The 144,179-nt window shown below is 44.2% G+C and overlaps 1 protein-coding gene and 2 pseudogenes across 2 annotated transcripts in view; all 3 read right to left on the reverse strand.

Moving 5' to 3' along the window:
- Positions 1-16,147: 16,147 nt before the first annotated feature.
- On the reverse strand, positions 16,148-90,582 carry LOC113626009 (transmembrane 9 superfamily member 1-like; annotated as a pseudogene).
- Positions 90,583-92,160: 1,578 nt separating this feature from the next.
- Positions 92,161-92,470, reverse strand: LOC113626127 (uncharacterized protein C8orf59 homolog; annotated as a pseudogene).
- Positions 92,471-123,785: 31,315 nt separating this feature from the next.
- The window catches only part of MAML3 (mastermind like transcriptional coactivator 3), a 429,208-nt gene continuing 408,814 nt past the window's right edge, over positions 123,786-144,179 (reverse strand). Inside the window, exons 3-5 of one of the 2 annotated variants that reach the window (XM_027117034.1) lie at positions 136,033-136,272; positions 131,715-131,796; positions 123,786-127,273 (exon numbers count right to left, since the gene is read on the reverse strand). In XM_027117034.1, the coding sequence (XP_026972835.1) occupies positions 126,279-127,273; positions 131,715-131,796; positions 136,033-136,272 (1,317 nt within the window). In that variant the 3' untranslated portion in view covers positions 123,786-126,278. Of the gene's footprint in view, positions 127,274-131,714; positions 131,800-136,032; positions 136,273-144,179 lie in introns of both variants that reach the window. The other variant, XM_027117033.1, reaches the window with a different exon arrangement.

Below are 144,179 nucleotides of genomic sequence, written 5' to 3' on the forward strand. Positions count from 1 at the left end.
CCTCCCCCCCCTGTACGTGTGATGTCCCCAGCCGTCTCCCTGTTTCTCCAAGTGCCAACCTTCCACAGATTCGGGCTCTTTAAGCGGAGAACATCACGGGGCACCCGCTTCGCAGCCCCGCCACTTAGCGTCATTATGGCGTTGCCTCTTACAGGTGGCGGCAAAGGGCGGCTGTAAATAGCTGGTTAAATGGATGCAAATGTACACAATGTGCCGTGGAATTACCGGGTGCCGCTTTGGGTGTCTGCCAAGAACAGCTACTGCACGGAGGGGGCGGGGGGAGGATAGGAGAGAGCCGAGAAAGTTGTTCCATTTTGTTTTCCGAACCACGAATGAGACTTTGTGGATTTCAAAGTACTTCCAGTACCCGGGAGACCACGCCTTGCTTTTGACTTTGTGCTTAAATGCCAGGTATTTTTATCGAGTATTGTGAGTTTCTTATTAAATTCAGTTTTTCCTCTGCGAAAAAAGAGAACAATGCTAGGGACATTTGTCCCATACACTGCCAGAAATTTCAACCCCTTCTGACTGTTTCAGAAAGAGAGGGAAGGGCCCTGGACCAGGCGTTAGGAAACTTGGGTCCTCGTGCTGCTCACCTGCCTAAGGGCCCTGGGAAGACACACCTCCCAGCCTGAATTCCTCCCCTAGGAGATCCCAGGCTTCGGCTACACTGGTGTCAGGCCCTCCAGCTTAGACTAGAGGCTCTGAGTTCCCCCCAGCTTAGGCTAAGTTGATGAGAGGTCCTTCCGGCTTAGTCGATACCTTTCTGAAGTCTTCTGGCTTAAATTGAACCTCCTTAAAGTCCTCCAGAGCAGATACCTGGGCTCCAAAGCTGCAAAGAGAAGAGGTTCTTGCAGTGGAAGATGAAAGCCCCACTTTGGATTACATCATTTTCAAACATGACCCACAGAAACAGGATTTTATTTCTGATTAAAAAGAAAAACAAACAAAAACCAGCCATCATGTACTGAGCTTGGTCACTCACTGGTTTTGAGTTATATGATATTTTTTGTCATTTTCCCCTTTTAAACATATCATCTCCTCTCTTACATGTTACACTGATGCACAAAAACCTGCCAGATAATCATCTTCTCCAGTTTCCAGGGCAAAAAAAAAATGCCAAGGGACTTCCCTGGTGACGCAGTGGTTAAGAGTCTGCCTGCCAATGCAGGGGACACAGGTTCGAGCCCTGGTCCGGGAAGTTCCCACATGCCGCAGAGCAACTGAGCCCGTGCATCACATCTGTGCTCTAGAGCCTGTGAACCACAACTACTGAACCCACATGCCACAACTACTGAAGCCCCCGCGCCTGGAGCCCGTTCTCCGCAACAGAGAAGCCACCGCAATGAGAAGCCCGCGCACCACAACAAAGAGTAGCTCCCGCTCGCCGCAACTAGAGAAAGCCCGCGCGCAGTAACGAAGACCCAACGCAGCCAAAAATAAATAAATAAAATAAAATAAAAAAAAAAAAGGTTTGCTCATGAGGCAGGCAACACCTGGGACACAGTCCCAGCCCCCTCCCCCCACCACTCGTGCCTGCTGGCTCCGGGCCCAAAGTTTAGGCAAAATGTTTTGATGACTCCCTTAAGAGCCATTTGCATTTTTACACATCATTTTGTGTGTTTTCAATCCCCTTCTCTAGACTGACTGACTGATTCTTCTTTATAGCCCCAGAACCCAGCACAGTGCCTGGTACAGAAGGAAGGTGAAGCTTTGTCAGTGATGATTGTGCAGAGAGGAATATTCTGTTTTATATAAACAGTGCTGAGTCTTTCTCACACACTGCATCCTCTTCCTGTGTTTGGCAAAATGCTTTGTTTCAGTTCGAGTCTGAAGAGCGTTTTTGAGTTCTATTTTCCCACATCTACTGGCCCCAAATCTGCTTCCATTGCATTCTTTCCCACAGTTTTCTTCATTGAGAGCTCATTTCATAAACCCTCTTTCCACTTGGCTTCCCGCCAGTCTCCTCTGTCATACTCTGTCCCCACCAGTGTGGTCATGGGCTAGAAAATCAATCATTGAGCTCTTAATCACAGTGTGGGGCGGCGGCAGCAGAGCTCAGCTCCTAACTCAGCAGATCCCGATGCACCAGAACAAGCCCTACCAGGGACGAAAGGGGTGGCTCAGGACACCCCACAGCCAGGCTCTGGGGTGGGACTGGCTTCCACGCTCACGCCAAGGAGTGGCTCTTCTGAGCTGCCCTGCCTTTCTTCCTCTGCATCCAAGGATAAATCCTTTTCTTCCCACTCAGCTTGGGCAACAGAAGTCCCTCTTCCACTGCAGGAAGCAGTCAAAATACTGAGTTATTTTATTCATTTTACCACCCATGTCTTTCCACAGAGAAGGCTGGTGCTTACTTACAGGACTGATATAACTTTTGCAATAAATATCTTTTCATAGGCATCATGTATTTTATGCGTCTTTTTACACTGAGGGGGAAAAATTCTGTCAATTCACCACTATGTGTGCTGGCAAATAGCGAAAAGCCTAGTGGATGTGGGACTTGTGTGGAACTCATTAGTCTGGCTGTCACTGAGCCCTCATCCTGTCCTGCTGGTAGGGGCTGGAGGGGCCCAGGAGGTCTTCAGGGTCTTCATGCTCCTACGAGGCAGAGCCTCGTCAGGTGTCCTGGTGGATCTATGACTGGCGTGCCCGCTCTGCTTTGATCTTTTGCTTACACTAATGGCAGGGAGATGAGGGCAGAATGAGTGAAGGAACTCTTAAATAATCATCAATACTCTTATCGGCACTGCTCATCCCTTAACAAGACTTTTTCCCACCACATCTGCCAATGTGATTGAGTTTTCACCCTGTTTCTTTTGGTTCCTCCAAGGGCTAGCCATGCAACTGGTCAATTAAGCCCTCTGGACCTTAGTTTTCCCATCTGTAAATGAGGAGGTTGGGCTACCAAAATGCTAAGCTCAAACCTTCTCTGTCCACCTTTCCTGGGGAAAAGCTAAATAGAGCATGAAGAGCTCCGGGGACATGCACAGAAAAAGAAAGGGGAAGAAGCAGGGGCAACCCTGGCAAATGGAATATTCAAGCCCCCGTGTCATCTCAGCGTAAGGGCACTGAGATCTGGGGGTGAGGGAGGAACTTTATCTTGCTCTGGGAAGAGAAACATGGGCCTTTCAGAAGAACCAAGGTTCTTGGCTTCTGAATCACTGAGTTACTAATCAAGTGGCTAACTGTGTTAGTGACAACTGCAGAAGCTGGAGGGAGGGGCGGGGAGAGCAGCGCTGAGAAGAAGGGTGTGGGGGAAGAGATGTGGATGAAAGGGAAGCATTTACAGCATGTGGAGCAAAGAGCAACTGGTAACATCAAGGGCACCAAATAAAGGTCTGGGAGCAAAGGAGGAGATGGAGAAAATTCATTCTGCTGGAAATAGACACGACTGCGGTCATGAAGAGGACTCACAAATTCAGGGTGACCTGATTTGATTACAGCAACAGGAAGTGCAGGGGAGAGAGGGCAGGATGACCTGACCTGAGGAAGTGAATTAAATAAGAGAGAAGACATCACAGTTGCCATGGCATTTAAATATCTTGCACCACATTAAGCTTATTTTTCTCTCTTTGGCTTGATTCTTGTTCTTGCAACATGTTAATGTCATCACAGTATATCCTGTAAACTAAATTTAGCCCTTTGGGGGCATGGAGGAAAGGAAGACACAGCCCAGGTCTCCCTATTTGGGTCCACTCTGGACAAATATTCTTCCTCCGCAGTGTGCCTGCTTCTTTTGGTCTTCCATTATGGGATATGAAAACCCTTGTCAGGCTTGGGTCTGGTGAAGCTGCTGAATGACATGATTCGAAAAAAAAAAAAGAAGAAGAAAGAAAAATTGGAAACGATTTCAAAGAGGTGATTGCTTTAGAAAGTACTTCAGAAAAATCAATAGGATGCAGGAATTTGAAAACTACAATGACCATCAAAGCCAAATGTGTTTTCTTAAGTATCAGTTTATTTTATTGCTTTTAAAAAAAATTATTTTACTGGGCTATAATTAAAGTTATTGGGTCCTGTAATCAGTCGTATGCAAATGCTAACTTTGCAGGGGTGGGTACATTGTGTATCTTTTAACATTACTGTCCACAGAGTGAATGGAAGGGCATTTCCAGCTGTCTTATTTATCACAAATGTCACAACATTCATCACGGCCGAGATCCTGACCTTCCTCAAATAAACTCGCATTAACCAGACCCCAGAGACTGTTGGACATACCCAAATTATGAGCAGCAGACCAGAATACTCACGTTGCCATGCAAGATCAGTCTCTAAAGATAAATGTACTTGAGAAGACAAGTTCCATCCGGATGTTTGCTTAGCCTGGAGTTAGAATAAATGAAATTTGTTGTATGGTCCACAGAGAAATGCCCCTGACACAATGCCCTGAAAGAATGAGGCACCCACCCCACCCCCATCCATCCTTGCTTAGATGGCCCTGCCACCTTCTGAGAGTTTGGGCTTCCTTTCCGTATGCACTAGTCTCTTCAAACCAGTTTCTCCACACAGCATCCTATACACCTAACTAGGCAGACTTACACTTTTAAAGTCATAATCACATTCCATATCTACCTTCCTGATATTGCAGTCAAGTCACTTTGATGGGAATTTGGGGTATTTCCAAATTCTTCGGTCACAAATTCTGTCACTGTCTTGGTCTACTCCCGCTGAATTCTAGTCCAATCCATCATACGTGCAGATTTTAGTCTAACTTTCTGAGGGTGACCTGGTTTCCAGATTCTTGGAGAAGCAGCTCATTTTGCTTCATGGGCTACCAACAGTGACCTAACCTTCCTTTGGCCACCATGCACTTTGAATAAAGAGATCAGGCTTATTAAGGTCCATAGGTCCTGTGATGTGATAGAGTTGTCCACCTTTTCCTGGGCACCCAACTCAAAGATATCTTTCCTCTTCTCTGCGTGAGAAGAGAGGCTGGCCTTTTGCTATGATGACTTAAGTTGTGAAATTTCACCTTGAGGATGCAGGTACTATCTACTCCAACATAGATGGAGAGCAAACAGGACTCTGATTTTGAACTCAATCCAGAAATGAAAATATTCACATGGCCTTGTTAACTCAAGTTACCAACAAGGACAGATTGACAGAGTGTTTCTGGAACCCCTGACATTGAAATGACATCCTTGACACATAGGTAGCCCCCACCCAGAGGGGCTTGTTGCTAAGCCACCCCTTCCCCAGATGGACTTTGTTGGGGACCTGCAGCCTTTTTAAATGTAGAGTGTCCTTTCAGGTCATTTAAAGTCCTATCGATCCTCCTTGCTGAGTCCATAGATCAGTTCCCAGGAAAAAGTGCTGTGGCCAACTTTGGAATATCTTTCAGCCCAATTTAAAGAACCCAGCTCAGATGCTCCTGTGCTCAAGACAGAGGAACACAAAGAAGAAGCCCCGTGGCAGGACAGTGCAGGGCCTTGGAGAACAATGCTAGTTGAGCAGCCGTGTTATGCGGGCAGGTCTTCTACAAGCCCTGAGCATCCTTTCCCAACCTGGCATCTGGGCAGTTCTTCAAGCATGGGATGAGCATGGGTTTTCTATGGGTGTGGGCAGCCTAGTTATTGCTCAGCTGGGAAGACAGGGCACGTTCTCCATGCTGACTATGCTCCCCCTCTCTGGACTGGCCTCCCCTGGGATTCCCTGCCCATTCAGGTGTGACAAAAGATTGTGATTTGAAGCAGGCTAGGTTCATTCTAAGTTGTGTATAAGAAAGAGGGGCAAGTCAATTTTCTCTTACCTCCCACCAATCCTGTATAAGATTTGGGTATTTTGCAATTAACTTTCCTATTTCAAAATGCTTACTGAAAAATTTGGGGTTATGCAGTGGATGTATCTCATTTATAGATTCATTTTTTTCCAAGGGCCTATTTCTCTTGTTACCGTACTCTTCTAGTATCTCAAAGTAATCCTCAAGACCATGATGATTTAAAGACTTGCCCAGGATCCCACATCAAAAACATGGCTGAATGGAGCTCAAATCAAGGCCCATTGGGCCTTCACATACCACACGTCTCATGCAGAGTGATGAGATCCTTTAGATGGTGGGCAGAGGAGGGCAGGAGACAAGTGAGAAGAAAATGGTGCTCAGAGACAGTCTACTGTATCCCAGGACTTTGATCCATGTGATTTCATTTAATCCTGAAAATGACCTTATAGAGTATTATCTCCACTTACAGATGAGGAAACCTGAGACTATAAATTTAAATAACTCATCTGCAGTCGTATCAGGAGTGGTATTGGGATTGGAGCCATAGCTGTCCAGACCATGAAAAGCCACATACAGAGGAAAGGGGAATGACAGGACAGTGGTGGAGAAACAAGTCTAGAAGCTGGCTGGGTAAAGGAAAAGTACTTGAGGAAGCCCTACATCAATTTGCATGGTGTCAGGCAAAATGGAATTATGGGGAATGAAACCACAAGAGCATATATATACATGGCTGGCCTCAGACTGCAGAGGAAACTTCGACTTTATCTCTGAAGGTATGCTCACCCCCTCCCCCTCCCAGTTTTATTGAGATATAATTGACATACATCACTCTATAAGTTTAAGGTGTACAGGATGGTGGTTTGACTTAGATATACTGTGAAATGATCACCACAATATGGTTAGTTGGCATCCGTCATCTCATATAGATACAATAAAAAGAAAAAGCAAAAACAGTTTTTTGTTCTTGTGATGAAAACCCTCAGGATTTACTCTCTTAACTATATTCCTATAGATCATACAGCAGTGTTAACTGTAGTCACCATGGTGTACATGACATCCTTAGTACTTATTTACATGGTAACTGGAAGTTTGTACCTTTTTTTTTTGGTGGTACGTGGGCCTCTCACTGTTGTGTCCTCTCCCGTTGCGGAGCACAGGCTCCAGACGCGCAGCCTCAGCGGCCATGGCTCACGGGCCCAGCCGCTCCACGGCATGTGGGATCCTCCCGGACCGGGGCACAAACCCGTGTCCCCTACATCGGCAGGCGGACCCTCAATCACTGCACCACCAGGGAAGCCCAGAAGTTTGTACCTTTTGACCACCTTTGAAGGTATGCTTTTATGGGGGCGTCCCGGGTGACCTTCTCGTGTTTGAGATGACATACTACTTGGTGCACGTTGTTTGGTTTGTTTTTCTGGTGATGGTGGCTGAGGTAGAGGGCAGAAGTTACGTTTGCTGCTGCACTAGGCACTCGGGGTGCCTAGTACAGTCTGGACACGTAGGTGTCTAGGAGATGTGTGGGAGCTTGTTGCCAGGAGGTGTTCTCTGCCATTGAAGGACCAATCCAAACAAGCCCATCAGGAACAGGTTGCTGAGAATAGCCATCTTGGGAGCAATTTATGTCTGACAGATGATTTTTGAGCTATGGACATGGAATAGGACAGAAAAATGTTTTTTGAAGAACTTCATTAAATTAAAAACAATCCAGTCTTTTTTTTGGGGGGCGGGTAGAGGGCAGTGCCGCATGGCTTGCGGGATCTTAATTCCCTGACCAGGGATGGAACCTGGGGCCCTGGAAGTGAAAGCACCGAGTCCTAACCACTGGACTGCCAGGGAATGCCCCAAAACAATCCAGTCATTTTTAAAAAATTTATTTTAATTTATTTATTTTTGGCTGCATTGGGTCTTCGTTGCTGTGTGCAGGCTTTCTCTAGTTATGGCAAGCGGAGGTTGCTCAGCAGTTGTGGCTCACGGGCTCTAGAGCACAGGCTCAGTAGTTGTGGCACATGGGCTTAGTTGCTCGGTGGCATGTGGGATCTTCCCAGACCAGGGCTCGAACCCGCGTCCCCTGCATTGGCAGGCAGATTCTTAACCACTGCACCACCAGGGAAGTCCCAACAATCCACTTTTTTTTTTTTTTTTAATTAATTTATTTATTTATTTATGGCTGTGTTGGGTCTTCGTTTCTGTGTAAGGGCTTTCTCTAGTTGTGGCAAGAGGGGGCCACTCTTCATTGCATGCGCAGGCTCAGTAATTGTGGCTCACGGGCCCAGTTGCTCCACGGCATGTGGGATCTTCCCAGACCAGGGCTCGAACCCTTGTCCCCTGCATTGGCAGGCAGATTCTCAACCACTGCGCCACCAGGGAAGCCCCCCAACAATCCACTCTTAATCTATAATTTTAAATCACCATTTACTTTATTACTTTTAGAAGAAAAACACTACTTGTAGAGATATTAGAAAAGTAGAATATCGAAAAGAAGAACGTAAAACTCGAAATCCTAGCAACCGATAGTAACCTCTATCAACAATGTGGTATGGGGCTTCCCTCATAGCTGGGTTTTGATGTTAGTGTGGAAGTCCCTCCTCAGGGAGGCCTTCCTGGCCACCCAGTCAAAAGGAGCTACCTGGGCACACCTCTCCGGTTTAATTCTTCCTCTGTTTCATTTTCATCATAGCATTTGTGACATGTTGTTGTTTATTTGTATTATTCTGTTACCTAGTGTCAGTCACCCCACAGACCTTGTTTGTTCAGTCAGAATTTCCGCTGGAATACCTAGAACAGTGACCAGCTGGTTGTAACACTCAGTATATAGTTGCTGGATGATTTAATTAATTAAGTAAATTATCTTTGTCAAGTGAATGAACAGTTCAATCACTTCCCACCACCTTCTCCTCCGAGGGCTGGTGTTTTCCTAAAGAGGAAGAAGGAGTCCTATCACTTTATTTCTAACCCTCTCTGCCAGTTAGAAAACGGATGATACAAACATCAAAACCGTTTATCTCTTAGGATCTCCCACATGTGGCCAGACTCATAGCTTTCCAACCCAGATTGAGACATTAAAAAAAAAAAAAGGGCTGACTAGGTTTCAAAAGAGAACCCTTGGAGGCTTTCACTCAGATACATGAGGCTGGACAGGCAGTCCCCACTCTACAAAGAGGTGGTGTTCACCACGTTTCTCTGTGTATGTTGTTTGTTTCCAACACAGAATGCATTTTTTTACTGGAAACAATGTTCCCAGACTAGCCCACAAAAGCCTATTTAACCTACCATGCTCAGTAGGAAAAAAAAAAAAACACAAACCTTGGAAATCTAGGAAACAAAACTGGGAAAATGAATAAGAAATACAATTGAAATGTATGCTTGAGGAAAAGCAGCTCCCAACAAAGGAGGATGGGGCAGTAGGGTGAAGGGTGTGGACGATTCAGAGGGATGCCCAGCTGTCATGGCCATGCCTCACTCCTGCATCTGATGGACCGAGGCCGTTGACAAAAGCCACATCTCCTAGGCGCGGGCATGTCTGAGCCTGTCTGAGGGAGCAGATCTGTGTGCCAACAGAGGGCAGGCAGGGCTGACACCAACTCTTCACACACTTAATTCTAGAGGCTAGAATCAACATGTGAGAATTCTTCCATAAGGTCAAGCTCCAAGTATGTCATACTGGTGACCCATGAGCTTTCTCAGGAAATTTCTGCTTGAGTTACCTACGTATAAACATGACAACACAGCTTAAAAAAGAATAGGTTCCGTTTTGGTTTCATCATTGAAAATCATCATTTCATCATTGAAAATACCACAAGGTAATTTCAGTCATGTTTTCCCTGTATCTGATCTTTGTGCTGCCACTTTGAGGTCAAAGCTTTTATTGCTTAAAAGTTAAGCTTCAGAAAGCAGGGGAGCTCCTTTGATGGGAGCTTCTAAAATTTCTTGTATTATATTGCATAAGAAAGTGTTCCGTTTGGGAAAGACCCATTATCCTGAAACAACTCCAATCAACCCTAATTCTGGAAGTTTGTACAGAGCATCTCTAAGATAAAAACTTCACTCTCTGAAGTGGCTCAGTTTCGTCAACTGTAAAATAAAAACAGTCATACTTCTTATATCACTGTTTTTGTCACCTCTGTTATAAATACGTAGACTCAATCATTGATTAGCTTATATTAATAGAAGCAGGGTCTTATCCCCGCTTATTTGATTTAAATCTCAGATGACTTAACTTAAAACCATTTTACATTTTACTTAATGTGCTTTGGTATTTACCTAATCATAGGTATCTGGCCTGCAATTTTAAACAAAATAATGACACTAGGCCATAAATATTGGCATCAGTAGTTGAGGAATTGCTTAGGTTTACTTTTCTAGGTTTAGTTCTTCCACGGAGGCTACTCTAGGGTCAGCAGCAGTAAGGCTTTGGGGTCAGATAGCCCGAGATCAAGTTCACATCCCATTCCTTTTTAGAGCTGTCTAATCTTCAGCAAATTTCTTAATCTTACTTGGTCACACCCGCCTTTTTTAAAAAAATGGAGAGGACAATAAAATAAAAGTAGGGATGATAAATAAACCCATTTCATGGTTATCGAGAGGATTAAATGAGACCATACATGTAAAACCAAGCAATAGATGGTGGCCATTATTGTTGTTGTTATTATTATTATTATTTTAAAGTCTAGGTTGGTAATTGTATTCGTTTCCTAGGGTTTCTGTAACAAAGTACCATAAACTGAGTGGCTTAAAACGATAGAAATGTATTGTCTCACAATTCTAGAGGCTAAGTCCAAAATCAGGGTGTCAGCAGGGCCCACGCTCCCTCCTCCACACTCCCTACTGAAACCAGTAGGGGAATCCTTTGTCTTCCCAGCTTCTCATGTTTGCCAGCAATCCTTGGCTTACAGGTGTATCACTCCAGGCACATGGCATTTTCTCCATGTGTGTCTTTACATGGTCTTCCCGGAGTGCATGTCTATCTCTGTGTATTATTTTCCTCCTTTTATAAGGACCCAGCCACACTGGATTACGACCCACACTCATGACCTCATTTTAACTTGACTTCTGCAAAGATCCTGTTTCCAAATGATGTCACATTCTAAGGTCCCGGAATTCAGACTCCAGCATATCTTTTTTTTTTTTTTTTTTGTGGGGCGGTGGTTGGAGACACAATTCAACTCATAACAGTAATAGAAGTTTTTTAAAAAAGCCTCCAGGGACTTCCGTGGTGGCCCAGCGGTTAAGACTCCGCGCTCCCAATGCAGGGGGCCTGGGTTTGATTCCTGGTCAGGGAACTGGATCCCGCATGCCACAAATAAGACTCTGTGCAGCCAGATATATTAAAAAAAAAAAAATTCTCTAAAGTAAGAACTAGCATCTCACGTTTTGCTGTCTAAAATCTCTTCCCCACCAGATGTTATTATCACTGAAATTTTGCTCATCAAGGATATTTAGATACAAAACATAAACTCTTAAGTTGGCTGTGTTTGTCAATAAACTTGAAAGCAAGGAATTTGCCTTGTTTAAAGGAGTCACCCTTTCCAGCAGGATTCTGTCAAGTACATGTTACCAGTGCCCTATCCACTCCCTTTCATCCAGACAGATAAGAGCCAAACCCCATTCTCTTCTGGGTGGCAGCCAAGCCCCTCCCTGGGTCTTGATTTCAAATGGTCATTCAAATCCATCCTCATGGTCTCTGTTCTGCAACAGAAACCAGTGTCCCTGCTTTCTGTGACATTTGGGATGTACTTGGCAATACCAGCTATGTGGTGATGCTATCAAGTTGCCCTTAGTGGGGTAAGGGAAACTATCATAAGTCCTTAGAGTTGGAAGGTATCTTAGATATCATCTCATTCAGTGGTTCCCAAATCTGGCCGTGGGTAGGGATCACTCAGGGAAATTTTAAAATATAGCAATTCCTAGGCTTCATCTGAGAGATATTCACTCAGAGTGGCAGGGGAGAGCTGGACCTTAAAAACGCTCTCCAGAAAAACAAAAACAAACAAACAAACAGCTCTCCAGATGAGGCCCAGAGAGGCTGACTGACGCTGCATGCTTGCTCAGTATTTAGTAGTTGACTGACTCCTAGTTAAGGGCTGGCTCCATGCTCCAACTTTCTTCTCCGATGGTGCCAGGGCTTTAACCCTGGTGAGGTTTGCAAGGTAAGCACGAAGACTCTCACTGATGCTTGTTCCAGAGAGCCTTTCCAGGGCACAGCAGGTGTCGGAGGCGTTTGTGATTTATTCGTCGTGTAGCTTTGCAGTGGGCTGTGCAGGTTGATACGTCTCCTTCTAAGGGTTCTGTCTTTTATGTTCTTTGTTCTGACATAATTTTTTATATCACTGAGCCATGCTTCCACATTTTAAAATATGAATGTAGTTCTTTTTTTTTTAAAGGAGAACTAAAAGGATAGTTATAAAGAGCTGTCAACACCTTTCCATCAGAAACCACCCATGAGAGGTAGAGAGGTCGAAGAGAGCGGGGGCAGTGCAGAAAGAAAAAACGGCAGGAAATCAGGTTCCCACAGAGGTGAGAGTTTGAGATATAGAAGAGGAGGGAGGGGAGTATGATGCAGCTGCACATGTTAGGACACTGTCTGGCTCTCGGTGCCGCTTGGAATGAGTCAGCCGTCTCAGTTAAGCTGAATGTAGAGGAAAGTTAGGAACACAGGTGTTGGAGTCAAGCAGACCTGGCTTCACATTCAAGCTCTGTCACCAATTAGCCACATACTAATGTCTCTGAGCCTCAGTTTTCTCATCTGTAACATGGGGGTAGTAGCACCTCATAGGATGGGGGTGAGACTTGGGGTGTCTGATACCTGGTAGACAGTATATGAATGGCGGTGCTATGATCATGGAAGAGTTATGTTTGGGGGACTTGTGGGGACATTTTTCTGTCTTGCTTGAGGCCTTCTGCGTATATCCTTCCAAGAGAGAGCATACCACTTTAGCAAACCATGTGGTATGAATTGAACATGGCCCGACTTTGTTATCAGAGGGAGGAGGCCCTGTCTCTGGCCATCTGTTCCCCTTTCTGGTCTCTTGTTGCTGTATCTGAACTAGCAACCTTTTACTTTGCAAAAATGTGTCAATGCAGGAGAAGCAAGTTATGTTGGGAGGGGAGATCGAGGGGGAGGCCTCGAGTAGAAAAGTGTAGCTGGCTTTGGAGAGGACCTGAGGTGAGGCCAGAGAGGGTAAGCCCCAGACACTAGGGTGTTGGGCAGACATGAGGTTGAGGACACAACATCTACAAAGAAAGTAAGACAAAATGTAGGAGCAGAGAAAGCGGGGCCGACAAAGACAGGACAGGCTTCTGAACCTTAGAACTCCACCTAGGCCTACCTTGCTGGGTGAACTTCATTTTTTTTTTTTTTTTTTTTTTAGCGGTACGCGGGCCTCTCACTGTTGTGGCCTCTCCCGTTGCGGAGCACAGGCTCCGGATGCGCAGGCTCAGCGGCCATGGCTCACGGGCCCAGCCGCTCAGCGACATGTGGGATCTTCCCGGACCAGGACACGAACCTGCGTCCCCTGCAGCGGCAGGCGGACTCTCAACCACTGCGCCACCAGGGAAGCCCTGGACTTCATTTTAAGCTTTGAATTCCTTTCTGGATGATGACTCGTCCACCTGAGCACTTCTCCCCAAGTCCCAAGTTTTTCATCTCTAAGATGGACAAAACCCAAGGCCTCCCTCATACATTGATTAGAACACGTGAGGCGAGATCAGAACAGCTATCAAATTCTTGATTGTATTCCTTGAGGGATACATTAAGAGACCCTCCTACACTGTTGGTGGAAATGTAAATTGGTGCAGCCACTATGGAAAACAGTGTGGAGGTTCCTTAGAAAACTAAAAATAGGGCTTCCCTGGTGTCACAGTGGTTCAGAATCCACCTGCCAATGCAGAGGACACGGGTTCGATCCCTGGTCCGGGAAGATCCCACATGTCGCGGAGCAGCTAAGCCCATGTGCCACAACTACTGAGCCTGTATTCTAGAGCCCGCGAGCCACAGCTGCTGAAGCCCATGTGTCACAACGACTGAAGCCCGCGCACCTAGAGCCCATGCTCCGCAGCAAGGGAAACTACTGCAATGAGAAGCCCGCGCACTGCAATGAAGAGTAGCCCCCCGCTTGCTGCAGAGAAAACCTGCACACAGCAATGAAGACCCAACATAGCCAAAAATAAATAAAATAAACAAATTTATTTTAAAAAAACAACTAAAAATAGAATTGCCATATGATCCAGCAATCCCACTCTTGGGTATATATCCAGAGAAAACTCTAATGTGAAAAGAAACATGCACCCCAATGTTCATAGCAGTACTATGTACAATAGCCAAGACACAGAAGCAACCTAAGTGTCCATCGACAGATGAATGGATAAAGAAGATATGGTGTATATATAATGGAATACTACTCAGCCATAAAAAAGAAGGAAAAATGCCATTCGCAGCAACATGGATGGACCTAGAGATTATCATACTAAGTGAAGTTAAGTCGGACAGAGACAAACACCGTATCATATCACTTATATGTGGAATCTAAAATATGACACAGATTAATTTATTTATAAAACAGAAACAGATTCAGAGACATAGAGAACAAACTTATGGTTACCAAAGGGGAAAGGGGGTGGAGGAAGGATACATTAGGAGTTTGGGGTTAGCAGATACAAACTACTATATATAAAATAGATAAACAACAAGGACCTACTGTATAGCACAGGGAATTATATTCAGTATCTTATAATAAACCATAATGGAAAAGAATATGAAAAAGAATATATATATATAATATATCTGAATCACTTTGCTGTACCTCCAAAATTAACACAACACTGTACATCAACTACACTTCAATTTTAAAAAAAGAGATCCTTGAGGGATCCAAAGCCCTCTCCCCTAGGGCTTTGGAAGGGGCAGTCTCTAGCCCTTGAAAGGACTCAGGCAGGTCTGTGGGAGCCAAAATGCATCAACCCTATTTCTAAACTTTCACGCTCTTTGACTGTGGCTGAATTGGTTGGGTTGTATTAACACAGGGGTAAATGCTGAATTCTGCGTGAGTCCGCTCTTCATGCCTCAAAGACAATGCCCAGATGTTATTTTTATCCCAGATCTATTCTTGGCTTCTGAAGGTTTCTAAGCCCTTTGATATAGTGATTATCACTCAATCACTTAATACCTTAACAACAAAGTTTCTAGACAAAACAGCTATCCAGGTCATATCTTCTCTCTGAGCCTCAGTTTAATACGTAAAAGAAGGTCGTCTGAACAACAACTAAGGCTCCTTATTGTGATAAAGTCCTACATCTCGAGAAGCAATGGCCCCAGGCAGTCCTCGGTGGGGATAATGCAGGGCACGTGGCTGACTGTACCAAGCAGGCGAAAGTAGGATAAAATGTGTGTCGAGCGTTCTCTCAAAGGGGAAGAATTAAGCCATTCACTCTTCTTTTACCTTTCGTTTAATAAACATGTGTTGAGCAGTCAGAATGCATAAAGGGGGACTTCCCTGGTGGTGCAGTGGTTAAGAATCCGCCTGCCAATGCAGGGGACATGGGTTCAAGCCCTGGTCCAGGAAAATCCCACATGCCGCGGAGCAACTAACCCCAGGCGCCACAACTACTGAGCCTGCGCTCTAGAGCCCGTGAGCCAGAACTACTGAAGCCTGTGCACCGCAACAAGAGAAGCCACCGCAATGAGAAGCCCGCATACCGCAACGAAGAGTAGCCCCTGCTCGCTGCAACTAGAGGACGTCCGCGCGCAGCAACGAAGACCCAACACAGACAACAATAAATAAATAAATATTTATTTATTTTTTAAAAAAAGAATGCATAAAGAAAGAGTACAGAAAAGACAGGTTCTGAGGAAGCTCCCGATGGAAGGAGGTGGGGCGGAGCACAGACCTCTTAGAAGGGCTTGTGCTGGGGGAGAGATTGTCCAGGCGGTGACGTGGGATGTAATCTTTACCCTCTGATTTAGAAAAACCCACCTAGTTTCTCTATAGGTACCTTTCATTTGTGAGGCAGTTAACCCTATTTTGGGCTCTAAACATTTGATCAGGGTGGCCATGGGATAAGAGAGAATCATGAAAATCACCCTCCACAAACATCATCTGATATCACTTATATGTGGAATCTAAAATAATGATACAGATGAACTTACAAAACAGAAATAGACTCACAGACATAGAAAACAAACTTATGGTTACCAAAGGGGAAGGGTGGGGAGGGATAAATTAGGAGTTTGGTATTAGCAGATACAAACTACTATACGCATAAAATCGATAAACAACAAGGACCTACAGTATAGCACAGTGAACTATATTGAATATCTTGTAGTGGAAAAGAATCTGAAAAAGAATATATATATAAATTATAAATATATATATTATAAAAATATTATAAAGAATATTATATATATATATATATATCTGAATCCCTTTGCTGTACACCTGAAACTAACACAACATTGTAAATCAACTATACTTCAATTAAGAAAAGGCACCTTCGCAACCGGTGCTCAGTCGTCTGCGGGTCAGCACAGCCTCGAACTGGCAGATCCAGGATGAGGAAGCAGGTTCCATGATGTGTTCTAAGTTCCTAAATTGGCCCACCAGGGAAAGGGCTGTCCTCACCGAAGAAGAGACTGGTGGTGAGAATGATGTTCCACACCCAACACTGGCCTCTGATCTGCCAGTAGAAGTGGCTGGACATGTAGCTAGAGATGCAGCAAGTCAGGGCATACAAGATGGCTGCTGAGTTAATGGCCCCAGGATGGTGCACACTGAACATGCCCAGCAGTGCCATGACAATAATGCCTGCAGGGTGGTAGTGGAAAGCCTGTGTCAGGTTTCACCCAACCCTCTTCTGGCAATTTCAGAGGAATCAGCTAGCCCGCTTTCTCCCAGACCCAGGGCTTCCATCCAAACAATATCCTCCAGTTCTGTTGTCTAGAAAACCCACAATAGAATATACACATCCTTGCTAGAGCCATCCACCCCTTAGGTCTGCCCCTCACCTTGGACAGAAGAGAAGATCTGCAGATCTTTTTCTGAACAAACCACCTACTTAGTTCTACCCCTTGAGAGAAATCCCTGATTAATTTTTTATCACCTCACCAGTGCCAAGGGCCAGGAACTGGGCACCCACACCAAGCACAGCACAGAGCAGACCACGATATGGAGGGAAGTGGAAGACATCTGTATAGATCATTTCCTAGCCATTGTCACCTTGGTCAAAGTCATCACCAGAACCTCCAGAGGTTGGCTTTTCATCCAAGTTGTACCGAGCCAGGTCCTTTCAAAGCACACGCATGAGAATGACAGCCACAAAACCCACCAGTAAAAGCACAAGCACCATGGGATTGATGATGGACTACCATCGGATTTCCAGTGTTTGGGGAAAGAAACCGCCATCGTCGCCACGCACCTGTCACTCCAATGCTCACCTGACGTCTCAGACCAGCGCACGCTGTAGGTGTGGGTGAGGCCTAGGAACTTCTGAGGTCGTAACCCATCTAAACTGGGGGGCTTGACGTCCCGCACTGAGACTCTGGCACATATAATCCAGTCTCTGTGGAATTCTAGGTGGAAGTCTAAATGGGTCCAGAGTCCTGCCTTGTGGCTGTGAGGCAGGAAGCCACTCTCCTCCACGTAGCCCACAAAGCCACAGCTTGGCAAGTTGTCCACCACAAATTCAAAATAGTATAGTTCCTTTATGGCCTGGCGCAGCCGTTCCACCTACAGAGAGCAAGCCAGGGGTCAGACAAGGCTTCCCCAGGCATTGGATTAGAGCAGGGTTTCACCCTCAGCACTAATGAAATTTTGGGCTGGATAATTCCTTGTTGTGAGGCTGTCCTATGCCCTGTACGATGCGCCATCCCTGGCTTCTTACTAGATGTCAGTAGCGTCCCCCAGTGGTGACAATCAAAAATATCTCCAGACATATCTCCAAATGTCTCTGAGAGACAAAAGCCCCTGTTGAGGGACTGTCCCGGTGATCCAGTGGCTAAGACCCCTTGCTCCCAATGCACGGGGCCCACGTTCGATCCCTGGTCAGGGAACTAGATCCTGCATGCCACAATTTAAGATACTGCGAGCCGCAACTAAGACCCGGTGCAGCCAAATAAATAAATAAATATTAAAAAAAAAGAAAAAGCCCCCTGTTGAGAACCACTGGTTAGAGCCTAGTATGTTGAGATTCTCCGAAATGAGCAAGTATGACTTGACAGGATGAAGGCCTAGAAAAAGAGGGAAAAGGTGTAGGAAGGTCTGGAGTAGACTAAGGAAAAGTGCCCTAAGATAGAAATTGCTGAAGAAAAAAGCATGACAGGGAAAATTAGGTAGAGTGTACAGGAGCCAGTTAAAAAAGCCGAGAGGTAGGAATGGAAGAAAATGACTACGTAGGAGTGATAGTTGGGACCTTATTACCGACAGAGAAGCTTCGAGTCAGGAGCCCTGGGTTCTGATATCAACTCTGCAATCCACTATCCATGTAATCTTGAAGTTACTTCTGAGCAAGTGTGTTTCTTCATCAACCAAATGCAAATACTAGTACCTGCTCTGCCTGCCACATGAGGCTGTAGTTAGAATCAAATCAGATCATTTCCCATAAAGGTGTTTTGAAAACCAAAAAAAAAAAAAGACACCCTACACCTCTCCCCACCCTCCCAATCAGAGACAAGCCAAGGGCTGGAGTGGCCCCGTCTTCCTTCTTGTGGGTGTCAGTGCTGGGTTAGAAGCTCAGGTTATTCATGTGCATGAGCTAGGGAGTCTTTAAAATCCTAGCTCTTCCCCAGTTTCTCCCTGAGTTTGGGAGGACGTGGGTGAGACTGGCCTGAGGTACCTTAGGGCCATCTCTGCCTGTGGCTCTTTTCTCTTAAAAACTTCTTTTCTGGAGGTTGAAATGAATCTCCCCATCAATCTGTGATGGGGGGAGGAGGGATTATTATCGCTCATATTTCACAGACAGGAATAGTAAAGAATTAAAAGCTTAAGTAATGTTCCCAAGGTCAGGTGGTGAATTAGTAACCGAGACAGGGAAAGGATTCAGGTTTCTGGTCCTTTCAGTTTTGTTGCCTCAGCATTAGATCTTGCTGTCTCTTTAAATCTCACATGTAGTTAGGAGTAGGGTCTGTAGCTGTGTATTAGTTCCATCTTAACTTTGCTCATTAAAAAAAAAAAAGTGGGGCAACCCTTCCTTTCCTAAACTTCTACTGCAAATCTGCTTTGTGACTTTATTGGGCAAGACCTAAAAGATGGTCGTATTTTCCCCCAGCACAGCTGAATATCCTTGTTCTTTTGGCTATTGGTATTCTGCAGCAGCTGTCTGACGGAGATGGAGAGCTCCGACAAGGATGGGCCGGAACTCCAGCTGCTGGTAAGCAAGTGTTCACTATTTATAGCGAGAGGGGGGCTGCAAAAGAGTGGAATTTTTTCCTTCTGAGTCGTTTTGATGCAACCAACAGGAAGTGGGCTCTGATAGATGCTAAATTTGATGACTTGAATGAGGTCTATTACAGCACTTCTCAAACTTGTCTGTGCATCAGAATCACCCAGAGGGGAGGGGCTTGTTGAAACACAGACTCCTGGGTACCACCCCCAGAGTTTGTGAATCAGTAGATCTGGGATGGGGCTTGAGAAAGTGCATTTCTAACAAGTTTTTGGGTAATGCTGATGCTGCGGGTTGGAGAACCACTGCTTTATTGTAGTGAGTGGAGTGTCCGGGCAAGGGCCATCGTACATGGTAGCAGATTGAACCCAAGAAAGGCACTGACATGCACCCAAAGACTCTTTCTGGTGATCTTACTGTCCTTGTCCAATCAAAATCAGTCACTTCTGAGCCGGCATTTCCAGGGCAAAGGTATTATTTTATAAATAAAGAAAATGGCATAAGATTTAAAGGATAGGGTTCATAAGAAATATGTGTGTATATTATTTAATAAAAATTATTCCCTCCCCCCCCCACCCCTTTCTCCAGTGAAAAAAGTGTTACTTGTTAGGTCATTTTATCACATCGTAATGTTTGGAGTCAAGACTGGCAGATTTCACCTCCACTTTCAACTCCAGCCAGAGACACACACCGGCCTTGCCGGCTGAGGTATCCACCTTTGATCGATGGCCAGGAAAAAGCAAGCAGACAAGTCCTGGGAGAACATGGCTGATCTGCTAAGTAGACCAAGACTTTGGCTTTGGCTTCTCAATTTCTGGTATGAGATGGGCCTGTTTTAAGTTTCCTGCTTCTTTTTGAATGAATTTTGATATTTTATATTTTCCTCAAAAACGATCCATTTCACTCAGACTTTGAAAATAGGAATACATATTTGTACAAATGATTCTTTTACAAGAATTTTAATTTCTTACATACAAATATCAAGTCATTATCATTATTTTACACCTGAAACTAATATGATGTTATATGTCAAATACATCTCAATAAATAAAGTTAAAAAAAAAGAGAATTATAGTTTCCTATATGTGTGTGTTAATCCAGTTTCTAATTCCTAACTTTATTTGTATTTTTCCCCTTTTTCCTTGATTAGACTAACTTAGTGGATTATTTATTATTGTAGCTGTTTTCTCCTTTCTGTGATGAACCAGCTCTGGATTTCTTTATCGATATGAAGACCTGCAAAGGGTCTGAGATTTTATCCTACTTGCAAGCTAACAGGTTAGTTAGTCTGTTGGTAGAGCATGCAAGCCTCCCAGGTCCAAGACAGCTAGAGTATCAGCATTTTTGCCACTTCCCACAGGTCCTTGCCATGGAGGCCGCGTGATGCTTTCTCACGTAGTAGGTTGGAGGAGAGGAATCCGAATCCTAAGCTTAGCAAACTCAACTCTTTCATAAGGAAAGTAAGAATGCCTGCCCTTGGCTCCAGGTAGGGGTACTCTCTCTAGCTTCCCAAGCTGTTTGCTACACAAACCTCCTTGAAAAGATAAGTCTAGGACAAAAGTAGTCAGTGTGTCTGCTCCTGAGATGTGCAGAAATGCAAGCCACCCATGGGAGCACTGTCTCCCAACAATCAATTCCACTGACTTTGTTTTCAACATCATCATATTCTGCTTTCATTTTAAATTCTATTTTCCTTAGATTTTAAAAGTTATTCTTTTTTTAGTCTTCTTGAATAGTCGCTTCCTTCATATTCATTCTTAAGCTAAAAAGGTTTTAAGATTATGACTTTTCCTCTGAATAAATCTTTGACTACATCTCATAGATGTTAATAAGTAGTGTTCTCTTGATCATTATTTGCTAAATTATCTAGCTTTCCTTTCTTATTTAGGAGGTTCCAAGGGTTTGAACAAAATGAATCAATCATCTTTGGCTCTGCTACTCTCTCAGTTTACTCTGGAAGCTGTTGTCTTTTCCTCAAACTTTGTACATTAAAGCCACAAAGCCCTTTTTAATAGGATCTATGTGACTTGTGTGCTAAACAAGTTTACATTGCACTTTATTGCAGTTTAGGAGGAAATGGGATTTGGAAGATGAAGGTTCAAGCCTGACTCTGCCACTTCATACTGGTAACCTAATAAATGCCCATTTTGAGTCTCACTTTTGTCTGCAAATGTCGGATTGAATTATATTATCTCTCATGTCCTTTTCAATTTATGACTCTAAGAGATTTGGAATTAGTTTCAATTGCACTCTGAATGATTTCTAGGCTGACTTGTTAGTGGAAGCAATACGGCGAAGTGGAAAGCTCTCTGGCCTTAGAAACTGGAAAAGCTGAGTTCAACCCTTGCCATGGGCAGCAAATGCTTGATTCCTCACATGTTTTCTTGTGTGATGCTTTCAGAGGAAAGAAAATCACATGGCCGTGGCAGCTCATTTCCTCCCCTTTTTGTAGCAAGAAGCCAGCTCAGTTGGTCAGAGTTAACTAAGGAAGAAAGAGCCTGGGACTTCCCTGGTGGCACGGTGGTTAACAATCTGCCTGCCAATGCAGGGGATGTGGGTTCGAGCCCTGGTCCGGGAAGATCCCACATGCCGTGGAGCAACTAAGCCTGTGAGCCACAACTACTGAGCCTGCGCTCTAGAGCCCGCGAGCTGCAACTACTGAGCCCGCGTGCCACAACTACTGAAGCCTGCATGCCTAGAGCCCGTGCTCCATAACAAGAGAAGCCACCACAGTGAGAAGCCCGCACACTGCCAGGAAGAGTAGCCCCTGCTCACTGGAACTAGAGAAAGCCCGCGTGCAGCAGCGAAGACCAAACACAGACAAAAATAAATAAATAAAATAAATAAATTTTTTTTAAAAAGGGAGGAAGAGCCTGATGCTGGAGGCGGAGCCTGGGAGCTTCCCCATTCTAACATGGCTGTCTGTTTCATGGCTCAGGAAGCTCCATTACTACAGAATTACCTAGATGTTCCCGTGCTTCTTTCTCTAAATGTGTGTAGAGCACTAAAGGCATGGAACACCTCTCCTGGGATCTTTCCATGATGTGTCTGCCTCGTATGCTGAGTCCCACACACCTCTCTGGGGCACGATGGGACCTCAGAGACCCACCAACACTCGTTACTTCTATGCTTTTAAGTTTCCCCCTGATATCCTATTTTTAATTAACACCATGTGTGCTGTTAATATGTGTGTTCCTGTCCTTTTTGTACAACCCATACTGTTTTGTTATTTTTAAAATAAGTTTATTTATTTATTTTTGGCTGCGTTGGGTCTTTGCTGCTGTGTGGGCTTTCTCTAGTTGCGGTGAGCGAGGGTTACTCTTCCTTGCGGCGTGCGGGCTTCTCATTGCGGTGGCTTTTCTTGTTGCGGAGCACGGGCTCTAGGCGCGCGGGCTCAGTGGTTGTGGCTCACGGGCTCTAGAGCTCAGGCTCAGTAGTTATGGCGCCCGGGGTTAGTTGCTCCGTGGCATGTGGGATCTTCCCGGACCAGGGCCCGAACCCGTGTCCCCTGCACTGGCAGGCGGATTCTTAACCACTGCACCACCAGGGAAGTACCCAACCCATACTGTTTGGTGAGCATCATACTAAGTGCTTTATACACAGCATTTCATTTAATCCCCATAACGAGCTTGACTGTCAGGTATATTATCCCCATTTTACAAACAGGAGAAACCTAGTGCTCAGAAAAGTTCAGCAATATGCTGGAAGAGGCAGAGCTAGAGTTTGAATCAAATTGTTTGGTTTTCAGGCCTGTGGTTTTAACTCTAAAAGGGCTCCATTCACATCCTAGACATCACAGATAATTTTCCTGCAGCTGGCGCAAAAGGGTCTTATTTTTTAAAAAAATCAGTATGTTAAGACAACTTTTTTAATAGATGAAGATAAAGTGTAAGGGATGCCTTTTCCAATGTGTCTGCAAGCACCGTGTGGATAAGCAGTAGCTCTGATGTAACATGACTATGTCGTGAGAGGCAATTCATACATGGTGATGAAAATGTTTTTAGGGTTTTTTTTTTTTTAAGGAAAGGTTCAACTCAAGACGCATTCAGCACTCTTGAGAATGCAAAGCCCAGTCTCAGAGGGAGGAGGGAAGGAAGGGCAGGGCTGGCGGTGGTGTTTCAGGAAGCCCAATACCTTGACCTCTGAGGTCCTGAGTCCAGAACATTCAAGGTAACCGCAGCTTCTCATTCTTTCCCTGCTGCTCTGTTGACACGATTTCCCAGATCTCACAGGAAAATTATTGGGAGCTCTAGTGTCTGTGAGAGTTCCACAGCACCGCTGCTTAAAGAAAATAATTTGTTGTCCTACTGGTGACATGGTAGACTGTGACTAAGAACACCCGTATAACAAAGGCAGGTGGGGGAAATCTTCATTTTTAGGAAATTAACTTTATTATGTTTCATGAGCTAAAAATGACCCTTTGGATCCATAGTGCTACAGACCCACATGGGTCTGTAGAGATTCCCTACCTTCCTAACAGCATTTTGCTACAAAATACTCTTTAATTCTTTTCCATAAGGCTCAAATGTCCTACTTTGACATGCTATTTTCAGTTTTTGTGAGCAAAATACTCTTCTGAGACTTGCCAGCACTCACATTAACTCATTCCTTTCTTTTCTCCTGGCTCAGCAAATAACAGATTCTCCGGGGTCCGAGCAGGGCCTAGTCTTCTAGATTCCCCCTTGACTCCCCTGTCATCTGGTTTAAGCAGATTCTCACTTCAGGGGAGCCAGCAGTCCTCCAAGTGTCCCCGGAGGACTTGTGATAGCAAATATGTGTATATACTCTCAACACCCAGCTATGTATAAGGATGCATCCTCGCTGGGCGATGTGCTAAAACAGTGAGGTGAATGGCCTCACTGGGCTTGTGAAGTAAAGCACAAGACTTTGCTGGTGTACCTAAACGCGGATGCACGGAGAGCCACACAGAAACACATGCACGTCCATACAGAAATAGATACATTACCCAGAGACAGCAGATGGAGGCTCGGAGGACTTCCTATAAGAGGTATATGTCAGGGAGGAAGAAATATTCCTCTACGCTTCTAGGTTCCTTTGGCTGGTCTAAGAATTAATTTGACACGAGGTGGATGAACAGGAGAAAATCAAACAAAAGTTTAATAACATGCATACAAGGGAGAGACCCAGAAGTGAGTAACTCGCCAAAACGACCGAAACCCTCACCTTAAAGACCATCCTCAGTTAAAGACAAAAGAGGATGTTGGCAGTGGTGGTTTGGGATCTCAAAGGGGGAGGAAGGAAATTGACATGGAGATGGAAAAGCAAATGTTTGGTGAACAAATGTTTGCTGGGCCATGCAGAGATAACAAGACATGGAGAGGAATTTTAACAAACAGACCTTGCCAGGTTCCTCCCTGTCTGCACACCTAGTTCATACAATATTTACCTATGGTGAAGGCTCCCTTCCAGGAACTGGTCCTCTATCTCCATCCTTTAGGCAGTTAGGGGGAAGATCAAAGGTTCTTCCTGAGTCTTTTGGGCCTTGATTGTGTTCAGCTCAAAATAATGCCAAAGAGAAATTTTTGGGGTGGTGAATTTTGCTCCCCTACACCAACAAATACCTTCAATAGACTTTTTTTTTTTTTTTTTTTTTGCTGTATGCGGGCCTCTCACTGCTGTGGCCTCTCCCGTTGTGGAGCACAGGCTCCGGTCGCGCAGGCTCAGCGGCCATGGCTCACGGGCCCAGCCGCTCCGCGGCATGTGGGATCTTCCCGGACCGGGGCACAAACCCGTGTCCCCTGCATCGGCAGGCGAACTCTCAACCACTGCACCACCAGGGAAGCCCCTTCAATAGACTTTTGATTTCAAAGGATGCCAGGAACTAGGAGGCAGGTAAAATTGGCACAAACTCAAGAAGACAGCTGCCTTGATGAGAATAGGTTCACAGACAGCTCAAAGCAAAAAAATAGGGCCCTGGCCTTTCATGTAGGTCTAGTTCCTAGCTTGGAATCTAGGAAAAGGAATAATTCTAACAATGTGACTTGCTGTGTTCTTCAGCACCACCAAGAGAGGGGAGAATTTGATCCACACAGGGGTGTGCCTAGTAGGAAAGTGGTTTTATGTAAGTTGTATGGGTGACTTGTGTGAATGTCCTTTAAACCTATGTAGTTTCCTTTTTACTGATCCCAGGTTCTTCTATATTAGCCTTCTGATAATTACTTTGGCTCCCCGAGAGGTCTCTAACTACTGCTCAACTCAGCAGAATTGTAGTAATACCAAAGATAGTTTCCCTTGGAGTTTTTTTGGGTGCTTCCTAGAGAAATACTAAATCAGGTATGTCTCCCACTACAAAAATAAAAAGTATATCCTGGTGCATAAATTAGTCTCTTGAGAGTTGGGGTAATACAAATTCATTCACTAGAATTTGAGCTAAGAAAGTGGAGTTGATCTTTAACATCAGCCAATATAGCACTTCCTGAAAGAATTTACACTAACCCTTCAAGAAGCAACCTCATAGCTTTCATTCATCCATTCATTCATGCACTCACTCATTTGACAAATATTTATGCAACGCTTTATATACGCCAGGCCACCTTCTAGGCGGTAGGGATACATCAGAGAACAAAATACTCAAAACTCTCGTGGAGCTTATATTCTGGTGGAGTTAGCGCCTTGGGCTGTCCTCTCACGGAGCTTCACACAGCGTGTCGTTACTCATTTGTGTGATCATTTGACTCGTTTCTTTCCTCTTCTGTAAGGTCCACGAGGACTGGGTCAATTTTGCTGAGCATTGACCATCTAGCACGCACACAGTGCCAACTCATAAAAGACACTCAATAAATATTTGTTGAATGAGTAAATTAGTAAATTCTCAGAGTTTCACAGCTGGACTCTGGGCCTCAAGCAACCGTTCCTAAACCCTTAGCACTTTAAGGAGTATGCATGCTTGGTAATGGCTAATGGGCATTGCTCTCTTGGCAGGAAGTGACAGAGCCAGGATTCAAATCCGGTCTTTCTGACTCAAAAGCCGATGTTTTTATTCACGGTACCAGTGGTCTCAAACTGAGAAACCTATCCCGAAGGTATTCAGAGACATATCAAAGGGAATGTAGGTGCAGGAGCTCTTAAGGGTATGGTTGATTTTATTTTCCAAAAATGGCTTAAACAGTATTTCCATCCACATCCTTTTCTGGAAACTTGCCACACCCCCATCAGAAGGAGGAGTCTGTGTATCTTCCCCTTGAACCTGGGTGGGTCTTTATGAACATCTCAACTAATAGAATGGGCAGAAGTGATGCCACGTGACTTCTGAGGTGAGGTCCACCTGGACCCTTCTCTCGGGATACTTGTTTTTGGAACCCAGCCACCGTGCTATGAGGAGGTCCAGACCTCATGGAGGGGCCCACACGAAGAGGAACTGTGTCGGGGGTCCCAAGGCCGCCCCCGGGTTTGATGATTCACTATGAGGTCTCACAGAACTCAGCATATGGTTGTGCTCGCGACTAAGGTTTATTATATGAGCGGATACAGTGCCAAATAAGCGAAGGGAAAAGGTGTGCGAGGCAAAGTCAGGAGAAACAGGTACAAGTCTCTGGTGTCCTCTCCCTGTGGAGTCACACAGGGCGCGCTGAATTCCTCCAGCAACGAGCTGTGACCACGTGTGTGAAATGGCATCTACACAGGAGGGCTAAGAGACAAAGTGCCCGAGGTTTTTATGGTGGGCTGGTCATGTAGGCACCCTCTGCCTAGCATGTCCCAAGATTCTAGACCCCCAGAAGGAGGCTGGTATTTAGCATAAACCACATTGTTTGTATAAACAATTTAAGCACAGAGAGCCACTCTTATCAGTTAGGGAGGTGAGCACCCTCCCCAAATCCAAATTCCCAAATACTAGTCAAGGACCAGCCTTGCCAGTAGGCCTTTCTAAGGAGAGCAGTCAGGCCCGCTGCACAGGATATGAAGCCTGCAGCCTCAGCCCCGCCTGAGCTCCCAGCTGACAGCCATGGACAACTTGACATCCATGTGTTGTCTTGGAAACCCATCCCCCAGCCCTTAGCTAAGTCACGTGGAGCAGAGGCGAGCTTTCCCCTGTCAGCCCTACCCAAGTTACAGATCTGTGAGCAAAGTAAATGACTGTTCTTGGTTTAAGCTACCAAGTTTTGGGTAGTTTGTTATGCAGCAATAGATAGGGAATCATTTGCAGATTCGAATGCACCATTTGTCCTCTTCTAAAATTGATCATCTTAAGAATCCAGCATCACAGTAGATCCTTTCACAAAGGCCAGTCTGCACTGTACAATTAAGGTGTGTAGTTACCCTCCTGACCCTTACCAGGCTGCTTTGTCCTAGATTTGCCTGTAAAGGGTCGTATAGCAGATATTTCATGATCTGTGGGCCACACACTGTCTCTTTGAATGTTCGTCTCTGTGTGTGTGTGTGTGTGTGTGTGTGTGTGTGTGTGTGTTACAATCCTTTAAAAATGTAAAAACCATTCTTAGCTTGAGGGCTATACAGAAACAAGATGGGCAGAATTTGGTCAGCACCAGATGACCTTAGTTTGTCAACCCCTGTCCTAGATAATTAAAAAAGCAAAACATCACAAACAAATAAAACAAAACCTCCAGTGCAGCAAAGAAAGGGACAATTTGAAATAATGGTGTCAATACTGAAAAAGAGAATGGCTCAAATATTTGGTAACAAACACTTTTGCAAGCCAGGTGGTTTCTAATTTTTTGCTTTCAACTGTATTGAAGGAGACCTAATCACATTTTTAGCTGGTAGGTCATAAAAAATAATTCTAGATGTTAGATCACTATGAGATTGTTGGTCTATAACTTGGAAGGCATTCAGAGAATTAAGTAAAATTGCAGTTACATAATTCATTCCATTTTCATGTCAACAATATTCTTTGGTGCTGTGTCTATAAAAAATAAAAATTGGAATAGAATTCATATAGAAGCCTGTGTCATTCTAGCAATAAGTAATGTTAATTAAAAAAAAAGAACTAGTTTTGAAAAGTCCCATCTTATTAAGAGCTACATTTCCAATAAAATTTCACTTTTCACCTTTAATAAATATATATATGTTGTTTTGTTCAATTGTATATTACTAATAATTGTAATACTAACTTAATCCAAAATAAAAATTTTAAAAACTCAGAGCCTAGTAGTTACAGGAAATTTAAATAAATTTCAATTTCAACTTCTGTGCATACGTTTATGACAGATATGCAAAAGAGTGATCAATAGAATACTTTTAAGAATAAAATATATTACATTAGCATAAAATTCAATGGAGGAAATAGGATGGAAATAAAAGCTCAAGGAGAAAAAGGAGCAACATGAAATTTCCAATTGTCAAGAAGAGCTTATTCTTGTATTTTTAAAAATTGGATGATGTTGGCTCTCAAATTGCTGCCACTTTTAGATTCCACTGGATGTATTTAAAGGAGTGATATGACGGTTTTATTTTAAGATGTCAATATTTACAACACAGCAGAACAGTAGTTCTCAAAGTGTGGTTCCTGAGCCTTAGCACTGGGATCACCTGGTAACTTTACAGAAATGCAAATTCCCAAGCCCCACCTGAAACTTATTGAATCAGAAACTCTGAGGACGGGCCCCAGCAATCTGTGTTTTCACCTGCCCTCCAGGTGATTCTGATGCCTACACAAGTGTGAGGACCACTGTGCCATCAGTTGCTGCCTTTGCAGTTACTTAAACTTGTAATAGAAAAATTTTAATGTCAATTTAAAATGTGTGAGGTACTTCCCTGGTGGTCCAGTGAGTAAGACTCCACACTCCCAATGCAGGGGCCCGGGTTCGATCCCTGGTCGGGGAACTAGATCCCGCATTCATGCTGCAACTAAGAGTTCACATGCTGCAACTAAGAAGTCAGTGTGCCACAACTAAGAATCATGCCGCAACTAATGCACTGTGGTATCCTAAATGGGAGAGAAATCCAAAAGGGAGGGGATATATGTATATGTATGGTTGATTCACTTTGCTGTGTAGTAGAAGCTAACACAACATTGTACTCCAATAAAAAATTAATTAAAAAAAAAAAGAAGTCTGCATGCCACAACTAAGAGCCCGCATGCTGCAACTAAAAGATCCTGTGTGCCACAAATATAATCCATGAGCAGCCTAAATAAATAAATAAATATTTTTAAAAATTAAAAAAAAAATCTGTGAGGGAACACACCGACTTATAAAAAATTATTTGACGCATACACAAGCAAAAATGTTTGAGGACTACTACACCAGACCCTGAACCTCTTATATCTTTCAGCTAAAGAAAGTTTTCTCCTGAAGAGGAATTAGTGGCTTGGACAAGTACTGAGGATGGTTTTGCATAGAAACTGGATAGGATTTGGACAGGCACAAGAGAGGACAGCATGGCAGGCAGAGGTATGGAAAAGGCTCAGAGGTGGTCGAGCACAGGCGTGGATGAGGGAAGAGTTGGGCTAGGCTGGAGCATGGGGTGTGGGGAGAGAGCAGTTGGAAATAAACCTGGAAAGACAAGATTGCAGTGATGCCAGGACTTTATTTTGAGCAGGAGAAAGATATGGTCAGAGATGTGCTTTTATGGAATGAGTCTTGCATAGATCAGGTGGGAGAGACTGGAGGCAGTGAGATCAGATGCTAGGGCGCCACCTTGGAGCCCGTCCGCACCCCAGGAGGGTCACTACCCTCTCTTAGCTGGAACGGTCCTTGTCTGCCATCACTGAAAATTGCAGATGGTGCCCACTGGGGTATAATAAGTATATCTGGACTTTCTCCCTGGTTCCTGGCACAGAACTCCTCAAACCCTTGGAATTTCCTGAGTGACAGGAGTGTCTTTTGTTCTTCATAAGGAGCCCCCTTTTGAGCACATCTGAGTTTACGTTAATGAGGTGACTTAAGGTGGGACCCCTAGATCCCCTCAGATGGGGCTGGTCACCAGAAAGACCAAGTGATTAGAAGGTTGGAACTTTCAGCCCCACTCACAGGCTGGGAAGGGGACGGGGTGACGCCACAGATAAGCCCTATTAAAACTCTCAAACAATGAAATTTGATGAGTTTCTGGATTGGTGAATGCATCCATGTGCCAGGAAGGTGGTGCACCCTGGTCCCCAGGGACAGAAGTTTCTGTATTCAGAACCCTTCTGGACCTCACCCTATGTACCTCTTCATGTGGCTGTTCATCTGTATCCTTTATAAATATCCACTACAGTAAACTGACAAATGTAAGTTAATGTTTTCTGAGTTCTGTGAGCAGCACTAGCAAATGACTCGAACCTGAGGAGGGAGTCGTGGGAACTTCCTGTTTACAGCGAGTTGGTCAGAAGCACAGGTGACAACCTGGACTTGTGACTGGTGTCTGAAGTGGGGACTGTGGGACTTCAGCCCTGAGCCCCGTGGGATATGAGGCCACCTCCAGGTAAAGAGTGCAGCACTGAGTTAAATTTGTAGGACAGTCAATTCGTGTCCACTGAGAACTGGAGAGTGGCTGGGTGGTGCTGGAAAACAGTCCAGGACAATGTTCACCCGACCCAGCGAGACTAGCAAACCCTAGGGACAGAGAGAGTCATGTTGTTCTGAGGCAGCTATGTCCATCTGTTGCTTTGGGCTCATTTGAAATCTTGGCGGTTCCCTAAGTCGGGAGCCCACCTCCTGAGATCAGTGAGATGTGTACAGAATGCCAGGAGTTGTTCAGGCAGAAGGAATTTACAAACCCCTGGAGTACATTATTGTTATCTTTGTTTCCATTTAACCAAGGACTCACCAGGGAGAAAAGATATTACATCATCAAAGCACTCTCTCATTGGCTGCCCATTCCCCAAGGGGCAGGTTCTCTTTCCAGTTGCTTAGTTCTCCTAAGTATTATATGCAGCACAGAGGCAGGTCCTGTCACTTCAGTTTCCAGATTCAATGCCTCTGATGTCATTAGGTTATGGCAAGAGAGTGAGATAACACAATGATGGTAAATTTTAGTTGACAGTGTGATGCACCTTAGAGTAAGCTGCTCTGAGCCTCATGTTTTCCCCTTTAAGGTTGCTTTCAACTTTGCATCGCTACATTAATTCATAATGCAATATGCATGAGGGATGGGGATAATGAAATTGTGACACTAGCTCTTCTACTCAGTGTCTTACAAAATGGGATGTAAATGAATTGGATCTGTCGGTGCATTTTATCACAAAGCTTTGATCTACAGTTCCTACAAGGATTGCTGTCCATGTGCTGATGAGTTTCAGGTGCCATCTCAGTTTTCATTATCTGTCTCATTTTTTGCAGATTAATAATTGAACCGATTTTTTTAAAAGTCATATATAATTATGTTGAAGAAAAGGAGGAAATTGTCACAATTTCTTTTATCCAGACCTGAATTTGATGTTCCTTTTGGATGAGAAGAGTTAAAACGAATACCTCATTTTGGGGGGGGCAGTTAAAAAGCAACATAATTCTAAAGTGAAATTTCACTTAATCTACCACACAGTCCTAATCAGTTGAGGAAAAAAAAATGTCAAGAATAAAATTTCAAAGGGATTCTATTTAAAAATAGCCACTGGACATGTACTGTAATAAAACTTTTAATGGCCATTTTATTTTTCATTTCTGTGCTCATCTTTAGTGAAATTGATTGGTGGTGAATAGAACCAGAGTGATGGCCTGGGAGACAAAACTCCTTGGTTTCTGAAATAATAACAAGTAGCATCCTCTGGTGACTTAAGACTCTTTCTCAGGAACTTACAGCTCCCTCGAAACAGGCTTGCCCCATCCCAGGCACATTCATTCCCTCTGGGCTAGAGGGGCTGGAGGGGCTGGAGGGGCTGGAGGTGGAGAATAGTAATACACCAGCCACATTTCTCCTGGCCTTCCAGACGTGGCGGTGAGGAAACCCTGGGGGGTGCCATAACTTTTCTGAGGATCCACAGTCCCTGATCAAGTGAAACTGAGGCCTGGGGACTCCTGGGAAGAGCCTGCCCATATACGTATAGCTCTTCCAGTGTTACACACCCAGCAACTTCATGGTTCCACAGTTAGGGAGGCTGCAGGGGAGCCAGATCTCCCGAAGCCTCTCAGCATCACACAACTCAGGAGGATCTGACCCAGGATGTGCTTTTTTTGTTGTTTTTTTTTTCCCCCTTTCTCACAGTAGTCTTTCTGGAACACAAATCAAATTCACTGTAATGATGTCCAAAGGAAACCGTCAATAAAATTGTGTTTTGTGAAGGGCTTTTCTGATTTCAGAGGGTGTTTGGGGTGATTTTTTACATCTGAATGTTAAGAATCAATAGAGTATTGTGTTCAAAGCTCAGGCTTTGGAGTTATACTGGGTTGGGCTCCTGGATTCTGTGGCCTTGTTAATGGAAACGTTTTGAGCCTCAATTTACTTCTCTGTAAAATGGGGATACAAAATCTACATCAGAAACTTGGGGTATGGATTAAATAAGATTATATGTGTGTGCATACATATAAATAATATTTTATAGTACAAATATATAATGCTTAGCACAATGCCTAGCACATAGTAAACACTCAAAGTAATTCGATTTCTTCCTGTTACCACTACTATTATAAATCTGATCCTTTGTTCACAAGTTCCAGATGCTGAATCCTTTTCGCTAAGCAAGATAAACCAACAAACTCTGAGCGAACTGGGGTAGAGAAAGAAGTACTTTTTTTTCTTTTCTTTTTTCAATACATTTATTTATTTTTATTATATATTTTTGGCTGTGTTGGGTCTCCATTGCTGCGCTGCGGGCTTTCTCTAGTTTCTGCGAGCAGGGGCTACTCTTCGTTGCTGTGCGTGGGTTTCTTGTTGCGGTTGCGGAGCACGGGCTCTAGGTGTGCAGGCTTCAGTAGTTGCAGCACACGGGCTCAGTAGTTGTAGCGCATGGACTTAGTTGCTCCGCGGCACGTGGGATCTTCCCAGACCAGAGCTCAAACCCCTGTCCCCTGCATTGGCAGGCTGATTCTTAACCACTGCACCACCAGGGTAGTCCGAAAGAAGTACTTCTGATCTCCTCTTAAGGAGTCCCTCTCTTTCCTTGGTTCTGGGAGACTGGGTCCAGGCTGGGACAATTCCGTGGTGTCCCCAGCCCCACCCTGAGCAAACTGAGGATTTTCTGTCAGGTACAAGGGTACGTGGGTCTGCAGAGTAGCCATGGGATAGATCTCTCTTCCAAAGGGCTCTAACTGTTCCTATTTCCCCAACAATTTCTGTCTTTTGCTGGAATTGGAAACAGTCTACCAGGCTAATCATTTGAGAGGACAGAACATTTCCAATCCTTAAAAAAAATCTTTCTAAAGAAGTGTCTCGGCTGGGGACAGAGTGGAGACTCAGATGGTCCTGGTGAGGACGGTGAGGCAATAGCCTTTTCTCCCATCAGGCTGTTCACAATCTCTGACTCCCCAAGGGCTGAGGAGCCTTCTGGGGAACACACGTCCTTACTGACCTTGAGGACCACTCACTGTAAAGGGCTGAACTGCCTTTCCAGAACTGCTTCCCACCCAGGCAGCACGACTTCATCCCCTGGGGGAGAAAAGGGCTTTGTGCCTGAATTGAAAGGGCTTGTGACTAAGGCTTATGACATTCTGAGGCTCAAGGACCCTTGTGTTGTCAACCCCGTAATTGAATGTAACCAGGGAATGTTCTGACTTCACCAGCGAGAGGAGCTAGTCTTCTGCTCGGAGTTTCAGAGCTGTTCCAGCCCCAGGGACGCCCAGTGGGGCAGTGGCTCTGCGCAGCCACTAGCATGGAGGGGCTCTTCTGGGGTCAGGGCTGAGATCCCCTCTCAGAGAAGCTTACAACTTTAGGGACACTATAAATACACACCCTGGGGATTTCCTAATACACTCAAGGGAGGGGAATTTGGATGTCAAGCTGGTGGAGGCTGTGGGTCATGGAGATTTGGATATTAATATTGATGAAATCCCATTTGCGGTCACAGACCAGTGAAGCCTGAGATATTCCGGCTACAGGGACACAGAAACAATTTCACAAGATGTATTTTTCAGGATTTAGCACTCGATTCTCTAATTAAACCATTTATTATCATTCACAAAAAAGCCAAAAACTGCTTAAGGTTTTAAGCTGCGTCTTTGGGATGACCACTTGGTGGAAAATCTAACCCATCACTTCATGGTACTTCTCCCCTTTCCACCCCCATGAATGACAAACAACTTGCTTAACTCCATTGATTGATTTGACCAGATGTTTGCCATCGTGTAACAGAATTCAGTCAAAATGATGGCATTTTTTCACTTGCCTAATTGCTGTCTTGGTTCCCGGTGACTACACTATTCTCTAGCAGTAGTTTAGAACCTTTTAAAACAGTTTCTCTGACTGATTTCCCTCGCAGTCCTATGAAGGATATAATAAGGCCTTCACCTCAGGAGCTTCAAATGAGAAGAATGCTGTGATTCCAGGCAGCGATAGCTCTTGACAGTTTCTCCTACCTTGTGTGGGGTTGAGACAGATGCCTTTCTTTCCCTTCTGGGTCAAATGCAGTAAACACTGACCTGGTGAGAAGGCTTTGCTGATCAAATTAATAACGCCAACGCTTTGAAAACATACTTCATTATGAGGAACTTCAGGGTAACTGTTATGATTTCAGTCAGATGCCACTGGCTTTCCCACATCATAAAACAGAAGTTACATGAAAATTGCACAATTTTGTTATAGGAAACTACAGAGGAAATTTCACCTTTCACCTGAAGCCCTAGGTCTGAGAATTTGCAACTATGATGCCATGGTCAGAATATGGAGTTGATCACTCCTTCCTCCTTCCAGCAATTTCTCCACCCAGCTTCTAGAACCTTACACATTTCTGTTTCTCCTCAACCTGCCCGACTTCCCTTCTCAGATCTTAGCTGCAACCTCCGAACACTGGCATGGCTTCTCTCGTTTTTCTTTCTTTTTTCTTTGACCATGCTATGCAGCATGCAGAATCTTAGTTCCCCATCCCCAGCCAGGGATTGAACCCACACACCCTGCCTTGGAAGGGCAGAGTCTTAACCACTGGGCCACCAGGGAAGTCCCATGGCTTCCCTCTTCTGTCTTCATCCCTCCCGGGGTTACATCACAGGCCCCATGGCTTGCCATGCTGCCGCATCCTGGTACCTCCGTACTTATGGCTCAAGTCCTTCACTGCCCTCAGTTCCAGGTTTGCTCATCCAGCTGCCCGCCCAACATCTCCACTAATATCAAGTAAGCCTCTCAGACCTGACGTGTCCAACACTGAGGTCCTAGACTCCTCTCCCAACTCTGTTCAACCCATATCTTCACCATCTCACTTAATGGTGATTACATCCTCATGGTTGCTCAGGTTAAAAGCATGGTCATTGCAGTGAATTCAATGGTGTCTCCCCAAAAGATACAGCCACGTTCTTACTCCCAGTACCTGTGAATGTGACCTTATCTGGGGGAAAGGTCTTGGCAGAGGTAGTTAAGGATCTTGAGATGAGATCATGCTGAATTATCTGGGTGGGTCCTAAATTCAATGACAAGTGTTCTTATGAGAGACAAAAGAGATGACATAGACAGAGGAGAAGGCCATGTGAGGGTGGAAGCAGAGACTGGAGTCCTGCAGCCTCCACCTAGGGAATGCCTGGATCCCCAGAAACTGGGAGAGGCAAGGAGCAGAATAGCCCCAGAGCTTCTGGACTCAGGGCAGCCCTGGCAACTCCTTTGTTTCAGCCTTCTGGCCTTTAGAATTGTGACAGAATAAACGTGTGTCGTTTTAAGCTGCCAGGTTTGTGGTGTTGTGTTCCAGCAGGCACAGGAACTAGTAGGATGTTCTTTAACCTTTCACTTCCTTCTTCCTCTTGAGCCAGCCTCCCAGAAAATCCTGTCGGCCCTTTCCCCAAAATACACCCAGAATCTGACCACTTCTTACCACACTACTGTCTTACCACCCTTGCTGTCTACCTGGTTTGAGCTCTTAAAATCTCTTACCTGGAATATGGCAATCCTACTAGTCTCCCTGGTTCTGCCCTTGACCTCCCCCACCCCAACCGAGATCCTTTTAACACAGAAGTCAGATCATGTCATTCCTCTAGCTGCCATCTCAGAGTAAGAGCCAAAGTCTTACTAACAGTGGGCTACCATGGCCTTCGTGATCTGGGATGACCTCTTTGATGTCTCTAACCTCATCTTAGACTACTTCCCCCTTCCTTACTCTGCTTTAGCCATTATGACCCCTTTGCTCTTCCCTGTATGTACCAGTCATGCATCTGCCTCAGGGCCTTTGCACTGACTTTTCCTTTTGTTTGGAACATTCTTCCCCCAGATACTTCCATGGATAACTTCCTTAATTCAAGTCTTACTCATATATTTCCTCAGTGAAGTCTCCTCTGACAATTCTATTTAAAATAATACCCCTTATACGTGTTTTATCCACCCTCTCCATACTCATATTGCCATCTAAATATTGTATATCTTTTTTCTTTTATTTAGTTTTTTCTTTGTTTTTTTCTTTTTTTAAATTGAATGAAAGATTCTTTAAATTCTATAGTGTTTTACAATTTTCAAAACTTTCGCACACGATTTCATATAATCCCATAATGACCATTCCCCCCACCCCTAAGTTGCCCCGCCCCTTCCCTCTCCCCACTGATAATCACGTTTGTTCTCTATATCTGTGAGTCTGCTTCTTTTTGGTTTTATTCACTAGTTTGTTGTTAAATACTATGTATCTTACTTGTTTATTTTATTTATGGTTTTTCTCCACCTGCTGGAAGGTAAGATCCCTATGGATAGGAAATTTAGAGGACCTTTTTTGTTTGCTGTCAGCCTCTAGAACAAGGCCTAGTACATAGTAAATGGTCAGTAGATATTTGTTTAATGAATAATTGAAAATCAGACCACCTCGATGCAGTGGTCTAAGGAATAAATGCCACAAGATGTCACATCCTCCCTATTTTATGCTCCCTCTCATCTGGAGACCAAGAAGAGGGAGGGAATTCTATGCCATCAAAAGCTGCACTCTTAAGAAATACATTTACTTAAAATTTTTAATTGTGGGAAAATACACGAGTTACCCTCTTAACCATTTTAAGTATACAGTTGAGGGGTTTTAAGTACATACACATTGCTATACAACCATCTCCGTCATCCGTCTCCAGAACTCTTTTCATCTTGCATTCCAGAGAGAAGGTCACAGTTCCACAACCTCGAGAACCACAGAAGCCCGTCATGGGACTGCCTGAAACCAGCCTTGAAGGTTCTGAGATGATCCAGGGATGACAAGAATGCAAGCACTGCATGCACCCTGATTCTTTTTTTTTTTTTTTGGACGGACTGGTTCTTTATTTCAAAAAGACATTATCAGTTTTCAGTATCAAAACAGTTACAGTATTGGTTTTTCTTTCTCCCAATCGGCCCCCAAAGAGACCACACCAAAGGAGAGTATATTCAAGCCAAGTAAGCTGTAGGATGCCCACCTAACAGACCTCACTGAAACCTCACCAGAAAGGGGGGGATTGGGTACAGAAAGAAACTTTCAAAGATCAGCACGCTGCCAGCCCACAGACTGTAGACAGCTCTCACAGCCAGATGGTGTACCCTGCTTCTTATCTACAGCCCTGCTTCTTTGACCACTATTATAAGATTCCGTGCTACCCTCCCCAAGGGAGGACACAGTTTTGGGGCCACTAACCTGCTGTGTCCCCCTTTGCCTGGCAAAGCAATAAAGATTTTCTTTTCTACTTCACCCAACAACTCTGTCTCTGAGATTTACTTCAGTGTCAGTGTAGAGAGGCCAAGTTCAGCGAGAATGCCTCCAGCTTTATTCTTCTTTTTCAAGATTGTTTTGGCTATTTGGGGTTCATAACAACTTATAACAGAGAGTTACTATCTTTACCACCATTTTATAAATAAGGAATATGAGGCACAGGAGATAAAATGACTTTTCTGAGGGCACAGAACTCATAAATGGCAATGCTTGTTTTCAAATACAGGCAGTCTGATTCTAGGATTTATACTCAACTATTATAGTCTATTGCCTCCCAAGTCTTTAAAACAATCTTCACCTCTCTACCCTATCTATCTATCTATCTATCTAATCTTCTATATATTCATATATATATATACACACATACCCCATTTCTCTCTAGAAAAAAAAAACAAACTGTAAACTCTCACCATTTGAAGAATCATCTTGCAAGCAGTTGCACCTTCCAGAAAGCATTTGCATCATAATGCTTGGGTTCTCGTTCTTTTTAAGAAGAACCTTGGGGACATCAGTTTCTCCTCTGGTGGGTTTATACAGATATACAGTGCTTTAAGCAAATAGGAAAGTGAAACTAGGAATATTCAAAACAAAGTCAGAGGGTGGTTGTTTACATTACCAAAGGACTCTTTAATTTAGACAGGAAACCAGTGTTGAGTGCCTATAAATAGCAGCTCCCTTGTGCAAATCAGTGCTTTTTTATTTGACCAAATGGTTGAGGTCAGAAACACTTCAAACTCAGATGTTAACAGGTCAGCACGATCCTTGGAAAATCATCAGAAATGATGGTAAGTTATCGCTAAAATGATGATGTAATCGGTGAGAAAAAAATGTATTTACTTTGTCCTCCCAAATTATCTTCAAATGGCACTTTGGAAAACACATCTTTGACGTGAAGCTAAGCATAGTCATACACGCGGTTGCTATGTGGAACTGTCTGGCATTGCAACTCACACAGAATTTAAAATTGGAAGACTGTGTAGCTGTCAGCATTTTTACAAGATCAGGAGATGAAAAGTAAGTCTGTTTACAGACAGGCAGCCAGACCCATAACTTCTCATTTACAAACAGCACACAGGCATCTTTTTATGTATGTGGTTTGTAAAAAAAAATAGCAACTTGGGTCTTCCCTGGTGGTCCAGTGGCTAAGACTCTGTGCTCCCAATGCAGGGGGCCTGGGTTCAATCCCTGGTCAGGGAACTAGATCCCACATGCTGCAACTAAGAGTTCGCATGCCGCAACTAAGACCCGGCACAGCCAAATAAATACATTTAAAAAAATATATAGCAACTTGATTTTCAATCTCAATAAAGGTTTAAGGGCTTTGGAAAGCACTTAACTCTTAGTTATCATAAGCAGCCACTTACAATACGGTGTTAGTTTTCCAAATGATATTAAATGCTACCATGAACAACATGGCTATTTGAGGAGAAAGTGCAAATGCAATCTGAAATTTCGTATTTCACAAGGAAATCTTAATATTCAAAACAAAACTCAAGGTGACACCTGCAAAGGCTTTGGAGGTTATGTGGTTTATGTAACTTTTATCGACTTCATGGTTAAATACATCATTCCAGTTGATTTCTTTTAACGGTAAGGAGAAAATTCAATTTCTTCATGAGAAAATCGCATACAGCAGCAGGTAACTAGATTTGTGTCAATCTTCACAGACTTACGAGACAATTCACTTCTGTCACCAGAGGGCACCAAAGCTCAAGTTGCTAGGAAAATTGCAAACCACTGGGTCACAGCTGTCGAGGGGCTAGAAACTCCTGAAAGGTCATTCTGGGGTCTCTAGACAAGACATTACCTAATTATTTCAGAGGACTGAGAATATCTCCTATAAGGAACCATTTCCCTAGCTTGTTTTCATAGCTCAGTCTGTTATTTATCAACTCTCCAAGCCAAGAAATTCTCAATACCAGCTCATTGACTCATCCATCTCATAGATATTTATTGAGCACGTACTATGTACTATGCCCTGGGGAGCAGTAGTGGACTAGATAGGCAATCTCTGTCCTCTTGAACCCGTAGCCTAGAAGAGAAGACTGACTCTAAACAAACCCTTACAATTCAGTGGGATGTGGGTGATGAAAAGGGCAGACAGGAGCTGTGGGAGCAGTGAACACGTGGCCTCACCTTGTCTCTGAGGTCACGGAAGTGTACTCCTTTCCTGTTGCTTCTGTAACAGATGGTCACAAACTGAGTGGCTGAAAACAACAAGAAGTTATTCTCTGGCAGTTCAGGAAGCCAGAAGCAGAAACTAGGGGCTGGTAGGGCCGCACTCCCTCCCAGGGCTCTTGGGGAGAATCTGCTTCTGTCTGTCCCTCTTCTTGGGGCTCCAGGCATCCCTTGGTTCGTGGCTGCATCACCCCAATCTCTGCCTCTTGGGGCACATTGCCGTCTCCTCTTCTCTGTGTATCTTCTCCTCTGTGTGTCTACATTATAAGGATCCATGTGATTGCATTTAGAGCCTGTTGTGGACTGAATGGTGCGCCCCTCAAATCCACGTGTTGAAGCCCTAACCCCAATGTGACCATATTTCCATATATGGAGATAGAGCCTTTAAGGGAACAAGGTTAAATGAGGTCATAATGGTGAGGCCAATTCAGTAGGACTGGCAGCCTTAAAAGAAGAGAAGGAGACATCAGATATCTCTCTCTCTCCCCCACCCCCAACCCCCCGAGGAAAGACCATGTGATGACAGTGAGAATTCAGCCATCTGCAAGCCAGGTAGAGAGGTCTCACCAGAAACCAACCCTGCCAGCATCTTGATCTTGGGCTTCTAGCCTCCAGGACTAGGAGAAAATAAATTTCTGTTGTTTAAGCCCCCCAGTCTGTGGAATCCTGTTATGGTAGCCCAATGCCCCGCCCCACCCCAAATGATCGAGGAAAATCTGGAGATTCTTAGCTTAACCACATCTTTTGCCATATAGGGTAAGAGTTACAGGTTCCAGGAATTAGGATGGGGAATAGCTTTTTTATGTTTGGAGGGGGGAGGGAAAGCACTAGTCAACCCATCACTGAAGGTCTCATCACCTCCTGAGAAAGTGACGTTGAAGCTGACACTCGAGGCTCAGGAAGAGCTAGACTCGTTGGGGGAAGGAGAGGAGTGCTGGAGGACTGTCTATGGGGTGAGCTGTGGGAAGCAAGGGAACAGGAAGAGAAGTGAGGGCCCTGGGAGCCGTGTCTGAGGGTCTGCTTTTTATCTCAGGGGCCATGGGAAATCTTAGAGAAATTCAGAGGAAGGGGAGAAGGTGCAGGACACAATCTGATGAACATCGTAGGTCAGTCAAAGCTGTTTGCAAGAGTGAAGACAGGAACCTGGGGGACCAGTCAGGAGGGTTTTGCTATACCACCCCAAGTAAGGGCTGGTGCCTGGACCAGAAATGGCAGTGAGGATGGAGAGACGGAGCCAGATGGACAGCTTTTTGGAATGGACAATTGGAAGATTTGACTACTGATTGGATGTCAGGAGTCAAGAGAGGGAGACTTCAAGAATAACACCTGAGTTCCTGGCAGAGCACCAGGGTAAAGAGTGGGAGCATTACTGTGAGCAGGGGAACCTGCCAGAGCCATGAGCTGGGAGGAATGGGGGATAATAATGAGTCCAGCTTGGGACATGATGCGCTAGAGGGATTTGTAAGAGATAGATCTGAGGGGAGGAGTCCACTGGTCAGTCGGCTACCCGGAGCTCAGAAGAAAGATCTAGACTAGATGAAAAATCTTGAGCATCTTTAGACTTCATTTTTTTTAATTAAAAAAAAAATTTTTTTTACATCTTTATTGGAGTATAATTGCTTTACAATGGTGTGTTAGTTTCTGCTTTATAACAAAGTGAATCAGTTATACATATACATATGTTCCCATATCTCTTCCCTCTTGAGTCTTCCTCCCTCCCACCCTCCCTATCCCACCCTTCCAGGCGGCCACAAAGCACCGAGCTGATCTCCCTGTGCTATGTGGCTGCTTCCCACTAGCTATCTATCTTACGTTTGGTAGTGTATATATGTCCATGCCTCTCTCTCACTTTGTCACAGCTTACCCTTCCCCCTCCCAATATCCTCAAGTCCATTCTCTAGTAGGTCTTTGTCTTTATTACTGTCTTACCCCTAGGTTCTTCAGGACATTTTTTTTTCTTAAATTCCATATATATGTGTTAGCATACGGTATTTGTCTTTCTCTTTCTGACTTACTTCACTCTGTATGACAGACTCTAGGTCTGTCCACCTCATTACAAATAGCTCAATTTCGTTTCTTTTTATGGCTGAGTAATATTCCATTGTATATATGTGCCACATCTTCTTTATCCATTCATCTGATGATGGACACTTAGGTTGTTTCCATCTCCTGGCTATTGTAAATAGAGCTGCAATGAACATTTTGGTACATGACTCCTTTTGAATTATGGTATTCTCAGGGTATATGCCCAGTAGTGGGATTGCTGGGTCATATGGTAGTTCTATTTGTAGTTTTTTAAGGAACCTCCATACTGTTCTCCATAGTGGCTGAAATAATTCACATTCCCACCAGCAGTGCAAGAGGGTTCCCTTTTCTCCACAACCTCTCCAGCATTTATTGTTTCTAGATTTTTTGATGATGGCCATTCTGACTGGTGTGAGATGATATCTCACTGTAGTTTTGATTTGCATTTCTCTAATGATTAATGATGTTGATCATTCTTTCATGTGTTTGTTGGCAGTCTTTATATCTTCTTTGGAGAAATGTCTATTTAGGTCTTCTGCCCATTTTTGGATTGGGTTGTTTGTTTTATTGTTATTGAGCTGCATGAGCTGCTTGTAAATTTTGGAAATTAATCCTTTGTCAGTTGCTTCATTTGCAAATATTTTCTCCCATTCTGAGGGTTGTCTTTTGGTCTTGTTTATGGTTTCCTTTGCTGTGCAAAAGCTTTGAAGTTTCATTAGGTCCCATTTGTTTATTTTTGTTTTTATTTCCATTTCTCTAGGAGGTGGGTCAAAAAGGATCCTGCTGTGATTTATGTTATAGAGTGTTCTGCCTATGTTTTCCTCTAAGAGTTTGAGAGTTTCTGGCCTTACATTTAGGTCTTTAATCCATTTTGAGCTTATTGTTGTGTATGGTGTTAGGGAGTGATCTAATCTCATACTTTTACATGTACCTGTCCAGTTTTCCCAGCACCACTTATTGAAGAGGCTGTCCTTTCTCCACTGTACATTCCTGCCTCCTTTATCAAAGATAAGGTGACCATATGTGCATGGGTTTATCTCTGGGCTTTCTATCCTGTTCCATTGATCTATCTTTCTCTTTTTGTGCCAGTACCATACTGTCTTGATTACTGTAGCTTTGTAGTATAGTCTGAAGTCAGGGAGCCTGATTCCTCCAGCTCCATTTTTCGTTCTCAAGATTGCTTTGGCTATTCGGGGTCTTTTGTGTTTCCATACAAATTGTGAAATTTTTTGTTCTAGTTCTGTGAAAAATGCCAGTGGTAGTTTGATAGGGATTGCACTGAATCTATAGATTGCTTTGGGTAGTAGAGTCATTTTCACAATGTTGATTCTTCCAATCGAAGAACATGGTATATCTCTCCATCTATTTGTATCATCGTTAATTTCTTTCATCGGTCTCTTATAGTTTTCTGCATACAGGTCTTTTGTCTCCTTAGGTAGGGGAGTGCTTTCTTGTTTTAACTTTCAGATTTTTCATCATAAGTGTATAGGAATGCCAGAGATTTCTGTGCATTAATTTTGTATCCTGCTACTTTACCAAATTCATTGATTAGCTCTGGTAGTTTTCTGGTAGCATCTTTAGGATTCTCTATGTATAGTATCATGTCATCTGCAAACAGTGACAGCTTTACTTCTTCTTTTCCGATTTGGATTCCTTTTATTTCCTTTTCTTCTCTGATTGCTGTAGCTAAAACTTCCAAAACTATGTTGAATAAGAGTGGTGAGAGTGGGCAACCTTGTCTTGTTCCTGATCTTAGTGGAAATGCTTTCAGTTTTTCACCATTGAGGACGATGTTGCCTGTGGGTTTGTCATATACGGCCTTTATTATGTTGAGGAAAGTTCCCTCTATGCCTACTTTCTGCAGGGTTTTTATCATAAAGGGTGTTGAATTTTGTTGAAAGCTTTCTCTGCATCTATTGAGATGATCATATGGTTTTTCTCCTTCAGTTTGTTAGTATGGTGTATCACATTGATTGATTTGCGTATATTGAAGAATCCTTGCATTCCTGGAATAAACCCCACTTGATCATGGTGTATGATCCGTTTAATGTGCTGTTGGATTCTGTTTGCTAGTATTTTGTTGAGGATTTTTGCATCTATGTTCATCAGTGATATTGGCCTGTAGTTTTCTTTCTTTGTGACATCCTTGTCTGGTTTTGGTATCAGGGTGATGGTGGCCTCGTAGAATGAGTTTGGAAGTGTTCCTCCCTCTGCTATATTTTGGAAGAGTTTGAGAAGGATAGGTGTTAGCTCTTCTCTAAATGTTTGATAGAATTCGCCTGTGAAGCCATCTGGTCCTGGGCTTTTGTTTGTTGGAAGATTTTTAATCACAGTTTCAATTTCAGTGCTTGTGATTGGTCTGTTCATATTTTCTATTTCTTCCTGATTCAGTCTTGGCAGGTTGTGCATTTCTAAGAATTTGTCCATTTCTTCCAGGTTGTCCATTTTATTGGCATAGAGTTGCTTGTAGTAATCTCTCATGATCTTTTGTATTTCTGCAGTGTCTGTTGTTACTTCTCCTTTTTCATTTCTAATTCTATTGATTTGAGTCTTCTCCCTTTTTTTCTTGATGAGTCTGGCTAATGGTTTATCAATTTTGTTTATCTTCTCAAAGAACCAGCTTTTCGTTTTATTGACCTTTGCTATTGTTTCCTTCATTTCTTTTTCATTTATTTCTGATCTGATTTTTATGATTTCTTTCCTTCTGCTAACTTTGGGGTTTTTTTGTTCTTCTTTCTCTAATTGCTTTAGGTGTAACGTTAGGTTGTTTATTCAAGATGTTTCCTGTTTTGTAAGGTAGGATGGTATTGCTATAAACTTCCCTCTTAGAACTGCTTTTGCTGCATCCCATAGATTTTGGGTCGTCATGTATCCATTGTCATTTGTTTCTAGGTATTTATTATTTCCTCTTTGATTTCTTCAGTGATCTCTTGGTTATTAAATAGTGTATTGTTTAGCCTCCATGTGTTTGTATTTTTTACAGATCTTTTCCTGTAATTGATATCTAGTCTCATAGCGTTGTGGTCGGAAAAGATACTTGATACAATTTCAATTTTCTTAAATTTACCAAGGCTTGATTTGTGACCCAAGATATGATCTATCCTGGAGAATGTTCCATGAGCACTTGAGAAAAATGTGTATTCTGTTGTTTTTGGATGGAGTGTCCTATAAATATCAATTAAGTCCATCTTGTTTAATGTATCATTTAAAGCTTGTGTTTCCTTATTTATTTTCATTTTGCATGATCTGTCCATTGGTGAAAGTGGGGTTTTAAAGTCCCCTACTATGAATGTGTTACTGTTGATTTCCCCTTTCATGGCTGTTAGTATTTGCCTTATGTATTGAGGTGCTCCTATGTTGGGTGCATAAATATTTACAATTGTTATATCTTCTTCTTGGATCGACCCCTTGATCATTATGTAGTGTCCTTCTTTGTCTCTTCTAATAGTCTTTATTTTAAAGTCTATTTTGTCTGATATGAGAATTGCTACTCCAGCTTTCTTTTGGTTTCCATTTGCATGAAATATCTTTTTCCAACCCCTCACTTTCAGTCTGTATGTGTCTCTAGGTCTGAAGTGGGTCTCTTGTAGACAGCATATATATGGGTCTGTTTTTGTATCCATTCAGCCAATCTGTGTCTTTTGGTGGGAGCATTTAGTCCATTTACATTTAAGGTAATTATCGATATGTATGTTCCTATTCCCATTTTCTTAATTGTTTTGGGTTCGCTATTGTAGGTCTTTTCCTTCTCTTGTGTTTCTTGCCTAGAGAAGTTCCTTTAGCATTTGCTGTAAAGCTGGTTTGGTGGTGCTGAACTCTCTCAGCTTTTGCTTGTTTGTAAAGGTTTTATTTTCTCCATCAAATCTGAATGAGATCCTTGCTGGGTAGAGTAATCTTTGTTGCAGGTTTTTCTCCTTCATCACTTTAAATATGTCCTGCTAGTCCCTTCTGGCTTGCAGAATTTCTGCTGAAAGATCAGCTGTTAACCTTATGGGGATTCCCTTGTGTGTTATTTGTTGTTTTTCCCTTGCTGCTTTTAATATGTTTTCTTTGTATTTAATTTTTGACAGTTTGATTAATATGTGTCTTGGCGTGTTTCTCCTTGAATTTATCCTGTATAGGACTCTCTGTGCTTCCTGGACTTGATTAACTATTTCCTTTCCCATATTAGGGAAGTTTTCAACTATAATCTCTTCAAATATTTTCTCAGTTACTTTCTTTTTCTCTTCTTCTTCTGGAATCCCAATAATTCGAATGTTGGTGCGTTTGATGTTGTCCCAGAGGTCTCTGAAACTGTCCTCAGTTCTTTTCATTCTTTTTTCTTTATTCTGCTCTGCAGTAGTTATTTCCACTATTTTATCTTCCAGGTCACTTATCCGTTCTTCTGCCTCACTTATTCTGCTATTGATCCCATCTAGAGTATTTTTAATTTCATTTATTGTGTTGTTTATCGTTGTTTGTTTCATCTTTAGTTCTTCTATGTCCTTGTTAAATGTTTCTTGCATTTTGTCTATTCTATTTCCAAGATTTTGGATCATCTTTACTATCATTATTCTGAATTCTTTTTCAGGTAGACTGCCTATTTCTTCTTCATTTGTTAGGTCTGGTGGGTTTTTATCTTGCTCCTTCATCTGCTGCGTGTTTCTCTGTCTTCTCATTTTGCTTATCTTACTGTGTTTGGGGTCTCCTTTTTGCAGGCTGCAGGTTCGTAGTTCCCGTTGTTTTTGGTGTCTGTCCCCAGTGGCTAAGGTTGGTTCAGTGGGTTGTGCAGGCTTCTTGGTGGAGGGGACTAATGCCTGTGTTCTGGTGGATGAGGCTGGATCTTGTCTTTCTGGTGGGCAGGTCCACGTCTGGTGGTGTGTTTTGGGGTGTCTGTGGACTTATTATGATTTTAGGCAACCTCTCTGCTAATGGGTGGGGTTGTGTTCCTGTCTTGCTACTTGTTTGGCATAGGATGTCCAGCACTGTAGCTTGCTGGTCGTTGAGTGCAGCTGGGTGCTGGTGTTGAGATGGAGATCTCTGGGAGATTTTCGCCGTTTGATATTATGTGGAGCTGGGAGGTCTCTTGTGGACCAGTGTCCTGAAGTTGGCTCTCCCACCTCAGAGGCACAGCACTGACTCCTGTCTGCTTCACCAAGAGCCTTTCATCCACACGGCTCAGAATAAAAGGGAGAAAAAGTAGAAAGAAAGAATTAGTAGAAGTAGAAAGAGAGAAAGAAAGTAAGAAAGGAGGGAGGGAGGGAGGGAGGAAGGAAGGAAGGTGGGAAGGAAGGAAAAAAAGAAAGGAGATAAAGTAAAATAAAGTAAGATAAAATATAATAAAGTTATTAAAATAAAAAAATAATTATTAAGAGAAAAGAAAAAAAATTTAAAAAACGGACGGATAGAACCCTAGAACAAATCGTGGAAGCAAAGCTATACAGACAAAATCTCACACAGAAGCATACACATACACACTCACAAAAAGAGGAAAAGGGGAAAAAATCATAAATCTTGCTCTCAAAGTCCACCTCCTTAATTTGGGATGATTGGTTGTCTATTCATGTATTCCACAGATGCAGGTACATCAAGTTGATTGTGGAGCTTTAATACGCTGCATCTGACGCTGCTGGGAGAGATTTCCCTTTCTCTTCTTTGTTCTCACAGCTCCCAGGGGCTCAGCTTTGGATTTGGCCCCGCCTCTGCGTATAGGTCGCCGGAGGGCGTCTGTTCTTCGCTAAGACGGGACGGGGTTAAAGGAGCAGCTGCTTCGGGGACTCTGGCTCACTCAGGCCGGTGGGAGGGAGGGGCACGGAGTGCGGGGCGGGCCTGCGGCGGCAGAGGCCGGCGTGACGTTGCACCAGCGTGAGGCGCCGGCCAGCGTGACGTTGCACCGGCCTGAGGCGCACCGTGCGTTCTCTCGGAGGAGTTGTCCCTGGATCCCGGGACCCTGGCAGCGGCGGGCTGCACAGGCTCCCCAGAAGAGGGGTGTGGATAGTGACCTGTGCTCGCACACAGGCCCCGGGGTGGCGGCAGCAGCAGCCTTAGCGTCTCCCGCCCATCTCTGGGGTCCGCGCTTTTAGCCGCGGCTCGCGCCCGTCTCTGGAGCTCCTTTAAGCAGCGCTCTTAATCCCTCTCCTCGCGCACCAGGAAACAAAGAGGTAAGAAAAAGTTTCTTGCCTCTTCGGCAGGTCCAGACTTTACCCCAGACTCCCTCCCGGCTAGCCGTGGTGCACTAACCCCCTGCAGGCTGTGTTCACGCCGCCAACCCCGGTCCTCTCCCGGCGCTCCGACCGAAGCCCGAGCCTCAGCTCGCAGCCCCGCCCGCGCCGGCGGGTAAGCAGACAAGCCTCTCGGCCTGGTGAGTGCTGGTCGGCCCTGTTCCTCTGGGCGGGAATCTCCCCGCTTTGCCCTCCGCACCCCTGTTGCTGTGCTCTCCTCCGCGGCTCCGAAGCTTTCCCCCTCCGCCACCCGCAGTCTCCGCCCTCGAAGGGGCTCCTAGTGTGTGGAAACGTTTCCTCCTTCACAGCTCCCTCCCACTGGCGCTGGTCCCGTCCCTGTCCTTTTGTCTCTGTTTATTGTTTTGCCCTACCCAGGTACGTGGGGAGTTTATTGCCTTTTGGGAGGTCTGAGGTCTTCTGCTAGCGTTCAGTAGGTGTTCTATAGGGGTTGTTCCACGTGTATATGTATTTCTGGTGTATGTGTGGGGGGAAGGTGATCCGCGTCTTTCTCTTCCGCCATCTTCCCGGAAGCCTCTAGACTTTAGATAGTAAGTGACGTCTTGAGAGTAAACAAGCTCATGCAGGGAGAGCTTGAAGAATGAAAAGAGAAGAGGGCCTCGGACAGAAGAACCCTAGGAGTAAACCCAAAACAAAACACATCATGTGTGGAGGGGTCTCGAAAGGAAACTGGAAAGGAGGGGAGAGAGGGAAGATAGGAGACCAAGAGAGCACAGGTATCACAGGAAGTGAGAGAGCAGGGCGTCGTCTGCAGGGGCAGACGTTGCCTGGAGGTCAAGAAAGAACCAAAGTTTACTGCAAAAGAGTTTGATCTGGTCAGTGGGGTTGAAAGCTGTTTTGGTGCCATGGGAGCCTGAGAACAACTGGAGTGAGATGAGCAAGGCGTGTGGATACAGAAAGCAGACAGGTCTTTCACGGAGACTAAGGAGACAGGTTAGAAGTGCCGACTGAGGGAGAGTTTTGATTTTATTTATTTATTTATTTATTTATTTATTTTTGCGGTACGCGGGCCTCTTACTGTTATGGCCTCTCCCGTTGCGGAGCACAGGCTCCGGACGCGCAGGCTCAGCGGCCATGGCTCACGGGCCCAGCCGCTCCGCGGCACATGGGATCTTCCTGGACCAGGGCATGAACCCGTGTCCCCTGCATCGGCAGGCGGACTCCCAACCACTGCGCCACCAGGGAAGCCCTGATTTTATTTTTTAAGATGAGAGATAATGAGTATATTTAAATGCTGATGGGAAGAGTCTGTACAAAAGGAGAGACTGAATATTGAAAGCTGAGCCAATCTGTGCCTGAGAAGGTGGTAGAGGAGGGATTCAGGGTCCAGGAGGATAGGATGGATGAGGGTAACCTGTCCGCTGTCACCAGAGGAAAGGGGGAAGGTGGAAGAAGGCGGGTGTGACGATTTGGTGGCACATGTTACAGGTGCTCTTTTTTGACAACATCTACTTTTTTTTCTGGAGGAAGCAATGTGTGGTGATCTGCTGAGGGTGCAGTGGAAGAGACAGGATTGCAGGTGGAGGTTTGCAGCAGTCACCCTGGAGATCAGGAGGGTTGAGTCAAGAAGGATGGGGGGAAAAAAAGAAGATAAGAAACAAGGCGGGGCTGCAGAGATCAAATAGATGCTACCTGGGCAGTAATTAAGGAAGCTAGTTGGAAGAGTAATAAATTACTGTTTTAGGTATGATTTCTTAGGAGGCGTGGTTCTGGTGTTACAAGGTCAAGAGTATAATCATGAAGTGAAGAGTGCTGGTTATCATGGTGGATCTTGAGGTCACCCAAGATGCTGACAGGTTTCAGAGTGGAGAGAGGAGCTTAGATCACGGGCCAGAATCTTCACTGGAAGACAGGAGCCTGAGTGGAGTAGGATTTTGAAGGTGAGAAATCCTGGAGCCAGCACTTTAGAAACGGTGTTCCTCTGGCTGACAAAGGTCTACAGACCAGTCCAAGGATGGCTTGGGTTTTTTTTTTTTTTCAAACTGTGATAAAAGCTAATTAAGATGCCTTAGTGAAAAAAAATGCCAAAAATAATCTATCAACTGGTCCAGTCAATTGTGCAATAAATGAATGCAGCAGGGGAAAAAAAATCCGCAAAACAGTCAATGGTTGTCTTCATAAAGACATTCCCTTAATACGTGTCGATGACTTCACTTCATAGACTTTTTTTCCCATTATAAACTGGTTTGCATTATCCATTCCTTGATTCCTTTTTCTAAGTGTGTTTAATCCAGAGTTGGGTAAATCTCTAGTTTAAATGCCACAGTTAAGCCTCATAATTCATTTCTGTCTTAGTGGCAATGGAACGGAGCTGACCACTATACTCATCATAATAGCTTTTAATATCCTTACTGAAGACAGCTATTAATTTCACACACTCTGCCTTCCTTTATTCCAAGTTAAATCCTGCGTCTGTTATCTCTTTCACAGTGTACATTTCTCTACCCCTTAATAATTTTATATGTAAGCCTAAAAATCCCCCTTTTAAAAAGCAACAGATTTGATAGAACCATGTATTTTTATTAAGGGCATCTGAAGACAGGTCGGTACATGGACATTGGAGAGATTATGTCTAGGAAAATTTCTGCCATAAGAAGGGATTAGTTTTTTGCAGATATAATTTTTGCCATCCTGTGGGTAAGCTAGGGTCTCTGATCTTCAGCAGAATGAAACCAGCCCCAGAAGAGTTTCTTCTTACAAACATCTCTACTGGTTAGGAAGCTGCCATAGGTACAGCTATTGTATGCCATTAAGTGAGAATTTAGTGTGCCAGGTTCTGGGCTAAATATCTTATATGCACCCCAATTTTCTTTTTTTTTTGGCCACCCCATGGGGCTTGTGGGATTTAAGTTCCCTGACCAGGGACTGAACCTGGGCCATGGCAGTGAAAGCCCGGAATCCTAACCACTGGGAACTCCCAGTACACCACATTTTAATGTCACAAAGCCCCTATGAGCCCCTTGTATTATCCCTATTTTATGGACAAGGAAATGGGCTTAGAGTTTAGGTATATGCCTGATGGGCACAAGTCAATAAATAGCAAAACTTGAATTCAAAACAGATCAGTCTAAATCTAAAATCCATGCAGTTAATGTACTGTTTGCTGCTGTGATAAGAATGCAGGATGAATGTGCATGCGTGTGTGTGTGTGTATGTGTGTGTGTGAGAGAGAGAGAGTTTGGTGTGTGTGTGTGTGTGTGTGTGTGTGTGAAAGAGAGAGAGAGAGAGAGTTTGGCAGTAGTAAAGATGTTGGTGGAGGGACAGGGACAGGCATATAGAATAAAGAGCGTGGCAAAAGGTTTGGGAACAAGTGAAGCAGAGAAGCGCAAGAACTGAGGAAAAATGTAAAGAAGCACAGGTGTATATTTAATGGTGAAACTCCAAAATGAGGTGTGTGGGAAACCCTCACCCCTTCAAGAATATGCTTTTTCACTCTTTTACTCCGTGCAAATCAATAGGCACAGCCTAGAATCTAGGGGCAGCCTAGAATAAATTTTCTTAACAGTATTCTGATCTTCTTATCTGTAATCAACTTTTCTTCTTGGGTGGGAGGACTATAATTGGAAGCCCGGCCTTCCTTTAGCCTGGGAGCAGACAGGTGACTCCAGTTACGAGAGTCACATGTTTATCTCACTTTGGAACTTGACTCTTAGTTGCACCATCTCATCCCAGTGGTTGGTCCTCATCAGAATTTTCCAACCCTGTGGTTACTATTTAGACTTTGATTTTAAATCTGGACTCTCAATTCCATTTCCTTGATCTATATGTCTTTCCTTATGCCAGTACCACAGTCTTGATTATTGTTTCTTTGTAATAAGTTTTAAAATTGAGAACTCTGACTCATCCAACTTTGTTCTTATGTTTCAGGATTGCTTTGGTTATTCTGGGTCCCTTGCATTTCCATATGAATTTTAGGACCAGCTTGTCCATTCATTTCTGTACAAGAAGGCAGCTGAGATTTTGATAAAAATTGTATTGAGTCCATAGATCAATTTGGGGAGTGTTTCCATCTTAATGATGTTATCTTCCAATCCATGAACTCAGGAAGTTTTTCCATTTATTTAGGTCTTTTAAAATGTCTTTCAGTGCTGCTTTGTAGCTTGCAGTACTTACGTTTCTTTTATTAAATTTATTCCTTAATATTTTCTTCTTTTTAAAGCTATTGTAAATGGAATTGTTTTCTTAATTTCACTTTTGGATGGTTCATTGTTAGTATATAGAAATACAATTGATCTTTGTATATTGATATTGTATCCTGACATCTTACTGAATTTGTTTATTAACTCTAATAGTTTTTTTAATGGATTATTTAGGATTTACTATATAAAAGATTATGTCATCTGCAAAGAGAGATAGTTTTACTTCTTTTCCAACTTTTATCTCATTTTCTTGCCTAATTGCCCTGGCTAGAACCCACAGTACAATGTTGAATAGAAGTGGCAAGAACAAACATCCTTGCCTTGTTCCTGATCTTAGAGGGAAAGCATTTAGCTTTTCACCACTAAGTATAATGTTAGCTGTGGATTTTCCATAGATTCCTTTTATTAGATTGAGGAAGTTCCCTTCTATTTCTAGTTTGAGGTTTTGTGGGGTTTTTTTTCTTTTTTTTTTATCATGAAGGGATGTTAGAATTAACTACATGAAAAAGACCTGTGTTCTATCCATCATTTCCCCACCCCATATGTGAAGTAGATCCACTCTCATTAGAGCAGAGTGACGGAATAGCACACAGATAGGCATCATGTTGCTGGAGCTTTGATATACATCATATCATGTTATAATTGCTAGGATTATCTTTGCATGTAAAAAAGAATACTGACCACAGTGGCTAAGCCAAAGAGTGGCTCATTTTTCTGATGTAACCGTCTGGAGGCGGTCAGGCTGGGGCTTATGTAGCTGCTTATGGATGTTGCCAAGGACCCAGGACCCTTCCAGCTTCCTACTCTACCATCATCAGACCTGGTGTTCGTCTTCTTCATTGAATGGCTGTTCCACCTCCATGACCACATCTATGTTCTATGCTGGACATAGAAGAAAATACTGAAGGGCTATAAGGATGAACTAAGTGAGTCTGTGCTTTTTCTCTTTTCTTTCTTTTTTTTTTCTTTTTTAGTTGTGAAAACAGTAGTATTCCCAAGAAGCTCCATTCAGCATATTTCTGCTTTTATCTCATTGATCAAAATGAGTCACAGGGTAATCTCTAGTTGCAAGGGAGGCTGGAGTGATGGATATTTTTAACTGGGTACATTGCTGCCTGGTTAAAAATTGAGGTTCCATTGGTAAGAAAGAATGCGAGTCAGGGAGAAAAAATAGGTGTCAGAGTCAAAAAAAAAAAAAAAGTACCATGTAGCCAAGAAAAGATCCTTCTTTCTTGGAATTTTGGAAAAATAGATTTGGAAATTTAGATTTTCTTCTAATGCTCTGTGTATTTTTCAGGTTTTTCATGGTTAATTGCAGTTGTGTTTCTAAAGAGGACTGAGTCTGTAGGTCCCTCCTCATAGAGCTGGCTTAGAGGGCAGCCCTCCTGCGGTTACGTGGCAGAGAAGTTGCTCCCTCAGGCCACAAGCTGCTGTTCTGATCCTCCAGTCCAACGGTCTAAAGCAGGGGTCAGCAAACGTTTTCCTAAAGGACCAGAGAGTAAATATTGAAGGCTTTGTGGGTTACATGGTGTGATAGACTGAACACTGAGAGGTCCACATCCTAGTCACCAGAACCTGTGATTTTGTTACTTTCTATGGCAAAAGAGATTTAGCAGTTGTGATTAAATTAAGGATCTTGAGATGGGAGATTATCCTGGATTATCTGGGTGGACTCAGTGAAATCATAAGGGCCATTATAAGAGGGATACAGAAAGGTCAGAGTCAGAGGGAGAGATGATAAAATGCTACCCTGCTTGCTTTGAATATGGCAGAGGGGACCATGAGCCAGGGAATACAGATGACCTCTGGCAGCTGGAAAAGGCAAGGAAACAGATTCTCCTCTAAGGCCTCCAGAAGGAATGCTCTCCTGCCGACACCTTGATTTTAGGACTTCTGACTTTCAGAACTGTAAGAAAATAAATTTGTACGGTTTAAGCCACTCGTTTGTGGTCATTTGTTACAGAAGCAACAGGAAATGAATACGTAACAGTTTCTACCACAGCTACTCGATGCTGCTGTTGTAGTAAAAGCAGCCATAGATAATATTTAAATGAGTGGGCGTGTCTGTGCTCCAGTAAAACCTTATTTGCAAAAACAGGCAGGCTGGATTTGGTCCATGGGCAACAGTTTTCTGACCTCTGGAATAGCCTCAGATACATACCACTGTTCTATGTAATCTCTAATTTTGAGACATAGTTTGTCTCCATATTCAAATTACAATACATAATGTTCCAGTGAACATTCTTGTGGGCAGTTCATTGGGCCTATCTCAGATTACACGTCCAGAATAAATTCTAGAAATGTGATTCCTGAGTCAAAGTGTGTGTATCCTTTTCCCTAGACTGACCGTTTGCAAAGCCACGATAATCCACACTCATGGGGGAGCACAGGACGGTCTACCACATGCTCAGAGTAGCCAGTTCTTCGTAAGTAGATGTAGAGACTGGAGTAAAACACCAGGATAATGGCTCACGTTCATATTTTATACACAAATTTTAAAGCACTGGGGCAGGTTATTTATCTGGTAACCCTGAATTTAGACTGTTTAATGTGCAATTTTAAATATGGGCAACAAAAAATAAAATATAAATTCTTACTTCTGACACTTAAGCATGCTAATAAATGATTATAATCTTTACATTTTATTTGCCCCTGGAACTCAGTATGTTCTTAGTTGGCAACAGTACTTGGATTTGGTACTCTACGTGTTGGCCCATTGGGAATGAAACTGGCCGGGTGACTTTCTCATCAATTGTTTAAATAGAGACTTTCAAGGACAGTATTTCTGGAATGTGCTCTTTTGTTTTAATATAAATTTATTTATTTATTTATTTGGCTGCGTTGGGTCTTCGTTGCTGCACGTGGACTTTCTCTATTTGTGGCGGGCGGAGGCTACTTTTCCTTGCCATGCGCAGGCTTCTCATTGCGGTGGCTTCTCTTGTTGCAGAGCATGGGCTCTAGGCACATGGGCTTCAGTAGTTGCAGCACGCGGGCTCAGTAGTTGTGGCTCGTGGGCTCTGGAGTACAGGCTCAGTAGTTGTGGCGCACGGGCTTAGTTGCTCCGTGACATGTGGGATCTTCCCAGACCAGGGCTTGAACCCATGTCCCCTGAATTGGCAGGTGGATTCTTAACCACTGCGCCACCAGGGGAGTCCTGGAATATAATCAAGTCCTCTTGATCAACTTATTTTTATTTTAAGAAAATTTATCCTTGTATTCACAACCTTATTTCTGTCAGTCTCTACAGGAATTTGGAACCCCTGATATGGGGTGGTAGCATACAGGGAAAATGATTAGTCGATTCATTCGTTGCTATTTGGAGGGAAGAAAAATCAATACCTCCTATTTTCCAGCAAAATTCATTGTTTTTCTAAGACTGTTCTTTGACTCTTTTGGTTTTAGCAAGGATCCTCCAATTGGGGGTTATATTCAGATTGGCCAAGAGTTTTTGTATGATTCTTGGGGGAACTCCACAGGTACAGTGTCAGGATCCTGTATTCGAATGAGATACAGTGTGTGTAGATGCCAGGTGCGCACGAATAATAACTAACATTTGTTGAGGATTTAGCACATTCTGGATAGGGAAAATTACCCTGATTAACTCCGACACCATCTTTGGGATCTAGTCATTACTATTATCTTACCAATATTATTGTTGAGGAAGCCAGGAGTAATAAGTAACTTGCCCTAGGCTAACAGTTAATAAATAGAGTTGCTGGGAGAGAATTCCCTGGCAGTCCAGTGGTTAGGACTCAGTGCTCTTACTGCCAGGTGCCCAGGTTCGGTCCCTCGTAGGGGAACTAAGATCCTGCAAGCTGCAAGGTACAGCCAAAAAAACAATAGAGTTGCTGGGGGTTGAACACAGGCAATTTGATTCCAAAGCCCACACTTTGCATTATGTATTATAATAAATAATCAATAGATGCATTCTTCCTTTAATTTATCCAATCAGTTGATCAGTAGGTGTTTGTTCATTTATTTGGTTTAGTATATATCAATAAGCAAAACAGATAAGATTTCTGTCCTATTAGAGATTACCTTCCAGTGGGGGCCAAGACATAAAAAACCAACAATTAACATACTAAACATATTAAATCAATCAACCTATCATAAAGTATGTTGGAAGGTATTAAGTACAATGAAAAAAAATGAAATAGAGAAAAGGTAATGGGGGCCAGGAGTGGGTGTATAGGCTTCACTGAGAGGGTGACGTTGAGCACAGATTCAAGGAAAAGAGGGAGTTCTTTGGATTCCTATCCAACCCTTTCTTTCTATACTTGTGAACATTTCTCAGTGAAATTTAAACCAGAATATCTGCCACCACTTATCTAGAGGGTGATATTGTATTTACTGTACCATCTGTAGGCTCCTTTGAATTTTCATCCAGCAGAGGACTCAAACTTAGATTATCAAGTTACTGGAAAGTGTTACTAATAATGTATAGCTCAGCCTCAATTATTTGGACATTAGATGAAAATAGAATTCCCCCCCCATACCAGTATATCTGATTTATGTACGTATGTTGACTCAATCGCAAGGACATCTGTAAAACTTGGGGGCAAGATACACATCACAGGCAACTGACATAGAGAACCAGGAGAGAAGCTACTGAAAAATAAAACCAAACACCTGTTTCCTCTCTGGCTTTGGTTGTCAGGCAGACATTTTCCAGTGAAAACAGCACAATACATGAGAAGTACTGAGGGTTGTTTGTTTTTGTTTTCACTTTAGATGCCTGGTGTCTTAACATAAAATATTTATTGAACTGCATTTGAGATATATTTTGGTAGATCACTTATCACAAAAGAAAAAGGAATTAAACTGCATCCACATACATATGTCTGGGCTGAGTATCCAGTTTGTTTCAGTCCTTCACGGGATTGTAAATTCCATGAGGCCAGAGTGTGTGCCTTGTCTTGGTGTTGCTCAATACTTGTTTGTTGAATTAAAGGATGAGAAAAGGAAAGAGGAAGGCAAGAAAGAAAAAAGGGTTGGGAGGGAGGGAGGAAGGAAGGGAGGGAGGGAGGAAGGAAGGAAGGGAGGGAGGCAGGGATGGAGGAAGGGAGGGAGGGAGGGAGGGAGGGAGGAAGGAAAGAAACCTAGGGAAGAAAAGAAAGAGTGGATTCTATTTATTCAGCAGCCTTAGATATATACTGAGCAGTATTCGAATAGAGGATAGTAATGTAAGATTAGGCTGCAGGGACAAATCATTTAACTTTTGTGCTGTATGTGTGTGCACTAATTGTTTTTTGACTATAACAATTGTGAAAGAGGCATTTGTGCTTGCAAAGAGAGACACATTCACTCTTTGGCTGGTAAGCTGATGCCTGTCTTTGGGAGGTGAAAATCAAGGCAGTGGCAAGAATTTTCATAAAGATTTTTTTTTCTGTACATCCATGTCAATCAGTATTTGACCATATATGGATTTGGGCTGAGAAAAGATCCTTTTATTAGTAATTTCCAAATTGCAGAAATCAATCTAATTGTTTGTGTTGAGCACTTTTAAAAAATGGTACAGAACAGAAAAGAATCGAACAGACCAGAGTGCATTGTGTGCTGTGAGGGTGAGTGTTGCATCACATATGTGTGTACTGGATGAAGAAGTAAAATGCATTTCTTACTATGAAAAGTGTTTATTTTTTATTTTTTTTATTTTTTACTTTTTGGCCACGCTGTGTAGCATGCAGGATCTTCGTTCCTCCACCAGGGATTGAACCTGTGCCCCCTGCATTGGGAGTGTGCAGTCTTAACCACTGAATCTCCAGGGAAGTCCCTGAAAAGTGTTTTAAAGAAAAGTTTGAAGTTCAAACTTTGAATCAATGAAGTGATAGGATTGGTATAACTACGATCTCCAGGTCAGGAGCAAGCCACTGAAATCCTTCTGAAGCTCAAATCATATTGAGTTTAGTAGAGAAGTATTGAGTGAACTTCTATCCTGGTTTTAATCCAACTTCTACCACTTCCTAACAGCCTGACTCTGGGCCTTTGTTTCCTTATGTGTAAGATGGAATAATAGTAGTATCTACTTTAGAAAGTTGTTTTGTGTATTAAAAATGAATTAATATATGTAAAGTGCTTAGAAAAGTGGCTGGCACATGGTAAGGACTATATGAGTATCAGTGATTGTTATTGTTATTTTTGTTGCTGTTGTTGTTATGTGATGAGCCCTGTGGGAGAAAATACCCAGACAATATCTTATTTAACCCAAGACCAAGTATTAGTTTCATCACATGCAATACTTTGTACCTATTTGAAGTCGAGTCTGGCTATCTGGCTTTTAAGCAGAAACATCCGACACCTTAGAAACCAACCATCTCCCTGGATGTTCTTCTATTGATACATAAGATCATAGGTAGTAACTAGGGGACATGTTTTATTTGGATACGCAGTGTTTTTTGTGTGTTTCTGTTTAAAAAATTTTTTTTTAATTTTTAAAATTTGAATGCCCCAACTTCTTGTGGTAGAAACCAAATTTCTTTTAATATATTACATATATATGTAACACTCAAGTGAAATATATGTACTTTGAGGGGATCTATTTATGTTCCATTGGGAGTCATTCCTTCCTATCGGGAATGTCACCTGTTGTTTTGTGCGTTTGGTCAGATTCCTGGCATGTTTTGTTTCCTGTTGTTTAGTAAAGGTGCTCTTCCCGGGATTTGCTAAACCTGGTGACTTTCTTGGAAGATTTTTTTCCTTTTGATTTAATATACTGAGAAAGGAATGGGAAGGTTAAGATCAATTTTAGGAGTGCTTCGGCTTGTGTATTAAGTAGCCATTCATTCTGGAACACGAGGGTAGGATTGTAATAAAAGGTGATGGAACAGCAAGAAAAAAAAAATTTACCCCAGTTTTTATCACTTCCTGTTGGCTAAAGCCACTTGACAATTTATGTTATCTGTCAGATCCCTCGATGCATTTGACTTTTAAATCCCTGCTAAAGATTGAAGTGCCTAAAACTTCCTCACTCTGCACCCAGTTGCTCGTAGCTTCAGATCTTTAAACTGAATTAACACATTATTACTTAACTGGTCTGCCCGCTTTCCCCCATGTCTCCTGGCATTTTACCTGGAGGCAGAGGGCGGCAGTTGCTCTGCTGTAAGCATCTTATCCAGCTATCTTATGGATGTCACTCTAGAATGGAAAGAAAGGCTTCTATGAAGCACATATGTTTCCAGGCACAAAGACACACACATCCATCTAGGGACCACACCAGACTCCTGCACTGAATTCCAGAACTCTTACAATGGCAGGTAGAGGAGGTGTGGGAATGTTCTGTGTCTATATTGCAGCCTAGAGTACAATAAAATATATGTAAGTTGGCACATTATGGGCTTTAGCTCATTTTTAACAAGGTCTTGAATTTATATGGCACCATTCTCTAAAAAGCTAGCAATGTACACAAACTGGGTCTAATTCGTCACCACACCAATTCCTTTAGAGTAGATAGGCGGGTGGCATAGAGTTGGGGAAGATGTAGCCGTCAAATGGCTGCTCACATTAAAAATATCTAAGGTTAGATAGTTGCAAAAGCCATAGGTTTCAACTATTCCACAAAAAGAGTACAGAGGTCTGACTTTTCTGGTTAATCTGATGGATGTAGGTAGCTCAGAGCTATATCATCTGGCCATCCCTATTGATAACATTGGCCATTTCACATAGGGCTGCATAAAGACTCCCGAGGTCTACAGTTCCCTCAACGGCCACTAGAGTCACTGAGAAGAAAAAAAAACTTCAGAAAACACAGCATGAATAATGGCAGCAAGAGAAGCTCCTGGTTATAGCCCACTCATATATTTTTGAAATGTAGGTCAGATTTAGAGGAAGTGAAAGAAACTTCCTGTTGAATTTTCGTTTATAGCATGTGTCTGGAAATCTCTAAATGTAATTTCTTGGTGTAAAGTAAACTGCAGAAATCTGGGATGTGTCAGTCTGCTTTATGTTTATTGAAGCCATTCTATTTGAAGCTGAAATGTAAAATTATATAGTGGAGTGAAGAGCTACAATTAGTTTAACAGACATGACCGTATTCCTCAATTGAAAAGCTGTCAAGACCTCAACAATCAGATACAAAAAAGATCCAGGAATGCTATAAAATCTTATCTCCTAGGAAAGATTACATTTCCCTTTGGTTGCTACACATCGCTCTGAATATTGTACTGTCTTCTACCCTCTTTTTAAAATTTTTGATTTTTAAAAAATTGAAGTATGGTTGATTTACAATGGCCTGTTAGTTTCAGGTTAACAGCAAAGTGATTCAGTTATACATACATACATCTCTCTTTTTTTCAGATTCTTTTCCATTATAGGTTATTACAAGATATTGAATATAGTTCCCTGTGCTATACAGTAGGCCTTGCTTTTTTGTGGTTTTAAAAAAAAAAGCACTTCCCTAAAAGTCACAAATAATGGGGTATTTATTTTATGTTTTTTAAATTTTTGGCTAGGTCTTTGTTGCTGTGTGCCGGCTTTCTCTAGTTGCGGCGAGCAGGGGCTACTCTTCCTTGTGGTGTGCGGGCTTCTCATTGCGGGGGCTTCTCATTGCGGTGTCTTCTCTTGTTGCAGAGCACGGGCTCGAGGCTTGCAGGCTTCAGTAGTTGCAGCACGTGGACTCAGTATGTGTGGCGCATGGGCTTAGTTGCTCCGCGGCCTGTGGGATCTTCCTGGACCAGGGCTTGAACCCGTGTCCCCTGTATTGGCAGGCAGATTCCTAACCACTGCACCACCAGGGAAGTCCACAAATAATGTTTTTATAAATTTGAACTGGTTAGAACAACTTAGATGTTCTCATGACCACAACCAAGCTCTCAAAATAAAAAGGGTTTTGGCAAAACTAAAATTCTCATCACTACCGTGTGGCAGACACCCCCATTTAACTTATCTATAGTCTACTTTGATTTTGGATTTTCCTTCTAAATTGAGATGAGGACTCCATTAGTTGTAAAAGGAATGCTACTTGATGACACTTGGTGTCACTTGTAGCAGACACTGTTGACGGCCTAGGCAACCAACAGCAGAAGCTGATTCTGTGGTTGTGTCCACCCTAATATGCTCTGTGAAGGTCACCCTATTTCCTATCTGGGGGGATAGACCATCATTTTGCTGAGCCAGTCATGGTCATCCCATTCTCCTTGACAGTGAGAGCAGAGAGATGGAGTGAACCTGGGTCCTTCATGATATCATGAAACCATCAAACCCTGAAGCAACCTACATTGAGGCTTTTAAAAATGTGAGGTAATTAATTTTTTTAAATTTGTAAGCCAAATTCAGTCAGGACTTTCTGTTACTTGGTTCCCCAGACACCCTAATACTGTTGCAAAGGAAGTATCTCTATAATGCTATTGGGGGTAGAGCCTTCTGCTTCATGGGCAGAGCTAAGACTTTGCCTCTGATAGACTATAAAGACAGCATACTATTGAGCAAAGAGCCCTGGATTTAGGGGCAGAATAACCAGTTCTAAATCACACCTGTCATTTACAATTTGTGTGCACTCAGGCAGGTAATTTAGTCTGCCTGAGTCTCAGATTAACAATACCAACTCATGGGCTCATTATGAAGGTTAAATGAAACAATGTGTTTCACAGGCCATCAGATGGAGTATGCTTGAGGGCCAATATTGTGTTGTGCTTATCTTTGTTATCCCTATCGCACACTGGCCAGCATATAGCAGCAAATACTTATACATCATCCACTCTGTGCCCATGTTTTTCATGTATTAAGTATTTTTCATGTATTTTAAAGCTCATTTAATTGTATTAACTCATTTAATTGTCACAACAACACTATTCTTTTATTCCACTTTACAGATGAAGAAAGAGGCTCAGAGAGATTAAATAATTTGTCCAGGGTCATCCCGATAGGAAGTAGTAGAGACAGGATTTGAATCCAGGCAGTCTTTAAAGTCTAGGGTCTCAACTACACAATATTCTACATAGTGGGGCTTAGTATTTATTTAATGGCTGAATGGTACCAGTGAAGTTCAGTGAATATATATTGAACAGGTGGGATGTAGCAGTTGAATAACAATTTCTTTTTCTTAAGAAGAAATGTTATACTTCGATTTTTTTTCTCTTGGAGAAAAAAGTAGTTCTTCCAAGTTTAATGAGATTCTGTGACCATGGATTACTTTGGGGGGCATTTTTCCATCCATGTTAATGAAAGTGGCCCCCAAGGCAGCCACCAGTAGGATCAGGTCTGAATACAAGGATTATTCAGCACCCTTTTATCACATGACTCCCATGTATAAACAGCCCCCAAATCACGTGACTCCAATTGATTAAATCAGCCCCTTAAACATCCCAACCCCCATTAAATTAATCATCCTCCTTAAATCTCCTGACACCCATTATACCAATCAAACCCCTTAGGTTTCCTGACCCCCCCAAATCAATCTGCCTTCTTAACTCTCCACTCATTAAGTCATTCTGCCTTCTTAATTCTCTTGAACCCCATTAAATCAATCACCCTTCTTAATCCCCGGACAGCCCTTAAAACAATAAGCCCCTTTAAATCACGTGATTGCTTTGATTCAGTCAGTGCCCTTAAATGGTGGAGCTACCAGTGATTCAATCAGGCCTGCTGCATCACGTGACTCCCATCGATGAAATCAGCTCACTTAAATATTGTTAACCCCTTTAAATCAATTGTTCTTCTTAAATCTCCTGACTTTCATTAAACCAACCAAACACCTTAGGTTTCCTGAGTCCCATTAAATCAATCTGCCTTCTTAAGTCTCCTGACACCCATTAAAGAGGATGATTACTTTAATTAGGGTCACCATATTTAAGAAGGCAGAGTGAATCAATGGGGGCCCAGCCCAGGAGGGGTGCTGTTCCCCATGGGGAGTGGGGGCAGGGTATCCCCGAGGGGTGGCCCTGGCATCCCCCTGGGGTACTCAGTTGTATATATGCATTGTGTACACAAAGTTCTTTTGGGGAAACGTAGTATGTCCACCGTTGTGTATATGTACTGTGTACCCAAAGTTCCTTTGTGGAAACAGTATGTACACTGTTGAGTATAAGCATTGTGTACTCAAATTTTTTTGTGGACACATAGCATGTATACAGTTGTGTATGCATTGTGTACACAAATTCCTTTGCGGACACACATTATATACACAGTTGTGTATATATATTGTGTCCACAAAGTTGCTTTGTGTACCCATATTCCATACACAGTTGCATACATAGGTGCTGTCCCCCCTGGGGGGGTGGTGCTTGGGCTGATTCAATCAGCCCCTTGGATAACGTTACTCCTATTGTTAAATCAGTCCCTGTAAATCAGGGAGGGGTGCTGTCCCCTCTGGGACAGTCTCTGAAATGCAGAATACGCTTAGTTTTGTCTATCATCTCCTCTCCCAAATGGTTAGTTAGAGCACATGCTCGGACAATTCTGGCCACTAGAACATCCTGGCCACACACCCATGAGTTGCTGTAGCTAAAATCTGGTTAGGTAGGTAAGTGTCTCATTTCTCTGCCGTGTCCCCATTCCCTGGGGCACTCCCATGCCTCGGTCACATCTTCAGCACCAGTGGTGCTCTGCTCACCACCCCCAAACCCCCTTCCCCCATTAAAGCCTGTGGTCAACAAACTGTCCAGAAGTAAAGAATTCTAACAATGAAATCAAACACATAAATGACAAAAATCATGAATTGCACGCCAAGTTATGTAGTTGACTCGTAGCTTAACGGATATGTTCTTCCTCTGAGGACAGTGGATAGAAAGACATTTCTCAACTCCCAAGAGGTCAAGCTGACAGGCCCGCAGGAAAGAGCTGGTTGGGGAAGGAAGCCTTCTCCAAAATGACAAGTGACAGCTTAGAAGGAGACCACCTACTTGTATTTCCAACATTTAGTTGTCTCAATGACCCTATCACCTCTGAAGTAGGTGGCCTTCCTCCTTTCCTCTCCAGGCCTCCTTCTATCCTCCCAGGGAAGTCACAAGTTCCATTATCTGCCTAAAGTCTAGTATAGAATGAAGAAAGCCAGCTGTAGAACTGGTCTTTGTGGAAATATTGCTTTCAAATTCCTTCTGTTCCAGACTTCATACACCTTATAAATATAAACAGAACAAGAAATTTAGCGATTTTATAGAAAGAGGACCTAATAAACATTAAACTCTAAACTTAGCACTGTCCAGTAGAAATATAATGCAAGCCACAAATGTGAGCCACATACGTAATTTAAAATTTTCTGATAGCCACATTCAGTAGAAAGAAACAAGTGGAATTCATTTTATTTTATTTTTTATTATTATTATTTTTAAATTTATTTATTTAATTTACTTTTGGCTGTGTTGGGTCTTTGTTGCTGCGTGCGGGCTTTCTCTAGTTGCGGTGAGCGGGGGCTACTCTTCGTTGCAGTGCACGGGCTTCTCATTGAGGTGGCTTCTCTTGTTGAGGAGCACGGGCTCTAGGTGCGCGGGCTTCAGTAGTTGTGGCTCGCGGGCTCTAGAGTGTAGGCTCAGTATTTGTGGCGCACGGGCTTAGTAGCTCCGTGGCATGTGGGATCTTCCCCGACCAGGGCTCGAACCGGTGTCCCCTGCATTAGCAGGCGGATTCTTAAGCGGTGCGCCACCAGGGAAGCCTGGAATTCATTTTAATAATATGTTATTTAACCCAGTGTTTTAAAAATACAACCATTTCAACAGGTAATCAACATAAAATTTTTGATGAGCTATTTTATATATTTTTTCATATGAAGTCTTTGAATCCAGTTTTACACTTATGACACATGTCAGCTCAGACTAGCCATTTGTACTACACTAGCCACTAGTACTACATTTCCAGTACTCCACTCCACTAGCTACGTGTGGCTGTTGGCTACGGAATAGGACTGTGCCTTCATATCTTTTCACATATTCTTCTAATTTTTCTGAAAAGTTACATGTGTTTTTGCATGTATCTAACCAGTTCTTCAAACTCTCTTGGATTCTTTTCCCCTGAATTACTGTGTATATGAACACATCCCGTATATTTATATGTGGCATGCATTATGCATATTTAAATATTGCAATATATATTTATCTCTAAGCCTGGTATGACCCATATAAATAGCTTATCATTTATAAAATCAATCTAATAATCTTCTGTTGTGTTACTATACTGACTATATGGGCATTCATCTATTGGACATCTGGGTAATTTACCACTTTTCTCTGTTACAAGTATTACTGCTATGAATGTTTCTTTTTTTTTTTTTAGAGTGGAATTTGTTTTTTCTCTTTCTATCTTTGTCCTTTTTTTCCCTATTCTACTGTCTTTTTCAGGATTACAGAAAATGAGATTGAGAAACCCTCCTTCCTCAGTTGGTCCAGGATCAACCACCTTTCCACTCTACAAGCGCTACCTGGGGGCATCTCTGTCTTCTGTGATAAATTAAAATCAGTTACCAACCCTGGGCCCAAAGCGGTTAATTCATCAATGTGTAAAGAAGAAACAAAGATGATGGGGGTGGGGGCTTGAAGGGTATAGAACAAACAGCTTTTTTCATAAAGGCTTTTGCAGGAGAAAAGCAAAGCCCCTTTCATTCTGAAGTGTAAGGAGAGAGGATGTAGTAGCAATAGGTAGGAAACACAGGCATGAATATGGATATAGTTTTCCACACGGCCCCACTGACTTGAAGACAACAATGAAAAAGCTATTATGGCTCCTATTACAAAGGTGATGGGCTGGATATAATTAGGGATTAAATCTGAAATTCCCAGTACCTACTCAGCACCTCGGGAACTTGACAAGCTGCCATCACTCCAAGATCCCTGGGAGGAGCAGTGCGGCTGGCTTAATCAAAGAGGGCATCAGTGGGGCCTGCTCATAGCAAGCCACTTATCACAGCGCTAATGAACAGGGAGGCCTTCGAAGAGGGGAAGTGGAGCAGTGGTGTCACTTTCCCTTTGTTGTGTGCACATCAGCTGGCTTCTCCGCAGGGGCGGTTACTTGGCAGAAAGGAGACAAGTTGCTAGGTAACCAGGGAGTATGAGGGAAGCCCCCTCCCCCATCCCCAGGGAAGCAAAGTGCCAAGGGGGCTCCAAGAAGGATTTGTTGGTTAAAAAACAACCAAAAACATCCATAGCCTCAAACGTGGAAAGATTAACTGCTACCCTGAGGAGCGCAGGCTACTTTTTTTTTTTTTCCGTAAGGGGAAGGCTAATTGGAAGAGAATTACTGTGACCTGGGAGTCGAAGGAGGGGGAAGGAAAGGGAGGGGAAAAAGCCAGAGAGTACAGGGGGAACAAGTATTAAAAAGAGGGAGAGGGAGAAGATTGTGGGAAAGAAAGCATCTGCATCTACTCTGGAAATGACCTTATTACAGGACAGTATACTGGGGCCGCCATGAACTCCAGGGCCCTTAGAGGGTTAAGATGGTCTGTGCAATAAACAAGCTAAAAAGTATGGTCTCTGTACCAGCCACGTCTTATCTGGAAACTTGTTGGAACATGTCAAGCCCCGACCCAGGCCTACTGCTTTAGCAACTGTGTTCTTTTTTTTTTTTTTTTTTAATATTTATTTATTTATTTATTTATGGCTGCATTGGGTCTTAGTTGCGGCGGCCCTAGGGATCTTTCGTTGTGGTGCACGGGCTCTTTGTTGCAGTGCGCGGGCTTCTCTCTCTAGTTGTGGTGTGTGGGCTCAGTCGTTGCAGTGCACAGGCTCTCTAGTCATGGCACACAGGCTCCAGAGTGCATGGGCTCTGTAGTTGCAGCGTGCAGGCTCTCTAGTTGTGGTGTGTGGGCACAGTAGTTGTGGCTCACGTGGCTTAGTTGCCCTGTGGCACGTGGGATGTTAGTTCCCCTACCAGGGATTGAACCCGCATCCCCTGCATTGGAAGGCGGATTCTTAACCACTGGACCACCAGGGAAGTCCCAGCAACTGTACTTCTAACAAGCCCTCCAGGTGATTCAGAAACATATTAGTTTGAGAGCCACTGCTGCAATGGAATGAGAAGCGTTTGGAGGCGTGAGCAGGGGCATGTCAAAGCAAAGATTGCACCCTGCAAAGTTAAACAGGCAAGGAAAACTTCATTCAAGGCTATTGCAATAAGGGAGAGAGGCCAGAACTCAGTCCGAGATTAACTCCCCTGGACCAGAGGGTGGAAGGGTTTTTAAATGCTGGGGTGAGCTAGTGGAAAACTACTGGCTGGTGTTAGGGCGCTGTCAAAGGCCATCTGTGTTTGCTCATAAACCTCTCTTGTCTTTGTGTATATATATATGAAAATTTATTTGTTTTATTTATTTATTATTTCTGGCTGCGTTGGGTCTTCATTACTGCGCACAGGCTTTCTCTAGTTGTGGCAGCCAGGGACTACTCTTCATTGTGGTGCACGGGCTTCTCATTGCGGTGGCTTCTCTTGTTGCACAGCACAGGCTCTAGGCACGTGGGCTTCAGTAGCTGCAGCACGCAGGCTCAGTAGTTGTGGCTTGTGGGCTCTAGAGCTCAGGCTCAGTAGTTGTGGCACACGGGCTTAGTTGTTCCGTGGCCTGTGGGATCTTCCTGGACCAGGGCTCGAACCCGTGTCCACTGCACTGGCAGGAGGATTCTTAACCACTTCGCCACCAGGGAAGTCCCTCTCCTGTCTTTATGGCAGAAGTTAGCTTTACAACTGGGAGCAAGGTGTTCTCTAATGTTAGGCTTCTACCCTCCCTCAGAGGCTGAGAGATAGAGAAGTTGTCTCCTCTGATGATTGCCTTTCAAAGAGATGGTCCACAGGTCCTAGAGAAGGACATTCCTAGAGCCATATTGAAGGTGACAGGGATGAAAGGCAGTTTATTCCAGAAGGAGACTTCTTCAGGGCGATGGAGCAGGGAGAAGGATGGAGTGGCAAGGGATGGAGAAAAGCAGCTCGTGTGGAGTCTTTTCTCTCGATGCTGCTGCTGGTTTCATTTCTTTCACGGGAAACCAGACAAGGGCACACAGAGAGGGAGGGCAGCTTGGGCTTGATTCACGTGATTCTCTCAAAAGGTTTTCTGAAGAGCTGATAACATTCGCTTGGAACGAAGTGTCCGTGGTTAAGAAAACAAGCCCACGGCTGTCCTAGTCAGCTTAAGCCAGGTCTTTACTGCTGCACCAACAATTGTAACTTCCCATAGGCCTGCCTTTCAGGGACTCGGCCAAGAGGAATTGCCTTCCAAGATGGATTTACTGGAAGGCTTCAGTGCCTGTAACTGTGGGGTTCCTGCGGCAGGGCATGGCCACGCTTGTCCTTGCGCATTAGAAGTCCTGCCAGAAGGGCTGGCTTTCTTCCCACCTCCATTGTCTGCCGTGGCTGTGCTTCTTCCACATAACTGGTGACCGAGCACGCAGCACTGATCAAGCCTGAACTGTTCCAAAGGACGAAGAGGCTTTTTGCTAGTGACCTTTTAGATAATCTGCCTCACTCCACCCTTTTTTGCTTATTCTCAGAATGGTAAGGAGACAGCTGTTCCTGGAAGCCTAGCCAAGGCCAGGCATGAGAGTGTGGCTAAGGCACTGTGGGAGGCTGTGTAGCTCCTGTATACCCAGTCCTGGTCACCACACATCCTACAGCACCATGGCTCAGCTGACCTGCCTCCTGCTCTGAACAAGGGGTGAGGCCACCAGGACCAAGGGCTCTGGTGCTTAAGGTTGGCTCAGCTGAAAGACACATGCACCCCAATGTTCATAGCAGCACTATTCACAATAGCCAAGACATGGAAGCAACCTAATTGTCCATCAGCAGATGACTGGATAAAGAAGATGTGGAACCTATATACAATGCAATAATTACTCAGCCATAAAAAAGAATGAAATAATGCCATTTGCAGCAACATGGATGGACCTAGAGATTACCATATTATCATTTCTCTCAGAAAGAGAAAGACAAATACCATATGATATCACTTATATGTGGAATCTAAAATATGACACAAATGAACTTATTTACAAAACAGAAACAGACTCACAGACATAGAGAACAGACTTGTGGTTGCCAAGGGAGAGGGGTGTGGGAGAAGATGGAGTGGGAGTTTGGGATTAGCAGATGCAAACTATTATATATAGAATGGGTAAACAATAAGGTCCTACTGTATAGCACAGGGAACTATATTCAATATCCTGTAAAAAGCCATAATGGAAAAGGGAAAAAAATTGGCTCAGTTGAGTACCAACCAATGTCTGCCACAGCCCATCTCATTTGTAAGATGCTCCTGGGCCAACCAGATGGTGACATTTAATAAATTAAAAAGGTGAGAATTCCCTGGCAGTCCAGTGGTTAGGACACTGGGTTTTCACTGCCAAGGGCCTAGGTTCAATCCCTGGTTCGGGAACTAAGATCCTATAAACCTCACGGCATGGCCAAAATAAATAAATAAATAAATAAGCTATGAAAATATCCATCATTATCACTTCACCCTGTAATCACTAGCTCATTTGTATCCCTAGACTGTGGGCTTCTTAAGGCAGGGCTGAATCCCAATAAATGCCTGTGTCAATGTATGAGTAAAAGAATGAAGGGGAGGGCTTCCCTGGTGGTGCAGTGGTTGAGAGTCCGCCTGCCAATGGAGGGGACACGGGGTCGTGCCCCGGTCCAGGAGGTTCCCACATGCCGTGGAGCGGCTGGGCCCGTGAGCCATGGCCGCTGAGCCTGCACGTCCGGAGCCTGTGCTCCGCGGCGGGAGAGGCCACAACAGTGAGAGGCCTGCGTAGTGCAAAAAAAAAAAGAATGAAGGGGAGCCCCCAGGACTCCTTTTGTCCACTCTGTGGTTGCCTCTTACCATCCCTTTATTTTTCTGGGTTTTTTTTAAGAATTATTTTTTATTGAGGTAGAGTTGATTACAACATTATATAAGTTTTAGGCATAAAACACAGTGATTCACAATTTTAAAGGTTATTTTCTATTTATAGTTATAAAATATTGGCTGTTTCCCCTGTGCTGTACAAAGTATCCTTGTTTATTTTATACATAGTAGTTTGTACCTCTTAATCCCTTATCCCTATGTTGCCTCTCCCCTCCCGCTCCCCAGTGGTAACCATTAGTTTGGTCTCTATATCTGTGAGTCTGTTTCTTATTTGTTATATTCACTAGTTTGTTTTACTTTTTAGATTCCACATAAATGTGATATATGATATTTGTTTTTCTCTTTCTGACTTGCTTCACTTAGTATGATAATCTCTGGGTCCATCCATGTTGTTGCAAATGGCATTATTTCATCCTTTTTTATGGCCGAGTAGTATTCCATTGTGTATATGTACAACATTTGCTTTATCCATTCATCTGTTGATGAACAATTAGGTTCCCTCCATATCTTGGCTACTGTAAATAGGGCTGCTTATCATCTTTCTTTTCAACCATAAAAATCTTTTTGAGCTCCAGAGACCAAAATAAAACCCAACAACAACAACAAAGCTGTGCTTTTTTCTCCATTCTTTAGAGTTTGAGAATTGTTTCCAGAAGAACTATATGTAGACTGGCAATCTTGGTAACATTCATGGATATTAAATTCATTAAAAAAACTAAGTTAACCAGAGAAGAACATCACCTAGCACGTGGTAATACTTTTTGGTTGAACTGCTAATAAACATAACATTTGCAAGGCAAACGGTTTTAAGAGACCCATTTAGAAGACACTATTCTAAATAAATTTAAAACAAGAACAACATTAAATGGTTCCCAGGAATACCCGGGCAGTCCAGTTAAGACTCCACGCCCAGAAGCCTCCTCACTGCCAAAAAAACGCCACCCACCCAAACAAACAAACAAACCGCCCCCCCGCCCCAAAATACATTAAATGGTTGCCATTTTAAACTGTTGGTCCTGAAGAACAAAGTAATTTTCCTTGTGATATAAACTCTCAACACAGCAAAACCAAAGGAAGATCTGGAGAAACTAGTTTTAGCCGTAAGAGGAAAAGGTTGGAAACGAACCAAGCCATATCCCTCCAAAGTGTCTTTATTCCATCTAATTTTAAGGAACAAGCCGGGATGCTCTTGTAAGTATTTGCATGCAAAGGAGGCTGGAAATTGGCCTTATTTAAACAAGTGCTCCTAGCAAGGCCGCCCTCCGCCGCCCACCCTTGGCATCAGGGACCTGCCGGCCATAAAAGAGGCAGCCACGTGAGCGTTGCAGCTGAAAAGAAGCCTCTGAGTCGCTCAACTGTTTAAGTAATTAATGCAGTTCTCCCGCTAAGGTTAGAAATGAAAGGAGGGGGGAACAAATTTCTGAGCGATCCACCACTTTGGGTCCATTATGTGCTTGCACTGAGAGATGCAACGTCCCCACGCCCGCATGCGGCTCTTCAAGCCTCTTGCGGAATCCTCCGTAATCCCAGGCATTCCCTGGAGCACAGCGAGGCCTTTGGCTGCAGAGTGGCTCTCAATGGGTCGATAACCACAGGAAAGACTCTATACATTTATTTATTTATTTATTTTTATTTTTGTCTGTGTTGGGTCTTCGTTGCTGCGTGCAGCCTTTCTCTAGTTGCGGCGAGCGGGTGGTGCTCTTCGTTGCAGTGCACGGGCTTCTCATTGCTGTGGCTTCTCTTGTTGCGGAGCACAGGCTCTAGGTGTGTGGGCTTCAGTAGCTGTGGCACGCAGGCTCAGTAGTTGTGGCTCGTGGGCTCTAGAGTGCAGGCTCAGTAGTTGTGGCGCACGGGCTTAGTTACTCCGCAGCATGTGGGATCTTCCCGGACCAGGGTTCGAACCTGTGTCCCCTGCATTGGCAGGCGGATTCTAAACCACTGCGCCACCAGGGAAGTCCCAGGGAAGCTGCTTTTGATCCTGGCATAAATCAGAAGGAAAAAAACAAAACAAAACTAAAGAACAAAACCCACACCTCCCACCACGCAACTTTAGTTATCTAAACTGGGATGTTTAAAAACTAAGCAAACCTTTGAGAGGTCTATAAATTGACCCAAGGTGAAGGCAGAGGGCTCCCAACTCAAACAATTGCTTTTGCTAGAGGCAGAGTATTTGCCGTAGTCTGACAGCCAGCCCCAGAGATCCAGGGAATGGGGAACAGCAAAGGGGGGCTGGGGAGGTGCGTGGGCTGGCCAGGTGAGAGCCAGTGTCTTGTTGTGCGACAAATCCGCCACTGTCACATCCCTCCCCTCTCCCTTTACACCACTAGAGCCAGACCTTTGCAAAATTATGAAGAGAAATCTAGGTTCAGCATCCTAGACAAGCCTCCCCCCCTTATTATTATTTATATTTATTATTATTAACTTTTTTCCCCTGTGTTAGTCTGCTTGGGCTGCCATAACAACTGTACCACAGGCTGGGTGACTTAAACAACTGAGATGAATTTTCTCATGAACGTGGAGGCTTGAAGTTGAAGATCAAGATGCTGGCAGGGTTGGTTTCTGGTGAGGCCTTTCTTCCTGGCTTGCAGACAGCCACCTGCTCTTGTGTCCTCACACGGCCTTACCTCTGTGCCTGTCAACTCCTCCTGTCTCTTCTTATGAGGACACAAGTCCTATCGGATTAGGGCCCCACCCTTATGACCTTACTTAACCTAGTTGCCTACTTAGAGGGCCTATCTCCAAATTTAGTCACACTGGGGGGTTAGTGCTTCCACATATGGATTTGGGGGACGTACAATTCAGTCCATAGCACATCTCTTTCCTCTTGCTTTCACTTTAGCAGGCCTGTCCTTTTTACTTCTCTCCCCAAGACTCTTATCAAAATATTCACTCAGGAAAGGGCATAGTTGGCACTGCCCTAGGCATGTTGGGGGGAGATGTAAAGAACTGGATGCTTGGGAGGTGCCCTTTGTTAGAGTCTCCTCAAGATACCATGAGCGTAAAATAACTAGACTGCAGAGCAGAGTATGGATCCTGAGGAGTGCTGGAACTAAGTGGCTACTACACTGTTGTTCTCCTTTTCACATTTAGCTTCTAGAAAAAGTGAGTCACCCTTGTTTTATCCATTTCCTTATTACCCTTCATCCCCTTCTTATTCCCCACTTGGGTTCCACCACAGTTCTGAAATGTTTTTTATTGAGATGGCTAAAAAGTGCCTACCAAGTACCTCCTTGCGTTACACTGTAAAGGGAAACCTGTTCCTGTGCTTCTCTACTTTCACACTTCTGACACAAGATGTGGGCTTATTCCCACGCTGACCAATTCTGCAACACCAGCTGGGTGTCCTACAATTTAGTTCAGTTCTGACACTCCCTACCTAGAGCTGGCATCAGATTCCACAGGTAAGGGCTCAGTCCCACAAGACTGTCCCCATCCCCAGATGCCAATCGCAAGTCCAGATAGTCACCTGTGCTTTTGACCTACCAGCTGTAGGTCGGAGGTTCTCACGATCTCCTCCTCCAGTTCCATTAATTTGCTAGAGCAGCTCACAGAACTCAGGAAAACAGTTTACTTACCAGGTTACCAGTTTATTTTAAAAAGGTATGTCAGGAGCAGCCAGATGGAAGAGATGCATAGGGCAAAGTGTATAGGAAGGGGCATGGAGCCATTCTCCCTGCACCACCATATGTTCACCAACCCAGAGGGTCGCCAACCTCCAACAGGTCACCAGTGCTATTTCAGGAACCAAGGCCAAAGACTAAATATTATAACAAAAAATGCTCCCATTCTCTTATCACTTAGGAAATTCCAAGGGTTTTAGGAGCTCTATGGCAGAAGACCACACGTATATTTGTTATTATAAGTCATGATGTCATATACAACTATGCACATTTCATTCATTAATTTAAGCATGCATTCAACTGAGCACTGCATTTAGTCACAACCCACTTTCCCCAAGTCTGCATCCCTGGGGCCTTGCAGACAAATGTATCTTTGGTTCTTGGATCATCTCCTTATTAGACTGGGTTATGCGATTGTACGTACAATTTCTCTTCTCTTATATTTGAATTAGAAAAGTGCTTTTCAGATTTTAAACACTGTGGTTTGCATGATGTCATTTTAACTTGAGTAATAACAGGAAAGTGAAAATTTTGCTTTATTAGAATAATGCCATGCCTGTTGCAACTTTGTATTTTGGGGAAGGGGCAGAATTGCTCTTAGAGGTTGATGGCTCTTTTGTTTAGGAAAATACCTTGACAGGCCTTTCGGAAATAAAAGGTGGGACCCCCGTGGTGGCAAGGGTTGTGAAAGGACTGCACCACTGAATGTGTGTTCCCTGTATGTGAATTTAAGAGCATTATCCCGGAAGCTTGCAATAAAGGGAGGTTGGGGGACCAGATGTCCCAAAGAGGAAGCAAGGTAGAGAAGGGTCTCTGTAGAGAGAGATGACCTGAACAAAACTGGCAGAGTCAGGACCCAAGGGGAAAACTGGTCCTTGAGAAATTCCTATTAAGGACTCTAAGACTTCATAGGTGATGTTTAGTTTTAAGTTATTTCTGGCCTTATGCTCTGCTATGTCTCCTCTTTTATCTGCAAATAGTTGGTAAATGTCTGTTACACAGAACAACTTTGTGCCAGTGGGGCTTGGGGAATGAGAGTAACCGTGGCCACCATCGAGGGTCATGGTGAGAGACAGGACAGCAGAGAGAGAAGAGGAGGGAACAAGCTGGAGCCCCGCTCTCCAAGGTTTAAGCAAGAGAGGAGAGACCCAGATCCTTTAGAGGTCTTAGGGTGGGTCTTCAATATCCACGTAGAATCCACTCAACAGTAATCCTTCATCTCCTCATTTCCATTGATCTTGTCCTCCAGCCTGTCTCAGCCACTCACTCTCATGGTCTTATCAATTGCTGCATCTCTTCCAAAAGTTTGATTTCAAGCATCCTAATCCCTGATTACCCTTGCATACCCTTTTGGCTCACTCCCTGTAGCACCTCTGCTCAAAAAATGATCAAGCACACGTGGATTTTTAACCCATTGGCTTTCCCATCTCTGCATTGCTATTCACCCTTTCATAACCTCACTTATCTCTTAACCCAGCCGAGAGTCTTTGGGTCATTCTTAAAATCATCTTCAGCTCTTCCTTCCATCGGTTTTTCTTGGCAAGACTCCAGTGCTACTTAGATCCAACTCTCTGCCTATTCTCTGTCTACACCTGAAGAAAGCTGACGGCTACTGGGAACAATCACATGCTCTGCTGATTGGTGTCTCTTTAACTTTATGAACTCAAACTTCAAGTGGGCTGTTATCAGTCTGGGTCCAACCAGGCAAAAAGAAACTAAGTGTTTAAAAGAGTGGGAATCTGATACAGGGAATTGGTTCTGTAAGTGATGGTCAGACTGAGAAGTCCAGGTCACCGGAGAGGCACCCCAAAGCTTAGCAGTAAGCATGGAGCTCTGCCAGCCTTAGGCTGGAGACAAAGATGGAGACAGCATCCCCAGGGCCCAGGACCAAAGTCACTGGGTGACAGGTGACCACGGTAGGAATGTTCCGAGAGAGCCAAGAGGAGATGATATAGCCCGCGTGGATCAGTCCCCTGCAATAGTTTGTTCTCACTAAAATAGACACTTATCCTGGATACAGATTCGCCTTCCCTGCCTGAGATACATCTGCCCAAACCACATGCGGCCGGACTCACAACTACTGCACATACGCACTTGTGGCTCCAGCATCATATAACTCTACTGCACCATGATATAACACGTGAGTGCAGAAATCTGAGGTCTGGAAGAAGGCAAGAAACCCTTAAGAGGGCTGAGTAGGGGCTGGGCTGAGAATTACTTAGGTTATCAAACTGGTGTTAGTTTTCCCTCTGAGGGGACAGAAGAGCAGTCTGAGAACAGGAAGGTGCTGGAGATCCATAGATGTCAAATGACCACACAATCATTCTCCAGCCCAGCCCTCAGCCTCTGGTCATGTTGGCCACTGTCAGACGGGAGCTGCCTTCTTTATTTTCTAATTAGGCATTTCTGTTGTCTTTCATCCACAATTCTCCCTTGGGGAAGAGATGATCTCTTTGGGATTTCTTAATTCTCTATGAATTTCTTCTAAATGAGGCTCCATGTAGCCTGGCTTGGGGACATTCCCAGATTCAACAGACCCTCTGGCCTAATCTTTCAACCTGGGGACGACTGTGCCATCCCTACAGCCACCCAGGGTGTGTCGGGTAGATCCAGGTTGCCATCCAAGAGCTGTCTCCCAGGTAGACAGACCCCAGGGAAGGAGGGAGCTCTGTGGGCTCCGGGAGTGCACTGCATTTGGGGGTGTTCAAAAGAGAGAGATGAGGGGAAACTGCTTTTCAAAGGGAAGTAGACGCTGATGTTCTAGTTAGATCATCGGTTAGAGACCCCAAACCAGATCCATTAGGGTTACCATGTGAGCCCCACGATGGGCCATTTTGCAATTACTTGGATTATTTCAGCTATGTTTATCCTTAACATCACACACTTGATGAAGTTCATGAGCACATTGTGACCTATGACTTTTCCTGTGACCTCTTGGGGCTAAAATTAAACACAAAATTCTGCCCTCTCCTCAGGATGTTTAAACATTAGTGATCGGATCCTGTTATGGACTGAATTATATCCCCTCAGAAAGTCATATTATTGAAGCCCTAATCTCCAGTACCTCAGAATGTGACAGTATTTGGAGATAGGACCTTTAAAGAGGCAATTAAAATAAAATGAGGCTGACTGTGGAAAACAGCATGGAGGTTCCTTAGAAAACTAAAAAAAGAAAAGATGAAAACTCTAATTTGAAAAGACACATGCACCCCAATGTTCACAGCAACCCTATGTACAACAGCCAAGACATGGAAGCAACCTAAATATCCATCAACAGAGGAATGGATAAAGAAGATGTGGTCCATATATACACTGGAATATTACTCAGCCACAGAAAAGAATGAAATAATGCCATTTGCAGCAACATGGATGGACCTAGAGATCATCACACTTAGTGAAGTTAGTCAGTCAGAGAAAGACAAATAGTGTATGATATCACTTACACGGAATCTAAAAAAACAATACAAACGAATCTATATACAAAACAGATACAGACTCACAGACAGAAAACAAACTTGTGGTTACAAAAGGAGGATGTGAGGGGAGGAATAAGGAGTATGGAATTGACAGATACAAATTATTATACATCAAATAGACAAGCAACAGGATTTACTGTATGGCACAGGGAACTATATTCAGTATTTTGTAATAACTTATAATGGAAAATGAATCTGACAAAAAAAATGTAACCAAATCACTTTGCTGGACACCTGAAATGAACACAATACTGTAAATCACTATACTTCAATTACAAAAAAAAAGACTAGTAATGCACACACAAAATGAGACTGCTTGTATGTGCTCTAGTCCAGTCTGGCTTGTGTCCTTGTAAGAGGAGGAGAATAGGACACACAGAGAGATCTGGAATGCTCACACAGGGAAATGGCCATGTGAGGACACAGCAAGCCACAGAGAGAGGCCTCAGAAGGAAACAAACTGTCCTCGCCTTGGCCTTGGCCTTCCAGCCCCCAGAACTGTGATACTTTGTTATGGCAGCCAAGCAGACTAAGATAGGTCCTTTAGATTTGGGGGGTGGGGGTGGGGGTCGTGGGAATGCTGTGATGGTCCACGGGTGGGAAGGGTCTGTGTGGGAAATGGCCCACCAGTCGCTCTGGGGACCGCTGCAGGCTCCGACTCTGCACCACCCAGCCTGCCTGCTGCCCTCTCTCTTCAGGACACACTATTCCCTGATGTGGGTGGGACTCGTGCCCTGGTGTCAGAGTTGGAGAGAAAATAGAATCGAGATGTGGGTTAGCAGTAGGATGGGGAAGGAAGAAAAAAGCAAATTCATTTATAGTCTGTGGAGAGCCAACCAAGGATCCCGGTGGGAAACAGGGCCGGGCAGAAGGCTCCGCTTTCCTAAATAGAACTCTGTTTTGACACTCTCCCTGCAGCTGTTCCACCCCACGCTTGTCTGTCTCGCCAAGGGCGCCGGTAAAAAGCAGCAGGACTTTAGCCTCTCACGGCGCCATCTGGTGGCGCGCAGGGAGAGGTACAGTGGTTCTTGTGCCCACAGCCCGGTCTCCCCACAGCCAGAGAAATGCCTTCTGTTCTTTAAGAGTAATAGAGGGGTGGAAAGCAGCCGCGGGGCGCAGGGAGATCAACTCGGTGCTTTGCGGCCGCCTGGAGGGGTGGGATAGGGATAGGGAGGGTGGGAGGGAGATGAAAGAGGGAGGGTATATGGGGATATATGTATATGTATAACTGATTCACTTTGTTATAGATCAGAAACTAACACACCATGGTAAAGCAATTATACTCCAATAAAGATGTTTAAAAAAAAAAGTAAGAGAGGGATGGATACAAAGACTCTAGGGAAGAAAGGGATGATGCAAAGAGCACTGGACTGGAGTGAAAAAGGGACTCTGGCTTTGAATCTTATTAGGTGCACAGTCTTGGGCACGTTGATGAATCTCTTTGTGCCTCCGTTTCTTCATGTAAAAAATATGGGTGACTAATGCCAACAGGATTTTGTAAGGATTCATTGTGATAAAGCCCCCAGAGCAGGAAAGTGGTGCCTCAGTGAATGCTTCATCCCTCCTTTTCTTCATTCCTCCTTGTACTCTGCCCCCGTCTCCCCGCCCCAACACGATTTTGTAAATAATCAAAAGTTATTACTGCTGCAGGCACGGCCTTTTTAATTTTAGCGGAGGGGTTGAGGGAACGGCGTCTGGAAGAACCTGAAACTGTGTGTTGGGAGAGCAGCAGGGAGTGGGTCCCGGGAGTCCCAGCTGGGACTGGGAGACCCCTAGGCTCTGCCCTCACAGGAATCAGAGTAGCTCAGACCTGTCCTTAGACCTGACCTTGACTTCTTGTTTCGGAAGAGGATCCTGCCTACCTGTGGTAAGGGACAGGAGGTGGCAGGCTCCCATCACCTCAGGCATCCAGGCACTGGTGATTGTTTTGCATTATTTCTTTTTGAGATCTCCTCCAGGCCTAGGGATATTATAAATCCGTGAACTAAAGCAACATTGACAAGAGCACCAATTATCTAAACATGCAGTGCAAAACAGGCTAACATCTTGCATATACAGAACATCTGCAATTTGGGTTAAAAAGTGAGAGGGAAGAGAAAGGGGTGCTGTATGCTGAGAAAGGGTTCCAACATATTAAAGGTAACTGAAATATTTTCCCCACACATTAAAAAAAAAAAAAAAGTAAACCTGACGGTATCTCTCCTGCCAGCACTGGGATATAGGGCATGTGTTTATATATGGCAGCTCTTGCAGATGCCGTATTCTTTCCTGGAGGCTCCCTTTGCCTTCTCTAACACACTAGCCTTGAAATACATAATTCAGCGGGACAAGGGTCCCAACCAGAGACCTGGAAAAATATTCATCGCACACGAAAGAAGATTCAGGGACAGGCTCTTAAGCCCTCTTGGGGCCCTGGAGTCTTAAGATCAATGACTTTGAGCCTCTTGGGTGTTCTGGGCTCCTACTTCTTGCCGTATCCAATGCACACACAGGTACCTCGAACTGAGTCCCCTCCTTTTATCCAGTTCCTCTCTCAGTAAATTGCACTAATGATTTCAGTTAAAATCATTAATCTACCTGGTTGCTCAAGTCAGAAACCAGAAATGTGAGAATCCTTAACTCCTGCCTTCCCGCTGCCTCACCCCTGTATCAGACATATTAGCACACCATGCCTGATGCCTTAACCTTATGTCTCTCCTGAATCCTCTGCCACACGCTCGACCTAGGCTCCACTGTGGTTGGCTGACTCCCTGTGGGGTATCTGTAATCTGCCATCTGAGGACCCCCAGCCATACTGCTGGTGTCCCTGGCTCCTGTCTGAGGTGCCACATGGCAGGGCTTGGGGTGATGTCAGGCCAAATGATACAGACGAGAAGGCTGAGTCATTAACCTATAGCAAGGGTGTTCCAGTGACTTTGGGGGTGACAAATTACCCCAAAGTTCAGGGGCTTAAAACAATCATTTAGTTAGGCTCGTGGACTATGTGGGTCAGTAGGGCACAGTAGGACTGGCCTGTCTCTGTTCCTTGATGTCTGAAGGCGGAGCTGGGTGACTCATGGCTATGAGTGACCCTATGCTCGTGCAACAGAATCATCTGAAAGTATCTTCACTCCCAGAGCCGGCAGTGCATGCTGGCTGTTGACAGGGTCTGTGGTTGGAGCTATGAAGCAGAGCCCCTCCACCTGGGCTCTCTGTGTGGCCTGGGCTTCATCCCAGCACAGTGGCTTTAGGGTCGTCAGCTCCTTACAGGACAGCCAAGGACTCCAAGCACAGGTGCTCCAGTGAACAAGGCAGAACCCGCATGACTTTTTATGACCTGGCCTTGGAAGTCCTACAGCATCACTTCTGCTGTGTTCTCCTGGATATGAGTGAGTAATTCAGGCCAGTCCAGATTCACGATAGGAGATACAGTTCCCATCTCATGATGGGAGAAATTTGCAGATGTGGTGTTTTTTTTTTTTTTGTGGTACGCGGGCCTCTCACTGTTGTGGCCTCTCCCGTTGCAGAGCACAGGCTCCGGACGCGCAGGTTCAGTGGCCATGGCTCACGGGCCCAGCCACTCCGCGGCATGTGGGATCCTCCCGGACCGGGGCACAAACCCGCGTCCCCTAGATCGGCAGGCGGACTCTTAACCACTGTGCCACCAGGGAAGCCGTGCAGATGTGTTTTACTGGGAGATTTTGAAGACATGTTTTAAAACTGCCACGGGGGAATCTTTGACCAGTGAGAGATGGGAGATAGAAGCTATATTCTCCTTCCTCTCTCCAGTGGACTGTTCTAGGGTGCAGTTACTCCAGCACCCCATCCAAAGATATCCTGGGTGGCTGGCTGGGTGCCTGTTCAGTGACTAGCTGTGTCTCATCACAGCTCATCTGGAGCAGTGGTCTGGGTGGAAACGCATTGCTTCCCGTCATTCTGCCTTACTTCCCTTTCCCTCACTCTTGCTGCCCTGGTACCATGCTGTCCAAGTAAAGCACCAGTCTTTAAGCCTTGCCTCGGGCTTTGCTACTTTCAAGAGCATGGGCTAAGATACTCACCACAACCAATCTGTCACCCAATCCCACTGATTTATTCTTTTAAGTATCTTTCTTATCCATTCACTTTTCTCCATTCACACCGACATTCCCCAAGGCTGGGCCACACCTCCTCTTGCTGGACCACAATAGATCTTCCCAACAGATCGCTTTAGATCTACACTAATAGTTCTCTCCCATCAGTCCACACTGAAGTTAGAGTGATCTTTTTGAAATAAATCTCATCGCCAAACCTCCCAGCTTAAAACCGCTGCGTGGTTCCTGATTCTCATTCTGAACTAGGGCTTTTCCTCTGCAGCATCGTTGACATCTTGAGTGGGAGAATTCTTTGCTGTGGGGCTGCCCTGTGCAGTGTAGGATATCTACTCCCCAGATGCCAGTAGCAGCCTACTCCCAGTTGTGACAAGTAAAAATGTCCCTGGAGGGGAGGGAGGCAAAATCGTCTCGGTCGAGAAGCTCTGGTCTCAAGTAAGCATTCCTGACATCCCCCCTGCGTGGACTGGCCCTGGCTCACCAGGTGCCACCCTCTCCCAGGTCTTTATGTAACAGCCAAGGCTAGACTTCTCTCAGCATCCTCTGAACCATGCCAGGGCCTTTCCCTATTCAGGCCTTCTTACTGCTGTTCCTCAGCCTGGAACATTCCCTTTTCTCCTGCCTGTCCACCCTAGACACACACACCTGCACAGCACTCATCTGGCTCACCCTTTATCATCAGTCCTCGGCTAAAACGTCACTTTTGTGAAGGCTCCTCTGGCCTCCCAGACTAGGTTAGTCCAGTGATGCATGCTCCCATGGCATCAGCGACTACGCACTTAACAGCATTCATCACAGTGATGGTGAATTAATTAGCCTTGGGAAGCCCTGTTAATGCTTTCCTCAATCCTCTGTAACCTCCACCAGAGCGTGATGCTGTCATCTTGCTCAGCCCTGTATGTCAGTACTTAGCACAGAGCTTGGCGAGTGGTAGGTGCTCAGCACATTTGGGAATGAATGAATGAATGAACGGACAAATGCTACTTACGTGCATTCTTGAGAATCTTCACATTCCTTTCTTTCCTTGCTTTAGATTTTCCTCTGTCACTATGAAGCGGGACTCTCACTGCATGTGTGGGTGAAAGCCCCGTTCTCTGTTTTATCAGCCAAACTCTCTGACTGATCCTGAGAATCTTTCCAGACCCTGCTCAGCTCTTTGACCTGCTCCTCTACGAAGAATTTATGTAAAGTACTTTGCAGAGTACTTTTAAATTTTACTAAACTATTCTAGAAGCCAGAGGTACATTGAAGGATCAAAGTCCAAGATATGGTATTTGATTCCTCAAAATATTTACCGAAAGATGGAATCTCGGGCTTCCCTGGTGGCGCAGTGGTTGAGAGTCCGCCTGCCGATGCAGGGGACACGGGTTCATGCCCCGGTCCGGGGGGGATCCCACATGCCGCGGAGCGGCTGGGCCCGTGAGCCATGGCCGCTGAGCCTGCGCGTCCGGAGCCTGTGCTCCGCAACGGGAGAGGCCGCAACAGTGAGAGGCCCGCGTACCACAAAAAATAAATAAATAAACTAAAATAAAATAAAAAGATGGAATCTCCTCTCTTGGCTGCTTGTCCACCAAATGGGACTTCTTTTGTCTTTTCTCACCTCTCATTCCTGACTACCTCCTGCAGGGATGCCAAATGTGATGTGTTGCGTCCTGTTTTGGACCGTTTCTCAATGGAATGTAAGCCTTTAGGGCAGAGGCTGTGTTTGGCTTGTGTCTAGTTTTAACCAGGACTAAGGGTTAAATTCTGGTCATTTTACATTTAAGCACCAGTGGGTTTTGTTCCTATCACAAGCTCTTGCTGGGAAGTGTTAATATGCTGATTTCTGAAAACCTGGCATTTTTCAGGGCATCCTTTAGAAATGATTCTGGAAAACAGTGTCTGTTAACTGACTTGTTCCAGTTTTGCTGATGTGCATTCTCAGGGCATGTGGAAAGCTGGAGGAGGAAGTTTAACTGAGCCGGGAGGCTGGCCCATGGTGACGCTCCAGCTTCCTCCCAAGGTTGCTGAATCCCTGATTTCTGGTAACCCTGGGATTTACTCCCCCTAGTGGTTTGACGAAATATAACTTCTCTCGATGGAAACGACAAACTTTCAGCTATGACTCCCAGCTCTGAATGTGTGGCGGCTCAGAATCTTCCGAATGCAAATCAGGGATGAAAAGAGATGATAAGCCGATGGGTCCTCTGAGAAGGGGATGGGAAATCGGATCATGGAGGTGGGAGACGCAGAGGGCGGAGGAAGCTGTTTTGTCTAAAATTCTGGTCCCAGAAACTGCCAGAGACTGAAATCCCGAGGATGCTTTGCTAACGAAGTCCCAGCAACAAAGGCGAGAACCAAACACAATCTAAGGTAAAGCAGGAGGGATAAACAAGAAGAAAGAAAGGAAGAGAAAAGGAAAGTGAAAACCAGGCACCCAATCTTTGAAATTCCTTATCCTCTTGCTAAGGTAGAGCAAAGCAGTCATAGGCCTTCATGCCTAGGTTCGTGTCACGCTAGGGTTTTCCTCTTTGGGGGTGATCCACTAGCATGTGGGACCCTGTGGCAGCTGACTACTGTGAGAGATGTCTTTCTCTCCCGTTATAGTGATAATATCCTGTTAACCTCAGCGTCTCTTCTTTCCAGTTTAAAAGTAGCAACCCCATGCTTGTGGCTCATCTGACTGCATGGCGATGGCTGTTGAATACAGGCGAAACACAAGACCTGGATTATCTACAAAATACAAGCCTACCCCTCACCCATCACTCCTAAACAATGATAGACACAGGCTTTAGGGATATTAACTCGGGGACAGGCTTGTGAATTGGACGTGGCCAGTTACCCAGAAATATGTATACTATATATATGTATGTAGGTATGTGTGTGTGTGTGTGTGTGTATATATATATATATATATATATATATATATATATTCTTTTTCAGATTCTTTTCCATTATAGGTTATTACAAGGTGTTGAATATAGTTCCCTGTGCTATACAGTAGGTCCTTGTCATTTATCTATTTTATATATAGTAGTGTGTGTCTTTTAATCCCAAGCTCCTAATTTATTTTGTTATATTTCTTCTTCTGCAGGACATGACTGGGCCTTCGATCTGATAGATGGGTGTCTTGTGAGTCATGTTGGCCCAGGCTGGGCTGTGAGGCAATTACCATGGTTTGGCGTGTCAGCCCCGTGGCAGATTTAGTGCCACATTTCAAAGGCCGAGCTGCTTTTAACTGTTTGCTCTTAATCTGCGACCTTTTGTGTTTTCTCATCCAGAGGGGGAATAGCTGCCCTTTCCTAGGCTTTAACAAGCCCCAGAGAGACAGGAGGGGAAGCCACAGTCCCCCCTTTTTCTGAAGTAGCCCAATCACACTGCACCCTCTGCATGCTAGATTTCTGTCCCACCTACATAGGATAGGATGCCTAGTGAAGGGACCGGGCAACGCGCGAGAGACGAACTAACATTTACGCCTTAAGGACAAGCCAAAGAGAAACGTCGTGTTTTAGTTCAGAGGAGGCGAGCTCTCTTCCTTTCGTGTGTAGAAATCTCAGTAAGTTTTCGGAGGCAGTAGCTGGCCGTGCTGATGTCACAGAATCCAAGAGATTTCTCAGTTAAATTCGTGTCTATTTCAACAGCGCCTTTGGTGATTCTAAAGTGAGAACTGCCAAGTCTCGATGGACATCAAAACCAGTTAGCGGGCAAGTACTGGTGGATCTGATGAGGAATTAGCTGGGACACCGGCTCCAGCCAGACTGCTCTCTACTGAGACCTCGGAGCACCCCTTCTCCCCCACCTCAGCCTCGATTTCTCTCCTGTGTCTGTCTTTTCCTCCTTCCTCCACCCAGGCACCCCCAAAGTCCTGCTGTGGAAATCTCCCTCCATTTCTCCCGGGCTGCACCCTGAGGCCCCCAGGATCCCGTTCCTCCCACCCTCACCTCTTCCCTCCTGCCACTGCAGAACCTGCCATACCCGTTCCTCTTGGCTCCAAGGACACCCACTTGTCCTTGGGCTCCAAGGACACCCACTTTGGCTTCCACCAGCTGCTTCATTCCCCCAACCGCACCCCAAGATGGTGTGTGATCGTTCCTCTTTGGGAAGCAGTGAGATGGTGCGACTAGACCAGCTTCCCAAAGCTCTCTGGGTCGCAGTGTCCTTACCTGTAAACTGAGAATAATTTACAACTTCAGAGCAGTGTTGTGTGAGTTATATGAGCCTGTGGATGCTTAACCAACATGAAACTGATGTTCAAAAACGGATCCTGAATGAGGCCTAGCAATCTGCGTGTTTATATCACCTCAGGTGATGGTGGCAGGTGGTGAGGACCTCACTGAGAGACACTGGTTAAGACGGTGGTTCTCTACCTTGACTGTGCACTAGAATCATCTGGGGAGTTTTTAAACAGTTCAGGTGCCTGGGTCGAACCTGAGATCAATTAAATCAGAATTGCTTTTGGTGGGGAAAGCTAAGCGCCAGTATTTTTAGTGACCCCCGGGTGATTTCAGTGTACAGCCAAAGTTAAGCACAAGGGCTTTGGGAGCAGCAGGGCTGGGCTATACTGACCTTGGGCCAGTCACTAACCCCTGAGCCTCCGTTTCTCCATCTGAACAATGGGAATAAAACATTTGCTTCATTGTTGATTAGGCAGATTAGTTGAGACATTTCTGCATGGGGCCTGGCACAGTGCTCGAAACTTCCCTTCTGTTGAGTGGAATTGGGAGCTGGGGTGGTGGACATCAGAGCCCCTGTCAGACTGAGGTCCGTCCAGGGTGTCTCAGCCCTCTGGGCCCAGGGTCCTCCTGCCTTTTGCTGCTGTGGTCCCAGAAAGTATATATGAATCCAGCTCTGAGCATGGCCCACAGGGAGCCTGACTTCTCTCCATGGGGGGGTGGGCAGGGAGTTTTTGCCAACAGCCCTCTTTTAAAAGTGCTTCATTTCAAATACTATTTGGTTTAAAAAAATTTACTAATGATTAAGCGAAGAGGCAAATGAAGTGTTAATTCCTCTCGTTCAACTGCCAATATGCAGCATGTTACCTCACTTATGGGTTACAATTTTCTTTACCGTGAAGCCACCTGAGAACATGGCCACCATTTATAATGTTATTTTTGTAAGAATATGTGCCTTGAGGTCCAAACATTCAGTTTACAAATCCCCTTTGGAGACATGAGGGTAGAATGTGTGTGTGTGTGGGGGGGGGGGCTGCGTGGGCTGGGGCTTGTCAACAAGAATTTCTAATTCCCCTCCCCGGTCCCTAGATCCTGCTTTACTTTATCCTCTCCCAAGCCTTATGTACACTTACGACAACTCAGGTTCAGACCTATTACCGTCAAGAGCCATTCTGAAGCAATTCAAGTGCTCTGTTTCCATTCTGGGAAATTATAACGGCATCCTGTGATCATTGCTGCTTTGTACCGGGCCCTTCCCTACAAATAGATCTTGTCTCTTCTGCGTCCACCAGGCCTGAGGGCATGGAGGGGGCGGCAGAGAGACCTCGTGGACGCCCTGCCACGTGCTCCGTTCTGTGCTGTTTGCATCTCGCGTGTTATTTCATTGTCATCAGACGGACCCTGTGTGGTTGGTCCTATTATTTCCCTTTGAGAAAACAGGTCAGGGGATGTTTAGCGACTCGCCAACACCATACAGGGACGTGAGCCTAGATCACTAGCTCAAAGCTTGTGCTCTTCTCACTACACTACCCTGGGGACTCATCTTTAGTTTCCTCTCCTTTCTGCTCCCCTTTTGTCTCTGCCTTTGAGCCTGGATGGGACATTCCTGGTGTTGGATGGCTGTCAGTTTCTGCCCGAGGCTTGGTGTAACCTGTAATACTCTGCCCTGTGCCCTGCCCATCCCAGGGCAAAGGGCTCTCCAATGTAGGAAATGCCTTAGCACTCTGTAGCTTAATTTCCACACCCAGGGTCACAGAGCAAAGTGCTCCAGCTTCTGAAGGGGGAGAAAATGCTCTGCAGGACCGCTGCAATTCCCTGAATTTTTGCAACATGTAGGCTGGGGCATATTTTCTCAAGTTTGGTTAATCTGAGCTTTGTTTGCTGCGTCGTTAAGGTGTTTTCAATTGGTCAGGACTTCCAGCAAGAGAATGAAATAAACACTAGGCACGTGGAAACCTTTTTCTGGGCTAGTTTTCAATCAGGAGTATTATGGTCCTTGATAATTGTGATCACTGACGGTTTCTGGGCATCCTCGGGCAGGTGGTGTGTTTTCTGTATCTCTGTGGCCAGGCCTGTTGGCAGCAGAGACGGCTTGCCGTAGTACCAGTGGAAACCAGGACAACAAGCTGTCGTTTTTTGGAGGGACAGGGATAGAACACAGAGGGTGAAGTCAGGAAATAATTGGGGGGGATGCAACTGGTCTGAGAGAACATGTCTATAGTTATATATCTTTTCATCTATCACCAAAATTATTCAGAAATAGTTACATTTAGAGTTTACATTTCATAACAACAGTTCTTTCACATGGTTTGGGGTTGTTTTTATATTACCAAACTTTTCTCTGGTTTGCCTTATCCAGAGTATAATTTTGGTAACAAACACTGATTAATAAGCTAAACTCTCACAAACTCTTGTAGTTGTTTTGAGTTTATATAGGGAATATAAACCTTTTAAAAACATTTTACTAGGGCTTCCCTGGTGGCACAGTGGTTGAGAGTCCACCTGCCGATGCAGAGGACACGGGTTCGTGCCCCAGTCCGGGAAGATCCCACATGCAACGGAGCAGCTGGGCCCGTGAGCCGTGGCCGCTGAGCCTGCGCATCCGGAGCCTGTGCTCCGCAGCGGGAGAGGCCACAGCAGTGAGAGGCCCGCGTACCACACACACAAAAAAGTTCTCAGCACAAGAAAAAAACTGTAATTATGTGAGGTGATGGGTGTTAACCTAAACTTATTGTGGTGCTCATTTTGCAATATATACATATATCAAGTCATTATGTTGTACATCTGAAACTAAAACAATGCTATATATCAATTATATCTCAACTAAAAAAAATTATGGTCACCACGATGATGGAAGAGTTGGGGTGACAGTGGGAGGAAGCCTGGCAGGGGGCTTAGGGCATTGTTGGAATATGCTGGACACGGGTTCAAATCCTAGATCTTCCATTTACTAGGGAATAAAGTTAGAATCGGCTTAAATTAGCATGTTAATCTCTGTGGGGTTAAATAAAATCTTCCATCGCCTCTCTTTTCCCATGGGAGGTGGGAAAGGTCTCATCAAGGCCTTGGAGCCAGGCAGGGGACTAAGGAGTCCAGACTTTGGAAGAGAAGGAGAGGGAATTGTTTTTGAGCTGGCTGAGACGGGTTAGCCGCAGGTGCTGAGCTGGAGGGCTAACCCCGCAGGTCGGAGCTTGAGATCTGAAGCGGGTCGGGGAAGCTGTGCCCAATCCAGGTGAAGATCTTTGACAGACAGCCTGGACCCGCCTGCCTCTCTGATTCCTGTTCCAGGGCAAAGGGCACGCAGCCGCTTGAACCTCCCTTTTTTTTTCTCTCTCCTTTCTCAGCTCTGTTCGCCTTATAAGGAAGGTCAGCCTTGCCAAGTCGAAAGTGCCTTTGTTATCTTCCCCTCGATTTCTGCGAATAGTCCCGTGAACCAGAACTTTCCACATGAAAGATGGCTGCTCTCTCTGTCCTCTCTGCCTGTCAGCAAAGTAAGCGTCCCGGGGGGTGTGTGTGTGTGTGTGTGTGTGTATGTGTGTGTGTGTGTGTGTGTGTGTGTGTGTGTGTGTGTGTGTGTGTGTGTGTGTGTGTGTGTGTGTGTGTCAGAGAGGGAGCGTTTTGGGGTTTCTACTCACTTGCTGGTGGTCCGTGGGCTTTGCAGAGCACGCTGTGCTCAGGGTCATCGGTGCCCCCTTCCCTGGGGACAGGCAGAGATTTGGAACATTCCAGGGATTAGTTCTTCCAGTGGGGATGCCGTGGGCCTTTGAGCCCAGAGATTCTGCATCATCTGTAGTTACAACCCACAGCCCAGTTCGAGTGAGCATTAGAAATGCGGTAACCTGGGGGAAGTGGGCTATAAATATTAATCTGGAGTGTTCCAAAGGTAACATTGTACCTGCTTATAAATCATGGCTGTGATTTCTTGAACCCCGATCTTTTAATTACTGTGTGTTTCTTTCTTTTTTTTTTTTTTTGGTACGCGGGCCTCTCACTGTTGTGACCTCCCCCGCTGCGGAGCACAGGCTCCGGACGCGCATGCTCAGCGGCCATGGCTCACGGGCCCAGCCGCTCCGTGGCATGTGAGATCCTCCCGGACCGGGGCACGAACCCGTGTCCCCTGCATCGGCAGGTGGACTCCCAACCACTGCGCCACCAGGGAAGCCCCCTGTGTGTTTCTTAAATAAGCTGGGTATGGCAGGTATGATTATCAAGTTAAAAAAAAAATCTCCTGCAAAAATATGAGCTTCAGATTAAGTAATTCATTCTAAATTTTAAAGTGCCTTCCCACTAGGATTATTCAGTATCCTGATTGCCTGGTTAAATAGAGGCGGCTTCTCCTCTGGGGTCACTTTTGCTCAATTCATATTATCTTAGGCATGTGCTTCCTTAACATGCAAAATGGGAAAAAGGGTCTGAGCCTTGGTGAGCACGACTTATGAAGAACACGTGTTTCTTTATTTTCCCAGTGTGCTTGTACCAGGAAACGGGGCAGAGCAGCGGACGTCTCAGCCCAAGCACGGGGCACCACGGTTTAGGATAGATAAAGAGTCTGCACACACACTCAATGGCAGACTTGCTAGCCAGTCTGTTTTGTGAGTTTATGAAAACATTATACCTTAAAACACATGTTTTGTGGTTTGATTTACCGTCTTTTCTGGAGTGAAGCAGGATGCTTATAGCCAACTAAAGCAGCACTTGGGTCTGAAACGCCTTGTGTTGACCCTCTACACGTAGGCACGGTCCACCCGGTGTGTGCCCACGTCCTGGCCCTGCAGAGAGCACAGGGGCAGCTCCACGGTTGCCCCAGGCTGGCATAGCCTCTGCCATCCCCACAGAGAGGTTCTGTTTGCTGGTGGGTGCAAGGGATGGTGTGAATTGCAGTCTGAAGTTCAGGCAGCTGAGTTGGGAAGGGGAGACGGGGCCAATGGTGGTTGGTGATAGATAGGGGAGAGAGAGAGAGGGAGGGAGTTGGCATTAAGAACCAGAATTCGCTGCTTTAGCGAAAGTCTGGTGTTTACAGAGGTGAGACGCCCTGTGCTATATAGTAGAAGCAACTCAAGGCTTGAAAACAGACTTGTATCTTCTGGTCCAACCACTTACAAGCCGGGTGCCCTTGGCCGGGAAAATCTGTCCTTCAGTGTCCTCATCAAAGAGGGTTAAACAGGACACTGGGTAGGAAGTGCCCACCATGGTGCCTGGCCCAGGGTTGGTGTTCAGCACAGTCACTTCCAGTCCTTGGCTGCTTCCCCACAGAGAGAAGCTTCTGGTGGATTGAGAGGCAGCCTTGCGGTGAAGAAGCCCAGCTGTGGCTGGGCTGAGAGTGGGGGCAGGATGAGGGGTCTTGATTCACTTTCCCCAGCACACGTGTCCCGCTGAGGCCCCTGACCTGAGACTCCTTGGAACTGGAGCTGATGCAACTGAGTCCTCCTTCCTGGGGCTGGAGGTGGTCGGGGTCTTCCATTTACTGAAGCTCATTCCTCACATTTGCTGCTGCTCCAGACAGATGCCGACCAGGTGCAATGAACAACCAGAAAAAGCCAGCCCTGCAAAGCTTTCACTTATTCGCCTGAATTTTGAAGCTCTAGGTTCTGGCGCCGTTGCCAATAGAAAGATCTAGGAGCACACATCTTTCATCGTTTCCATTTTATCGTGAAAACCAGAAGCCTTGCCCGGTGTGTTCTCTGAGGCTGCGGAGCACGTTAGAAGCAGTGGTAGCAGCAGGGTCCAGGGTGGCCAAGCCCCACTTTTCCCCTCCATAGATAGACCTCCTCTTTGGCTCCAGCTGAGGCCGTGAGCCACTGGCCTCTCCAGCTTTATGCTGCCTTGAAAAGACTTAGCCCAGGGTTGGAAACCGTCAGTGCCTAATCCCACACTTATCTTCAGTCTACTCTCCCAGACTTCAGTGATATGACTACAGTTTGAACGAGAAAGAGGCCAGTCCACACTTAGATGTTCAGCTGTAGCTTCTAAATCAGGACCAACACTTTATTTGCAGCAGAGGGGAATGAAGGGGAAGGAAAGTAGCCGGCTGTGAGAGGCTTACTCGACCAGGTTCAGTATTTACTGACTTCTTGTTGGAGGGGAGATAGTACCATGATTCAGGAGGAAACACATGGCCCCTAATACTGTCACACAGTGAGAGACTGAAGCTGCAAACTTGGTGTGGAAAAGGAAATTATTTGTAAAACATTAGCAAGTAGGAAATGGATATCAAGGTACTAAAATAAGGGAGACCAGAACAGTGTTGGAGAGAAACTGTGAGAAACTGAAACTGGAAGAAATAATCTGAAGGGAAATAATAGACCCCAGAAGTTAACTACGGGGTAAAACGAGGGAGATAAGGACAGGAGGTGAGAACTATTTACAGAGGAGGAGGTGTGGGTCTGAAAGTGAAAGAGGGTCACAGAACTGATGATCAGAGGCAGGTGATCCCAGGCATTGGGGTTTCATAATCTAATGTATTTTCCATGCAGCAAATGCAGAAGAAAGTCATAATCATTTCATAATAGGGAAGCTGAGTCCTGCAGGGAGCCATCATCCCCATGTTTTCTTGTGATCCCCCCTTCCTGTCCTTCCTCACCTCCAGGCAACTACTGATCTACTTTATGTCACTGTAGATTAACTTGCATTTCTGAGAATTTTATACAAATAAACTTACACAGTAATACTTTTTGGCGGGTCTTGCCTCTTTCATTTAGCATAAATTTTTGTATAAAACATTTAATTTATTGGTCTTTTGGGGGAATTCAATGCATCACCAGTGTATTACTACTGAGCCATTCATCTTGTAGCTTCATCAACATTAACTGGTTCGTTTTCATGACACTGCTGAGGAATCAGCTGTTTCTGCAGAGGTTCAAGAGAAAGGCCTTTTGAGAAGTGTGCACGTTCCTTTTGTATATCTACCAAAGCTTTATTCACTCAGTTATCTTTTTCATCATTCACAATGTTTATCTTAAGATTAGTGGTAACTGGTTTTGCTTTATTTTTAACCTTAAAGCTTTTTTGGCTGGCTATGTGGAATACATTCCTGGACTTCTGCTCTCTTAGTTTGTCCTTGGCCATTGTCAGACCTCCGATACCCCTCATGGAGCTGCTCAAGTTCCAGGTGACACCATCTACACACACCTCATTCTGCATAATTATTCTGAGATTCATCCATGTTGTTTCATTTATTAATAGTTCATTCCTTTTTACTGTTGAATAGTATCCTGTTGTATGGACAAAGCACAAATTATTTATCCACTCACTGTTGATAGACATTTGTGTTAGTCGGCATTCTCCAGAGAAACAGAACCAATAGGATACACACACACACACACATACACACTCTCACATATCTATTTTAAGAAATTGGCTCATATAATAGTTGGGGCTGGTGAGTCTGACATTTGCAGGGTGGATTGCAAGACTGGAAATTCCAACAAGAATTGATGTTGCAGTCTTGGGTCCAAAGGGAGGCAAAAATCTCTTCCTCTTTGGGGGACCTCAGACTTTTTTCTTAAGGCCTTCAGCTGATTGGGTGAGGCCCACCCACAATATGGAGGGTCATCTGCTTTACTCAAAGTCTACTGATGGAAATGTTAATCATCTCTAAAAAATACCTTTACAGCAACATCTAGACTGGTGTTTGACCAAACAGCTGGGCACCATGGATAGCCTAGTTGACACATAATCTTAACCATCAGGGAGTTGTTCCTAATTTTTGGTTATTACAAATAAAGCTATTGTAAACATTTGTGGACGGGGGTTTTTATGGATGTATGACTTAATTTCTCATGGGAAAATTCTAGTTGTGGAATGACTGAATCATATGGTCAATGTATGTGTAACTAAAAAATTCCTTCCAAATGGTTTTCCAAAGCAGTTGTATCATTTTACATTCCCACCAGCAGTGTGTGAGAATTCCAGTTGATTTTGTATCTTCACTTGTCTGTCTGTCTTTTCTAGTTGGTATGATCTGTCTTTTTAATTTTAGACATTTTAATAGGTATGTAGTGTATCTAACTGTGGTTTAAACTTGCATTTTACTAATGAATAATGATGTGCCACATGTTTAATATTCGTTCCTCTATACTTGCAGGTTATTTCGCTTTGCAGGCAGGAAAGGCGAGATCAAAATACAAAGTCACACCCCCAGCAGTCTCTGGGTCACCAGAGTTTGAGAGAATATTTCATGCACAGTGAGTAATGCTTTTCCCTTCAGGGGTATGGATCTGCCACATACACACAATTCCTAATTAGGGGAAAGATACGCAGAGAAGATATGCCATTATAACAAACCACTCTTCGTGGCCAAGACCCTTCTCATGATCCTTGAGGTTTGAAGTAGGCAGTGCATGGAGTTTCTACCCACCTATATTACAAATTCAGAGGATACATTTACAGAAAAGGCTGGGATCTTAGGGGGGATTGCTATATGTCTCTAAGTGTGGCAGTTTGGTCCAAGAGCCTGGAAGGGGCTCCCTGAGAGTTCAGTAGCCTCATGTTGGAATAGTTATGCTATCAATTTTCTATCTGAAATCTTTACTTCTTCCTCTCCACTTCAAAACAGAGGTAGGTCAGTGTTATCCTCTGCCAATAACCCATTTCCTAAAATCAGAAACCTATAATAATGAGAAAGCTTTCTATTTCATGTGTATTCATAGTTTTTTTTTTTTTAACATCTTGTGCTCCTTGCCTTTTCAGATCCACACAGAATGTTCCACTATAAACACCATGAATTTGCCTGATGCAAGATGCTAGGGCTCCCTTTACATTTAATCCCCCAAACCCGGTGCTTTTAAAAACATTGCACATATCACCATTTATACATTGCTTGGTTCTTTTGTTAATAGTTTGGGATTTTTCATGTTTGTTCATGAGTGAGGTTGGACTATAATTTTTCTTTTTTTGTATGGTCCTTGCTCATTTTGATATCAAGATTATGTTAGCCTCACAGAATGAATTAGAGAATTATTTTCTCAGAGTTTTAATAAGATTGGAAGAGTGTGTTCCTTCAAAGTTGTTAGAATTTACCTATAAAATGATCTAGACCAGATGTTTTTCTTGTGAAAAAAAATTAAGCTATGAGATTTGATTTCTTTAATGATTATGGAATTACTCAGTTTTTTTTATTATGTCTTGAATTAGTTTGGGTCAGACATGGCCCTTGAACTGTGAACATTGGTCTCTTGTCCATCTAATTGCTCCAAGGAGGATGGCACACACTATTTCCCTAGGCTTGAAAGTGTGATGCACACCACTGGTAGTACAAGAGATAACTTTAAGAGGTGCATAGGCATGTTTCAACATTTTTAAAATGTGGTAAGAATGTGTAACTTGAGCTCTACCCTGTTAACAAAATGTTGAGGGTATAATATATTACTGTTGACTAGAGGTACAACGTTGTACAACAGATCTCTAGAGCTTATTCATCTAACTTGGCTGAAACTTGATGCCCAAGGTATGATTTTATTTTTTTAATTAAAAAGTTTTTGTTTATTTATTTATTTTGGGTTGCATTTGGTCTTTGTTGCTGTGCGCGGGCTTTCTCTAGTTGTAGAGAGCAGGGGCTACTCTTCTTTGCAGTGTGCGGACTTCTCATTGCAGTGGCTTCTCTTGTTGTGGAGCACAAGCTCTAGGTGCGAGGGCTTCAGTAGTTGTGGCACACGGGCTTAGTAGTTGGGGCCTGCGGGCTCTAGAGTGCAGGCTCAGTTGTTGTGGCACGTGGGCTTAGTTGCTCCGCAGCATGTGGGATCTTCCTGGGCCAGGTCTCAAACCCGTGTCCCCCTGCATTGGCAGGCGGATTCTTAACCACTGTGCCACCAGGGAAGTCCCCCAAGGTATGATTTTAAATAACATTGGACCACATGATGAGAAAGTCATTTCCACTGTCTTTGAATCTTTGTGTTATATCAAGTGGAAAGTATTGATTTGGTGCTGGTATGTCCCACATCCCCAAATATTTATTTTTATCAGGGTAATACATGTATGTAGTCTGAAAATAAAGTGAGGTTACAAGCCTTATAACAACAAGTAATTCTCCTTATCCCCAATCCATCCCCAGAGACAGCCATTGGCACTCCTTTTGACTACTACTTTTGGTATTTATTTCCATATTTCTAAATACTATGTGTTCACTGCTATTTATTGATTCACAAATTTTAGACATTATCAATTGACTTCCTTTTATGGCAGAAAAAATTTCATGCTCCTCTGTTTCCTCTTTTCCTCACTTCATCCTTCCAGAAAAGTTATATCACTTTGTTGAGTTAAATCAATGTTTATGTTGTTGTGATTAAGTAAATAATGTTCAAAGCTGAATCAAGTAGTATACTATGGTTACATTTCCTTCTTGTGTAGTTTTTTGCTTTACATGGGGTTAATAATTCCCTCTGTGTTTGTTTGCTTAGTTTCATCTCTGAATCTTCAGCAGAACTGAAAATTTCCTCTCAGTACATTTAAATACATTAAGTAAGCTAGTAATACCACTTGTTTTTTCCTTGGAGTCATTTGTGCTTTAGTCTTCCATATTTCTTCTCCAATCTGGAGGTTGCACTTTAGATCTGTTACGTAGCTGTCATCCCACAACTTCCTGTCATCATCCTAGGAATTTCCCTTATACCCTACTGATTTGGATCACCTGTTTCCTGGATTTCATATTATCCTATGTATTGGTTTTTCTCTTTCGTTTTGGTGGAGCACATCCTCCAGACACTTCCTGAGAGAAGGGGAATGGTAGGTCTTGACACTTCTGAATATGCCTCTGTTTCTCTGTTAAAATCCTTACCCTCAGAATTTCGAAAACATTGTTTTCATTATTATCTAATTTCCACTGCTATTGTTGAGGTGTTCTGTGCTGTTCTGATGCTTTGTTTGGAAACTGTAGAAGCTTTAGGGTCTTCCCCTGATCCCCAGCCTGAGGTGTTACAGTGCTGTGCTGGCTCAGAGGCATTTTTCTTCACTATGCTGAACCCTAGAGGAGTTTTTTTCACAGCCTGAAAACTCATACCCTTTTGTTCTAGAATATTTTAAAATATTGTTTACCCCTAAATTTTGTCTTCTTATTTTCTCTGTTCTTTTATTCTTTTAAAAAATATTTATTTATTTATTTGGCTGCACCGGATCTTAGTTGCAGCACGTGGGATCTTCGTTGTGGCCTGTAGGATCTTTTATTTATTTTATTTTATTTATTTATTTAAAAATATTTATTCACTTATTTATTTGGTTGTGCTGGGTCTTAGTTGCGGCAGGTGGGCTACTTAGTTGCAGCTCGCCAGCTCCTTAGTTGTGGCATTCAGGCTCCTTAGTTGTGGCATTCGAACTCTTAGTTGCAGCATGCATATGGGATCTAGTTCCCTGCCCAGGGATCGAACCAGGGCCCGCTGCACTGGGAGTGGGAGTCTTAACAACTGGACCACCAGGGAAGTCCCTCATTCTTTTTTTAAAAAATAGATTCATTTATTTATTTATTTTTGGCTGTGTTGGATCTTCATTGCTGCGCACGGGCTTTCTCTAGTTGCAGTGAGTGAGGGCTACTGTTCATTGCGGTGCACGGGCTTCTCATTGCGGTGGCTTCTCTTGTTGCGGAGCACAGGCCCTAGACATGTGGGCTTCAGTAGCTGCAGCATGCAGGCTCAGTAGTTGTGGCTCACGGGCTCTAGAGTGCAGGCTCAGTAGTTGTGGCACACGGGCTTTGTTGCTCTGTGGCATGTGGGATCTTCCCGGACCAGGGCTCAAACCCGTTTCCCCTGCACTGGCAGGCAGATCCTTAACCACTGAGCCACCAGGGAAGCCCTGTCCCTCATTCTTAAAATATATATTAGTCGTAAGTTGACCTCCTGGACTGATCTTTAGTTTTCTTTCATCTTGAGTTTTTCATCTTCTTGGACTTTTGTTCTTTCAGGGAATTTCTTGAACTTCCAACTTTTTACTGATTTTTTAAAAAATTCAAATATGAATTTAATTCCTAAGAATTAATTTTTATCCTTTGATTGTTCTTTAGTTCTTCTTGTTGCTGCTGCTGTTATATCATTCCTTTCTTGTCTCATAGATGCAGTTTATTCTCTTCTGAGGATTTTAATGATTTTTTAAAAAAAATCTTCCTTTATCATTTCTGTTTCTTCCAAGTTCCTTCTTACTTTTCTATTTTGGCCTTTGCCTTTAATTTTTATTTGTTATTCACCTGTTAAGTGTTTTTTGAGCACCTCTATGTATTAGGCACTGTTGGGAGATAGTAGTGAACAACTCCAACAAGGATCCTTGCCCTCTTGAAGTTTATCTTATAGCCAAGGAAGACAGAAGATACACAATAAGCAGATAATACCATAAGAAAATAAGATATTGTGTAAGAGGGTGGTGTTAAGCTATACAACAAAAACGACAGCATTACATAGGGACGTGGGGGAGGGCTGCTGGGGGGTGAGCTAGAGTGGGTTGCAGTTTAAACAGAGTGGTCAGTGTAGTCCCCACTGTGAAGGTGGCACTTGAACAAAGACTTGAAGCAGGTGAAGGAATTAGCCATGTGGCCATGTAGGGAAGATGCTTTTGAGATAGAGGAAGTAGCCAATGCAAGGACTTTAAGTGGAAATGTGACTGGTGGGTTAGCAAAGAAGTTAGTGTAGCTGAGAGAGGAAGCTGGCAGAGAGTGGTGGGAGGGAAAGTCAGAAAGGTAATGGATGACCAGACCAGGCAGGGCCTTGAAGGCCATTGTAAGGACTTTGACTTTTTCTCTAAGTGAAATGGAAAGTCGTTACAGGGTTTTAAGCAGAGGAGTAACATGATCTTGTATTTTAAAAGGATTACTTTGTCTGTTTTGCAGAGAATAGACTGGGCGCATTGGTTGAAGCAGAAAATTCAGTTAGGAAGCTACTGCAAAAATTCGGGTGAGGGATGATGGCGACTTGAACCAGGAAGATAGCAGATGACGTATGAGATACGGCAGATTCTGTATATATTTTGAGGGTAGAGCCAATAGGATTTCAACAAATATGAACTGTGAGAAGAGTCAGGAACCGCTTTCAGATTTTTGGCCTGAGCATCCTGAAGGATGGAATTGTGATTAACTGAGTCAGAGAGGGCTGCAGGAAGAGCAGTTTTGGGGGGAAGACCAGGAGATGGGACTTAACGCTACACCTAAGGAGAGGCTCTAGACACTGTGCTCTACTAAGCTATTTGGATCGTTTGTTATTACATCATAAACTGGCTAATACATTGTTGCTTACACATCCAAGCAGAGATAGAGAGTAGACAGTTGGATATACCAGTCTGCATTTTAGCAGGGAGATCTGAACTGGAAATATAAATTCAGGAGTCATTGGCACATGAAAACCATTTAAAGCCAGGACACTGGATGACATCTTTAAGGGCGTGGGTATAGGTCAAAAAGAGGAGAGGACCAAGGACTGAACCTAGAGCCTTCCAGCGTGATGAGGCCAAGAAAACAAGGGTCCAGCAAAGAGATCAGAGCAAAAGAGACCCTAGAGGCTTTACTCAAATGTCAGGTCATTCTTGATTGGCTATCTGTGCAATTTAAGAAAGAGGCACTAGGGAGAGAACTGGGGGCTCTGTGTGCAGAGATGGGGCTTACTGAGAAGGCAGCTTCACTGAAGGGTGATGGATCAGGAGGCAGCCTTCTTCTGGGGGGACCCCAGATGATGGCATCTGTAGGTCATCTTTATGGGACCGTTAACTTCCTCTAGGAAAAAAACCCTTAACTCCCCTGTGAGGGAGGAGGGAGTGAAGGGTGAGGGAGGAGGGTGGGTATATTAGGCCTGCCTTCTAGTAGTCTGACAGTGTGGTGGGTGAAGGAAGGAAGCTTCTTCCACTCTGCAGTATGTGAATTCGCACTATGATCAGTACAGAATTTTACCCTCACGCTCCATTGTTCTTGGAGCCCCCAGAGATTCTCTGGTTCAGTTTCTCCAGACAATAATCCTCCCATCTCCTCTGATGGAGGAGTAGGGTGGGGCTCAGAGGTGGAGCAGAGCCAAAGGCCTCCTTCTACAGTCTTTCAACTAGTTCTTCTGTTTCAGCCTTTGGCCTCCAAGGGACCTGGGCCCCAGTTGCTGAGCCTCTTGGGTTCTGGGATAAGGATTGTCTCAGTCTTTTTTTTTATTTGCCGTGCCGCGTGGCTTGTGGGATATAAGTTCCCCCACAAGGGACTGAACCCGGGCCCTCGCCAGTGACAGTGCGGAGTGCTAGCCACTGTGCTGCCGAGGAATTCCTTGTCTCAGTCTTCACTGCTTCTTCCTCCTACAGGCCCGTAGCTTCAGCTTTCCGCACTCTGCCAGCTCAGCTATGGTTCCCCTTGTGCTGGTTTTCCGTCAGAAATTTGCTACCATCTCTCTTCCACTGCTGTGTCTGCTCCCGTTCTCTCTGTTCTTGAAGACTTTCTATCTATTTTTTATTCCTTTACTGGCATTTTAGTGAGGTTTCAGGAGGGAGAAGAAACAAACACGGGTTCAATCTGCCATGTTTAGCAGGAAGTCCTTGGGATGTGTTCTCGACACCATCTGGACACCCATTTCCCCCCATTCAGCAGAGGAAGGGTCTCATGCTCAGAGTCTCCAGCAATCAATAGCATCTAATAAGAATCTGACAACTTTCTGTTTTCATGGCATTTATTTTTATACTTATCTTTTATTTAGAAAGTTACACTTTTACATCACTACCGCAAGTGGGAACAATTTCATTTTTCCGAATTTGTCTGAGTCAAAAAGAAGTTGATTCATAGAAAAATAATAAGAGGTATATGGAGAAGCTAAATTTTTGACAGTAATATATTAATGTTTGGAGTTTGGGAGATACCATACTATTCATACAAATGATCACAGGAGGAAATTCTGCATCTTCTCACTTTGTCTTTCATGTTCTGAGACTTTGTTGGGGAGTGTTGGATTTCCAGCGGGCTAGATTCTTGGGTCACTTCTGGTTCTATGTTCGTTCACATAGTTTTCACAGATTTGATTTTCTTTCGAGGTACTGCTCTCTCCTTCCTTTTCTGCATCTGGACGCCTCTTGTCCTGGGAATAAAGCTGGACACCATTTCCAAATATTTCTCTTAAGTTGCTGTTTATAAGTATCCAAATCCAATTGCCTTGTTAAATGTGTTTTGTTTGATTAATCATGGCAGAACAGAGAGGGGTTAAAAAATAATAGCCAATATTAGGGTGGGGTGGGGGATTTGGAGCCATAAAATACCTTTAAGGTCACAGTATAGTTGTCCTGGGTTCTCTCTGAAGGGTGGATGGGAATGGTCCTACTCCCTTCTCTGAATTTCTTCTTGGATATTCCAGGGCACTAGCCCAGTTCTTCCCTTAGGTTCGAAGGTTTACGATGAACTTGGCCAGATCAGAGAAGATTCGTGGCTGATGAAGCCATTTCGACTTTATCTGAGGTAGTTAGGGCAGGAGCCCCTGGGATAACCAGTTTATTCCAAAGCCTACTCGGCTACCTATTCCCTTTTTCAGGGAAGGCTCCCTTGAGCTCTGCAAATCCCCAAGAGGGAATGCACTTTCTTTTCTGGCTCTTCTGCACCAAAGCGTTGAGTCCCTTCAGCCTCCCTTGCAGATCTTATGGCCTCATGAGTAACAGAAACGCTGCCTCTTCCCCTACTCTTTCTCCTGCTGCTTTGCCCTAAGCGTAGTCAAGAAGCCCGCTGTTATGACTAATTCTTTCTTTGAGCGGAATTTGGCATCTCATAGCAACCATTTCAAGGTCCCTCTGACCACCCCTGAAGTCCCTGTTTCCTGTCCGAGGGTCGCCTCAAGTTGGATACTTACCTGTCAAGCAGCGAGGATCATTATGGAGCCAGGGCCCCTTCTCTAGAGGCCCCATTCACTTCCTCTTCCCTTCCTCCAGGGAGGGCATTAGGGGTGACTCTTTCTAGAGTTTTGCAGTCTTTTGCCAGAATACACTCTTTGAAATTATGAAAATAGCAGCTATAATTTCACGGAGGGCCATTTCTTCATGGTATTGCTAAGGTTAGAAAATTCTATCTAGTCTAATTTGAGCACCTTGATCCCTTTAGATTAAAGGCTTTTATAAATTTAAAAAGTAGATCCAAGTAATAAATTGATCTTGTTGTAATTTAAATATATTTCCTCTGATTCTGTCCTCACCGGAAGAGAAGAATAGCTGCTGATGACCTCACTCTTTTTCATACACTTGAGGACCATTATTAAATGTCTTTCATCTGCTGTATTTTGAGGCTAGGTAGCAGAAATTCAGCTTCTTTTTTCAATCATTAAAAAATTTGGTGGTTCTCTTTAGACTAAAATTTTTCGTATTATTTCTAAACCTGGAGCCTAGAAATGTACCTAGTACCCCAACAATGGTTCCATCAGTTCTGGGTGAGGTAGAAGAATTGCCTCTTACTTCTTTCTTGTATGTACTCTATTTGCTTAATGCGGAATCATTAAGTTCCTGTTCCAGAATTAACCTGCCACAAGGCACAAGTAAACCCAATCGTCATGAATCTGAGAACTCTTTAGAAATGTTAGCCTTTTCTTACTCTACTAGAGTTCTTCTTTTTCTTCTTCCTTTTTTTTTTTTTTTTGCCATTTACTAACTCCTTATAGTCACTTTGAATCCTGAAATTAAAACTGTTGACCATAATACATGCCTAAAACCTATGGAGAAAAGGAAAATTCACAATAGAGTAATTTTTCAAATATTCTGCAGCACCAGGATAATAGTAATGTGAGTCACCTACTTTTGTAGTAAGTACAAAAATGATAAATAATAGAGAGACAATAAACACATCTCCATTCTTATTACAAGTGTACTGATCTTAGGCATTAGCTGAAATCCCAAGATGTACTTTTTCACTGAGTTATAAAGGGCTTGGGTTCTCCAAGATGAGAGAGTGACTAAACGATGAGTCTTCAAACTCCACCCTCCTCTAAAGCCCACCTTGTATGAGTCAGCTGGGGCCACTGAAACAAAATGCCATAGACTGGGTGGCTTCAATGACAGATATTTATTTTTCACAGTTTTGGAGGCTGCAAGTCTAAGATCAAGGTTCTGGCTGATTCTATTTCTGGTGAGAGCTTTCTTCTCTTGGCTTAATGTGTCCTCACATGGCCTTTCCTTGGTGGAGGGGTGGGAGAGGGAGAGAGGGAGAGGAGAGAGAGAGGGAGGGAGAGAGAGTCAGAGTCAGTCAGTCTGGCAGGTGTCAGAGAGCTCTCTGGTGTTTCTTCTTATAAGGGCACCAATCCTATTGGATCAGGGCTCCACACTTCTGATCTCATGTAACCTTAATTACTTCCTCACTCCAAATACAGCCTCACTGAGGGGTTAGGGCTTCAGCATGTAAGTTTTGGAGAGACAAACATTTAGTCCACACCACCCCCAAACAGCTTCTGTCACACAAGCTGGGTGATTCTCAGGTAGTCAGGGGACGAGAGGCAGCTAGAATTTGGATGAGCTGCCAGCCTCACTCCCTCATCTCCCCATCCTGTTCCTTATCAGCAGTACCACTGAAGTGCTAGTTAGATTTCATGCCCTCCTGCCATTAGCAGCAGCCTCCCTCCCGTGTCCCAGAGGGTTACTTGACAAGGGACAATTTAGATAGTTACAGGTCTATATGAAAGGATTAGCTCCAGCAACCTCTCATCCCCAAGCCTTTTCTGAGCATATTAACCTGTTGCTCTGACCCTCCAGCCAATGTAATAATCCAAAACACTTCTTAGGCTCAAAAGCCAGCAGAACAAGTCTGGGTCTCTGTTAATAGTGCAAGTAGCTCATGGAGGTGTGCAACCTACTGGTGGTGTTTCAGAACAAGTCACCAAAACAAAAGAAGAAAAAGGAGCAGCAAAAATCTTGAACGAGGGAAACCTCCTTTAAGTTGCCTTGTCTGCGTTTTATTTTTAAAAGTTGTCATACTCTAAGCATGGCATTAGAGGTGTCCTCCGGCTGTCCAGGTTTTCCCCTATGGGAAATGGTTCAGATTTTCTATGAACGTGATTGTCATAAGCAAAGTTGCATGTTGAGTGCTTACGAGAAATCTATCAAATAGCAGAAATATTCAGAAGTGTTTTAAGGCCAAAGATTTCCCAAGTGATGTGTGCACATTGAGGGGCACACTAAGGACTCTGCTGTGGGAGTGAGGAAAACATTGGAGCTCCTATTTATATTTACTCTTAAAATATCATCTTTTAATTTCTAGTTTGTGTTTGTTTTATAATGTACATGATACTCTTTTCCAGTCGAATGTATCAACTGTGCTAATGGATCAGTCCCATATTCCCAGTGGTTTAATGTAACGGAAGTTTACCATTTTTCTTGCTCACGTCAAGTCCTACATGGGTGCTCCTGGTTAGGTGCCCTTTCACATGGTCATTTAGGGACCAAGGCTTTTTCCATCTAAGGGTTTTGTCCCCATCCGGGTCCTCAGCATTCTCTCCATGCAACCAGTGCGTGGGGTGAAGGGAGCTTGGCACACCAGCTGCTTAGCCATCTGGCTCAGAAGTGACGTATTTCATTTCACTTACTTTCCATTGGCAAGAAGTAGCCCCACTAAGATCCCAGGAGGCGGGGAAGTGTATCCCTGACTGGGCAGCTACTGCACAGCACCAACTTCACACCACCCCTGTTGTCAGCCAGCCGCCTCTGCTATAGTAGGACGTGCAGATATTTTTTATTGGGGTTGTGCAATTAAAAAAAGTCAGAGACGAGGGTTTTAGGCACTGCCAGAACACAGCATGATTCTTTCTTTTCCAGTATGGGCTGAGCTTTATAGTACATACACTTAATGACAGAGATAGGGCCCAAGCAGTCCTTAGTTTAGGACTACCTTCACTGCTCCCAGCCTTCGGGTCCAGACAGGGATCTGCAGTGGTCACATGTCCTGAGCCCCCAGGCCCAGGCTTCCTTGGAGTTGGGGACGGACGATGGGGGCTTTCAGTGGCTTTAAATATTCAATCTCCATTGGCTCACTGGCCCATCTTCTAGGGTGACCAACTCTTGCCAGTTTGCCTGGAACTTTCCCAGTTTTAGCACTCCGATTTCTGTGTCCCAGGAAATCCCTCTGTTCCAGGCAAAGCCCGGATTGTCCTGGTTTAAAAAATCAAAGTCCCCCGTTCTGAAAACCTGTTCAGTCCAGGGCAAACCAGGATGGCTGGTCGCCCCACTGTTCTTCCAGTAAAGACTCTTTCTGTTATTACCCCTGGGTGGAACTTGAGGCCCATGGTGACATCTGCCTATAACAAAAGAGAAGCTTCTCCCTTATCTTTTTATGGAAAGCTTAAATATCAAAGAGCACAGGATTATAGTGCAAAGAGGGCTCTCACAAGGGAATGAGTAGACAGACTCATTTTCCCTCAGCGCGGACACGCAGGAAATGGGGCGGTCCAGCGATGGTCAGAACCAACATTACCCTCTGTTCCCATGCAAAGGGAGACTGACACAGCTGCTGCCAGCTGATTTCTGTCCCATTTCTGTCCCCTAGATTTCTCCTGAGGAACTCCTATAATATAATCTGCCTTCATGTCCAAAAAGAGATCATCAGTTATTTTCACTTTGGTTTTCCTGGCGAAGTGACTGTAATTAGTCACTGATAGGATTGTGCAGGACACATTTTCAGTGTTTGGTCCCCTTGAGTTAAACAATGTCTGTGGACAGCTCACTGTGAACAAGCTGCTCTGGAGCACATCCGGGCGTGGACCATTTAACGGTGCTGTGGGGTCTGCAGGGACCCGAAAGTGCTGGTGGTGGAAGGACATGGTCACGTGGTGGAGGAGGTGCGGGAGGTCAGACTGAGCAGCCGGAATGGGATTCCAGTTATTTTAAGGCCAAGCAATACCTGGTGTCTTCAGCAGGCAGCAGCAGGGAAGACCGTTAGCAATAGCAGGGCCCCAGGCTGGCTGTCAGAGAATTATTTTCAATCTCTGAAAGGTGATAGTGGGACACATCTTCAGGGCTTAAGGCGGGTCTGTAAACAAGGGACCAGGAGAAAAGTACAACGAGCGCAGCTGGGACAGGAGGTCAGGGTGAGACCAACAGTGACTAACGGCTTATAGGGGACAAAGAGTCTCATTTCTTAGGAGAGGAGGGTGCAGAGATATGGTACTAAACTGCCCACATCCACCAGGCTGTGCCCTCTGGGAGCGCAAATGCAGTTACACTCACATCCCTGCCTGAGTCTCCATGACTTCTAACCGCTCCCCCGGGACCTCGGCACCCCTTTCCTCCATCTTCTCAGTTACTTCCTGGAGCCCCTGGGCACGTGGGCAGGGACAGCTCTGCTGCCTAGCAATTGAAGTGGGGAGCCATGCCACTGCCGTGCTCCAGTCCTCCGGTCCTGTGAGTTCGGGATCCCTCCCCAGGTCCTGGAGTCTTCCGTGACTGCTCTCCGGCTGCTCTTTGGTCTGTGGCAGAGGGAGGTGAGGGCTGTGGCTCTCTGCAGCTGTTTGGCACTTCTGTCTGAGGCATAGCACTGCAGGCATCTGGAGTTTCACCAGTCCTTTCATGAAGACCGTCCTTCAGCTTTCAGCCTGGTCTCCACTCAGGTGTGAAACCCGTACCCTGGCTTGGGCAGGGGTGGGAAAGACCCCAGAACATCCCTCCATTTTCCTCATTTCCTCTTTCCTCACTCTTGCTTGCCCAGAGGCCTTCTTCCTCTTGCAAATAAGAGACACAAAAGCGCACCTGCATCTCAGTGTGTGTGGACGGATGCCCACAGGGGCCACAGACCCAAGGTTCTGCCTCTGCAGCTCAGTTTGGGCTTGGCTGGGATGCTTTTATATAATATCATCTGCCCTACATGCCTAGCCAAGGCTGCTAGTACAGTGGGGAGAAAAAACCTTCTAAATAGTTAGTCTTTATGAAGAATAATACGGACTGGTTTTGAGGGTGATTTTTAAAAATTGTTTTATTTATTTCTTTTGGCTGCGTTGGGTCTTTGTTGCTGCGTGTGGGCTTTCTCTAGTTACAGCGGGAGGGGGCTGCTCTTCGTTGAGGTGCGGTGGTTTTTCTTGTTGTGGAGCACAGGCTCTAGGCACGTGGGCTTCAGTAGTTGCAGCATGTGGGCTCAGTTGTTGCAGCATGTGGGCTCAGTTGTTGTGGCACGGGCTCTAGGGCGCGCAGGCTTTGGTAGTTTTGGCCCGCGGGCTCAATAGTTGTGGCTTGCGGGCTGTGGAGCGCAGCCTCAGTATAGTTGTGGCGTATGGGCTTAGTTGCTCTCTGGCATGTGGGATCCTCCTGGACCAGGGACCGTGTCCCCTGCATTGGCGGATTCCCAACCACTGCGCCACCAGGGAAGTCCGAGGGTGATTTTTTATTTTTATTTTTTTCGAGGGTGATTTTTAAAAAAAATCTCATCATGGATAATTTTGTGTCGTGCTGTGGAAGAACTTACCCCTTAAATTTTGGGATAATTTAAGGTGTTTTACAAGACTAGATAGAAGATGGGACAATTGTGTTTTGTTTCCAAAAAGGATAAAACTCATAGAAGAAGGCAAAGGGGATAATATCCTTGACATTGGGTGTGGAAAATAGAGCAACCTTCTGCTCCTGTTCTCTTTTACTTCATGGAAAACAGGTCCATGGATTTAGCCGAGGAAAAGGAAATGTTTTTTAACATAGCTGTAATTATTCTGACTGTTCGCATTTGTAAAGTATCTTTTCACTTAAGCTACCATAGGAACTCACAAACTTTAAAAGACGTTGGTAAAAAGGCAACCATCAGAAACAAAATAATGCCAAGGACAGGAAATGGCAGAAAGACAACGCTCAGTTATTTCCCTAAGAATGAGAAAGTTGTGGCTATGGTTTGTGAGGTATCAGTGTCAGGCCCTGGACAAGATATTCCTTAGGTCATTCCAGTGGCCTTTCAGGCCTTAAAGGCAACAGTAAAAAAAAATGAAGAGGAAAGCATTTGGCATTCGTATTCTGCATTTCTGGTGTGCCAGGGGTCTGATGGTCGCTCTTCTGGCTCTTAGAGAGCTGAGTGGGTGACGTTACCGTTGTCATTACCGGCTCAGGGTTAGAAAGGTCCACCTGTGCTTCTGACTCTGCACCAGCTGTGGTCTATATATGAGCGCTGAGTTATGCAGTTAGTTATGAAGCTTCCTTACCCAGCTTTAAGAGATGGCTGAATGATTAGCAGGGAGTTTTTTCTAATGTAGTTGAGTCAGAAACTAATAAGGTTGAGTTAACCCATCCACAATTTCCTGTAGATTTATGGAGAATGAGGAAAGAATTATGCTTTGTAATTAGGCTTTCTTCTCCTTTTTTTGAGTTAGAGATTTTTTTCAGATTTATTGAGGTATAATTGACAAATAAAATAGTAAGATATTTAAAGTGTACAACATGATGTTTTGATAAACGTATAATTTGTGAAAGGGTTTCCCCCACTGAGTTAATTAATACATCCCTTACCTTACATTTACCCTTTACATATTTAGTCTTTTTTTTTTTTCTTTTTTTTGGTGAGGGCACTTAAGTTCTACTCTCTTAGCATATTTCAATTATACAATAAAGTGTTACGAACTATAGTCACCATGTTATATATTAGATCCTCAGACCTCATTCCTTTAATAACTGAAAGTTTGTACCCTTTTACTAGGCTCTCCCTATTTTGCTCACCCTCAGGCCATGACACCTACCATTCTACTCTCTGTTTCTGTGAGTTCACCTTTTTTTTTTTTTTTTAAAGATTCTACATGTAAGTGATACCATGCACTATGATACCATGCACTATTTGTCTTTCTTTATCTGGCTTATTTCACTTAGCATAAGGCCCTGCTGGTTCATCCAGTTTGTCGCAAATGGCAGGATTTCCTTCTTTTTAAATGTTGAATAATATTTCATTACATATAGGTATATCACATTTTCTTTATCCATTCATCCACAGTTGGATACTTAGGTTGTTTCCATATCTTGGCTACTGTGAATAACACTGTAATCAAGATGAGAGTACAGATATCTCTTCAAAATGGTGATTTCATTTCCGTTGGATATATACACAGGAGTGGGATTGCTGGATCATATGGTAGTTCTAATTTTTTGAGGACCCTCCATACTGTTTTCCATAGTGGTCGCATCAGTTTACACTCCCATCAGTGGTGTATAAGGTTCCCTTTTCTCCAAGTTATTGCCAGCACTTGCTCCTTGTCTTTTTGATAATAGCCATTTTAACAAGTGTGAGGTGATATCTCACTGTGGTTTTGATTTGCATTCCGCTGATGATTAGAGATGTTGAGCACGTTTTCAGATACCTGTTGATCATTTATGTCTTTGGAAAAATGTCTTTTCAGGTTCTCTGCCTGTTTTTTAATTGGGTTATTTGGTTTTCTCTGCTGTTGAGTTGTATGTGTTCTTTGTGTATTTTGGGTAGTAACCCCCTATCAAATGTGTGGTTTGCAAATACTTTTTCCCATTCCATAGATTGCCTTTTCATTTTGTTGGCAGTTTCTTTTGCTGTGAAGAAGCTTTTTAGTTTGATGTAGTCCCACTTGTTTTTTGTTTGTTTGTTTGTTTGTTTTTGCGGTACACGGGCCTCGCACTGTTGTGGCCTCTCCCGTTGCGGAGCACAGGCTCTGGATGCGCAGGCTCAGTGGCCATGGCTCACGGGCCCAGCCGCTCTGCGGCATGTGGGATCTTCCCGGACCAGGGCATGAACCCATGTCCCCTGCATCGGCAGGCAGACGCTCAACCACTGCGCCACCAGGGAAGCCCTATTTTTGTTGCCTTTGCTTTTAGTGCCAAATCCAAAAAATCATTGCCAAGGCCAATGTCAAGAATATTTTCCCCTATGTCTTCTTTTATGAGTTTTATGGTTTCAGGTCTTATGTTCAAGTCTTTAATCCATTTAGAGTTGATTTTTGTGTGTGGTGTAAGACAGGGGTACAGTTTCATTCTTTTGCATTTGGCTGTCTGGTGTTCTCAACACCATTTACTGAAGAGACTATCCTTTCCCCATTGTATATTCTTGGCTCCTTTGTAAAAACTAATTGACCACATATGCATGGGTTTACTTCTGGCTCTCTATTCTGTTCTATTAATCTATGTGTCTGTTTTTATGCCAATACTATACTGTTTCAATTACTACAGCTTTGTAATATAATTTGAAATCAGGAAGTGCAATGCCTCCAGCTTTGTTCTTGTGTCTCAAGATTCCTTTAGCTATTCATGTTCTTTTTTGGGTTCCACATGAAATTTAGGAGTTTTTTCTATTTCTGTGAAAAATGCCACTGGAATTTTGATAGGAATTGCATTGAATCTGTAGATTGCTTTGAGTATTATGGACATTTTAACAATCTTAATGCTTCCAACTTATGACCATGGAATACCTTTTCATTTATTTGTGTCTTCTTCAATTTCTTTCATCAATGTTTTGTAGTTTTCAGTTTACAGGTCTTTACCTCCCTGATTAAATTTATTCCCAAATATTTTATTCATTTTGATGCAATTGTAAATGGGATTGTTTTCTTAATTTATCTTTCTGATAGTTCGTTGTTGGTGTATACATACACAAATGATTTTGTATGTTGATTTTTTTTAAAATTTATTTATTTATTTATGGCTGCATTGGGTCTCTTTGTTGTTGGGTCTTCGTTGCTGCGTGCAGGCTTTCGCTAGTTGTGGTGAGCGGGGGCTTCTCTTCGTTGTGGTACGCAGGCTTCTCATTGTGGTGGCATCTCTTGTTTCGGAGCTCGGGCTCTAGGCACACAGGCTTCAGTAGTTGTGGCACATGGGCTCAGTAGTTGTGGCTCATGGGTTCTAGAGCACAGGTTCAGTAGTGTGGCACACGGGCTTAGTTGCTTCGCGGCATGTGGGATCTTCCTGGACCAGGGCTCGAACCCATGTTCCCTGCATTGGCAGGTGGATTCTTAACCACTGCTCCACCAGGGAAGTTCCTGTGTGTTGATTTTCTATCCTGCAACTTTACTGAACTTATTAGTTCTAACAGTTTTTTGGTGGAATCTTTAGGGGTTTTTATATATAATGTCATCTGCAGAGACAATTTTACTTTTTCCTTTCTGATTTGGTTGCCTTTTATTTCTTTTTCTTGCTTAATTGCTAAGATTTCCAGTACTGTGTTGAATAGGAGTGATGAGAGTAGGCACCCTTGTCTTGTTCTTGAGTTTAGAGGAAAAGTTTTCAGCTTTTTATTGTTGAGTATGATGTTAGCTGTGGGCTTGTCATACATGGCCTTTATTATGTTGAAGTGTGTTCCTTTTATACGCAGTTTATTGAGAGTTTTTATCATAAAGCATGTTGAATTTTTGTTTTGTTTTGTTTTTTTGTTTGTTTTTTGCAGTACGCAGACCTCTCACTGTTGTGGCCTCTCCCGTTGCGGAGCACAGGCTCCGGACACGCAGGCTCAGCGGCCATGGCGCACGGTCCCAGCTGCTCTGCAGCATGTGGGATCTTCCCAGATGGGGCACGAACCCGTGTCCCCTGCATCGGCAGGCAGACTCTTAACCACTGCACCACCAGGGAAGCCCAAGGATGTTGAATTTTGTCAAATGCATTCTCTGCATCTATTGAGATGGTCATGTGATTTTTATCCTTCATTTTGTCAATGTGGTGTATCACATTGACTGATTTGTGTATGTTGAATCATCCTCGCATACCTGGGATGAATTCTGCTCAGTCGTGGTGTATGATCCTTTTAGTATATTGTTGAATTCAGTTTGCTAAAATTTTGTTGAGAATTTTTGCATCTATGTTCATCAGGGATATTGACCTATAATTTTCTTTTCTTGTAATGCCCTTGTCTGGCTTTGGTATCACAGTAATGCTGGCCTCACAAAATGAATTTGAAAGTGTTCTCTCCTCTTGTATTTTTTGGAAGGATTTGAGAAGGAATGGTATTAACTGTTGTTTCAGTGTTTGGTAGAACTCACCAGTTGTGGTCCTGGTCTTTTCTTTGTCAGGATGTTTTTGATTACTGATTCAATCTCCTTACTAGTAATTGGTCAATTCAGATTTTCTGTTTCTTCATGTTTCAGACTTTGTAGGTTGTATATTTCTAGGAATTATCAATTTCTTTTAGGTTGTCTACTTTGTTGGTATATAATTGGTCATAATAGTTTCTTATGATCCTTAGTATTTCTGTGTGATCAATTGCAGTGTCTCCTCTTTCATTTCTGATTTTATTTATTTGAGTCTTCTTTTTTTTCTTCTTGGTCTAGCTAAAGTTTTGTAAATTTTGCTTACCTTTTCAAAATATCAGTTTTTAGTTTCATCGATTTTTGTCTTTTTAGTCTCTATTTCATATTTTTTCTCTAACCTTTGCTTTTTCCTTTCTTCTACTAAGTTTGGGCTCAGTTTGTTCTTCTTTTTCTAGTTCCTTGAAATGTAAATTTAGATTGTTTATTTGAGATCTTTCTTTTTTTCTTAATGTAGGTATTTGTCACTGTAAACTTCCCTCTAGAACTGCTTTTGCTGTACTCCATAAGTTTTTGTATATTGTGTCCCCATTTTCATTTGTCTCAAGATATTTTTTGATTTCCCTTTTGATGTTTTTCTTTGACTCGTGTTCAAGAGCATGTTTTTAAATCTCCACATATATATGAATTTTCCAGTTTTCTTCTTGTAATTAATTTCTTGTTTCATACAATTGTGGTCAGAGAAGATGCTTGATATGATTTCAATATTCTTGAGTTTATTTATTTTTTGATCTATCCTATTCCATATGCACTTGAGAAGAAATGTCTGTTTTGCTGTTGTTAACTGGAATGTTCTGAATATGTCTGTTAGGTCTACTGGTCTAATGTGTAGTTTAAGCCCAATGTTTCCTTATTGATTTTCCATCTGGATGGTCTATTCATTGTTGAAAGTGGGGTATTGAAGTCTCCTACTCTTATTGTATTGCTGTCTGTTTCTCCCTTCAGATCTGTTAATATTTGCTTTATATATTTAGGTGCCCTAATGTTGGGTGCATAAATATTTACACTTGTCATATCTTCTTGATGAATTGATCCCTTTGTCATTATGTAATGACCATCTCTATATCTTGTTAAAGTGTTTGACTTAAAGTCTGTTTTATCTGAATCTCTTTTAGGCAGCATATAGTTGGGTCTTATATTGTTTTATCCATTTAGCCACTGTGTGTTTTTTTGATTGGAGACTTTAGTTCATTTACATTTAAAGTCATTATTGATAGGTGTGAACTTACTATTGACATCTTGTTAATTGTTTTCTGGCTGTTTTGTAATTCCTTTGTTCCTTTCTTGCTCTCTTCCTTTGTGATATGATGATTTTCTATAGTGCTATGCTTTGATTCCTTTTTCATTATCTTTTGTATATCTACTATAGACTTTTTTTTTTTTTTACTATGAACTTTTGCTTTGTGGTTACCAAGAAGCTTACATAAAACATCTTATATTTATACAGTCCATCTTAAGCAGATAGCAACTTAACTTTGAATGCATTCAAAAGCTCTATATTTTTACAGTCCTTCCCCATTTTATGTTTTTGATGTCACAAATTGATATTTTTCAATATTGTATAGCTATTAATAAATTATTATTGTTTTGTTTTTAATACTCTTGTCTTTTAACCTTTATCCTAGAGTTGTAAGTGACTTACCCACCATCACTGCAATATGAGAGAATTCTGAATTAAATTATATATTTACCTTTACTGGTGAGTTTTATACTTTCATATATTTTCATATTAGTAATTAGCATTCTTTCATTTCAACTTGAGGACCTATATTTTTTACATATGTCAGTATTTTTATTAATTTTTAAATAAAAATTTCAAAGGTTACTTTCCATTTACAGTTGTTACAGAATATTGGCTATATGCCCCATGTTGTACAATACATCTTTGAGCCTATCTTACACCCAGTAGTTTGTACTTCCCACTCCCCGACTCCTCTATTGCCCCCTCCCACACTGGTAATCACTAGTTTGTTCTCTATATCTCTGAGACTGCTTCTTTTTTTGTTATATTCACTAGTTTGTTGTATTTTTTAGATTCCACACGTAGGTGATCTCATACAGTATTTGTTCTTCTCTGAAGACCTCACTTTAACATTTCTTATATCAAGTCTAGTGGTGATGAACTCCTTCAGATTTTGTTTCTAAAATTCTTCATCTCTTCAGTTTTGAAGGACAACTTTGCAGGGTAGAGTATTCTTCGTTGGCAGTTTTTTCTTTCAGCGCTTTGAGTATATCTTCCCACTCCCTTCTGGCTTGCAAAATTTAAAATTGCTTCTTTGTTTGCTATGGTCCTGTGACTTGTGAGTGCAAGCCTCATTGGCTCTCAGAGCTAGGTGATTTGGAGGCCGGTCCCTCAGAGAGAAGCTGCAAAAGCTGGGGTGCCAGATGTGTGTACAGACTCCTTCCAGACAGATGCTGGCGATCTGGTTTTATCAGTGGAGCAAACTGAAGGAAGTAGGCAAGAGAAGTGCCCATGAGCTCCCCTGGGCTCCAGAGAGGATCTCAGCTAGCCCTTGGATATGTGCTAAACTAGAAGCTGGGTCTCCAGGCATCAGCTTGTAAAGTATGCAGTCAAACCCTTTCTAGAGAAGGACTGGAGACAGGAGTTTTTGCCTGCTCCCTCTGCACTGAGCCCTGGAGGCTTAGCTGTACTGAGTGTTCATGTGCTCCGTTAAGAATTGCTTCTTTGTTTGCTGTAGTCCTGTGGGTCTCATGGATGCAAGCCCCACTGGCTTGCAGAACTAGGTGTTTTGGGGACCCAGCTCTCAGGTGGAAGTCTTAAAAGTTGGAGTGCTAGATATGCAATCTAAGCCCTTTGCTTCTCCCCCAGGGAGAAGCTGGGGGTTGAGGATTTTCTCCTGAATGTATCGTGCTGTGCCAGGGGTGGTGTTTATGATGAGAGTGTGTCTCAGCTTCTCCTGCTTATTTCAGTGTGGCTACTATTTATTTATTTATTTTTTGGCCATGCCACACGGCTTGCAGGATCTCAATTCCCTGATCAGAGATTGAACCTGGGCCACAACAGTGAAAGTCTGGAATCCTAACCACTAGGCCACCAGGGAACTGGCAGTGTGGCTATTTTCTTATTCGCCTGATGTGTAGGAGTCATTCAGCTGACTTCTGGATTTCTTGCCGAGGGAATTGCTCTGTGTGTATCTGTACATTCAGTGCATCTGTGGGAGGAGGGAAGTTTAAGAGCCTTCATGTCACCATCTTGGTCACAAAAGAAAAGAAAACAAAACACCTTTTTTTTTCCATTAAGAAAGAAAAGAGAAAAAAAAAAGGGAAGAAAAGAAGGAAGAATCATTCATGGTGACCTGGGTTAGAAGACTCAGCCTTCAAGAACCAGAATCAACTGTTTCTGGGTCAGTTGCCTCATAACCTTACATACTTAAGCTGTACGGCTTAAGGAAGCATGTAGGATCATTTCTAATCCTGTAGACTATGACTCTTCCACCAGGATCAACTCAAAACCTCATTATGAATTACATTAAAGTTTTTTTTTCTGGTTGTGATATTGTCAGGAAAGAGCTCAGCCAACCTAACCAAGATCACTTGGGGGTGTAGCACAGGAAGGAAGATGAATATAGTTCATCTTTTTTCCTTTTGCTAGGTGCAGATGAATTAATTATAGTTCCCAGAGAAGCATTCCCTTTCGCTTAAAATAGTGTCAAATTTTCCATCCAAGTCTTCTATGAATAGAAGCTATTTGACTTGACATTAGGACAGAGCTTTGGAATCTGGAGATGACACAGACTACCTCTGTTTCTCTGCAAGGCATCCATCAGCTTGGGTTCTCAGTCTTTAGTTTTTTTTTCCTCCATAAAATGGGAATGAAATACACTCATTCATTTATTTCAGGAGGCTTTAGGGGAATTATTTAAAAACCATTTTTAATGTGCTGAGTAACTCAAATGGAAGGCAGTAGATGCAAGGGAATTCTGGGGAAGAAATCCATTTCATATGAATTGAGTTATTTTCTGGGTTCTTTAGATAAGATACAGAATGATCGTTAGGCTCGGAATCAGGACCATCTCCAGGCCTGTCTTTTGGAAAAGAGCTACACTTCATTTCTATTGCTGGCAACTTACATGTAGGAGAGTGATTCTTAGCCCTGCTCTGAGGTTTAAAAAATGTTTGAGTCCCACCTTGAAAGACTAATTTTACCTGTAAGGACATTTATGCTCTTTTGGTTAATTCTTATAATTATTTTTGTAAGAAGAGGGTGCACATGTACCTATAGATGAAAACTCACTGCTTTGGTTTATAGTTTTTTTCATAAAGTAACCCACGTCTTTATTTTCTTCCTGCAGACAAAACTGTGTGGAGTTTTACCCAATATTTATGATTACATTGTGGATGGCTGGATGGTATTTCAACTAAGGTAAGTTTAATGACGACTATGGTCCTTACAACTATTAAACAGCAGATACGCAACCAGACATCTACTGATCCTGGAAGTTGTTTTAAACAAAATAAGCACTGTCTGTTTGCATCCAAGGACACTGTGCTGCAGATAGGCTAACTTTGGCGTCATTGCAATTTAATTCAGTGATTTTTTTTTTTTTTTAATTCAGTGATTTTTTAAAAACTTGGAACAAACTGTACGTGGGGGAATCCAGAATGAATATGACATGCGATTTTGTCTTCAAATCTAATATGCTAAATTCTAATTTATTTGCAAGAACAGAACACAGAATTAACAGTTCACCCTAATAATTACAGCTAATATTTATTGAATACTTACTTTGTGCCAGGTACAGTTTTTTTTTTTTTTCCTTGCGGTACGCGGGCCTCTCACTGCTGTGGCCTCTCCCGTTGCAGAGCACAGGCTCCGGACGCGCAGGCTCAGCGGCCATGGCTCACGGGCCCAGCCTCTCCGCGGCATATGGGATCCTCCCGGACTGGGGCACGAACCCGTGTCCCCTGCATCGGCAGGCGGACTCTCAACCACTGCGCCACCAGGGAAGCCCCAGGTACAGTTTTTAAGTGTCATGCATGTATTATCTCATATGTAGGATTTACCTTCCTCTGTGGCAGTGTCTGTAATTCATTCCTGCTTTACAGGTGAGGAAACTGAAGTACAGAGAGGTTAAGTCGTTTGTCCAACTTAACATTCCCCAATGTAGGAGAAAAGTAGCTTTCGAGTACAGAGCAGGGTTTATAGGTATTTGACCCAACAACCCATGTACTTTTTGTTAAAAGTTTCCAAGGATGTAGTGCTGCTACTACTGTATGTGGAAACTCTATAAACATCTGCTTTCCATTTGAATGGGGTATCCTTGGCGAGCTGAGGGCTTTACCCAAACTCTGCCCGCCCCTTTCACAGGAGCTCAGACTAGCATCAGCTACCTTATTTGGAGAAATTCAATCCCTTTTTCTTTCTAATAACTCTCGTGGCCTCATTTGGGTTTGACACTTGATTGCTACGATTTAAATAACCCCCAATCTAGCTGGTTTTTAAAGGCAACCCTATCACCTCCCCTCCTGTAATTTTTACTGTCAACTGAGAAATGTCAGCAAAAATGTCCTCTAGAGAATGACTTAACTTTTTTCTAACTTACATTTTTATCCCTTACGGGCAAGAATGAAGGCGGCAGGCCCTTGTCAGGTGAGACCACATTCACAACTAATAACAAAAGTGCCTTTTGATAATGGGGCTCGGCCTCTGCCATTTGAACCTTTGGATTTCACTGTGATGGGCTGAATGAGGCTGACCGCCCATTTTCTTCCTGCAGACAAAACTGTGTGGAGTTTTACCCGATATTTATGATTACATTGTGGATGGCTGGATGGTATTTCAACCAAGGTAAGTTTAATGACGACTATGGTCCTTACAACTATTAAACAGCAGATATGCAACCAGGCATTAAAACGCTAGCGTTTCCAAAATAGTAGGGGAGAAGACACGACAGCCTCTTGCATCCCAAATAGCTGGGCTAAATACCAGGACATCTACTGATCCTGGAAGTTGTTTTATACAAAATAAGCACTGTCTGTTTGCATCCAAGGACACTGTGCTGCAGATAGGCTAACTCTGGCGTCAAAGGATATCTTGGGTATCTTGTTGTAATTTGCACTCTTTCTTATCCAGAGTAGGTTGCCTATTAACTGCCTTGAACAGTTCTCATTGGATTTCTGGGAGTAATGGATTAGATAGGGAGTTTCTAAACCGCAGCGTGCTCAGAACCTCTCCCCTTCCTCAGAGGCCAGGTGGCCCTTCCACCCTTTCTCCTCCTGTTCTCATCCTTCGGGGCCCAGCACAAGCATCACCCCCTCAGAGGGGCCTTCCCTGACCCTTCCTAAAGGCGGCCTCCTCCAGTTTGTGGCGGCCCATCCTCCTTCATTACCTTCACAGCACGTTCAAGTCTATTTTTCTTCTTGTTTTCCCCTTTGTTGTCTGTCTTTGATGATAAACTCCATAAGGGCAGGGAGCTTGTATCCTTTTCACAGCTAACTCCAGTCCTTAGAATAATACCTGGTATATAGTAGAAGCCAAAAAAAATGTTTATGACCTAATAAAATAAAGAACTTCATTTTATCCAGCATATCGGAGTCCCACAGACAGACTTCTAGTGTTTCTAAGAGGGCTCTGGTAATTTACATCTGTGAAGTGCTGAGGAAGACAGAGGGACCCTAGTGTAGGGAAGATATTGAGAGTTTTCATTGGACTGGATGGCAGAATACAACGCCACATTTTACCTTTCTTTTAGGTAAAATTTGTATTTAGTGAAATGCACAGATCTTAAGTGTACCATCCGATGAGTTTTGACAAGTGTATACACCTGTGTCACTCAAATCCCTATCAAGATATGGAACGTGACAACCACTCAGAAAGTTTCCTCAGGTCCTTCCCAGTCCCCTTCAGAGGCAGACAATGCTCTGAATTTTTAAAATCATAGTTTAGTTTTGTCCATTCTAGAACTTTCTATAATTGGAATCATAGTATGTACTCTTGTATAATGCTTCATTCACTCAGCAAAATATCTTTGAGATTCACCATGCTGTTTGTTTCACCAAGTTGTCTGTTTCTTTTCCTCGCCAGTGGGCCTCTGTTGTATGGTTATCACAGTTTGGTTATCCATTCTCCTGTGGATAGATTTCCAGGCTGTTCTCAGTGTTTGGCTATTATGAATAAAGCTGCAGTGACCATTCTGTACAAGTCTTTGGACATGTGCTTTCATTTCTCTTGGGTAAATACACAGGAAAGGAAGGAATTGCTGGGTCAGAAAGTACTGTTTAGTTTTATAAGACACTACCAGAACTTTTCCCAAAGTGGCTGTATCATTTTGCATTCCCACCAATAATGTATGAGATTCCAACACCCCCAATATTTTATGCTTCAGTCTATTTAAAATTTCGCCCTTCTGGTGGGTGTGCAAGTGGTGTCACCTCGTTGTGGTTTTAAATTGCAGTTTTGCTGATATTGAATGATGTTGAATAATGTTGAAAAAATTTTCATGTGCGTATTGGTACATTTGTTTATCTTGCTATGTGAATTTTCTATTCAAATATTTTGCCCATTAAAAACATTAAGTTGTTTTTCTTTCCTTATTGAATTGCCAGAGCTCTGCACACAAGTCTTTTGTCAGATACACGTTCTGTGACTGTTGTCAATTTTCACACCGCGTTTTGAGAGGCTGCCATCATGTTCTGTGTCTTTTCTTTTTTTTTCTCTCTATAGTTTTTGGATACTTGTCTAAGTCTGATGTACATATATGTCCATCACCAGTATTTCTGCGGATACTCAGAAGCTGCTAAAAAAAAGGTAAGGAACACCCAAGAATTGTGTGTTTAGACAAAAAGTAGCAGGATGGAGTCTATATATTAGCTTCCTGTTCCTGAGAGTAATACAGCACTGATGGCTATGACGGCAGAAGTGATCTACGTTGCCTGAGGCCAAGTCTCATCAGGTCCTCCACAACTAGGTGTGAGACAGGAAATTGCAAGGATAAAACTGTACACTAAGTGTGCACTCTTTTGACCACCACACTTTAAATCCTTGCAAACATTTTGCACCATCTCCCAAATTTACCAAGGAAATAATTCCTCCCAGCCTTGATAGTCCTTTGAGTGTTTAAAAGGAGCCACTTGACCTCTGTGGCTAGGCATCCTCTTTAATTTATCTGATGAATCAAAATTGTCAACTGGCAAAAACATGGAAGTTCTGGGCAGTGTCCACAATGAGAGTTCTGCCCCAGGCTCCCCAGCTTCATCCCTGTAGCCCAGTTTATTTATCACCTCTCTCTCTCTCACATCCGCCTGCAGGATCACTGGCTTCCGGTTGAGTCTGGGGGTTTTGGCCTTGTTGACTGTCCTAAGCACCGTGGGGATTGCAAACAGCTTTCTGGATGAATACCTGGACTTCAATGTTGCCGAGAAACTGAGGTACTTCTAACGTTCCCCCCTCCCTTTGCTCAAACGCTTGCAGAAGATGTTTCCACTCTGAAGGTTAGATGGTGCCACTTGTTCAATTAAAAGAAGTAAGTCTCCTTTCTTTTTGAAATGGCTTTGTAGAAACATCCCCTTTAGATTTTCCTGTTAGTTTAACGACTGAAGTTTGCTCTGAGGGGGGAGGATCCGTAGCATCAGTGGAAGTGTGTTGAGCCGTGGTTTTAGAAGCACATGCCAAAGTCATGACTGCCGGTGTAGGGAGAAAGCAGCCTGACCTGTCTGTGTCTAGGGCTTTCCGTGGACCACTGCCATCACTCACCTCTAAGACTGCTTCTCTCTTGATGGGACGTTCCAGATAGATGCCGATAAGGCAGCTGAGCCCACTTCATTAGTTGCAGGAATGCAACAGTTGGTGAGGGAAGCCAGGCAAACACATCAAGTAGCCAGAGAAGAGAGTCATCAACTAACAGCACAAAACACATCTGGCTGTGAAAATGGACTTTGTAACGAACAAAGGAAAAAAAGGGTCTGTCATTTTTAAGAAACCATCCAGAGAAGTGTGCTCAGGGAATATCTTGCCCCTGGGCAGGGGAAGGAGGGTCATGGTCATGGCTGGAGAGCCTAGGCTGGGTTCCACTGCACTTCCCGTGCCACGCGGGGCTGGGGGCCTGCTGCTGTTGGACCCTGATGTGCAGTCACTGTCTGGCACAAGGCAAATGACCCTTCTTCACTTTCTTCATCTGTAAAATGGGAATGAGTCTTCAGGGACCTTAGCAGAATGGAATTATGAGCATATATAACTTTTTAGCATCAGGAAAAGCGCTCTCTGTAATTTTTCTAAAGAAAGTGTGACAGCCTTGAATCTGGTGTAGGCATCTCCAAGAAACTTTTTATTGGGCCTTTTTTGGTGTGTGGGTACAAAGGCAGTTACAGAGGCTATGAATAATAGAGAAAAATAAAGGCATTAAAACACTAGCGTTTCCAAAATAGTAGGGGAGAAGACACGACAGCCTCTTGCATCCCAAATAGCTGGGCTAAATACCCTGGAGTACGCTGAGAACGACCAGTCTGGGAATGGGGTATCCGGATATCAGCCCAGTTCCCCCACTCACTGGCTCTTTGACTCTGGGTAAGGCAGCTCACCATAGAGGTTGTGCAGCAAAAGAAGTGTAGACTCCAGGGCCACTCAGCATGAATCCTGTTCTACCATTCGCTGGCTATGCTACCACAGCCGTGTAGCTCTCTGCCTCAGTTTTCTTCTCAGGTAAAATGGGGCTAATATTTTAAAATGCTATGATTCTCTGGTCTTTTTACTTTTTAGTATTTCAGTCAGTTATAGTGACTCGTATTGTGACATTTTAGTTGTTTTACACATTGAAGACAATAAAGGAAGAGAAAGTGCAATTTTTTTTTTTTAATTTTCATGGAGAACTTAAATTTAATGTGTCCCGCCAGGAGGTAAAGTGCAAATTTTTGACCATAAAGCATAATTACTGCAAACTCATTATCCTTTGGAAGTGGGAAAAAACCCACAACTTTCCAAATCTACACTTGAGAATTTTTAAACAATTTCTATCTTGCATTTAAATTGGAACTATTTAAAGATGTAAACTATAAACACATACACACACACACACAAAGACACACTCACAGAGTTCGGTTAAACAACATGTGGAAAAAAGAAGATGGTCCCACCCGCATATCAAAGCTTTTTATCTTTAAAAATATCTGAACTATAGAATTTATTTCCTTTGTTCCAATTCTATTGTCACCAAGGCAACCTCTTGACGATTTAAATTCCTATAATTTGGTTACAGGGAGCAAACGTGTTGGCTAGGGAGATGTGGGCTTCTGATCTGACATACATTTTTTTTATATATTAGTAAATTGACTGATTTTACAGGGAGCAGACGTGTTGGCCAGGGAGATGTGAGTTTCTGATCTGACATACATATCTTTTACATATTAGTAAATTGACTGATTTTATTTTTAGAAATCAGATTCCTTGCTTCAAAAAGTCAATGTTATAAACAAAGGGATGGAGAAGAACTTTTCTGCATTAAAAGATACCCTTAAGAGTCATAAAACCCAAATGGCAATGTGGGATCCTTGATCAAATCCTGGTTAGAAAAAAACAGCTATGGGAGACATTTGGCACAATTTGAATAAGGAGTGAGAATCAGATATTAGGGAATTAATTGTGTTAGGTGTGATAATGATGTTGTGTCTAGGAAAGAAAATGCCCTAATTCTTTGGTGAGGTATGCTGGGAGGTTGAGGGGTAAAGTGACTGGGCGTGTACAGCTTACTTTGAAATGGTTCCACAAAATATGTATGTGAAGCCTATACGGTGAAGTGTTAACAAGTATCAGATCAAGTTGGTAAGTGTATAGTTATTCATTGTACTATTCTTTTTTTCTGATTGTGTGAAAATGATTGTCATACAAGTTTAAATATCTGAGGCAAAGTTAAAAGCTAAAGTCAGGTTCTCAGTAGCTCTGAAGAGTTTTATGTTGAGTGCTGCATCCTTGACTTGGGATCTGAGGTAGGGATAGAACCATAGCATTAGCTCTGGCCCAGCAGCTGTCCTAGACGTGGCAGGGACGCTTGGGCCCCAAGTATGTGAATGTTGCCCTAATTACCTCCGCTTGTTATGAAATGAAACAGGTGTCTGTAGTAACTTGTCCAGAGAACACCAGCATGGAAATATAGTGTCCTTAGAACTTAAAATGAAAAATAAGTTAGAAAGATGAAGGACTGATTACACAAACAAGCAGCCCTGCTCTCTTCCAAGGTATTTTTCCTCTCGCACTTTGCAGGATTGGAAGTAGAGGAGGTGTGGCCAAAAAAGTCTTTAATAAGGAAAAATATCAGGTCATTTGTTTTTTATCCTTTTTCTCTAGATACAACCTTCCTTGAAAAGAATGGTTAAAGGCAGAAATAGCTCCTTTAATGCTTTTGAATGTGCCTTAACTTTCAGCGATAAAATACCTCCTCCTTACGGGGCAAGTGCCTAGTGACTTCTTGGAAAGCTGTTTATTCTCCTCCTTCTTCCTCCGTTACACACTTGCTGCGCTGGGACTTTATAAAGGTCAACACGATTATAAATAAGAAACCATTTTGAAGGAGAATGGTATTCCATCCATCCAGTGCAGTAAATAAAAATATGTGGTTTTGCCTCATCAGGACGAGGAGCCCTTCTCAGACTTCATGTTTCTATTCTGTTGTCAGCCTTCCCATCCCCACCCGCGAATCAGTTCATTTTTGATCTCATGTCACTGAGCCCATATCACTGGGACAAAGCCCAGTGTCACATTGTTTTCTACATGGTGTTATTTGTCAGCTGGTCTGGAACCACAGCCCACCATGGGTAGGGCTGGCCTCTTCTTCCATAGTCAAGTTCATTCTTTCTCTTGGTTTGTACATATCAAAACTCACCTTTGCTTTGGATCTATTTTTGATGATGACCTTATTCTATTCTTGTGGCCTCTTTTTCTGCTTCACCCAGACAGTTTTGAAACATGTTGCTTTACCATGCTTTTTAAAGTTTGACGGGAAGACTTAGGTCAGGTCTTCTAGAAGTGGAGTGCATTCACATGTGTGTGATTTGTCACCGAAGGGCTCCCAGGAGGGGAAACTGAGGGAGTGGGGGAAACAGGGCAGAAAAAGGCAGGAAGCCAAGCAAGGGGGCACCTTCTGGCAAAGTCCCAGCCTCTGCCTGATCCTGCAGGGGACCTTGGGACAGAAATGCTATCTCAGGGTTTGTCCAGGCAAGTTAACTGGGCTCTCATGCTCCTGGCAGGTCATTGGCTAACGTCAGTCTGGAGGGCTGTAAACTTCTAAGCACATTCAACTCTCTGTGGGTGGTGCTGGCCAGACTCTCTTCTTTTTACCTTTGCCACATCTCCTGGAGTGCAAATATAGAACATTTTAGTAGCGTGGTGGAATTAAAAAGGCTAGGAATGATTGATCTCCACTGTTACTTAAATGTTTAAATAATGATATAAAAATTTTGAGACAAGAACTGCAGTTAATCAGTTAAAACCCAGGCATAATCCATCTGCTTAACTAAGGCTGGAGCTCCAGCGACAGTCCTAAAATACACTCAACTTTGGATTGGTTCAGATAATGATCTTTTATTTGTTTTTTTCTTTAAAAGTGGTATGTCAACATCACTTCATTTCTACATTTCAGAGTTCTGTACATTTCTTAAAAGGAAATAAGCAATGCTCAATGTACAAAGTAAAAACAGAAAACTAGAAAAATCTGAATCAAATGGAGGAAGTTGCCCGAGGTCATACAGTACAAATTAGTAATATGATGTCATCTGAAGTGCAATACCACTGCTGGGATGATGAGTTAAGGAATGAAATAAAAATACTCTATTTTAAACAAACAGTATATATATATTTATATGTATATTTTTTACAGATAGTAGACCCAGTGATATCTGTCATATTGTAAAAACTTATTTACAAATAACTTTTTTTTAGACATTACATATACATCAGCACCGTAGTAAAAACAAAAACAAAACAAAACCACCTTGTTAAAATCTACCTCTCTATGTAGTTGGTCCCAGTACTGAGCATTCGGAGGAAGCTTTAAAAAGAGCATGGAGTGGCCCTCCCCCTCCATCACCACCTCCAGTTTCTCATCATTTCTTATACATTTCTTTCCTGTACCTTTCAGAAAAAGGTAATTATATATTCTGTGTCTTCTCATTTGTTTACTTTCTTCTGTTTGTTTTTGGTTTTCATCTGTTTCCACTCAAGAGTTTCCCTGGCAGCGTCCCTCCCCACACAGGGAGTTCACAGTCAGCCTGCCCCCCACCACCTCTTCCCAGGGGTGGCCCACTTGTTCTCCATCCTGCCCCTGGCTGAGTAGGGCTATGACCTTGGTACTTGGCGAGCAAGCCAAGGGCAGTGTTTGCCTGCCTGCCGCCTTTCTGTATCCTCTGCCCCAGCTCTTCATTCGAACCCCCTTCCTTCCCAGGACCCGCCGCCAGTGCAGCCAGTCCGGCTCCCATGGCTGGGCCGGGGCTCTGATGTGGCGAGTTACACGTGAGTGCGCGGAAGCGAGCCTGCCTTTTGGACGCGGAGGGAGGGGGTGGCGGGAGGAAAGCTCCCGCCACTCCCCACTCCCTTAGGACAATGGTTATGCCACGCGGCCTCCAGAACGTGAGTGGGAGGGGAGGAAAGACAGATGAGATCAGCTTTACGACAGTGGAGGTTGTGGATCCCTTCAGACAGACTTCAGTTAGGGCAGACTTGAGTGAATTACCAAGAGAACGACCGTACAGAACTTCAGGAGTGGGTCGCTTTGCCCACAGGAAAGGAACCATACCTGCTTGCTTTCCATTATCAAAAACGTGTGAAGCGGAGCAATTGATTTTTCAGTTCCTCAGTTTTCAGGGTGTGAGATTTGTCTTTCTGGTGAGTAGGGATGAAGGGCCAGGCTGATTTTAGAGCATCACCCCGAGGCTTTTCCCAAAGGGAGCCAGAGCCAGTGATGTCCAGGCCAGTCCTCCCTGGTGTCCCAGAAGCATAGAGTGGCCCACTTAGTTCCAGGCAGAGAAAGGAAACTCCAGTGTCACCTTTGCATCTCAGGCATTGTCTAAGTTCTTCTTGCACCTATTTCCCCTCTGCCCGGGCTCCCTAAAGACAAAAACTTCATTTCTTCTTGGCTGCTCTGCAAGGAAGAGCAAGTACAGGCTGGGGTAGAGGCGAGGAGGAATAAGGGCAGGGACCGGGGAGAAAGGCAGCCGTGCTAGCAGACACAGAGCGTCCAGCCGGGGCCTCTCCATCCTCGGCCTCCAGGAGTAGATGGGAACTGCCAAGATGTGTTGGGTCCTTTCGGGTCCTCAGGAGGCTCCAGCTCAACTCCCCAGAGTGACGGCCACCGCGGTCACCAGCAGAGGGCTGCCTGCCCGGGACTGCCAGTACCCTTCTCCAAGCTCACCCTGTGAGGCAGTCGCTCTAAAATTCCTGAGGGTCATCACGGGCAGGAGACAGGCCTGTACGATTCTGTGTCTTCCTGTGACATCTCACTGTTCTTTGCACCCACCCTCCAGACCCAATAGCATGTCTTGAAGCCTGACATCTCTTTGTAGCCGGAGTTCAGCGCCTTTCTGACATGTGCTCTTGGCTTGTGCCACCACCCAGCAGGCTCCGTGGGACTCAGTCCCGGGCTCTCTCTCCTTTGTGTCTCCAAAGCTACAGCCTCTGGACCAGGGCCAGGAGGGGCTGACGGCCACCTCAGGTCAGGCAGCAGTCTGTCTTGGCCAGAGCGGCTCTTGCTGGGCCGGACAATCGCAGGGAGGGCCGAGCGGAGGGGCTACGGAATCATCTTCCCCACCTGTCTATGGTGCGTCCCCCTCTTTCGCAGCGGGATTCGCAGAGCGTCTGTCTTGACTGCTGTGTGAAAATCAGGTGAAATGAGGCCCGGCGGGGCTGTGGATTGGCACCTGGATCTTCCACTGTCAGCCGGCTGCAGTTTTGCTCAGATTACTCAGGTCAAATAAACAAAAAAACAAGGATGATGCAACATCCTGTTTCTCTTTCACGGCTGAAGCTTTAACCACTAGAGTTGTGGCTGCCGGGGCCCCTCTTGACTAGGGGTTTCCAAACAATTCATCGAGCTCCTGCATCCACTCGTCCCCTGGCCCACCTTTGATGATGGCATCCACGAGGTCGGCACTGTCCGAGAGGCTGGGGAAGGACGCCCCGGCTGCGTCGCCACTGTAACTGTATGACATGTCCTGAGGGGGGTTCCGCTCATAGCCTTGGCCCTGGCTGCTCGAGGCAAAGCTGCCACTGGACATCTGCTGCTGTGCCGGGGGCTGGCTGAACGCTGGCATGCCGGGAACGCCCTGGCTTAGGCCAGACATGACCATTGGCCTGGCCTGGCTGGTGCCTTGCTGCCCCGGGAGCGGTGGCATCATCTGCCGACCCATGGCAGCTGGGTTGAGGGTTCTCACCGTGCCGGTGTTCGCATCCACCACCTGGCTCAGTCCCTGTGGGAAGTGTTGCTTGGTCAGCCTCGGTTGGCCAGCTTGCAGTGGGTAGCTGGCGCCGTTGTTGAATGACGCTAATTCTCCACTAGTCCTCCCAGGCATCCCCTGTAAGCTCCTCTGTTGCCAGCTCTGTGCTCCCTGCTGGACCGTTCCCATAATGCTTTGCAGCCTCGGCGGGCCCTGGGGCCTGGGCAAGGCCTGGCCTACCGGCCCCTTCATTTGCTGGTGCTGCTGGGTGATGGCCGAGTTCACCAGCATGCTCTGACCAAAACCACTCACCATCCCAACCCCTTGCCCCGGGGTGGGCTGCCGCGGCCCCGGGGCTTGGTTGTGTGGGATACTCAGGCCGCTTTGGTTTGGGTGCTGCAGCAGCTGGGTCATTCCTGTGCTCGTATTGTACATTCCCGGTTGGCTGGTAGGTGGGGTGCTATAAGGCGCCAGCCCCATCTCCGACTGGGCTGCTGCGGCCATCGTCCCTGGGTTCTGGGAGGGTCCCAGTCCCATCATGCCTGCGTTCTGTGCCATCAGCCGTGAAGTTCGCATGCTCTGGAGGGCTGTCTGGCTTCTCACGGCTGCTATGTCCTGGGGAGACCCTGCAGGGAGAAAAGGACAGACCCGTTCACTCATCTCTACAAGCAATGTATGGTAACAAGTTGTTGGACTTTTCTTTGGGACTGACAAAATTCTTTTAGATGAAAGGAGCTACTCATAATAAATCCTTAAAAATACCAGAGTATTATTTTTCTGACTGTAACATATGCTGATTGTAAAAAATTTGGAAAATAGTGGAAAGCATAAAGATGAAAATTAAGGTCATTCCCATCGTCCAGAGATGACCACCGCTAACTTACATTAATATATAAATAGACACATGAAAACTGGGACCATGAAGTACATAGGCTTTTGTAGTTGACTTTTCTATTTGATATACCCTGATATTATTTTTGTTCACATTTCAGAAACAAATCGTTTCTCACCCGTCTTGATATGATGCCATCCTCAACCAATAAGATACCATCGTTTTGGAGGTGAGAGGAAATTCACCTCCTGGGCTAAATTAGGCAGAAATGGCTGATCACTTTGCATATCCTATTTGTGAAGTGGAATATGGTTCAGCAGAGAATACTATCAATAAAGGCCATTAGGCTAATTTCCCCTAAGACTTGAGTAGGATTTGAGAGGTTAAAGGCTATCGCTTCTGCTAAGAAGCTATTTCGACAGATGGGACATTTCTTGGAACCACTCTGTAGACTTCCACATGCTCCAGATTCTCTGAATCATAATATGTCGGTGCGAACTGGCCAGCTTCCTGAGTTAGAAAAAGAAACCATCCTCCTACTTGCTACTTGGCAATGAACTTTATGCATTTCTCCAACAAAGGCCACTCCTTCAAATCAGCAATGACCACTAAGGCAGTTTTAATGACGCTGCTTAAAAGTTGACCAGAATATCAATGCCAAGTCACTCAACCCTAGCTAGACATTTGAGTGAGTCCTTCTTTACACGTTTCCGGGAAATTTCTAAACCAGTCAAGAGAATAGAAACGTCACCCCTAGAACCCGTCAATGTTGTCAAGGGCTAGGAGGTGCACAGAAATGGATTTTTCTGTGTCCCTGCTCATGATTAAGTCTATGAAAAAAAGAAAAATAGTTTTTTTCCTGGACATTTAAAAAAGGTGCAGCATGGGAGCCAATCGATACTATAAGCAAATTTGATCCTACCTGGAACCTGGATGAGAAACCAGATGAGAATAGTGTAACCTTATTAAGCCTGGCACCTTGGCAGATAACTGAAGTGTGTTTTTGTCTTCCTGATTGGGTTATTGATTTCTGGGCAGCAAATATGTCTCCATATTTTCTTTCTTTCTTTAAGAAAGAAAATTATGGGAATTTTGATTATGACAAGTTTTTGTGGCTTGAGATCAATATCATGCTGAATTGAAAAATGAAATGGTTACTGTGGGGAAGGCAGAAAGATCTGGGGGGAGATCCCTAGAAACGTTTCAATTTTTTGTTTTGAGCTTAATTGTATCTAAGTGGAGTTTTAAAAAAAAGTTCCTGATTAAACACTGGATGGTGGTATATATTGCAACTTGCAATCTTGTTATGAAGCTTTGTGACCTTAACAACTAAATTTGTATTGACTACATGGCCAATCTGATCAACTGTGGTGAAATGGGTTATTGAGTTGCTTATAAAAAAATTTAAGGGAAAAATACTGCTGACTCAGAGATTGATTGGATAGACCCACTTTACATAAAACAGGCTGCTGGAAACAGATGAAAGGACTTTCATATTTCGGACATTTTTGTTGTAATTAGAATAAATATGTTGAGGGATTAGATATTGACTGGACTAATTTTGTGAATGAGAAATAGTTTCCTTTCTTTAGAGGGCAAAAATGCTGCAGTGCCTCTTAAGAAGTATTGAACCATTAATCCAAGCCAACCTTTATTTTTACTTGGTGTCCATGACTACACTATCCAGATGTAGTTCTTATTAAAAAAAAAAAAGGACCTTTTAATATCAGCAGTCAGCACCATATTTTCAACCTAAGAAAAACAAAAAACCTCATATTAATCTGGTTTTATGAACTTGGGTGATTTTAAATATACAAAGGAAAAAAATTCAAATGCCTTCAAAGAATTAACGTGTCTTTATCTGACAACTACGTATGTTAAACAATGGACTACTTTTTCTTCTTTTTTATTTTTGTCTAAGATACTACTGTGAGATACTGTAGTCAAATTAGTTTTCTTGTCTGTTGGTTAACATCACAACGTCAAAGAAAATTTTCCATATTCAAACAGAGACGGTAACATGCAATTTTTTTCCCTAAAAGGGTCTGTGTTCTATTTTCACTCACAAGAAGTCTATATTTATGTAAAATAAGCTTTTCCCCTAGGCATGTAACATTGCCCAGAGACACAGAACTCAGCAAGAGAAAGTGCGTCTTTAAAACCTTTGAAAACTGTAGTGGTCAGTGGACCTGTAGGTCTCAGACAAATTATTCCTAACAGAACTTCTCTCCAAGGACAATATTTTTTATCTATCAATTTGCTGTTTTCCCAGATACATAACATTATGATATCTAGGATGTCAGTAAAATTACATGAAAATACAGAAGAAAAATTTAAAAGTTATCATATCAACCAGCTTAGGAAACCTAAAATGTCGCTGGTTGTTTGGCCTAAGTGGAGCTAAGTTTTCTAGGTTGATTACCTGTGATTTGGGGTTTTAGAAAAGTTCAAAGAGTAGAACTTTTAAATTGGACCCAAACCATTCAGAATAACTCATAACATAGAGGAGTTACTAAATTTTGGTGGGCCCCTGTATTCCAAAAAATAATACATGGGTTATGAACCTAGAAAACTCAAGGGACACAATACCAGGTTTATCAGATTTAATGGTTTAAATTAGTTCATAATACAAAGCACCAGTTCCCAAAGTATGGCCCCGGGCCAGTAGCAACAGCAACTGTGGGGAAACTGTTAGAGATGCAAATTCTCAGGCCCTGCTCCAGACCTACTGAATCAGAGACTCTGGGGGTGAGGGCGGGCTTCTGTTTTGAACCAGCTGTGCTGGTGATCTGATGCAGGCTCAAGTCTGAGAGCCACAGGTACAAAAGAGGGCTCCGGGTCTGCAACAAAAACTACGCATGTAACAATGACTATTTCCCACTCCTCCCCACCACTGACCAAGTGAGAAACAGAATTCTTCAAAGAATATTGGCACTAATTTAGTGCACAGAACAAACTCCCTTTGTCCTTCCCTGTGTCGAGTCCAAAGGGATCTGAAGTGATATAAATGTCCCAGGGATGGGAGGGGGTGATAGCGGCTCAAGCCCCAGGGGGTCCACAGGCAATCTTCAGGGAGATCTGGCCGTGAACATCAGTGGCTTTCAGACTCCTTAAGCCATAACTCACAGTACATACACATGTGGGTTTAGGACAGAAACAAAAGTTGCCCTAATTATGATACACTCCAATCATTTCTATTATTTCGTTAAAAAATGTTGGTTGTGGCCAATCATCTTCACAACCTACTTGAGTGTTGCAACCCAAAGACTGAAAAAGGCTACCCTAGATCACAGAATTTTCACCCACAGTCTATGGAAAAGGGTAACACTTGTGAAATGATCCACAAAGTTTGTATTTATTTATATATATGGATATTTCTGTGCAAGGGGCTTCATAGCTTCTGGCAGATTGTCAAAGCGATAGGTAACATTTGAGAAATTAGGATGCATTGATCTAGGTCTTCAAAAAGGACAGAGGACAGGAATGAGGATTTCTGCTGCTTCATGACCCCTGTGGATGAGATTGGGAAGGGTCCTCAGACTCATCCTCCACCCCATACAAGACCCACAGGGGCTCCCATCTCTAGATGGGAGCGATTGATATTTGAGTGGACCTTCTACTTTACAGAGAAATGGCAACGCCACACAAACAGTGCACCCATTGCTCCTGGGGCCATGATTCAGGATTTGTGCAAAGGGCGGCAGGATCAAGAAAGTCCAATCAAACTCAAGTCCCTATTTGTCTTCTATGTTCAGCAGAGATTAGTGGTTGCCGAAAGCCAGATTCTTTTACCTAGGTTGCTGGAAGTGAGGGCTTTGGTCAGCTGACCTGCTGGGATTAGCAAGAAAGATGTGACACGGGATTCCCCCCACTCCTCCCCATGGCCACTGAGATGACGACCCAGACGTAAACAGGGCTGATATTAGGTCAGTCGGCACCAGTATGTCTTTGCTGGTTGTTAAACCACCGAAATACTTCCGTACCTTTGGTAAAGAACAGCTGCTCCAGTCCCAGTCCCACCGCCACCCCGCCCCGGGCCCACCAGGACCTCTCTGGGGCCCAGCGACCCAAAGGTTAACGCCTGGGATTCTGATTGGTTGGCATCATCAGTTCTTAAATATTTTTAATATTACCTGGACACAAACACAGCAGCCGTGGCATTGTCACTGGCTCTACATTCACTTACACTTGCCCACTGGAAGGGATACAATGGCAGAGGTGTGCACCGGCCTCACCTTGAAACTGGGCGACCTGCTGCACTGGGTACGGGTTGCGTGGCCGCTGGAGGTGCTGCCGGGGTAACTGTGGCGGCTGCAGCTGCTGAAACGATAGGACAAGGATGGCCGGGGGGGCGGGGCGGGAGGAGGCGCACAGTTAGATCTCCTGGCTGTTCTGAGGAAGGGGTTTTCAAAAACTGAACTCTGTACTGAAGAATAACACGCATACAGGTCAGGGCACAAGCGTGTAGCATCCGTGCCCCGTGCGACGGATTTTCACAAAGGAACACGCTCGTGGGTCGAGATGCAGAATGCTGCTAGAAGCCCCTCCTGCCCGTTCCCAGCCACTGCCCTTCACCTGACCCGTGGGCACACTATCCCAGCCTAGCAACAGGTTAGTTATATCTGCTTCTGTGCTTCAGAGAAGTGGCCTGAGACAATGTACTTGAGCCTGTTTTCTGGGGGACTGGCTTCTTGCGTTCATCGCGTTTGGGAGCTGCATCCACGGTGATGCCTGCAGTGGGGTCCATTCATTCTCACTGTCGAGTAGTATTCCCCCCATAAGAACATCCCACGATGTCTTTGCCTGTGCTACTAGGGGTGGCTGCTTAGGCTGCTTCTGGCTTTCGGCTGTCAGAGGCCCCTCTGCTGCAAACATCCTCGGTGAACATCTGTGGCCTTTCTGCTGTGTGGACCTGCTGGCTTATGAGGGAGGTGTAGCCAGGGAGGCAGTTCTGACTTTGCTTTTCCGACGTCAGCCTGCGTGCTTTCCTCAGCACGGTGGGTACCGAGCTCAAACGGACAAGCAGCTAACTTTTAAGGACCTAAAATAGATGCTTCGGGTATAGGAAGATGGGATTCTCAGGGCCTATAAAAAAAAAGGCTCATTTTATTCCCAGGAAGCCACCCTGCCTGCAAAATACATCTCCACAAGTCAAACATACAGCATTTACTGCCTTGAGGAAACCGCGTGGGGTTCCACGTACACCAGGAGCCAGGAGGCCCGCGTTTTAGTTTTTCTTCTTCCAGTCACGAGGCTTCTGCACTGCCGGCACTGTTACCAATATACAGGGAAGGCTATTATGATCATTATCGTGCTGTATGTGAAAAGGGAGAGAAAATAATAGTGAGGTGGAAGGAGCAAAGAAAGGGGTTTTCGTTCTGGGTCTGCCATCAAGTAGCTGCGTGACCTTCGGCATGTCATCTGGCCTCCTCTGCAGCTGTGGAATATGCATCAAGCACCTCTCATCTGCGAGGGCTAGGAAAGCAGACAGCGAGGGCCCCGCTCTTTACAGTGTTCATTATAAAAATAACACACATTGACCACTTCTTAACCCATGTGTTTATCTCTATTTTTTCCTCTTGTTTTTGTTCCTGGGCAGCTCTATAATTTTCTTTTTCTTTCTTTTTCTTGACAAGGCCAGCCAGCACGGGCAACCAAAGAAAAGAAGGGCCTCTGTTCACCCCATCCTGCGGTGTTTTGCACGAAACCGTTGCAATGAATTAATTGTATAGACACAGCGTAGACAAGAAACCATGCTAATCTTTTAGGCAGCAATCTAAGAACATTCCTGAGAGTAAGGTGAGCATTTAAAAGCTTCTCAGAAGTCAAACTTCCCATATTACGTAAGAATTTAACTGTCCCACTTAAAACTGGGCATCAGCCCTGGGGTAGCCTGGGGGAGTCAGGGGGCCCAGGTGCCAGTCCTGGCTCTGCCCCTCTCTAGCTCTGCGATCTCTGAAAAAAATCATGTAAGCTCCCTGGCTTCAGTCTCCTCGTGTGTAAAATAAAGGGACTCCATGATCCTCAATGTTTCTTTCAGATCCAAAATTCCAGATTCCGTTGAACCTTTGTGAATGGGTGGGATTTGACACGCTCTGTGCTCTTGAGAATAACGCATTAAATGTTAATTCACACCTGCTTTCAACTTGCTCTGTTCTGATTTCTAAGTCCACTGAGAACCATTTGAAAGTTTCCAAAGATACGCAAGATATCCCCAGTCTTTCTGTTTTCCCTCACATGTCCTTTCCGGAAACCCAAGTGTTCCCAGTACGCTGTTGGCAAAATTGAAAGTGTTAGGATGCTTTCACTGCCGCTGCAGGGACCAAGGAAATCAGCTTGGCGTTGATATGGCCACATTCAACCTCAAAAGTGTAGGCATCAATAAGCACTTTCCCCAGGTGCAGGTGAGATGCTACATCCCTCTGACCTACTTCTGGGCTAGTCCCACAGGATGGCTGGCACGTGTGGCTGCAGCTCGTACACTACCTTCTGTGACCCCAGGGTCAAGTGGCAGATCCACACCTTGTGCAGTTTCCGAAGGGTTTTACACGCATTACTCATGCTGAGCATCAGGAGGAAGGCTGGGAGATCAGGAAAACCTTATGTGGCAGATGAGGAGACAGGTTAGGTGGCTTTTCCAAAATCATACCATAAGCAAAGGATGTGACCCAGAGTGAACTGTTCTCTCCTTGGTCCCTCTTCAGCTCCCGGAACACACAGTCGTTAAGGAATTATACTCATTTTTTTTTTTTTTTTTGCGGTACACGGGCCTCTCACAGTTGTGGCCTCTCCCGTTGCGGAGCACAGGCTCCGGACGCGCAGGCTCAGCGGCCATGGCTCACGGGCCCAGCCGCTCCGCGGCATGTGGGGATCCTCCCGGACCGGGGCACGAACCCGTGTCCCCTGCATCGGCAGGCGGACTCTCAACCACTGCGCCACCAGGGAAGCCCTATACTCATTTTTTTTGCAGTTTCCCATTTCCTCATCTCTTCTGAGGAGCCCTATGTCTGTCTTTCCGTGTCCCGGGTTCTGAGGGGTCCCGCACTCTCTCACCTCATGGTCTGTGGGCACCATCCTGTGAAAGCAATGCTCCCGGTCTCCCGCCTTCCCCCTCATTCCCGGGGCTGGCTGACCTTTCCAAGTGGGGACGCCCCTGGGCTGGCACAGCTGAGTTTGGCCTGGTTACCCCGACTCCCCTTTGTGTCTTGGTCACAGCACAGACGTCGAAGACCATCCCTCCAAGTATCAGGCACACCTGAAATTTCCTGGGATTGGCCGAGGGGCGGATCTGCAAAGCCCAGCTTCCCCTCGGCAGCTCCATTTATCACTGTCTGAGAGATACAAGCATGGCTCCTTGTCACACACCTTATGCAGGGTGAGAGGGATAGAGGTTTGTTTGTACAAGAGCTGCCGGGAAGCTGACTGACCTCAGTAAAAAGGGAGATAATTACACAGCTGTTCAAGAACAAAAGCGAACAAGGGAACATAAGTGAACTGTGCTCAACAGTACAATTTTTCTATTTGGGGGATGACTGGTGTTACTTTGAACTGCTGCCCTTGGTTACTAAGGACCTCGACGTGTCTCGTGTCCTACACAACCTCTCCTATAGATATGGTGGAGGATGCTTAATACATTTCCAAAATTCTGATCCTATTAGAAACATTCTAGAAGGGTAATTGTGGGCCTTGAGCCTTAGATGACAGCCTCACGTCTCCTATAATAGAAGGGTGAGACGTGCTGGATAGGCCCCCACGGGAGGCATCCAGGGACTCCTGGGGAAGTCCTCAGGCCTTTCCCGAGATAACACGAAATCAGGCACGGGCACCTCGAAAAACAAAACACACTGGAACTGAGAGGAGTAGCCCGCATGGAAGGCTTTCTTTCAAAGCTGGAGGAATTATGTATGTCAAGGGTTGTCAAAGACACCTAAGGCAAAGCTTTCTCTGTGTTAGGCCTTTAACTCAAACATTTCCTGAGCTGTGTTCAAAGCTGCTGGGAATTTTCTCAAGTTTGCACCCTTTCTGTGACCCCGAGTTCAGGTTTCCAGGTAGTTCTGTGGGCCCTATTATTCTGCTATTGTTCCTGTTCCATTGTTCATGACCAATTCTGTAAGAATTCTTCTCAATCCCTCCTTCTGACACTTTCCTCCAAGAAGCAAAGTTCTCTGAATTATTTTCTTTTTTCTTCATGCTGGAAATACCAGAATTTACGAAGCACGTGAGCCAGCCCCCTTCCACCCTCGCCCCCCATGCTGATTCTACAGACCCCTGTACCAGAAGCCACGAGAAAAGAGCCAGACTTGAACTGAAGAACGGTCTCTGGCAATTGGGTCTTCAAATGGATGGCGGAAGCCTGTCTTTTCAGAACAAACTAATTCATTCGAAGAAAAAGCCTAACGGAAAGGTCTACATTCTGCAGGTTCTTCTGTGATCTCAGGAAATGCTGGCCTGTGAATTTCTTGATGAAGGACATGAACTGAGACTCCCTCACAGACACCAGGCACTGAATAAGCGTTTGCCGAACAAATGGATCACACCACGGGCGTGAGTTACCTGCTCCGCCAGAATCTGCTGCTGCTGCTGCCTCTGCTCCCGCAGGAACTGTTGCTTCTGCTGCCCCATCAGCTGGGCCCGCTGATCAATGAGCATCTGCTTCATGAGGGCTGCCTGGGGCTGGCTGCCCAGGAAGCTGGGCCCCGCTGGACCAGCTCCGGAGACCATGCCGCCAGAGCCCGGGGGTACGGAGGACTGCATGGGGCCCGTGGTCCGGGGAAGCCCGACTGGATGCTGCTCCTGGAAGGACAGGAAGAGAAGAGAATGCAGCCACTCCACCTCTGAAGGAAAGCACAGGGGTTAGGGGGATGGGGTAGGGCCCGGCTTAGGGACCTACGGGATCCCGAGAGGCACACATTACATTTCCATAAAAAGAACCCAGTGGTCCTCAAACCTGGCCTTACCACAGGCGGGATTGGAGAGGCTACAGGGCAACAGTAATAGAGCACGGCTCTGGGAAAATCTGAGACCCGGTCCAGTCTGTTTCTGATGGGACTGGCTAAGGAACAAGAACCGCATTTTCAGCTAGCAATCTGTAAGTCTGGAATGAGGCATCCTCACCTTACCTCTTCATCCTTACTGCCTGCCTGGCTAAACTGCGCTTCTTAGCTAGTAGGAGAGACGTTCACAGAAGACTGCTGGAAGTGATTCATCAGCAGATTGCTATTTGATGAAATTCTAATTAATTGTGACATTTGAAAGCTTTAACATGTGTAAAAAAAAATCCTGCTAGTGAGAATTGTTGATGGTGAGAAGTAGGAGTGTGTTACCCTGACCAAAGATACGAAATCTCCCAACATCTTTAAAGATAGAATTGGGTCTCAGGTGTCTGGGATAACTTAAACGCGGGGAGTTGAATTGGGTCTCTTGATTCTATAATTATGTGTCCGTCAGTCAAATCAAATGATGGCAACTTTTAAGGACTGGTCCTTAAGGAACAGGAGGTAAAGTGTTAGAGAACTCCTCACACACAGCCCAAGCCACTACTCGGAGACTGTACTCAGAGGGGAAGTAACAGCCCGACGGTGTAGACCATTGGGGAAAAGCAGCTGATGGGAAAAGTAGGTTTGTGACCGTAAGATGTACTTTCTCGATGCTTTCTTTCCTGTTCGTTCTATCAGGCATAGCTGGTAATGGCAAAGTATTGTCTGAACATTTCACAGAAAGGTTTCTTTTAATTCACTGAAGTTTCAAGTAATTAGTCTGAACAAAGAGAAGCTGCCGAGAGGTACACAAGTTAAATGGGTATACGTGTAAGGACATACAGTCATATCATGAGGCACAATTATGAGACTTAGATCATGAGAAACGAATGTGAATAACTCTACAGTATTTACATTTTTGTATCCAGTTAAACTGGATTAAAAAAAATTTCCTCATTGTAAAATCTAGATATTCATTCTTTTTTTCCACACTGGTTATTATTTCCAGTTATATGGGGTGAAGGGAATTAAGACTACACCGATGTCTACAGGCAAGTGACTACCTTAAATGGATGTGTAGTAGTTATCACATTTTATTTGCAATGGTATTTCCATCATTATTAATGCATTCCTTCATTAATGCATGCCACTAGCCTGCTCTGTGAACAACATGAATTTTATCCACCTCTTCTGAGCCATCCTATATGAAAAACAGGGTGCAGTCAAACTGGATTTTAATATTTGTCCTCTTTTTGCTTTGCTACCTCTTCAGTGTTGGTACAGTCAGTCACGTGGGCAGTTTCCTCTCAAAACAGACAGTCGTGTTTGACACAACTCCTAGAGACGCAGCCCTGCATTGGAGCCCCCATAGCCTGGGCTTGTTGGACCCCCCTTCCCGCTACTGTGTGGAGCTCAGCCATTCACGTCCTTCTTTCCAGGTACACCGAAACCCACATCTTCAGGTACTCTTCGTCCCTCCCATCAGCACCCAAAGAAAACAAAACAAAAGAAACAAAAAAACCAAACAAAACCCCTTTACTCCTCTCATCTGGGAAACAACAGCTCAAGAAGTTTTGGTTAATCAGTGTGGTGGCCCAGGTCACACAGTTAGCAAATGGAAGAACCAGAACTTGCAGAACTGGAACACTGACTTTGAGTCTAAATTCAGTATTCCTTCCACAAGCATAGGCCTTTCCCAGACGACGGGTCCACGGTGCCAAGCATGTGCCTAAGAATTGCCTGTAGACTAAATATATAGTATGTCTCCCATAAATACACTGTGTTCTATTTTTCAAATGGTAAGTTGGTGTTACTGAAATTAAAACTTCTTGTCTTTGTGTATTTTCTCTGTACATAGACAATTATTAGGTAGAGAGCTATGAGATATTAATAATAAAAAAACCTTATACTCAGCAATGCCTGGAACTTTATGCCACCAAAAAGTTTACTTTATGACTGACCCCTGCAGAGGTCAAGATATTTCACTCTTTCCTTTTCCCCCCAAACTTGCCACCTGTTTTCCAAACCCTTCCTTCCAATGGGATGAAGCTGTTTCTTGCCACCTTTGGAGACAAATGGCTGATTGACTTAACACTTTAACAAACGAATTCACACGGAAGTGCAGATAGTTGACCAATCAGTGAAAATACAGATATAGTTTTTTCTGTGTATTTCAGAATATTTGATATTTTCCAATTTTGATAATGAGGAGGGAGTTGGAAAGAAAATGAGACCCAAGGGAAGATCAAGTTCTCTTCGGCTTGGTTTTATGAGAGGACTGGTCTGGGCTGGCCCCGTTTATCTTTGTACACTTTGAGATATTCTTGTCCTGTGAGACTAGCCCTCAAGTACCTGGTGAGCTTGCCCAGGAGCCGTAAGTAGTGATGGGTTGCTCTCCCAGCCTTCTCTCCACCCAGAAAGAAAGGGAGAGGCAAATGAGGTGAGGATGTAGATTCATCTAAGCATATCTAGTCCCTGTCTTCCTAGACCAAAAAGAAATACAAGTCCGCCACTTTTCAAGAGTTCAATTTACGCCACTCCCCTTTTATGAAACACCAACACTAGTATCTGTTTTTAGTAACTGGAAGAAATCTGAAGAGGATTTTCGCTTTTACAAAAGAAGGTGAAAATCTAAGGTAGCATTCAGTGTTTGTTTTGCAGAGTGATTGTGGAGACAGCAGGCTCCTCCAGTAACAAGCGTGGCAACACCAAGCTCCTTCCCCAGGAACCACACTCAGCAGCTCAGCACCAAGCTGCCGTAGCTTTGAACTGTGTGAGCATCTGTGCTCTCGATTTATTTCGCACATTCTTAGCAAGATGTGTCCTAAGGTGCTTGCTTCTTCACTGTAAGCCATTTCGGCTTAGGAAGGGTTTCATAGGAACGCTCTCCTTTCAGATGGGGCGGGGTGTTGCTGAACTTCTAAAGCACAGTGCGTAAAACCCTTCCCAAAGGGATAGTCTGATTATTACCTCCCAGGGTTATATATGTCCCCCAATGGTTCCCTCTCAAAGATTTTGCCTTCAGGTTTCTCACCAAAGACCTGAAGACCGAGAGGCAGGAGGGCTATGTGCACTTTTGCAGGACTGCCCTCCCTATGAAACATTTGTGAGCCTAGGTTGAGCTCTGCTGCATTCAACCGCGGGTGAGTGACACCCAGAGCCCCAGCCTCAGGTGTGAATGCCAAGTGTGAAGACGTGCCGAGTGACACCTTACAAATGGAGCTGGCTGAGGCCATTAGCTGATGCACATGACATGGTGGATTTTAACCCCCCGTCTGAGAGGGCTTAATGAGCATTAGTCTGTCGAATTTCAGAATTTCAAGCCCCCGCTCTTGTTTCTAAGGAGGACACACACTGTGCGTGCAATCAGAGAAAACCAGGCTGGGCTTTCGTCACCAGAAATGTAATGCCTTGAAGCCAAATGATGCAGTATTTTTAGTTTTAATTACTAGTTTGTTCTCCACTCCACCCCCTGCCCAACGACCTCCCTTGCCTTCTACCCAGAATCTTAATTCAGCCTCTTCCTCTCAGAAATCCAGTTGACTACATAGATCTTCATTACTCCCCAAACCTCTCACTCTTCAGTAAAATAAAGGGAGGGGGAAAAAAATCAAAACCAACGAACCTATTTTACATATCTTCTCTTGTAGGGAAAAGATCTTAGCAATTTTCTAAGGGCTGGAGATAGGTCAGAGGTGTAAAAAACACCCTACTTCCCTCAAAGAGGCAGTTTTTACTTCAAAAAGCAGCTGTGGTAAAAATCTCTCAAGAGTAGCCATCTGTTTATTTATAAATCTGTGCGTAAGGAAGCTTTATTTTCTCTTACGTGTTTTCAAGAACATGCCTCGTGTTTGGGTAAGAGGGGCCGGGGTTGCTGGCGGTGGACCAAAGACTGCTGGCTCCTTGGAGGGGGGATTGCAAGAGGCTTCCGGCGGTGACTGGGACTGGGGTGCAGGGGCTTAGTGGAGAACTGGCTGGAGGATGCTCGGGGCTTCGGCGTTTTTTCAGGTGCTTGCGTCGGGGGAAACAAGGAACAGCTGCTGTTCCTCCTCGGCCCCAGCAGATGGTGGTGTCAGCCCGGTCCTCGCCGCCAGCCCGCCCGCTCGCCCGCGCGGCGTGTCCCCCCCGCCCCCCCTCCCAGCCTGCAGATGGCTTAATCAGGACTCGCCTTCCTCCCCCACCCGGTCCCCCCGGCCCCGCGCGTCTGGGCTAACGCTACGAGCGTGGAGCCAGGCAGTCAAGTGTTACTGCGTATAGCAGGTAGCCTGGCAACTGAGAGCATAATACCGAGCAGATGGTGTGCGCACGGCGTGATGGACATCACACACGACAGCCTGAGACAATCCAGGAATTCCCTGGTGACTCGAGGCCCTCTTTACACAAAATGAGTTCTCTCTCCATTGCCGTGTATCTCTGGGGTTATCTCCCTCCTCTCTCCGACTGACACTGAACTGGTTTCTTATTACCGACCTTGCTGCCAGCCCGAGGGGAGGGAGATTTCTCGTGTGGGTGGGGGAGGCCGTGGAAGGAAACGGAAGGGCCGGGAGATGGAGGAGGTGATGGGGGCGTTGGCGACCCGAGAGGGGAGGGACAGTGGCGTACCCCAGACCCAGGGGCGGAGTGCCCGAGAGGGTCAGCGTTCTCCGTAACCCGGGCTGCACGAAGCCTGCGCGGTGAGGGCCGCGCCGGGGGGCGAGCCTGGGCTTAGTGTCTTTGCCATCGCATGGCTTACGAACAGCCTAAATGAAATTTAGGATTTTACTTAAAAAGCCCCCTGTGGCGTAATTTAGCCTCTCGACTCGAGCGTATATGCTTACAAGTCCTTAGGGGGCTCTAAGAAGTCAGGAGTGAGGCCCGTGCGCCCCTGCCGGGGCCGAAGATGCGTCTCCGCGCAGGCGTCCTTAACAAAGAAACCGACTAGGCGGTCTGGGCGCGGGCAGGGGCAGCGGAGGGAGGGCGTGCGGCGGCCGAGCCGCTCAGGGGCCCCGAGATCCTCGGCCTGCGCGCTGCTCCGCAACCTGGGAGGCCGCTGCGCGCTCCCCGGGGCGCATTTCACCTCCCCCTCCCCGCCACGTCGTGTGGGCCGGTCGCCGGCAAGGAAGTGGGAGCCGGAGGGCACTGGGGGGAGACAGGAGGGTAGTTCACGGTAGGAAGAAGTAAAATTAATACATAAACAAAAAGCATGTCCCAGAAGACAGACCTGTGCTTTTCACACACACTGAAGTGGATCAATTAAAAAAAAAAAAAAAAAATCCAGCCCCAGTGGAATTTTGCCTAGATTCTATACAACAAGCCACTTCTCTGTCCAACCTCTCACCACTGTCAGGGGTCTTCTCCTGCAAAGGTACTGTTCAAGTTTTAAGTTTCAGAAGGAGGAAGTCTTTTCAAAGGTGGCAGCTGACGTTTCACGCAGAACCTCATACTTGTTGGGAAGTTCAGTACATTCATGTCAGAGAATCCGACACCCACTGCAGAGCCGGCTGGAGGCATCCGGCTGTGACAACCTGGGGCTCAGGGTGGTGAACTGGCTTCCTGAGGCTCAGGGGGCCATCTGACCTCTGGGTCCCAGTCCCCACCTCTTCAAACGGAAATCCTATCCATAGGACTCCTCCCTCGACAACGGAAACTTTGGAGATAAATAAGCTATAGAGGGAAAATGGCTAAGAAGGTGCTAAAACTTCTTCCAATTTAAGTGTGGGCTGTTGGGGAACCATGAGGGCTACATCAGGGGTTCTCAAAGCGCGGCTCCAGGACCAGCACCTGGGAGCTTGTTAGAAATGCAAATTCTCAGGCTCTGCTCCAAGCCTCCTGAACCAGAGTCTTTAGGAGCAATTTAACATGCCCTTCGATAATTACCATGCCCCACGTTTTGAGACTCACTGGGCAAATAATCCTGGTTTATGGGCACTGACTGCAACCTGGGGTATCAGCACTCTCTGTGATTAGATTGCAAACCCTGCACTTTCAAAAGCAAGTCAGAGTGCTGAGTTACTTAAGTTTCTATCGCCAATTCTTCTGCATTTGGAACAGAACTCTCTAATTTTCAGAGGGCTGTGCAAGCAATGTAAACTCAAGAATTCCGAAAGGAGCCTATGCCATGATTCTTCCAGAAAGGTCGGTGCTCCTGTAGCTCTGCTCTGGAGGCACAGCCAAGAGCAAGGAAGGGGTGAAGCCAGTTAAACTCCCTCCCTTACTCAGGGAGGAAGCATCAAACATCACTAGACTTCCCGTCCCCTGGTCTGCTATAAGGTAGGAAAGCTATGATTTGAGGAAAGTCCCCTCCTCAAACAAGAAGAAGACCAGAAGCAACAGTGGAAGAAGGCAAGTGACACTTATGGGGCACCTACTGTATGCAAAACACTCAGCTCAGTGTTTTCTCCGGTGTACTTAAAACTCATTTTGCTGATTAAAAAGAATCCGAGTCTCTTGAGAGGTTAAATAACTTGCCTGATGTCCCACAGCTGATGGTGGTCTTTGGGATTCTGACTTTTCCACTGACCAGAACATGCATCTGGTCTAAATTGAGCAGACCACCCAAGAGGACTCTGGAGTAATGAGAAATGGGAAGGGGTGGGGGGGAGAGGAATGGGCATAGAATAAAAAGGTAGACACTCTATTGGGATCAAAGGATGAAGCTGAAAGAGCACAAAAATATACATCATTTTTTATATGTTGCCTGATACCCCAAATTAGGATGCCTCTGTGGTATCAACTTTGACATTTAAAGAAAGGGCATAAGATTAGACCGTTCAACCAGAAATGGAAGGAAGAAACAAAATAAAACAAAACCTTAGAATTCTCTTTGAAGTTGATCAAGTGTCAGGGCAGAAACTTGGTTTCAGGATGGTGGCTGCTTTTACAGACTTTCTTTGTGCTTGTCCAGGATAATTTTTCAATGTGGGTTTGGAGAGTTGCTTGTAATAAATTCATAGCAGAGCCCCAATAGGCCCACCCCAAGATAATCTGCTTCTTCAGCAGATTATTGAAGAAATTTGGATTAAAAAAAAGTGTTTTATGATGTGTAGTGGCTGTGTTGCCAAGACAGTTGAGGTTTGAGGCAGTTTACCGATTTAGGAAGCTTATCACAGACAGGGCAGTAACTTGGGGCCCAGTGCTAAGCCTGCTAAGTGGGTTCAGAAGAGATCTTTGTTCGGCTTCTAAGAAGGAGCAGTTTACATTGGGGGAAGCCAACAGGCTTGGGTAGAGACTCAGCTCCATCGAGGGTCCAGTGACTGGCACGTAACACATAGCTTGTTATCACTATTATTGCTATAACCTCTTGATTATGCAGCTTTAGAAAGTCAGGGGGAAGGAAGTGCTATGGCTCTGCTTCTAGCTTTCTAGATTCTCAGTGAGCAGGATGGATGGCATTCCTACCCAGACTTTTTTTTTTTTTTTTTTTTTTTGGTACGTGGGCCTCTCACTGTTGTGGCCTCTCCCGTTGCGGAGCACAGGTTCCAGATGCGCAGGCTCAGCGGCTGTGGCTCACGGGCCCAGCCGCTCCGCGGCATGTGGGATCCTCCCGGACCAGGGCACGAACCCGTGTCCACTGCATCGGCAGGCGGACTCTCAACCACTGCGCCACCAGGGAAGCCCTCTACCCAGACTTTTGACTCTTTAACAAATGCATGTTTTGCTGACTTTGCCCCTGATCACGGGGAAAATTTAAAAATATTCTCTAAAAGTATTTTAAAAAGGCAACATTCATTTTTAACACTCACAGGC

This window comes from Aethalodelphis obliquidens, unplaced genomic scaffold (assembly GCF_003676395.1).
Source record: "Aethalodelphis obliquidens isolate GAN/ISIS:26980383/991018 unplaced genomic scaffold, ASM367639v1 scaffold17, whole genome shotgun sequence".
Classification (NCBI taxonomy): Eukaryota; Metazoa; Chordata; class Mammalia; order Artiodactyla; family Delphinidae; genus Aethalodelphis; species Aethalodelphis obliquidens.